Below are 144,179 nucleotides of genomic sequence, written 5' to 3'. Positions count from 1 at the left end.
AGAGCCCTCTCCATCCTGATAGCATAGCGTAGCAAAACTAACAAACTGTGTTTGGGGCTCAGGTGTCATACATATCTTTAGTGTAGGTGTATATTTGCATTTGTGTATACATGTGTGTCCTGTTTCCCTCCAGGGCAGGGTGGTATTCTCCCACTGGGCCTTGTACAGGGCTCTGCACAGAGTGGGTGGGTGCTTCATCCAGACTGCTCACTGAATAATGAGTACAGTTTTCCACACACAATAAGCACTCCATAAATACCACTGATTGATTGACAGCTATTAGTCGCCTACAACCCCTTTCTCCCAAGCATCCAAAGTATTTCCCAGAGGTGAACTCATCACCCTCTTCCCCGCCTGCAACAGGCTTCTGTCCACAGGTCAGTTGGGGAATCAGAGGCCCACAAATGTTCAGCAACTAGCTCAAAGTCACCCAGCTCAGTTGGCCCTCACAGTCTCATCTTTTGCTCCACCCTGCCAGGAGACCACCAGGACCACAAAGATGATGTTAGCAGATCCATGTTGCGTGGGTCTGTGGGAGTCTTGGGGTCATAGGGTTCTTCCACTGCTTCATTCCTGACACACCCACCCCTCCTGGGAGGTCCCGACGCAGACATGGCTTCATTTCAACTGTGCAGCACTTATTTCTAGGAGAGAAGCTTGTTGGGGAGTGGAGCCGCCTTTCAGTATTCCCTCCAGAGCCCCGCAGCTGCTCAGCTGCTGCTGCTCAACCTGCACTGACCTCATCTCCCAACACAGAGCGGGGGAGGATTTAGAAAGAATTAGCTGTATTAGTGACTCCTGAAGCAGTCCGTTTATTTGTGCTATGACAAATATTTCAACCATTAAGGTCTTTCTATCTCTTATCAGCTTAAATGCACTCACTTAGATTCCAAATCACTGTTTAATTTAAAAGCTTATTTGTCTAGATTGTCACAGTCTGGGAGAAAAAAGAGACAGAACACACACTCAGCCAGGGGAATAATAGAATCAGACTTCAAACTTTGATTGAATCTTCCTCTCTCAGTCGCACACTTAGCAGTCAGCAGAAACTTAAAGGGGAAGGTCAGAGTGGAGAGATTGGAAAGGGAGAGGATGATACCAGAATTCCCTTCCAGTCTCACAGTGGTCTCATCCTCATGACCCAGTGTTCTCTGCCCCCTTCTCCTCCTCCTCCTCTTCCCTCCTATCGACACTGTAATAGTAACAATTATTATTATATTAATGATTATTATTATTATGGTATTTAAGTGCTTATTATGTGTACGCCAAGCACTGTACTAAATGCTGAGGTAGATACAAGATAATGAGGTTGCACAAAGTCCCTGTTCCACAGGGGGATCACAGTGTAAGTAGGAGGGAGTTGGATTTAATCCTCATTTGACAGATGAGGAAACTGAGCCATAAAGAAGTGAAGTGACTTGCCCAAGGTCATCCAGCAGACAAATGGCAGAGCTGGGAGGAGACTCACAAGCCATTCTTCTTTCTACTAGGCCACTCTGCTTCCCAACATCATCACTGTCATCATCATTATCACTGTTTTAATCACCCTCACCATTCCTCCTCCTCGCACCCTGGGGCTCATGATCCTTTCTCTTCCTAAACCTCCCCCCTAAGGCCTCCAGCAGCCCCCTCTGGCCGTGAGGACACTCTGAAGGCGGAGAGGACCAGCTGATCCCAGCCAGGCTTCTACTCTCCCTCTGAGACCCCAGCTCCACATAGCTCTGACAAATGGACATCTCAGGTTCAGAAACCTGGTCCAGAGGAAGCCCCATTCTCCACCCAACCTGCTAAGATCCCAGCTGTTCTACCCAACCCCGGGGTTTTCAATTCCGATCAGAGAGAGCCAGCCAGCAAGACTCTCGGGAGAGGGGAATGAGTGAGAAGAAGCTGTTCTCTCTGCAGAAACATGGACAAATTTTCTTCCAAGGGGCTCAGGGGGAGGAGAATACAAAACAGGATTTAGCATACTGTTTGCATACATTTACATATCCAGGTCGAGAGGACCAAACTGCAAATATATCCAACAAACCTTTTCATACAGCCTTGCCAATAGCTCCCAATAGCTTGAGTGGCTTGCAACTGCCTGTCTCAGCTGCCCGCTTACTTCCCCGTTCTTAGCAACCCCCCGCTTCACTCTCTCCCCAGTTCTCAAAGTCAAGAGACCACAAGTATTCTCCTGTCCTCAACACACTGAGCATTCCCCTCCAGACCCATGGAAAACCCAACCCAAGGGATGGGAGAAGTGGGGCTTCGGACCCCAAGACCAGAACCACTGTTTATTTTCACAGTTCCTTTGGGCCACCCCCTCTCACAAAAGCAATTCAGTCCCAGTGCCCAGGGCATGAGTATCTGCTTCTTTATATGTCATCAATGTAATGATTCCTTTCATTATTTTTATCATCTTCTTTTGCCTATTGTTTATTTGACCATTGTCACCCACTTTTCTCCCCCTGATAGACTTGAAGTTCCTCAAGGGCTTGGGCTGGGAATTTTCTTATGTGGCATACTCCCAGGTGCCCAGTACAGTGCTCTGCACCCAGTAAGCCTTGCTGCAGTGCTGTCTTGACAGTTGGAGTTCCATAAATGCTGCTAAAGATGATAATGTCCGAGGTGACTGGCAGATCAGATTTGTGAACTGGTCATTGGCTTGGACAAACAGACCCGGCAGACAGATGGATAGATCCCCCACACACCCACACACCCCAGGAGAGCTGTCGAGCCACGGGGCTGGCTATCTCTGTGGGGAGAAAATGGAGACTGAAAAAGATTTAATTCTATTAGGGAGTCACTCTGGGACTCAAGGAAGCCGTTAGCAAAGGTCCTGGCCTCCGTTCGACTTATAAGTCTCCAGGAGATCAAATGCTGATGGAAATTTATTGATTTTTCTGCATTCACTGAACGCTTCAAAAACATGGTGTAACACCGCTGGTTCCAATTAAAATCACCTGTTAACATACAAAGGTTCTCCTCTCACCACCTCCGGGCAAAAAGGGTTTAAAAGATTTTCATTTAATTGATTTGCAGTAAAATGCCCTTTACAATTACCAGTCTAAACTAGGCAACACCTGCGGAGTAAGAGCCAATTTGTGCTGTTTATCAAGACTTTGCTCTAGCCACTTCTCACACTGCGATCTTGAGCTCTGTATTGATAGCAAGCATCTGCCAGCCTTGGATATTTTTAGAGGGCCGCGGAAAGCTTTTAGGGAGCGGGAAGCTGCGGGGGGATCCAAGGTCTGTGTCTACACTTATCAAAGATACGTAATGGCTAAAACACAACCTCTACTATTGGCCAAATCCACCTTGGAGACAAATGCTGACTCAGGCCACCTCCTCCAAGAAGTCTTCCTAGATCAACCTCTCCTGATTTTGCTCACTCCAATTTTTACAGCTCTTTCGTAGTGCTGGGGAATTGCTCTGTAAATTAGTTCAGTATGGCTCTTTTAAAAATAATAGTGATGATAATCATAATAGTGGCATTTTAAAAGCACTTACTATGTGCCAAATACTGTATTAAGCACTGGGGTAGATTATATCTGATTGTTCCTGTCCCACAGGGGGTTTACAGCAGTTTGTGTCTGTCTTTGGCACTTGTATTGATACATTATGGTACTTATTATTATTTTTAAGTGTCGTCGAGTTGTTTCTGATTCAGATTCATGGATATACTTTCTCCAGAATGTCCTGTTCTCTGCCATAATCTGCAAGCTCCCTAATGGTTCTTCCATTATTGTTGTTACGGTCTCCATCCATCTAGCTGCTGGTAGGTCTCTTCCACATTTTCCTTGAACTTTTCCTAGCATTAGTGTCTTCTCCAGAGAATTAGTCCTCCTGTTGATGTGTCCAAAATATGCTAATTTAGGTCTAGTTATTTGACCATTTTGGCTTAATTTGCTCTAAAATCCATTTGTTACTTTTTTGGGCAGTCCATGGTATTCTCCAAAACCACATTTCAAAAGAATCGATGTTGTACTTGTTAAGCTTTTACTGTATGCCAAGTAGTGTGCTAAGCTCTGGGGGTAGATACAAGATAACCAGGTAGGACACAGGTCCCAGTTTAAGTGGGAGGGAGAAGGATTAAATCTCCATTTTACAGATGAGGAAACTGACGCACTATAAGTTAAGTGAGTTGCACAGAGTTATGCAGCAGGCAAGGGGCAGAGCTGGGATTAGAACCTGTGTCCTCTGACTCCCAGGCCCAGCCTCTTTCCACTTGTCCACACTGCTTCCCTGCTCTGCCTTCCTTGAAGGCAGGGACCGTGCCTTATTCTTCCCTGGTAAATGCCCAGCTCTGGGTTCTGGCTATTGAGGATGCTCATTTCAGATGCTGAATGATAGCCTGGCAAAGTCCCCTCTCCTCTTTTCATAGCCTGTAGCAACCCCTAAGTTCAGTAGTAATAAGAATATGTATTAAGTTCTTGCTGTATGCAGAGGAACACTGTACTAAATCCTGGAAAAAAATACGCCAACAAGAGCTAGATGTGGTCATTGTTCCTCAGGGGGCTTCAGGAAGTAGCCCTCCCGCTCTGTACCTTTGCTGATCCTTGCTGACCACGGGGCAGAGGTATGCAGTCCCACCCTGTCCCACCTTGTAAGAACACACAGAAATCTAAAAATGGGGCTGTAACTCTGACAACAAGATGACAAGGGATTTTATTATTCTGTGCATTTATTATGCAGTGGCACTAATCCCATACAGGTGGCCAGTCCTGGACTGGACTCAGTTGGGCTACTGGCCCAGGTCTGACTGTGGCAGCTGTCCAGAGCTATCGGTCCCAGATCTAGGGACCCAGAGGCGGGACAGACCTCAAAATTTCAGAGTTTTACTTCCCTAAAATGGGAAGGCTGGTTCACCAATCAACTGTTTTATTGAATGTCCACTAGAGCACTGTAGTGGTAGTCTCGTATTTATTTTTCCATATAAATAAGCAAAAATTTCATTCATTTATTCATTCAATCGTATTCATTGAGCACTTACTGCGTGCGGAGCACTATACTAAGTGTTTGGAAAGTACAATTTGTCAATAAACAGAGACAATCCCTACCCAACAATAGGCTCACAGTCTAGAAGGGGCAGACAGAAAACAAAACAAAAGAAGTAGATAGGCATCAATAGTATCAATATAAATAAATAGAATTATAAATATATACAAATCTATTTAAAACAAATAGAATAACAAAATAAATATGTACATATTTACACAAGTGCTGTGGGATGGGGAGAGGGGTAGAGCAGAGGAAGGGAGTAGGGGCGATGGGGAGGGGAGAAGGAGCAGAGAAAAAGGGGGGCTCAGATTGGGAAAGCCTCCTGGAGGAGGTGAGTTTTCAGTAGGGTTTAGAAGAGGTAAAGTGTGCTAGTTTGGCAGATGTGAGGAGGGAAGGCATTCCAGGCCAAAGGTAGGACATGTGCCAGGGGTTGTTCGTGGGACAGGCAAGAATGAGGCACAGTGAAAAGGTTAGCAGCAGAGGAGCAGAGTGTGCAAGCTGGGCTGTAGAAAGAGAGAAGGGAGGTGAGGTAGGAGGGGAGAAAGTGATGGAGAGCTTTGAAGCCAATAGTGAGGAGTTTTTGCTTCATTCGAAGGTTGACAGGCAACCCCTGGAGATTTTTGAGGAGGGGGGTGACATCCACTTAGCATTTTGGTAGAAAGATAATCTGGGCAGCAGAGTGAAGTATAGACTGAAGGAAGGTGATGCTGGAGGTTGGGAGGTCAGAAAGAAGGCTGATGTAGTAATTAAGTCGGGATATGATGAATGATTGTACTAACAGGGTAGTGGTTTGGGTGGAGAGGAGAGGGCAGATCTTGGCAATGTTGTGAAGTGAGACCTTCACAGTCTTGTGAAGGTTTTGGTGAGGGATTGGATATGTGGGGAGAATAAGAGAGCGGAGTCAAGGATTACACCCAGGTTGTGGGCTTGTGAGACAGGAAGGATGGTAGTGCCGTCCACAGTGATGGGAAAGACAGGGAGATGTCAGGGTTTGGGAGGGAAGATAAGGAGCTCAGTCTTGGACATGTTGAGTTTTTAGGTGGCAGGAAAACATCCAAGTGAAAATGTCCTGAAGGAAGCAGGAGATTCAAGTCTGGAGGGAGGGAGAGAAAACAGGGGAGGAGACGTAGATTTGGGTAGTACAGAACTCAGAAGTGGGTCAGAGTTCTGCTAGATCTTAGTCAGTAGCCAAATCCCTGGGAGCAGAGGAGGTCCCTGAGGGAGTGAGTGGAAAGAGGAAAAGAAGGGGACAGAGGGAACTGTGCTGTTGGTGGAAATCCAGGCACCAGGCTAAACTCTTCAAGTTCAGCCTAACTTTTATAATAAATCAAACAATGATATTTTTTGAGTACTTGCTATGTGCAGAGCACTGTACTAAGTGCTTGAAGAATATAATACAACAGAAATAACAGGTACCTTCCCCGATAACTCTGCCCTCTCCTCTGTTCTAGTAGCAACTCTCCTTCTCCCTCATTGATTCCCAAAACATCTATTGCCCCCATCAACTATTTCAGACTTGTAACTCCTCCTGAAACCTTCAGAACCCCCCAACTATCCCTCTCCTGCCCCCCAGAGACCTAAATCTTTGTTGATAAAATGGAAAGCATCAAACAGGAGATCCCCCAAATCTTCCCCGTTCCTCCCCATCTCCCCTCCTACTCCTCATCCACTCTCATCCTTTCCAGCCATCTTTCAAGAGGAGATCTCTGGCTTATTTTCCAATTGTCTCCTCCACCTGTGCTTCCAATCCCACCTTTCTCACCATATATATGAAAACCCTGCCATCCAGTCCTCTTCCCTTCCCAAACGCCAACTCCAACTGCTTGGGAAATATTCTCTTCCAGTTGTGGCCCCAACCTTAATTGATTTAGTCCTGAGATCCACTCCCACTTTTGGATTCAGGAGCTTGTTTTAAGGGTAGACTTTCTCTCATCCCCTTGCTCTTCCCTCCTTCTCTCTTCTTTCCCTTCCTCTCACTGGAGGCCTCGTCCTTCTCTTGTTTGTTGCTGTAGGTGCAGGGACCACAGATATTTCTAGATCTTATTTGTTCTCGATTTTCCATTCCAGAGCCTGTTGGAGTGAAGGAGAGTTTGATGGCGCAGATGGTCAGGGGTAGCCAGGCTAGGGGAGCCAGATGGAAGAATACCAACATTATTATTATTAAGAATCACTCTCCACAGGGGCTCAGAAGAGAACAGGGTTGTTTTTCTTCTCTCCTACTACCTTATCACTGAGAAGCAGCATGACCTAGTGGAAGGAGTGTGGGCCTGGGAGTCAGAGGACCTGGGTTCTAATTTTGGCTCCACCACTTTTCTATGTGACATTGGGCAAGTCACTTCACTTCTCTGTGTCTCTGTTCCCTCATCTGCATGCTGCTTTTCTTGATTAATTGCAAATGAGCCAAAACTTGGCCTGAGTCCCAAACAACACCTCTTTCATCTTCACACAGGAATAGAAAGCACATCCAGTATCATCCAGTATTCATCAATCAATCAATGGTATTTACTGAGTACTTCCTGTGGGCAGGATACTATACTAAGCAATTTGTTTTTATATGGTATTTAAGTGCTTTTACTATGTTCCAGGCACTGTACTAAGCACTGGGGTAGATACAAGACAATCAGGTTAGACAATAATCAGGTTGGACACAATCTTAAACTCCATTTTACAGATGAAGTAATTGAACCACAGAGAAGTTAAGTGATTCGCCCAAAGTAACACAGCAGATAAATGGCAGAGTCAGGATTAAAACCCAGATCCTTCTGACTTCCAAGCTTGGGCTCCATGCACTATGCCACCTTGCTTCTCCGCTTGGAAAAAGTGCAATACAATAGAATTGGTAGACATGATCTCTGACCTCAAGGATCTTACAATCCAGTGGGGGAGATAGATGTAGTTTTTTTTCTTCTTCTTCTTCTCCTCCTCCTTCTGGTCTCTGTTGTGTTAGATGAAGATGCCCAAGTGTTAGCCTGAAGAGGAAGAGCATCTTAGTAATCTCATCTCACCAAGTCTGCTCTGGTGTCCTTCTGCCCCAAAGCTGACCCTTGCTTCCTCTGGGCTCAGTGACTGCCTAGTCATCACCAGTGGGGGCCTGCCTTAATTATGCCATCCAAATCCAGATGAGGAGTTCTTGCTGGGCGAAGACGGGGCCTTTTGAATCTAATTCTGCTAGTTCGGGGCCACCCAGTCCATGCGGTTGGCTCTCCAGAAATAGTTTTCGTGGCTGATCCTGGAGACAAAAGTCATGACCCTCAGGGATTATTCTAAGCAAATATCCCCAGAAACGGATTGCTACCCTGAGAAGCTCAACCTTTCCTCTCCCAAACCAGGAAGTGGGGTGGTTAGCTGTAAGTGGGGAGTCTGGGGTCCTCAAGAAGTAAAATTTAGATGACAAAACTGAAGACAGGAATGCCAACAGTTGGACTGTCCAGGAGAGAGCAAAAACAGCCTCTGTCTCTGGCAACTGTCCCTCTGATGACAGCCCTGCTAACTTGGTCACCCGAAGGGGAGACAGCAAATGTCCAGGCTCCCCTTGCTCACCCCTGTTAACCTGGCCAACTACTTTGTTCACAAAATCAAAACCATCAAGCGGGAATTTCCCCAAATCAATGTCTCACTCAACTCCCTCTTGACTGCACACCAATCTTGCATTCTTCTCATCTACCCCACAAAGTAAATTTTCAATCTGCTTTCCAAATTGACACCCCGCTTTGATGCTCTGACCTCTCCCCTTCTAACAGTAATAATGATAATAATGATGGTATTTGTTAAGCACTTACTATGTGCCAGGCACTGTACTGAGTCCTGGGGTGGATACAAGCAAATTGAGTTGGACACAGTCTCTGTCTCATGTGGGGCTCATAGTCTCAATCCCCATTTTACAGATCAGGTAACTGAGACACAGAGAAGTAATAATAACAATGTTGGTATTTGTCAAGCACTTACTATGTGCAGAGCACTGTTATAAGTGCTGTGGTAGATACAGGGTAATCAGATTGTCCCACATGAGGCTCACAGTCTTAATCCCCATTTTCCAGATGAGATAACTGAGGCACAGAGAAATTAAGTGACTTGCCCACAGTCACACAGCTGACAAGTGACAGAGCCAGGATGCGAACCCATGACCTCTGAGTCCTAAGCCTGTGCTCTTTCCACTGAGCCATGCTGCTTCTAAAAGTCCTCACTTCCCCCCTTCCCTCCCTGATTGCCATCTTCAACCATTCACTCCCTGTTGACTCCTTCTCTGCTTTCTTCAAACACATCCTTGTCTCCTCTAATCCCTTCAAAGGCAATGGACCCCTCTGCACCCTCCAGTTACCACCCCATATCTCTCTTCTCCCATTTCTGCTCTTCAAAGGGATTATTTACACCTTTACCTCACTTTCCTCCAACTCTCTTTTTGATTCTAAACAATTTGGTTTCCATCCCCTCCAATCTACTGAGATGACCGTCTCCAACACCATAGATCTGCCCCCTTTCTCCTGGAAGTGCTATCTAGCCTTGGTTTTTCTAACCTAGTTCTCTTCTGGTCTCCTACCTCCTTGTCTGCTCCTTCTTGGTTCTTTCTCCCAGATCTTCCTCTGCCTCCCACCTTCCAACTGGGGGTTTCTCAAGCTTCTGTTCTGGGTCCCCTTCTCCATCTAAATTACACTATCTTCTTTAGTGTGATCGGTGGCTCCCACAGTTTCAACTGTACCTCTATACAACTGACTCCCAAATCTACCTTCCTACCCTGATCCAGTCCCTCCCTTTCTAACTACAGTCTCACATCTCCTTCTGCTTCCAGGACATCTCTCCTTGGATGTCCCCCTGGCACCTCAAGTTCAATATGTCCAAATCTGAACTCACCTTCCCTCTTGAATACTCTCATCTATCTAACTTTCCCATCACAATAAACAAAACCATAATCCTCATCTTTCAAGTCCATAACCTCAGCATTATCCTTGATTCCTTCCTCTCTTTCAACCTTCCATTAATCACTCAATCAATTAGTGGTATTTACTGAGAGCTTAGTGTGTGCAGAGTAGTGTACTTGGAAGAAAACATCAGAGTTGGTAGACACAGTCCCTGCCACAAGGGGCTTACGTTCCATAGTCCGTCTATCTCTAAATCCTGTCAGTTCTCCCTTCACAAAATTTCCAGGATCCACCCCTTGCTCTCCTTCCAAATGGCCACCATGCCAATCTGAGCATTTGTCATAGCCCTGCTTGATTACTGCCTTAGCTCCTTGCTGACCTCCCTGACTTAAGCCTCTCCTCTCTCCATGCTATACTCTACTGCCCTGGTAATTTTCCTAAAATGAGATTCAGTTCAGCTCAGATTCATCTCTGTCCCCCTCACAACCCTCTACTTGTCACCCATTCTTCTGGGCATCAGTCAGAAACTTCTGACCATTGGCTTTAAAGCACTCACTCGGTTCTCTCCCTCCTTCTTATCCGTTCTCTCCTCTCAGTGCAATCCAGCTCACATTCCTCAGTCTTCTCAAGATAAGCTACTCACTGAGCCTCATTTTGGGCTCTCCCACAGCAAACTGCTTGCTTCTGCCCACCCAGTACCTGGAACTCCCTCCCACTTCTCATTTGGTGAACTTTCATTCATTCATTCATTCAATAGTATTTATTGAGCGCTTACTATGTGCAGAGCACTGTACTAAGCGCTTGGGATGAACAAGTCGGCAACAGATAGAGACAGTCCCTGCCGTTTGACGGGCTTACAGTCTAATCGGGGGAGACGGATAGACAAGAACAATGGCACTAAACAGCGTCAAGGGGAAGAACATCTCGTAAAAACAATGGCAACTAAATAGAATCAAGGCGATGTACAATTCATTAACAAAATAAATAGGGTAACGAAAATATATACAGTTGAGCGGACGGGTACAGTGCTGTGGGGATGGGAAGGGAGAGGTGGAGGAGCAGAGGGAAAAGGGGAAAATGAGGCTTTAGCTGCGGAGAGGTAAAGGGGGGATGGCAGAGGGAGTAGAGGGGGAAGAGGAGCTCAGTCTGGGAAGGCCTCTTGGAGGAGGTGATTTTTAAGTAAGGTTTTGAAGAGGGAAAGAGAATCAGTTTGGCGGAGGTGAGGAGGGAGGGCGTTCCAGGACCGCGGGAGGACGTGACCCGGGGGTCGACGGCGGGATAGGCGAGACCGAGGGACGGCGAGGAGGTGGGCGGCAGAGGAGCGGAGCGTGCGGGGTGGGCGGTAGAAAGAGAGAAGGGAGGAGAGGTAGGAAGGGGCAAGGTGATGGAGAGCCTTGAAGCCTAGAGTGAGGAGTTTTTGTTTGGAGCGGAGGTCGATAGGCAACCACTGGAGTTGTTTAAGAAGGGGAGTGACATGCCCAGATCGTTTCTGCAGGAAGATGAGCCGGGCAGCGGAGTGAAGAATAGACCGGAGCGGGGCGAGAGAGGAGGAAGGGAGGTCAGAGAGAAGGCTGACACAGTAGTCTAGCCGGGATATAACGAGAGCCCGTAATAGTAAGGTAGCCGTTTGGGTGGAGAGGAAAGGGCGGATCTTGGCGATATTGTAGAGGTGAAACCGGCAGGTCTTGGTAACGGATAGGATGTGTGGGGTGAACGAGAGGGACGAGTCAAGGCTCTCCTGTTTTCAAATCCCTCTGAAACCACACCTCCAGGAAGTCTTACCCAGTTAATCTCCAATTTCCCCATTTTATATTCCCTCACTACTGCCATTACATATCACCAACGCACTACAAGCTCACTCACCCAACCTCTGCCGAAATACTTATGTACATTTCTGAAATCTTCTATTACTTTCCCCTATCTGTAATTTATATTAACATCTCTCCCATTAGATTATAAGATCCTTGAGGACAAGGATCATGTACGCTCATTTTATTGTACTCTTCCAAGTGCTTAGTACAACACTTTGCAAACAGTAGCTGCTCAATAAATGCTACTGATTGACTGACTGAAGTTGGTGGTAATGTCAGATTAGGGGTGCTAAACAGAAGGAAATCATTCTGGTGACATTTCACCAATTGACCAACAAGGGACTCAGAATGGGATACGGCGTCCGCTATGTGCCTGGAACAGTGGAACGCAGTAATTCCAAAGATGGGGGAGACACTGAGTGTAAAGGTGAAGGCCTCCAGCGGTGGAGGATTGGGGGAAGGGAAGAGGGAACTCACAGGAAGGCTGGAAAGCTTTTTGAAGAATTTTTTCCCCCCAAAAGATGAAGTCTCCTGGTGAAAATGGCAGATGAGCCTTGGTTGCTCAGGCTTGGAGCCCTGCACCAAGTAATGTATGAATACGGTGATGGTTTGTGCAGTCCTATTCACCCCCATCTCTGCAGAGCCCTGACCGGAGAGAACCACGAGGCCTAGCAAATGCCTGGGTTTGACCTGCAAGATGCAACCGGGGGAGAAGGGCGCCCCCAAGTGGCGAATAGATGTGCCAATGTTGTGTTATCAACTTTTCCATAGCGCAGCCTGGGGATTGGTGGGCGAGGAACTGACTCCCAGCAGGAGAGGCCAGAGCCATGAGAGCTGACCGGCTGAGTGATGGCCTCTTTTCCCCCGCCTGGTAGATCCCTTGATTCCTTCCCCTCCCAGCCATGACTCCCTCTGCTTAATCCAGATCCCCCAATGTCCGCCAACTGGTTGGCCAGGAGAGTGGAGGGGTTGTCCCGCCCAGAGTGGACAAACAGACGCTTTGGCTCTGAGACCAACAAGAAATCTCAAAATATGACACATTACCAGGAGCCGACTGTTCCCCCTGCTGCTGGGATGAAGGGGTTGTGGTGGGGCCAGAAGTATTGTGGTTAGATGGAGGGGTCAAGTTGGGGTTGAGAGGTTGTACTGTGGTGGAATAGGAAATGACCCAAACACTACTCTTGCCTCCATGATAAAATTAGAGAAAACAGGCCCAGAAACCCACATGCTCCTCCCTCCCCCAACACACAGAGCTAATGAAAACAGGTTAAAAGTGATTTAACTGGAAGGTAATCAAGAGTGGGCTTGATCGCAGGTGACTATTAACGTCTGGTTGAGGGAAGGGCTAATTAGTGGATGAGCAAGCAAGACAGTGAGTGGGTGGGTAAGGCCCAGCAGGCAGGGATTCAGAAGTGAACTTCAGGCTCAGCAGAGGAGTCATTCTTATTCGGTCAGGACTAGTGAGGCCAAGCTGGGCTTCCAGAAGCCAAAAGATGGAAGGAAGGATAGGGCAGGGACAGGCCTGGAAGGGAACCACAACAGGCCAGACTCGCTTGTGGTAAAAAGAACAAGATGCAGAATGACAGTTACTGGATGAAAATGATTGCTTTGTGGGGACAGTGGCTGCACTGGAAGCCCTTTTTGGTGGTGGTGGGTGTGGTGAGGGGTGGGGCTGTCCTCAGGCAGAGCAGAAGGGGCAGGAGAGAAAACATTAGTTCCCAGGAGCTCCAGGCTCCCTCTCCCACTCTTCCTCCACTACTCTGGCTCTCAGCACTGCAGTTTATTCATTCATTAATTCAATTGTATTTATTGAGTGCTTACTGTGTGTAAAACACTGTACTAAGCACTTGGGAGAGTACCCTCTAACAATAAACAGATAGTTTCCCTGCCCACAATGAGTTCATGGTCTAGACATAAATATACATAAATATATACATGTACATAAATAAATTACAGATATATACATAAGTGCCATGGAGGGGAATGAATGAATGGAGGAAGTCAGGACAACACAGAAGGGAGATGGAGAAAAGGAAATGAAGGCCAGCTCCATTCGCCTCAATCTGTTGGCACAATTTTAGGAAATATCTGTGGCTGTTAAGCACTTATTATGTGCCGAGCCCTGGGATAGATACAAGATCATCACATCAGACATAGTCCCTGACCCACCTGAGTCTAAAAGAGGAGGGAAACAGGTGGTGAATCCCCATTTTACAGTCGAGGAAAATGAAACCCAAAGAAGGTAAGTGATTAGTCCAAGTTGACATAGCAGGCAAGTGACAGAGCAAGGATTCATTCATTCATTCATTCATTAGTATTTATTGAGCGCTTACTACGTGCAGAGCACTGTACTAAGCGCTTGGAATGTACACATCGGCAACAGGATTAGAACCCAGGTCTCCCAACACCCAGGTCCATACTCTTCATTAGGCTGCGCTGCTTCCCACAGTCCAAGACATTCAGCATCTTCATTTCAATCAATCATATTTATTATAATAACAATAACACTAATTATTATGGTATCTGTTAAGCACTTTCTATGTACCAAGCACTGTTCTAAACTCTGGGAAAGATACAAGGTAATAATAATAATAATAATGTTGGTGTTTGTTAAGCGCTTATTATGTGCAGAGCACTGTTCTAAGCGCTGGGGTAGATACAGGGTAATCAGATTGCCCCACATGAGGCTCACAGTCTTAATCCCCATTTTTACAGATGAGGGAACTGAGGCACAGAGAAGTTAGGTGGCTTGTCCAAGGTCACACAGCTGACAAGTGGCACAGCCAGGATTCAAACCCATGAATTTCTGACTCCCAAGCCCAGGATCTTTCCACTGAGCCACGCTGTTTCCCCATGTGGGGCTCACAATCTTAATCTCCATTTCACAGATGAGGTAACTGAGGCACAGGGAAGTTAAGTGGCTTTCCCAAGGTCACACAGCAGACAAGTGGGGGAGCCAGGATTAGAACCCACATCCCCACTTACTCTGTGCAGAGCACTGTACTAAGTGCTTGGGAAAGTACAGTACAACAAAATTAACAAGCACATTCCCTTACCAAAAAGATCTTACAGTCTAGAAGGGGAGACATATCAAAGTGGTTCCTCCTGATACCCCTGATGCCTTCCTCTGGTAAGGGCTTACCCAGATCAACCTGCCCCCTCTGGGAATCACTGGTGTCATAGGTGACAGCGAGATCCTTCCATGAGAAAATATATTTTCTTTGACTTCAGGCAACAGGAGCAGACTCACAGGCCCCTCTCCCTCTCTCCAGTCTAGGTTCCTGCCTGGAAGAAACCCACCTGGTCTGATTCCCTGAAATCAAATTGCCTCGGTCATGAGGACGTAACTGTAGATCTTTTGACCCCAGAAAGGTCCTCCATATATCATTTCATCCCAGTGTGGCTCAGTGGAAATAATAATAATAATGTTGGTATTTATTAAGTGCTTACTATGTGCAAAGCACTGTTCTAAGCACTAGAATAGATACAGGGTAATCAGGTTGTCCCACATGAGGCTCACAGTCTTAATCCCCATTTTCCAGATGAGGTAACTGAGGCACAGAGAAGTCAAGTGACTTACCTACAGTCACACAGCTGGCAAGTGGCAGAGGCGGTATTCGAACCCATGACCTCTGACTCCCAACCCTGTGCTCTTTCCACTGAGCCACGCTGCTTCTCTAATAATCATGTGCCAAGCACTGTTTTAAGCGCTGGGGTAGTTACAAGGTTATCAGGTTGTCCCATGTGGGGCTCACACTTTTAACCCCCATTTTACAGATGAGGTAACTGAGGCACAAAGAATTTAAGTGACTTGCCCATCACCTTAAGTCACACAGCAGACAAGTGGTTGATCTGGGATTAGAACCCACCTCCTCTGACTCCCAAACCCGTGCTCTTTCCACTGAGCCATGTTACTTAAGAGTCCGGGCTTGGGAGTCAGAGGTCATGGGTTCTAATCCCAACTCTGCCGCTTGTCAGCTGTGTGACTTTGGGCAAGTCACTTAACTTCTCTGGGCTTCAGTTCCCTCATCTGTAAAATGGGGATGAAGACTGTGAACCCCACGTGGGACAACCTAATCACCTTGTATCCCCCCCAGCACTTAGAACAGTGCTTTGCACTTAGTAAGTACTTAACAAATACCAACATTATTAGCAGGGTGGCACCTCAGTCATCCTAGAAAGATGTGCTCCTCTCCCCGACTTGGTGACGCATTCCAGAGTCTTCCAACCCTCTCTGTGGGAAAGTTTTCCCAATCTAGTCTAAATCCAAGTTCCTGTAACCAATCCAACCCTCTGGAAAAACACCATTCTGGCGAAGTGCAGTTCTCCTGCCTCATGTCTCCTAGCTAAGTTGGACAAGAGTGTGAAGTTGTCTGGGTTCACAATGGCTTTAACAGTGGGTTTTACCATCAGTTTACTAATTAGTGCTATTTATTGAGCACTTACTGAGGGTAGAGCCCCATATTATGTGCTTGGGAGAGTACGGTACAAGAGGTGATGGGCACGTTCCCTGCCCACAGTGAGCTTACTGTTTCAAGGGAGAAACATGCATTATTAAAAATAAATTATGGTTATGTATGTAAATGCTGTGCGACTGAGGTTGGGGTGAATACTAAGTGTCCAAAAGATACATATTCAAGTGCATAGATGACGCATAAGAAAGAAGGAGTCAGGGAAAGAGGTCTTAATCGGGGAAGGCCTCCTGGAGGAGATGTGACCTTAAATAATGCTTTCTGGGAAAGTGTGGCTCTCCTACCCTATGCCTCCTGTTGGATTTATATAAGAATGTGATGTCATGTTGGTTCACAATATCTTTATCAGTGGGTCTTACCATCAATCAATCAATCAATCAAACCATGGTATTTATTGAGAACTTTGTGCAGAACCTTGAATTAAATGCTTCAGAGAATGCAATGGAGACGGTAGACACTATCCCTGTGGTAGAGTCTAAATTAGAAGTAGAAAGAAGAGCGAGAAGCCAGAACTGTTTCAACTGGAAACGGGAGAACATGGAAGTGGATGAAATCCTGTTTCCTGAAGATCTGACTCATCTGAAGATTCGCCTCCCTGGGATGGAAAGACCCAGGCAGGGAGGAGACAAGAGGGATGGTTGCAAAATTGCAGAGACGGCAGACATAGAATTGTTTTAGCAGTGCACTGAAGCTTGAAGGTGGTAGTTTTCAAACCAAGGAACTGCTTCTTCACCCTCTGGGTAGGAAACAGTCCCCGCCTCATGGTCCTTCAAGTGTCCTGGCCCCTCTCAGAGATAGAATGCTAGACTGGGTGGACTTGTCCTCCCTACATTTGCTGTTGAATGCAGGGCGTCCGGGACAAAGATTGAGGATGGCTCGGTACAAACCACTACAAAAACAACTCAACCACATGGACAGTGCATTCCATCTGGAAGATGTTCAATAAATGCCATTACTCCTATGACTATCAATCAGTAGTATTTATTGAACACTTACTATATAGAGAGCACTGTACTAAGCACTTTGGAGAGTGCAATACAACAGAATTAGCAGACATTCCCTATCAGTAATGACTACTATTATTATTACTCTGGCTACTATTACCAGCACTTCTGTATGTCCTGCTGATAGGAGGGCCTATGTTTCCCTTCTTCGTCACTGCCGCACTGCGACTCTGATTGTAGTGATGTTAGGGTGTCCTATCAGGAAGGATGGATGAGCCTCCATCCCTGAGATTTTGAGACCGAGAGCCTGCACGGAGGAACTGATGAGAGTGACGGGGTTTCAAGCAGGGCTACTCACATTCCCACCAGGGCCAGCTCCAGTCATCCCACTGCCCCCAAAATAGAAATATTGAAAGATGCCTCTGAATTGCATTTAAGATTCAGGGAGCTGGGGGATGGCCATGACCCTCTCTTTAGTTGTCCTCATCTCCTACTTGCTGCTTGTGTCAGGAAGGATTGTTTGTTCTTTGGCCTAAGGGGCTGGGAGCCTCTGCTCAGTTGTCTGAGGTGGTGGGTGCCTCTGTTCCGTGGCCAGAGGCAGTGGGAATCTTTGCTCCATGGCTGGAAAAAGTGGGAGCCTTTGCTCTATTGCCTGAGGCAGTGGTAGCCTCTGCTCCGTGACTAGAGGCAGTGGGAGCCGCTCTTCTTGAGCTCGGGGCACTGGGAGATATCTCTTCGGGACTGCAAGAGGCTTTGTGGTTCAGAGTGGGGTTAGGGTTAGGGCTGGGGGGCTGACTCTGTCAACTACTGTTTCACCACCCTGCAAAAACAGGCCACTTCGATGACCTGATCCTGCTCTGCTCTGTGTGTGAACTGCGGTTGCAGCAGGTGTCACCAGGGGACAGAACTCTGACCTCCTGGGGAAGGCCCAGGACTAGCTGAGCCAGGTGCTGATCCTCTTCCTGCTAGCCCTGTTCCCAGTGTGTCCTGGAGCAGAGGGCCAGACAGGATCTGGGAAGAGAGGCTGGCAGCCCAAAGTTCTTCTCCCTCTCTGCCTAAATCCCCAAACCCTACCAATGCACGGTTTAGTGGGCAGGAGCATGGATTTGGGAATCAAAGGACGTGGTTCTAATCCCAGCTCCGCCACTTGCCTGTTGGGTGACCTTGGGCATGTCACATAACTTGCGTGGCTTAGTGGAAAGAACCTGGGCTTGGGAGTCAGAGGTCATGGGTTCTAATCCCAGCGCCGCCACTTGTCAGCTGTGTGACCTTGGACAAGTCACTTCACTTCTCTGGGCCTCAGTTACCTCATCTGTAAAATGGGGATGAAGACTGTGAGCCCCACATGGGACAACCTGATTACCTTGTATCTACCACAGTGCTTAGAACAGTGCTTGACACATAGTAAGTGCTTAACAAATACCAACAGTATTATTATTCTCTGTGCCTCAGTTGCCCCATGTGTAAAATGGGGATTAAGCCCCTTGTGGGGAAGGGACCATGTCCAACCTGATTACCTTGTCTCTAACCCCGCTACTTAAGAGTGATGTTTAGCACATAGTAAGTGCTTAAACAAACACGATAATAATAATAGCAATAACCTGGGCCCTCCCTGATTTCCCTCGTCAAAACTTCAGGCAACAGGATGGCAGCGGCCCCAGCTGCTCTGAAGAGCAAGAGTCAAAGTCAAAACTTCCCCTTTCCTTCCTCTGCTAAAAAGCTTTGTGTGCAGACTATTGAGCTAGAGAGCAAAGTGAGCAAAGGATTGTACTGTGGGCCAAGCTGTACTAAAAAGCCTTGTAATGGAGAGCACTGTTTGATAAGCAATGAAGTAGAGAACATTGTGGGCTGAGCACTGTCCTGGAGCCACTGTTTAGCAAGCCCTGGATTAGAGAACACCATGAGGAATAGCGAAGGAAGAAAGAGATCCAGTCTCTGACCCAAGGGGTTGAACCCAATGAATCCCAGCCTGACTTTCTCTGGATAAACTGGAGAGAAGCCCCTCTGGGCAAGACAGAAAAGGATGATATTGTCTACTGGCTGCTTACTTCTGGAGTTGTCAGACTTTGTCCAGGTCGCAGTTGCAGCAGCTGAGGCTTTGTGATGCCCTCATTTTTTTCCCCATTTAAGGGCATAATGCTACTCTGGAGAACTCAGTGAACGACAGCTCCTCGGGACCTGGTTGGCCCCAGAACGTGGAGCTCCGCGTCCCACAAGGGCCACTCCAGCTTCCTGATAAGCCGCCTGGCCTACTCCACCCCCACATAGTGAGGAGAGCAGTTCTGGAAGGTGGAGTAGAGGCCAGAGGAGGGTAAGCCAGGGCAGCATTCATTCATTCATCCATATTTATTTAGCACTTACAGTGTGTAGAGTACTATACTAAGTGCTTGGGAAAGTACAATACAACAATAAACAGTGATATTCTTTGCCCACAATGAGCTCACGGTCTAGAGAAGGGGAGGCAGACATTAATGCAAATAAATAAAATGAGAGGTATATACATAAGTGCTGTGGGGCTGGGGGGAGGGGAAGAGCAAAGGGAGCAAGTCAGGCGACCCAGAAGGGAGAGGGAGATGAGGAAAAGTGGGGCTTAGTCTAGGAAGGTCTCTTGGAAGAGATGTGTCTTCAGTAAGGTTTTGAAGGTGGGGAGAGTAATCGTCTGTCAGATTTGAAGCGGGAGGACATTCCAGGACAGAGACAGAATGTGGGCCAGGGATTGGTGATGAGACAGGAGAGATCTAGGCACAGTGAGAAGGTTAGCACCAGAGGAGTGAAGTATGTGGGCTGGGTTGTAGAAGGAAATAAGTGAGGTGAGATAGGAGGGAGCAAAGTGATGGAGTGCTTTAAAGTCAATGGAGAGGAGTTTTTGTTTGATAAGGAGGTAGATAGGCAACCACTGGAGATTTTTGAGGAGAGAGGGTGACATGTCCTTAATGCTTTTGTAGAAAGATGATCCAGGCAGCAGCATGAAATATGGACTGGAGTGGGGAGAAACAGGAGATTGGGAGGTCAGCAAGAAGGCTGATGCAGTAATCTAGGCAGGATAGGATGAGTGACTGTATTAACTGGTAGCAGTTTGGATGGAGAGGAAAGGGCGGATTTTAGCGATGTTGTGAAGGTGGGACAGACAGGATTTGGTGATGGATTGAATATGTGCATTGAATGAGAGGAATCAAGGATAACTCCAAGTTTAAAGGCCTAGGAGACATGAAGGATACTGCTGACTGTCTACAGTGATGGGAAAGTCAGGGAAAGGACAGGGTTTGGGTGGGAAGATAAAGAGTTCTGTTTTGGACATGTTAAATTTGATTTAACGGGAGGACATCCAACTAGAGATGTCTTGAAGGCAGAAGATGTGAGCCGGGAGAGAGGGAAAGGGATCTGGGTGGGGGAGAGATGTAGATTTGGGTGTCATCTGCATAGAGATGGTAGTGGTGGAACCTGGTGATGTTGGCCCCATGTGTTACAGGAACTGACTCCCACCTGATTTTCTTGCATCTACCCCATCACTTAGTACAATGCTTGTCACATAGTAAGTGCTCAACAAATACCATATTTAATTAATTAGAGCATTGTAATCAACCCCCACCCCCTCAGTACATATCCTTATACTCGGTTGCTTGTCTTGCCTGTAATTTCTTTCAACATTCATTCAATAGTATTTATTGAGCACTTACTATGTGCAGAGCACTGTACTAAACGCTGGGAATGTACAAATCGGTAACAGATAGAGACAGTCCCTGCCCTTCGATGGGCTTACAGTCTAATTGGGGGAGACAGACAAGAACAATAGCAATAAATAGAATCAAGATGCGCATAGACACTACGGATTTGGAGTGAGCGGATACCTAAGTTCTTTGAAGGGGCATACTCAAGGGGCTGTCTGAAGTGTCACGCAGCATGAGAACGTGAATCAAATGGTCAAGCAGTAGTTTTTAATAATGATGATGGTATTTAAGCGCTTACTATGTGCCAAGCATTGTTCTAAGCACTTGGAGACATACAAGGTTATCAGGTTGTCCCATGTGGGACTCAAGTCTCAATCCCTGTTTTGCAGATGTGGCAACTGAGGCACGGAAAAGCTGGGTGACTTGCCCAGGGTCATATAGCTGACAAGTGGCAGAGTAGGGATCTACCTGCCCTTCTAGTTTGCAAGCTCCATGTGAGCAGGGATCATGTCTAGCAACCATATTGTACTCTCCCAAGTGCTCAGTATATTGCTCTGCATAAATAAGCACTCATTAATTACCACTGATTGACTGATTGATCAGAGCACTCTGATCGGTAAAGCAGGCCTCCCCAAAGTATCATCAAACAATGGTGGGAGGGTCGAGAAGGATCTCTGAAGAAGGATTCTAACCAAAGAGTACCTAGGGCATCTCACATGGTGGGTAGATTCAACAGAGTTCCTGAAAATAACTGGCTAAGGTGGGTGGTGAAGATGGCAACAGTTACAGGGGTGTCTAACCTGGCAGCGCCCCCCCCCCCCTGGTATTTGGAGCTACGGCTTGGTGTTGCCACTATGCTGAGAGCACTTTGGCCATGCAAAAAATTCTGGCATGCATTTGCAATGTGCTGCATCCTTCCCCACCAACTCACTGGGTACACCCACCATCTAAGGAAGACCACCACTGGCTGGGACAAGAGAATGTGGGAGGCACCACAAATAATCAGTTTCTTTGCACAGACTTTTGCTTTCAAAGTCTTTATGCCAAGGCTGCCCATCACTGTTGAAGATAGACACCACCACTGATGCCCGTAACTCCCCACCGCCATCACTGAGGGAGGAGAGGAAAGTACAGCCACAGGAAGCTTTCAGGGCAGAAACAATAAAATTACTTTGAGACTCTAGCTGAAATACCAAAACAGTCTGTAACAGAGATATACACTAGAACTAGAGTGTTATTGACATGATTGGAGCCAGCAGGGATTAATCAGCAAATGCTTCCTGGAGGAAGTGGCTTTGGAGTAGTTTTTTTGAAAGAAGTAAAGAGCCTGATGCAAGGCAGAGGAGGAGGGAGGACATTTCAGGCAGGGAGAATGGCCTGGAAGACAGCTGGGTGACAGGAGAGGGACAGAAAACAACCCTGCCAACTCTATTCTTCAGGACCCCTTAGAATCACCCTACTACCCTCTCCATGGGGACACTGGACTGTGTCTGATCTTACTGTATCTAACAAAGCACTAGACAAGTTGCTTGGCACGTAGTATGGGCTTTTAAAATATCACAAATTTCGTCATGTTATTATAATTAATTAATAATCCCTCTTGGGAAATGCTTCCAAAAAAGGAGTTTTCCTGTCTAGGACTCTGTTCTGACCAAGGTTGAAGCCCAAAGTTAGAGTGACCTTCCTGGTCACTGGGCTGGGAGGGAAGCCACCTGAGTTCCATTCCACAATTCACCCCAACTCACTATATGGCTCCACCCCTCCCACCCCACTTTCAGTCTCCTCATCTGATGACTGAGACCCCGAAAGTTGTCTCTGACCTGTATCCCTGGGATTCAATGAACAAGGAGCCCTGGTTCTCATGGAAGAAATGTCCCTCTCCCACCCCCCTGCCCCACCAGCCTCCAGGGAGGAAGATTTATCCCAGCTAAGTGTACAGATGGGGACTTTGTTCCATATCCGTATTCCATACCCTCTCACTTTCCCTTTTAGAGGATGAAATATTGTGGGCTGGTAAATCTTTGCCTTATTTGAAAGTCTAGAGTAGCATCTTTATGATGATCTGCCCCTGCCCCTAAAAGGATTTATCACTTTTTGAAACCACCAGGATGTACCAGTCCCTGTGGACACTCAAATCTCCTCTTCAACCCCAATTGGGTTTTTCCTTCTAATTTTGATCTGGAGTTGGGAGAAATGGCATTGATTTTTTCGCCTCCTGCAGGGCTCATGCTGTTGATTTGTGGAAGGGCCGGTGGTCTGGATACGCTGTGGTGAAGGGAACGGTCCAGGCCACTGGGCCTGGCATCCCTCCCCCCACTGCCCAGAGTCTAACGCGTTCCATCAGAGCCTGGCAGCTCTGTCCCCTGCAATATTAATAATTATGACATTACAGGGGCGATCTGCCACAATTCAGCCTTTCCGCTGTGGGTCGGGAGATGCATATCAATGCCATGATTAGTCAAACGGGATCGGATGGGGGCAGTTAGGAAATATTTCCATGGTCAGAATGCCGATAACTCAATATCATTGTTCCTGTATTAAACCATTTTATAATCTCATAATATTGAGACTCACACTTTGCATTTCTAATTCACTTGAGGAGGAGCCTGGGCATTCTTGGGCTCAAGGTCCCAGTAGTGCATCACAGGTCTAGGAGGGGGAGATGCTATGGGTCACCCCACCTGGGTACCTATGTCCCTGTGTCTTGACTGTTCTGGGCAGGATCTTCTCCAGTCTGCCAGTTGGAGGAGCTCACTGGAGTTTGTTGAGGGCCTGGTCCACTGGTTTTCAGAACTTGAAGATGCTCAGTGATGATAATAAAAATGTTGGTATTTGTTAAGCGCTTACTATGTGCAGAGCACTGTTCTAAGTGCTGGGGTAGATACGGGGTAATCAGGTTGTCCCATGTGAGGCTCACAGTTAATCTCCATTTTACAGATGAGGTAACTGAGGCACAGAGAAGTGAAGTGACTTGCCCACAGTCACACAGCTGACAAGTGGCAGAGCGGAATTCGAACCATGACCTCTGACTCCCAAGCCCGGGCTCTTCACGTTCTAGTTCCCTCCTCTTGCCCCTCCATGAGGATTAGCTATAGTAACAATAGTAGTCACACTGATGTTTATTAAGGATTTACCATGTGCCAAACACTGTACTAAGCATTGGGGAAGATACAAGATAATCAAGTCCCACATAGGGCTCAAATTCTAAGAATGAGGGAAAACAGGTATTGAATTCCCATTTGGCAAATAAGCGGGCTGAGAGAAGTAAAGTAACTTGCCCAAGGTTACACAGCAGGTAAGTGGTGGAGACAGGATTTGAACTTGCTATATACAAAGCACTGTACTAAGCACTGGGAAAAAAAGTAGGTAGAGACGCAGTCCCTGGCCCTAATAGGGCTTCCAATCTAAAGGTTGAGGATGGCACCCCTTTCTCACATTTAATTCTCTCTCCTTCCAGCATGGGCTACGGTAGAGAGCACAGGCCTGGAAGGGAGAAGGCCCCACCTCTCACCCCAATCCTCCAGTGGCCTCCTCCTTCTTTCTAGTGGTGAGGGAAAGATCAGACACAGAGGCTTATGGCGTTCAGGTTCTGGTCAGAGAAGAAGTGCTAGTCACATTCAAATTGGCATTTATATTGAAAGCCCCAGAGGGAACACTAAGCAGTGTATGTGTGTGTGTGCATGCGTGCACATGTGCACGTGTATGCGTGTGACTGTGAGTATGTGTGTCTATTTAGCCATCCACTGGCCTCCTGCACTTTTTCCTCCACATACAGACCATCTACCACAGCACAGGCCCTTCAGAATTGAGAAGCAGCATGGCCTAGTGGATAAAGTACAAGCCTGGGCGTCAAAAGGACTTTGGTTCTAATCCTGGCTGTGCCACTTTTCTGATTTGTGAGCTTGGACAAGTCTCTTCACTTCTCTAGGTCTCAGTTACCTCATCTCTAATATGGGGATTAATACTGTGAGCCCCATGTGGGACATGGACTATGTCCAACTTAATAATAATAATAATAATAATGTTGGTATTTGTTAAGCGCTTACTATGTGCAGAGCACTGTTCTAAGCGCTGGGGTAGACACAGGGGAATCAGGTTGTCCCACATGGGGCTCACAGTCTTCATCCCCATTTTACTGATGAGGTAACTGAGGCACAGAGAAGTTAAGTGACTTGCCCACAGTCACACAGTTAACAAGCGGCAGAGCCGGGATTCAAACTCATGACCTCTGACTCCAAAGCCCATGCTCTTTCCACTGAGCCACGCTGCTTCTCTATCTTGTATTTCTCCTAGTGCTTAGTACAGTATCTGGCACATAATAAGTGCTTAACAAATACAATAATAATAATAATAACAAAAGATTGTTCCCACTGTCCAACTGACAGCCTCGGGAAGGGGCTGCCCCAGGCCTGGGTACCAGTTCTATGGCTGAGCCCAGATGGTGGGAGCTGAGAGGCACCAGACATTGTCTAGTTAGAGCCCGTGAGATGTTCAGGGTCTTAGTTTGATACTGTGGCACCCTTACAGGAACCCTCACAGGGATGCTAATGGGGCACTCATGGGAACGCTTATGGGGACACTCACAGGGTAGTTCACAGGGTTGCTTGTGAGGACACTCATGGGGACTCTCATGAAGCCCTCCTAAGGGGCACTTGTGGAGACGTTCAGTGGAAACACTCACAGTGACATGGGGATGCTCAGTGGGGACACTCTTGGGGATGATCTTGGGAATGCTCACAAGACACTCATAAGGACATTCATGAAACCCTCACGGGGACACTCACGGGGATACTCAGTGGGGACTCCAACAGGGAAGCTCACAGGGACACTCACAGGGACATTCACAGGGATATTCATAGGGACACTCACAGCAACGCTCAGGTATACTCACAGGGAAATTCACAGGGAAGCTCACAAGCATGTTCATTGGGACTCTTATGGAGATGCTCAGAGGACCCTTTCAGGAATGCTTATGGGATGCTCATGGGGACACTTATGGGAATGCTCATGAGGACCCAAGGGGACACTCACGGGGACTATCATGAGATCCTTGCAGGGACACTCATGGATATGCTCAGTGGGGACAATCACAGGAACACTCACAGGGTCATTCATGGGGACGCTTGCAGGGATACTCATAGAGACATTCATGGGATTTTAATGGGGATACTCACAGGGATACTCAGAGGGGATGCTCACAGGAATGCTCATGGAGATCCTCATGAGACCCTCACAGGGAACACTCATATAGATACTCAGTGCCCACGCTCTTGGGGACACTCATGGGAACACTAATGGGGATGCTCATAGTGACTCTCATGGGGACACTCACAGGGACCCTCATGAGACTCTCACAGGGACATTCATGGAAATGCTCAGCGGGGATGCTCACAGGGATCCTCATGGGGACACACAATAGATCCTCACAGGGACTCTCATGGAGATTTTCAAGGGATCAGTGGGAATGCTCGTAGTGAACCTCATGGGGCTGCTCACAGGGACAGTCATGGGACACTCATGGGGACACTCTCAAGGATGGTCAGAGGAACATTCAAGGGGACATTAAAGGGGACATTCATGAGGATGCTCCTGAGGACCCTCATGAGCGCTTCATGGGGACACTCATGGAGTCATTCAAAGGGGACACTCACAGGGACACTCATGGGACCCTCATGGGGACACTTGCTTCCTGTGCCCTGATCATGTCTATCTCACTGCTCACTCCTTTCCCACATCTTTGCCCTAGACTGGAACTCCCTTCTGGTCCACATACAACAGACCACCATGCTCCTCAACTTCAGAAAATTATTAAGATCACATCTTTTCTAAGAGGACCATCCAGATTAAGCTCTCTTTTCCCAGCTCCCTGTCCTTTCTGTGTTTCTTATGCACTTGGATCTGTGACCTTTTGGCATTTGATATTCATCCAATCCTTAACCAAGCAACCAATCCTCAACCCAACATCTTTAAATGACTTGTCTGCTGTGTGACCTTAGGCAAGTCACTTTGCTTTTCTGTGTCTCAGTTACTTCATCTGTAAAATGGGGATTAAGACTGTGAGCCCTGATTACCTTCTAATTACCACAGCATTTAGAGCAGTGCTTGGCACATAGTAAGCACTTAACATATGCCATTATTATTTTTATATTATACATTATTTATTTATAACATTTATAATAAAAATAATAATGGTGGTATTTGTTAAGCACTTACTATGTGCAAAGCACTGTTCTAAGTGTGTGGGGGGGGGGCGGTTACAAGGTGATCAGGTTCTCCCACGTGGGGCTAACAGTTTCAATCCCCATTTTACAGATGAGGTAACTGAGGCACAGAGAAGTTAAACGACTTGCCCAAAGTCACATAGCTGGCAAGTGACGGAGCAGGGATTAGAACTCATGACCTCTGACTCCCCTCTAGACTGTAAGCTTGTTGTAGGAAGGGAATGTGTCTGCCAACTCTGTTGAACTGTACTCTCCCAAGTACTTAGTATACTACTCTGTACATAGTAAGCACTCAGTAAATACTACTGATTGATTGAATGATACTCACAGGGACCCTCATGAGACCCTCATGGGGTTACTCATGGAGATGCTCAGTGGGGACCCTCACAGGGACTCTCATCGGGACACTCACAGGGATGTTTACGGGGATGCTCACAGGGACACTCACAGGACTTTCATGGTGATGCTCTGGGGATTCTCACAGGGACACTCTCGAGGAGGCCCATGGGAACCCTCATGGGACCATTCACAGGGATACTCACAAGATCTTCGTGGTGACGCACTGGGGATGCTCACGGGGACAGACATGAGGATGCTCATAATGACCTCATGGGGACGTTCACAGGGACACTCACGAGACCCGCATGGGTCTCTTGGGATGCTCATGGGGACACTCATGGGGATGTTCACAGGAACTCACAGGACCTTTGCAGATACACTCACGGGGTGCTCTTAAGAACAGACTTCCTGGGATGCTCCCGAGGACAGCCTCACAGAGGCAAGCTCTGACCCCTCTTAGAGAGCAGATGAGGTGGGTAGGGGTGGCCAGGGGATCCCGGTCTCATCTTTCCTGCCCTGTTGCTGCTGAGAGCCATCCAAGCCCTAGGTCCCAGAGAGGAAGCCACCCTTTAGGCCTCGACCCAAGATTCCACACTTTGGAGGCAGAATTGGGCACTGAAACAGCCTTAGGAGGGAGGAGGACTTAGAGGCATCACTCCCAGGAGGAAGGGTCCACCAGATAGCTGGCATCAGCAGTCCTTTGTTCTGGACCTGTCACTGCTGCCCCACTGGCCGGGACCTTAGAGGTGGGAACGTGCTGTGTGGATTGGAATGAGCACATTCCCTGCAGCAACCAACAGTAAGGTTTAGTTGGGTCCTGCTTACTGGGAAGGACTGGGAGGAGAAAAGAACTTTCTGCCATCTGGGACCCTGACTGCAGGCTGTGGGCACCTCTCTTTCCAGAGCTCTGTAACCCCTGTTTCCTTATTTAATCTCCCCTGTACTACAGGGAGCTAGACTTTGGAGAGGCTCATTAGCTCCCCATTGTTCAGATGAGGACTCTGCAACCAGAGAGGGAAATAATAATTAATAATAATAATTATGGTATTTGTTAAGCACTTAGTATGTGCCAAGCACTGTTCTACGTGCTGGGGTAAATTCAAGGTAATCAGGTTGTCTCACATGGGGCTCACAGTCTTAATCCCCATTTTACAGATGAGGTAACTGAGGAACAGAGCAATTAAGTGGCTTGCCCAAGTTCACACAGCAAACAAGTGGTGGAGCCGGGATTAGAACCCACATCCTCTGACTTCCAAGTCTGCTCTTTCCACTAAGCCAAACTGCTTCTCTTGGGAAAGTGACCCATCCAAAATCATACAGCAAAGCAGTGGACCTAGGTTTCCTGACTCCAAGACCAGGATTTGTACTTCTGAGCTCTGCTCAGAAAGAAATCTTTCCCATGGGATATGAAAGATTAAGTTGAGGCCTTCCTGGGCCAGCAAGAGCAGGGACAATCTGACCCAAGTGGCCATACCAGCTGGGCCGCTGGATCAGTCCAGCCTGGGCAGACAGTTTGATTCCAAGTTGGAGTTCCCGGTCCTTACTCGCTGGACCAAAAATCAATGAAGAGCAATGGAATTTCTCATTTCTGCCCAAATGGGGTTGGATCAGTTGGCTGTTACCAGGAAGAATCCTCAGGCTGAAGAACTGCAGGACTCATCGAGGTTATTTGCCAACTCTCTTAATATATGGGTCTCACCCTCTGACCTGAGGGTCTTAGTGTCTAGGTCCTGGCCCCCAATCTTAAGAGTTCAGCTCTTCCCACCACCCCAGGGGAAATTTCTAGAGTGTGCCAAGCACTAAGCTGGGCCCTTAGTACAAGATTATTGTCTGGGATTGGAAGAGAGAGGAAATCTCAGATTTTCCTCTGATTCCCTCTGGAAACCAACTCTTAACCAGCCTTACTCCATTTTGTTTTCAGTCTCCATTTTACATTAATCTATCTTAGTTTCGGAAAGCATGCTTCAGCCAAACCCTTTCCTGTCGTCAATTTCAACCATATGTTTCCTTCCTGCCAATTTTAGCCACACCCTGTCATCAGTTAAGAAAATTGTTCATTTGTATATATTTTTTATTACCCTATTTATTTTGTTAATGAGGTGTACCTCCCCTTGATTCTATTTATCGTAATAATGTTGTCTTGCTTTCGTTTTGTTCTGTTTTGCTCTGCCATCCGTCTCCCCCATTAGACTGTGAGCCCGTCACTGGGCAGGGATTGTCTCTATCTGTTGCCGAATTGTACATTCCAATCGCTTAGTACAGTGCTCTGCAAATAGTAGCGTGGCTCAGTGGCAAGAGCCCGGGCTTGGGAGTCAGAGGTCATGGGTTTGAATCCCGGTTCTGCCACTTGTCAGCTGTGTGACTGTGGGCAAGTCACTTCACTTCTCTGTGCCTCAGTTCCCTCATCTGTAAAATGGGAATTAAGACTGTGAGCCCCACGTGGGACAACCTGATTCCCCTGTGTCTATCCCAGCGCTTAGAACTGTGCTCTGCACATAGTAAGCGCTTGACAAATACCAACATTATTATTATTATTATTGTTAAGAGTTCAATAAATACTATTGAATGAATGAATGAATGAATGAATGGAGCCATACTTGATTTGATTCTATTGTTACTATGAAGGAACACCATACCCAACACAAACTGTAAGTAGCTACCTCTCCAAATTTTCGGTGATGAGGTTGGGCCTGCTTTTAAGGCAAGAGACTCTGTCTGTCCTCACCCATATACATCTATATTAAATATTGCAATAAAGGACACCTTGTGCTATTTTGCTGCGACTTGATTTTCTTGTTGGACTCAACACCTCCAAGCACAACTGTGCTTCCAGATAGAATTCTCCCTGTAATTGCTTTTCATCTTCTTCATCGCCACCACCAGCGCCATCTTCATCGTGGTTCATTTGTCATTTATTGTGGGCAAAGCACTATACTGGCCACCTGTTCATTCATTCAGTGGTATTTGTAGAACATCTACTGGGGCAGAGCACTGTACTAGGTATGCTTTCATTCATTCATTCATTCATTTAATGCTATTTACTATCTACTCATACATTCATTCAATCATTCATTCATTTATTAGTGCTTATTGAGCAGCTCCCTTGTGCCAAGTAACATAATGTTGTGCTTTAATGTTTCATCACTCCTGATGTCTTTCTCTAATCTCTTTGCAGCAAAATAGCACAGGCTTGAGAGTCAGAGGACTTGGGTTCTAATCCCACTCCGCCACTTGTCTGCTATGTGACCTTGGGTAAGTCACTTAACTTCTCTGGGCCTCAGTTATCTCATCTGTAAAATGGGGATTGAGGCTGTGAGCCCCGTGTGGGACAACCTGATTACCTTGTACCTACCCCCGCACTTAGAATAGTCGTTGGCACATAGTAAGCACTTAAGAAATACCATCATCCTCCTCCTCCTCATCACTTAGATTGTAAATCCCCTGAGGGACAGGGACCATGTCTAATTCCCACCTGTGAATTATCTCCCAGCACTTAGTACAGTACTCTGCACATAGTAAGCACTTATTAAATACAATTACTAGTATTACTACTGGGGAAAAAAATGTAAGGATGAGAATTAGACATGGCCCCTGGACCCCAAAGGGCTCAAGGCTGGTGGAGAGTGGAGGGGTGGGGAGAGTTGGTGACAGACACATCAAGGAAGAGAGAAATAATAAAATCAGAGGAGCAAGATAAAAAGGCAAGGACAACTGTGAATATGGTAAGAGCTGCCAATCTCTGTGGCTAAGGGAGTGGTTTCAGGCCCCCCTTCAGAGTCCAAGGCCAAAACAACCCCAGGCTCAGTTTCCTCGGCTTTCCCAGTGTTCATTCATTCAATTCAGTCATATTTATTAAGCACTTACCGTGTGCAGAGCACTGTACTAAGCGCTTGGAAGAGTACAATACAACAATAAACAGACACATTCCCTACCCACAACGAGCTCACACTCACCTATCGAGGACTAAATAAATCATCCATCTTCCCACAGTGCAGAAAGGTCACTGATTAAGTGGCTTAATCAGGGAGATGAGGGTTAGTCAGGGAGGGTCTACTGGAGGAGGTGGCCTTGTATGGGGATTTTGGAGGTAGGGAGGGACAGGATTGGCAGGTAGGAGTGGGGATGGAGTTCCAGGCCTAGTGACGGCATATTTACATAAGGGCTTTGAGGCTATGAGGGAGGAAGAACAAAGAGAGCAAGGCAGGTTGACCAGAAGGGAGTGCGAGAAGAAGAAAGGGGGGGTTTAGTCTGGGAAGGCCTCTTGGAGGAGATGTGCCTTCTATTAGGCTTTGAAGATGGGGAGAGTAATTGTCAGATTTGAGAGAGGAGAGGCAGGCCATGGGTTAGGAGTTGGTAGCGAGATAGGCGAGATCGAGGCACAGTGAGAAGGTTGGCATTAGAGGAGCGAAGTGTGGGCTGGGTTGAAGAAGGAAAGTAGAGAGGTGAGGTAGGAGGGGGCATGGTGGTGGAGTGCTTTAGAGCCAATGGTGAGGAGTTTTTGTTTGATATGGAGGTAGATAGGCAACCACTGGAGATTTTTGAGGGCGGGGGTGACATGTCCTGAATGTTTCCGGAGAAAAATGATCTAGGCAGCAGAGTAAAGTATGGATTGGAGTGGAGAGAGACAGTAGGCTGGGAGGTTGGCAAGGAGGCTGATGCAGTAATCCAGGCAGGATACGACGAGTGATTGAATTCATGTAATAGCTGTTTGGATGGAGAACAGAGGGTGGAGTTTAGTGATGATGTGAAGGTGGCACTGACAAGATTTAGTGATGGATTCAATATGTGGGTTGAACGAGAGAGAAGAGTCAAGGTTACCACCACTGCCTCCATTGAGTGTGGAACACCATATTGGCTGCCTCCTGGGTGCCTAGTGCCGGAGAGGTTTCAGAGTGTATCATCAAAGGACAAGACACAGCCCCTGCTCCTCAAGAATCTTATAATCTAATAGGAGATTAGATTACTATTCCCCTTCTCTGTAATCTGTTTTCATGTCTCTCTCCCCCTGTAGATTGAAAACCCTTCTGGTCAAGGATTGCATGTACCAACTCTGTTGTACTTTCCCAAGCGCTTAGCAAGTGCTCAAAAAATACCATTCATTGATTGGCTGATTAATTAGGACAGCATATTAGGACCGGGAACTAAAGGAAAAACATTGATCCCAAGTGGTAACTACACGATTAAACCTATCGAGGAATAAATCATCCATCTTCCCACAGTGGGCAATGGTCACTGATTAAGTGGCTTAATCAGGGAGATGAGGGTTAGTCAGGGAGGGTCTACTGGAGGAGGTAGCCTTGTATGGGGATTTTGGAGATAGGGAGGGACAGGATTGGCAGGTAGGAGTGGAGAGGGAGTTCCGGGCCGAGGGACTGCATGAGCAAGGGGTCTGTGATGGAAGAGTTAGGGCATAGAACAGCTAGGAGATCTGCTGTGATTTCTGGCTTTACTCTTCTATTGCCTGGGAGTCAGGCCAGGATTTCACTGCCATGGCTCAGAGTGGAATATTAATAAACAGTAAGTTCCATAATTGAAGCAAATTAAGATCTCCGAGCTGATTTTTTTTTTAATGGGTGAGTGGGGGCCCAGAGCGGCCCGGATCCTGGTGCTTTGATGGCCATAACCGCGAGGATGTGGATGATAAATTAGAGGAAATGCTTTCCATAATTTACCTCAAACAATCACTTAATGGGAGCAGTAAATTTCTGCGAAATGGGTGAATAGTGTCCATCCATTTTATCGGCCCCCTCAATAAAGCAAACCTCCCTGGCTTTTAAGATTAAGGCAGCAAACAAAAAGCGGCATTTATCCTCACACACCAAATCTGTGCGCCGGGAAAGTGCAGGCACTGACAGGAATTTCAATTATTTAATCAAAAAGAAAATGAAAGAGGCTTTAAGTGTTGTGAGTCTAAGGCAGCCTTTTCACAGACCAATCTAGTGAGGCCTCACATTGAATATGAGGCAGAGTGGGGAGGAAATTAAGGCAGATCGGGTTTAAATCATGTGATTGCAAATAGTAAATTAGTTTCTCGATGTTTTCATTTAAGTGTTTAAGTGAAGGTTTTATTCCTAATGTAGTGCGGTGACACAGAATCAAGCCCTTATCCAGCTCTCTGGCCCGCTGCCTGGCTCCCCAGTGCCCTGCTGCTGAGTGAGGAGGAGGAGGAGGGCAAGAAGGAGGAGGAAGAGGAGGGAGGAGAAGAAGGACAGAGGGAGGGGAGGCTGCGGGTCTGATGTGAGGGTGTTTCATCTCCCTCTGCACCCCACATTGGCTCTTCTGGCTCACTTGGTCCTGGTCACGTTGGTTTCACATTGGATTTGGATGGGAAGGCAGGCCCTCCAAATGAATGTGCTGACCCCAGTCCTGACCAGAGGCTGACAGGCGAGATGGTCAGTGATGGGCAACCAGAAGCATCAGCCCGGATCATCCTTGATAGTTCCTCGATGGCTCCCTGAGGCTCCTCTGCAGTGGAGGCTGGGGAGGGCTCGTGTACTACGTCTCCTGGAAAAAGAAGAGTCCTGTTGGCCTGGCTGGTTTCAGGTCAGGGAGCTTCAGGGAGGCCACACCCCAGCAAAAGCTTCGCTGCAGAGTTCGGAGAGGGCTGTGGGCCTGGCTGGCCAAAGACCAGGGGAGGTTTGATCCCAAACTGCCCATGGAGGGGACGACGGCTCTTGGGGCATAAGGAAAATGAGTGCCACCCTCCTTTTCTTGTCCTCTGTAAAGACTGGAACAAAATACCTGGACACAGGGCTTGGAGCTCTTCATCCAGTGTTTCCTCCCTAGGAGGCAGACCCCAGAGATTGAGGCCCAGTGGGGCAGGCAACTGGGAGCTTGGGTGAGTGAAACGCCATTGTCTCTGTCCCCTGCAATGAGCGTGGTGAGGTGAGTGGGCTCGGGAAGGGGCTGGGGTCTAGAGGCCGGGGGCCGGAGCTTAGCTGATGGCCGTTCCCAGGTCTCTGTGGCTTCAGCAGAGCAATCGGGTTAAAAGTTACCATGGCAACATTGCAGCTGGGTGTCCTACAGTTCGCAGTCTGGGATCCAGGGCCGACAAAGCCGCGGGGTCCCCCAAGGCTCCCATGGAGGCCGATCCCAGCCCTCAGACTGAGAGCTAGCTGCCTGTGCCCCCTAACTCGGCTGTCTGTCTCTCTTGGGGACAGGGACTGTGAGGTGATCACCCCAGGTAGGGGAAGGGTTCGGTCAGGGGCTTTAAAACAACAACAACAAACCACAATAACAAGGCCCAAGATGGGAGTCGAGGAGATTCTGGCGGCTTTTTGAGGCCACAAAGGTCACAACCCAGGGAACGAAAGAAAGGAGCCTTACTTTAGTTTTGCTTTTCAAATAGTTTCAAAAATCCACCAGCCCAATACACCCTCCCCATCTGAAAGTAACTTGGAACCTGAGCTAGGCACTAACATTCCCGACGTAAAACCAACCAGCATGATACTTCATGATATTCCTTTTTGTAAGCTAGAGAAAACACAACCTTTTGCTCTGCACACAAATAAGTGCTCAATAAATACGATTGATTGAAATAAATACAACTGAACCCTCACCCAGCGAGAGGCCTATTAAAGTGGACAGCATTTTATCAAGGCCCAGTACTTTTTCTAAGGAGCAGGAAATGAGAGCTGGCCTCCGAATCCATAGTGGCCACTTCCCCACTCCCTTCTGCTCCGCATACTCCTATTCTCCTTCAACCTCTACTTAGAACCCACTCCCTGCTTAAATTCTTCCCAGTTTAGGCCAAACCCGGCCCCTACCATTTGCTTCAACATCCCTAACACTTAAAGGGAAAGTTATCTTTGTCCTTCTTAGGTATCTAAGAAGAAGCAGCGTGGCTCAGTGGAAAGAGCCAGGGCTTGGGAGTCAGGGGTCATGGGTTCGAATCCTGGCTCTGCCACTTGTCAGCTGTGTGACTGTGGGCAAGCCACTTAACTTCTCTGTGCCTCAGTTACCTCATCTGTAAAATGGGGATTAACTGTGAGCCTCACGTGGGACAACCCGATTACCCTGTATCTACCCCAGCGCTTAGAACAGTGCTCTGCACATAGTAAGCGCTTAACAAATACCAACATTATTATTATTATTATTATCTGTTTCTGTTGTTTCAAGCTCTAGTTTTTTTTAGTTAGATATTTGAATGTTTCTTCTGACTTCCTGTTAATTATAATTACTGTTTTTGTGGAGTGTTTACTATGTGGAGGATAATCAGGTAATCAGACCAGACAAAGTCTCTGACGTATGTGGGACTCACCAGTTTATGAAGGAGGGAATAAGATTTAATCCCAAATATGCAGAAGGGGAAACTAAGTCCCAGAGAAGTTAAGTGACTTGCCCAAGGTCACACAGCTGGGAAGTGCCAAAACTAGGATTAGAACACAGATCCTCTGACGCACAGGTCCAGATTCTCTCCACTAGGAATTAGAAGTTCCTTGAAGGAAGGATTCTTGTCTCTTTCTTCTTTTGTAATTTTCCACAGTAATCTGCTCAAAATAGGAACTCAATAAATATGGTTGGGTCTGAAGGTGATGGTGGTAGTGGTGAGAATAGTGAGAATGGTGATGAAGAGGATGATAATGGTGATGGTGATGGGAGTGGTGATGTGGTGGTAGTGATGGTGATGTGGTGGTATGATGGTAATGATGGTGGTGGTGATGGTGAGCATGGTGGTGGGGATGGCTGTGATGGTGGTGATGGTGAGGATGATGACGATGGTGGTGGAGGTGGTGATGGTGATGGTGGTGGTGGGGAAGATGGTGATAGTGGTGGCGTTGGTGATGGTGGTGACGGTGGTGATGGTGGTGGTGGGACTCGTGGTGGCAATAGTGGCTATGGTAATGATGGTGGTGGTGATAGTGTTGGTGGTGGGGATGGTGGTGATGGACAGTGGCGGTGCTGGGGATGATGGTGATGCTGGTGGCATTGGTGATGGTGATGTTAGTGGTGGTCCTGGAGGTGGCAGCGGTGGTGATGGTGATAGTTGTGATGGTGCTGGTGGTAACAGTGATGATGATCATGGTGGTGGGGTTGGTGGGTGATGGTGCTGGTGGTAATAGTGATGATGATCATGGTGGTGGGGTTGGTGGGTGATGGTGCTGGTGGTGGGGATGATGGTGATGGTAGTGATGGGGATGGTGGTAATGCATGGCTTAGTGGAAAGATCCCGGGCTTGGAAGTCAGAGGTCATGGGTTCTAATCCCGGCTCCACCACTTGTCTGCTGTGTGACCTTGGGCAAGTCACTTCACTTCTCTGTGCTTCAGTTACCTCATCTGCAAAAATGGAGATTAAAAAATGTGAACCCACTTGGGACAATCTGATTATCCTGTATCTACCCCAGCACTTAGAACAGTGCTCTGCACAGAGTAAGCACTTAACAAATACTGTACTTATTATTATTATTATTATAATGGTGGTGGAGGTGGCAATGGTGTTGGTGGTGATGGTGATGGTGGTGGGGATGGTGGTGATGAGGATGGTGGTGATGGAGGTGGGGATGGTGGTGGTGGGGGTGACAATGGGGATGGTGGGGATGGTGATGAGCATTAAAATGACACTTAAAGCCTGGTCCCCTTTTACATCTCTAATGCTGTATGTTCGCCAAGCAAATTGTCTAAAGGTTTGGAAAAAAAAAATCTGACCACATCCCGCATCGCTGCCTGACTAGCTTGACGTCTGCTTTTGTTAAACCTTTTTGTCACAGTTCAGTCAAGTCCATCTTAGGACTTGAGGCAGGGCTTGTGTAGTTGAGGCAGTGAAACAGGAGTAGGGTTTTCCTAGGACAAGCTTCCCGATTGAGAGCTGATGATCAAGGTTATCCAGGCTACCCAAAAGCCTCTCAAGGCAGCTGTGTGGGAGCATAAATGGCAATGGGGGAAAGTCAGATGCTGCCTGTCAATCAGGGCAAGGTTTGGTTCCAGAGTTCCTGGAATGTAACTCAACAAATGTTTATTGTAACTACTCCTATTGTGAATGTTCGTTTAGTCTGGAGTGCCATACTTGATTTGAGTGGTTTTCTACTGAAAACTTCCATTTAGAAAAATCCAATTGCTTGGTGAAGACATGATCACAAGTCACCAGGTGACCCAGCAGGGCCATACCGGGTCAGACCCAAGTTGATCCTACCAGTGGCCGATCTCCGACAGTGGCATCAAGAGAGGGAGAAGAAAAATCTGGGGACCCAGTCTGGCCCCGAGAGTTACTACAGAAGTGCAGATAGTACTTAAGTATCGACTGGGTGGAAGGCACTGGAGAAAGTAGAACAGAAGCACAAGACATGTTCTTGCTTACTTTTTATATCATCTTGCGTCATCTCTCCTATGATATTCAAGTGAAGGGATGATTGGAGGGCTCTAGACTATGAGCACCAAGTGGGCTGGGAACGTGTCTGTTACACTGTTGTATTGTACTCTCCCAAGTGCTTAGTAGAGTGCTTGGCACACAGTGAGCACTCAGTAAATACTGTTGATTGATTGATCGATTAAATGATTGGAGAGGGCAGAAGCCTGATTGGAGGGGGTCAAGGAGAGGATTAGAGGGGGTCAAAGAGGGAATTGGAGGAGAGAAAGTGAAGGCAGCAGGTGTAGGCAATTCGCTCAGAGAGTTTGGAGAGGAATGGTAGGAGGGAAATGGGGCGATAAGAGGAAGGAGTCACGGGGTCAAGTGAGGGATTTTTAGGATAGGGGAGACATGAGCATGTTTGAAAGCAGTGAGGAAAAAGTCACTGGAGAATAAATAGTTGAAGATGGCATTCTGGGGGGGAAGAATGGAGAGGGCAAGTGTTTTGATTAGATGCGAAGGATGGGCTCAGAGGCATATCCATCCCTGGAACACCTTCAAATTAGAAAAGACCCCAGCCCTTCCTGCACCCACCTATTCTAGAAAGTCCAGATCTTCACCTGCCTGAAAGCCCCTGAGCAGACTCTGTGATCTGAACCTTTGATGGGTGAATGTTGAATACCCTTGTGGGAGGGTGGTCAGACAATAAATCACTAGTATTTATTCATTCAATCATATTTATTAAGTGCTTATTTTGTACAGAGCACAGTGTTAAGTGCTTGGGAAAGTATAATACAACAATAAAGAAAGACAATCCCTGCCCACAATTTATCCAGCACCTACGGTGGGAAGAAACCTCTCCTAAACACTTGGTCCACCACAATAGAGCTAGTAGTTATGAATCCTGCCCTCAAAGATCTTACAGTCTAGCAGGGAAGAGAAAGACAAACACGGATATAATATACAGGTAGGAGGAAAAGAACTCTGGGGCTGTCTTCCCCTTAACTTTCCCATCACTATAGATAGCACCTCCCTGTCTCATTATCCTTGATTCATCTATCTCATTCAACTCACATATTCAATTTATATTCAATATGTTAACCCAGGCCACATACTTAGCTCCTCTAGTGCTAAATATCGCACTGTGCCTCCATCTCATCTGTCTCACTGCTGACCCCTGGCCCATGTCCTGCCTCTGGCCTGGAATGCCCTCCCTCCTCAAATCTGACAGTTACTCTCCCCACCTTCAAAGTCTTATTGAAGGCACATCTCCTCCAAGAGGCCTTCCCAGACTAATCCCCACTTTTCCTCATCTCCCACTCCCTACTGTGTCACCCTGACTTGCTCCCTTTGTTCTTCCCCCTGCTCCCAGCTCCAAAGCACTTATGTATATATCTGCAATTTTATTTATTGGTACTGATGTCTGTCCAAACTATGAGCTTGTGGTGGGCTTGTGGAATGTCACTGTTTACTGTTGTATTTTACTTTCCCAAAAGCTTGGTACAGTGTTCTGCACATAGTAAGGGCTTAATAAATATGATTGAATGAATGAATGGATGGATGAATGAATGAATGTCACTAAATGCTGTTGGTTGAACTGTCACAACACTGCTAAAATCTGTTCTTTACTCTCCATCCAAATAGTTACCGTGTTAATCCAGGCACGTATCCTATCCCTCCTTGATTACTACATCAACCTCCTTCTGATCTCCCTGCTACTTGACCCTCCCCATTCCAGTTCATACACCACTCTGCTGCCTGGATCATTTTTCTACAGAACCATTCAGTTCATGTTTTCCCACTCCTCAAGAACCTCCAGCAGTTGTGCATCCATCTCCACATCAAACCATTGGCTTTAAAGCACACAATCACCTTGCCCTTCCTACCTTACCTCCCTGATTTCTTAGTACAACTCAGCCTGCACACTTCACTCCTCTAATGCCAACCTACTCACTGTACTACACTCCTCATCTCTCTTGACCCCCGACCCCTCACCCATGGCCCTCTCTCTTCATACCCGACAGACGTTTACTCTCCCCACCTTCAAAACCTTATTAAAATCACATCTCCTCCAAGAGTCCTTCCCTGCCTAAGTCCTTATTTTCTCTTCCACTTCCTTCTGCATCACCTGCACTTGGCTTCACAACCTTTATTCATGCCACCCTCAGCTCCACAGGAGCAGCATGCATGGTGTAGTGGATAGACTATGGGCCTGGCAGTCAGAAGGTCTTGGATTCTAATCCTAGCTCCACCACTTGTCTGCTGTGTGACCTTGAGCAAACCACTTCTCTTCTCTGAGCCTCAGTTAAAATGGGGATTGAGAATGTGAGTCCCACATGAGACAGGGACTGTGTCCCGCTCGATTTTCTCATATCCTCTCTAGTACAGTGCCTGGCACACATTATTATTAGGCACTAATCCATAATTTATTATTCATTTATATTAATGTCTGTCTCTCCCTCTAGGCTGTAAGCTTCTTGTGGGCAAGGAACATGTCTAACACTGTTTTATTGTACTCTCCCAAGTGCTTAGTGTCCAGCCTAACTTGTATCTATCCCAACACTTAGACTAGTGTTTGCTACATAGTAAGTGCTTAACAAATACCATAAAAACAAACAAGCAAACAAATAAATAAATAAGATTGACTGCTTGATTGATTGATGGAGCTTCCTTTAGAAGTACATTCTGGCATCAACAGTCAAAAAGTCCTTCCTTATATATAGCCCATGCCCTCTCGCTGCAATTTGAAGACCCTCTGAGACTGGAGAGGGCACAACTTCAGAAGTCACATCTGAGGTTTAAGGTTCAGAGGCTTTTGGTCTTTCAAATAATCATTGTCAACAGCTGAGAAGCAGGGAGCTTGGCAGTCAGAAGGCCTGGATTCTAATCTCAGCTTTGCCACTTATCTGCTATGTGACCTTGGGCAAGTCACTTAACATTTCGGTACCTCAGTTACCCCATCTGTAAAATGGGGATTCAGACTGGGAGCCCTCTGTGGGACAAGGACTGTGTTCAATCTGATGATCTTCTATCTACCCCATCACTTAGTATGGTGTCTGGTACATAATAAATGCTTAACAAATGCCATGAAAAGAAACAAAACAAAAAAAGCACCCAGTTCCTTGTGATTTGAGCCCAGATAATGCAATCCTGATCCAATCTAATGCACTGCTTTAAAAGAAGAAATGTATTTAGTTCAATCACTGTTATTTATCAAGCACTTATTTTGTGCAGAACACTGTACTTAGCACTTGGGAGAATACAACAGAGTTGGTAGACTTGGAGTTGGAGTTGGTAGAGTTGGTAGTTTCCTGCCCAGCAGGAGCTTCTAGTTTAGCATCTTACAGCCAGAGTACATGTTCCCTGCCACCCAGTGCTGTGCAATATAGTAAAAAAAAAAATTTAATCTGCTTGAGCTTAATGAAAAAGTGTTACAGTTGTTCTTGCCCGAGGTAAGTGGACTTTCTTCCACAACAGTCCCGATCCCTACTTTTGGGTTTTTCCCAGCTTAAGCGAATACTCACTGCTCCAAGAGGAAGAAGAGGAGGAATAAGAGAGAAGAGGGAGATCAGCAAGCATTGACTGTGCTGACTGAAATGGTTTAGGTACACATTTGTCTGGATTCTATACCTCGTCCAAGCTGAATAAGAAAAACTCCAAAAGTTAATTGTAATAATAATGATAACATTATCATAATCATTAATAATAATAATAATAGTTGTGGTAATTATTCAGCACCTCCTATGTGCTGAGCAGTGTACTAAGCACAGGGGTCTTGCCTTGTTTTATGCTGTTGTTGTCTCTGACCCATAACGACTCCATAGACACATCTCTCCCAGAACACCCCACCTCCACCTGCAATCATTCTGGTAGCGTGTCCACAGAATTTTCTTGGTAAAACTATGGAAGTGGTTTACCATTGCCATCTTCTGTGCAGTAAACCGGAGTCTCCACCCTCAACTTTCTCCCATGCCGCTGCTGCCCAGCACAGGTGAGAAGCAGCATGGCTCAGTGGAAAGAGCACGGGCTTTGGAATCAGGGCTCATGAGTTCGAATCCCAGCTCTGCCACTTGTCGGCTGTGTGACTGTGGGCGAGTCACTTAACTTCTCTGTGCCTCAGTTCCCTCATCTGTAAAATGGGAATTAAGACTGTGAGCCCCACATGGGACAACCTGATTCCCCTCTGTCTACCCCAGCGCTTAGAACAGTGCTCGGCACATAGTAAGCGCTTAACAAATACCAACATTATTATTATTATTATTAGGTGAGTTTTGACTTGTAGCAGATTGCCTTCCACTTGCTAGCCACTGCCTAAGCTAGGAATGGAGTGGGTATGCCTCTGCTTGAATCTTCCTCCCTTAGCTGAGACTGGTAGAGTACTGAAAACTCTCCAGGTGTGATCCTGAAAGGTGTCGCACTGGGGTAGATTCAAGGTCATCTGGTTGGACATGGTCCCTGTTCCACATGGGGATCACAGTCTAAGTAGGAGGGAGAACAAATGAGAAAACGGAGACTCAGAGAAACGAAGTAACTTGTCCAAGATCCCACAGCCCACAAATGGAAGATCTGGGATTAGAACCCAGGTCCTCTGACTCCCAGGCGTGGGCTACTAGGCCACACTGCTTCCCATGCAGAAGTCTGCAGGAGAGAATTTCACTGCAGATGCCTGACTGACTGATCCAGCTACAGGTCCCTACTTGGAGGAGGATGGGGTTGGATGGGCAGGGAATAGCAAATTTTTGAGTCCTTCTAGGGAAACAATAGGATTGAAATCAATCTGTTTGGATGCAGTACAGCCTGGAGGCGGGGGGAGGGACCAGTTGATCCCTAAATTATGATTGTTTGCTAGAAATGGTTCCAAAGCACTGCAGACAAGACAAACAGACCTTGAGTTTCATGTGTTTTCTTCCCAACCACTCCCATAGCATTAGTTCTCATGGAATTTTCCATTTGAAAGGGTGAAGCATTGTTCCTGGGATTGGTGAGACAATCCATTGCAGTGGAATTCTCTTTTAGGATTCAGAGTTTTGTTTGTTCTTTGCTTTGCTTATGTTTTTTTCCTTCTTTAAGAGCAGAAGAAGAGGAAGAGGAAGGCATTCTAATTTCTTACCTGTTTTCTCACCTACTTACTAATCTGGTCAAGAAAGGTGGGCAGGTAATGGTATTTTCTGAGTTCCACTGGATTCATTGCACCATAGGTTACCAGTTAATTCTGGCCACGTTTAGAATGGAAACTTTCCAATCTCGATATAGACAACTCTTTCAGTGGGCCTGTCCTCCCTTTACCCACTCACTTCCTTTGAATTTTAGGGTTATTGCTGTTTGGATAAATATGGCTCTCCCCCATGCTCCAGGGTAAAGTATTCCATCACAAGCTCTTGGTTGCTGGGTCAACTCAGAGGGAAGTTGGGAACTAGTGATACCGCACAGAACTCCACCTCCACTTCCAGGACACCTCTCAAGTTCCATTCCAGCCCACCAATCCTGGCTCACCACCAACACCATCATCAACAGCATCGACTGAGCACCTACTGTAGGCAGAGCCCCGTATTGGCACTTGGGTATGTACAACAGAAGGAAGAGGGCCCTAACCACAAGAGGTTTTCAAGAGAATGCGGCTGAGAAACGAACTAGTCCAGCATGAATTGAGCTTGCAGCTCTGCAAGGCTCAAGCCCCAAAGGTATCTCAAAGCCAAATCTAGGAGCAGCCAATCTTATTCCACTCCCCAGGTTTCTACACATTTCCCATCAAGGGCCCACCAGCTCCCCGTGGGGTGGGGCCTTTGACTGCTGTGGCCTGGAGATCTTGGTTCAGAGGAGGTAAGACACTGGAGAGATCCACTATCCATTCTCCAGACTTGCCTTTGGCTCAAGGGGTGACCTCAGGCAAGTCATATGGTCTTCTGGGCTTTGTTTTCCTCATCTACAGAAATCTTTGCCTCCTCCTCTTCTTAATGCTCTGAAGATGGATGACCGTTCCTAACAGGAGAGTAGGAGGGGGTTTCAAAGAAAGATGAACTAATTGCAAACAGGGCTAAAATCAGAAGAGGCTAAATTTTAGACCTTCAGCTCAGTTACTTTTGGAGATGTTAGGACTATGGAGGAAAAGCTAAGGAATACACTAGCCTGCAAGCTCACTGTGGGCAGGGACTGTGCCTGTTAAATTGTTATATTGTACTCTCCCAACTGCTCAGTACAGTGTTCTGCACACAGTAAGCACTCAATAAATAAGATTGATTGAGTGACTGAGTTCACTCTGGGCTATGGAGAAAAAAGAGTAATATTTCACCGGGACATTACACTGTAAGAGGACTACCTGCCCTTTGAGGAAAAAAATCATGTTATTTCATGTTCAGTATACAATAAAGCTGCATAGTTCTGAAAAAAAAATGAAGCCAAACCCTGTAGGTGAGAGTCACTAGGACTAGTTCTGCCTGATTTGAAGATTTAAGAGCCATTTAAAAAGCAAGATCCAAACAGACCCAATGACCATCATCTGTAACTAAGAAATGAGAGCTGATCCTTCATGGGCAATAGCAAGTTCTAAGCTATCAAGCCCTTTGCTGAGTACCTGTTTCTCACCATATACTGAGGTGGGGGAGAGTACAGGGAAAGGATTTTCATTCACTCCCCTGGTGTATATAAGGCTGGAGATTTCCAGAATTAAATGAGTTTTTAACCCGCTGAGATGGTTGACATTGGGGATTACTCCCCCATGAGTGTTCTGATGCTCTCAGATTACATTAGCCGGGCAATTTGAATCCCCTATCCTTGAACATGGACGAATGCGATTTCCCAACCTAATTTCCAGTTTAAAAGCATTATTGGAAGATGCATTTGCTGGCTGCGACTGGCGGCTGATTCCTTTCCCCTAGACATGTCAACCACTTTGGCAGTGCTTAAAATAAAGTACCCAGATAGATACAAGGTAAGTTGAAACAGACAACAAACAGTATAATACCGAATGTTATGGGTAAAGTGTGTTACTCAGATCCTGCTCAAATACATTTCTACCTTTATTTTGAAGGCCATCGTGGAGGCAACTTGGGTCTAATGCAAGTAATGGAGACATCTCTCCCTTTGATCATCAAAAAGGTGATCTTTTCAGGAGACGAAGCCCCATCCAGAAAGAAGGTTTTGTGCGGAGCGGACATGAAAGGAAAGGGCTTGCTTAATTATCAGCCCGGGAGCAAGACTCCCTATCTTTTAGAACCCGAACAGAGGCATCTGCAGGAGCAACTGGTTTTTGCCCTCCTACAGTGTGGATATGCCTCTGTGTGTTTGTGTGTGTTTGCGTTTGTGTGTGCGCGCGTGTGCACAATATATTTGCAGGTTACACCTGCTCAGGGGGCTATCGAGGTTCAGCCTTGCGGATTGCCACACACCCCCTCACCCAAGACGTGTAATGCTGTGAAAGAAAAAAAAAAGACGAATGTGATTTAAAAATGCTGGTTTCGTTGATTTCACTTCCTCGCGGGGAAAGGGCAGATCGGTTCCGAGCAACGAACGCTCCGGGTGCCTGGTTTGGGGTGATTTACCACGCTTTTTCTCAGGGTGACAGGCGTTTGCCTCGCAGTCTGTCTGTGTCTTCACAAGCCAGACGACGAGGAGCGCTCGGACAACCATCAACTTCGTCCGAGGAAAATCGCAACCCTTCTGAGAAAACCGTTTCCGTTTCGTTTGGTTCCGCCTAAGCCTCACCGACCCGTCTGTTTTCCCCACCCCGGATAGAAATCGGCGACGCTGACCCCGGGCCCGGCCCGATGTGCCGGCGTAGCCGCGGCCTCAGGATTCATTCATTCAATAATTGAGCGCTTACTATTTGCAGAGCACTGTACTAAGCGCTTGAAATGTACAAAGCGGCAACAGATAGATATCATCCTTGCACAATAACGGTCTTACAGTCGAAACGATGGTGGGCAGCGGTCGGGGTTGCGGGGTGGCAGCTAACCGAGGGGGGTGGAAGACTGAGGACTGACCGGATGGTGGGGTGGGGTAGAGGGGAGGCTGAGGCTGACCCGCAGCCCCCTCCTCGGAGCCCGGAGGTCGGGACTCACAGGGGCCAGAAGCCGCGGACACCCCCGCCCCCCCCTCCATCCCAATCCCGGCCACCCCTGACCGTGAGCCTCGGGCGGGACAGGGACTGGGTCCCACCTGATGATCCTGCATCTTCCCCAGCGCTTATTACCTGCTAGGCACAGAGTGAGCCCTTAAGGAACACCGCAGTGACTATTCCCGTTGTTATTCTTACGAACCAGCCCCCGGGTGGGGGGGGGGGGGTTGGGGGGCAGGGGGGCAAGGCCTTTGTCCCTCCTCCGGCTCCCGGCCCTGGGCGAGTTCAGCCGGAGTTTAGGAGGGGACCGTCCCTAGCTCCACGTGTCGCCAACGATGCTCGGACCCTCGGCGATTTGGCTCGAGCGGAGCCGTTCTGCCTTCGATAAAGGCGTGTCCGTGGACCAGGGTCCCGCTGTGGAGGGGGGGAGGGGCGGATGGGGGTCCCGGTGGCGCGGAATGGAGACGAAGGAGGGGCACGCCTGGGGCTGGTGCCCGGGGGAGGGGCGCAATGCAGAAGGTCGCTGGTGCTCGGGCCGCTCGCAGACTGAACAGTCCTCCCGATCGGGGGAGGTGGGGGGGTGTCCTGATTTCGAGGGGGGTGGTACCCTGTGCATCGCTTTCTCTCCTCGGGATCCCGAGGCTCGGAATCCCCGCCGTCCCGCTCTCGGGGGGCCCCCGTCCGAGGCCCCGACCTGGGCCAGAGCCCCAACCCCGGACCGAAGGCAAGGAGCCCAGCCCGCCAGCCTTCTCGCCACCTTCTTTCTTCTCGGGCCCGGGCCCGAACGAAGGCGGAGGAGCCCTACCTGGCCCCGAAGTCTGGGTCCGAGCCTCGACCTCGCCCCCCGGCCGGGCCGGAGGGAGGGGACAGAACCTCACGGCCCCCGATCACAGCCTTTCCCTCCCTTCCATCTCTCTTCTCCCTGCTTTCGGAGGGATCCCGCTAACATCGCCGGCGCGGCCCCCCTGAAACGGGGCAAGGGGTCGAAGAGTAGAAGAAGCGGTTAGCTACAAGGCTGACCCCCATTTTCCCGTCCGGGAATCCGAGTGGAATTCCTCGGCTGACTACACGTCCAAGTCCCCCCACCTCTTACCCGAAGACAAACTGTCCAGAGTGGTTCGTGTGCCCCCAAGGATCTTGCAAATAGCCGCTCGCTCAGGGTGAGAAATAACCTGGGACGGAAAAGTAGCAGAGACTGCTCAATTCAGTTCATTTTATTGACTTAATAGCTGCCTCTGAGGTTGATTTTTTTCTTTTTTTTTTGTACTATCTCGGAAGCCACGTAACACTCACCGGCATGTGGACTAATTTATAAGTCTAACAAAGTTGGGCCGACACCCGATAAATAACCACGCCTGAGGTTTTTATACATGTCTCCCACACAGAAGGGAACCCGTCAGAAACCAGTGCTGGGGACTGGGTGCGGGTGCGGGTGCGGGTGGGGGGCGGTGGAGGGGGAAGGGGAGAGAGAAGGGACGGAGGGAGGGGGAAGGGGTGGCTATCGCCTATCTACAGAAAATGTAGAAATGCCCAGGGTCTCCCACTTCATCCCCTTCCACCTTTCCTGAACGACCACGTTCGAGAATCAAAACACGTTGCCGGTCCAGAGCCGGCGAGTTCAGGCTTCATTAAGGCCTCCTGATTGCGGCGTCTACTCTTTCACAGGTTTTTCTTTTTCCTCTCTCCCTGCTCCCCTTTCCCCCTCTATTTACCATTTACCAGCTCATCCGTATGGAATACGAGGCTCCCACTTCCTGGAGGATGGTACTTTGAGGTCTAATTGATTCTGGTAATTAATTTGTTCTACCTGCTAGATCAGATGGAAATCCTAGCGGCTCGCCCAAGGATTAGCACTTGGCTTTCTAACACCTCCTCTAATTATCTAATAGCATGGGTTGTGAGGATTCGGGCTCTATTAAAACACTTTTACTATTAGCGGCAGTGATTGGAATTGTGATGACGACTAGATTTCAACAAATTAGAGCTTAAAAATCGGGAGATGGAGGAGAAGTGGCTTCTTTTAATTTCCCCGAGTTTAACATCAATAATTAGAGCAATTTTCGGAGATGCGAGCCGAAATTACCCCTGCTGTGCTGTAGACTATCACCTTAATTTTAGCAAATTGACTCCAGGGAAATAAATGGGACAGATTAGAACAAGACAAACAGAAAAGACAAAAGATAACAAGGGGATGAGTGAGGAGGATGGACAGGAAAGCCAAGTAGGGAAAACTGCCCCTGCCAGATAAGAATGTGGGGTTGGGTAGAGAATGAGGGTTTAAAGTGGGAAGTAGTATGGGGTACTTGGAGTGGTGAAGGTGCATGAGAACCCAGTTCCTAAAAGGCGAGGGGGGATAGAGGAAGGAGGATATGGGGATTGGCGACTGGAAGGACGTGTACAAATCTCAAACGGCCGGATAATTCAAACTGGATCCCGCTAACCCAGAGTTAAGCGGGTATATTTTTTTCGGAGGGGGGCGTAAATTTTTACCTGAATAATACGGATAATCTCCCACCCTCTCCCAGGGTGCAGACAGGCTCGGTCCCCTGTTTCCATTCACCTCCCCTTTTCTTTTTCTTTCCGCTAACCCTGGACTCTCGCCCCTCAGTTACCCACACCAAGCGCGCAAACCTCCGGGGAAGTCGTCCCTCCGGGCCTCGAGCCTTAACTGGGGGACGGGGCTGAGTTCCAACGACCGGCTAAGGCGCGGGGAGCAGCACCTTTGGCTTTTTCGTTCTTCTCATAAAGCGCTCAAGGACTGGGAGGTTAATCCAGGGGCCTGGACGGCACGGTGCTCTCCAAAGCGCTTTTACGCGCCGCTCCCGCCCACCCCCACCCCCTCCATCTCTCCCCCGGCCCCCGGCCCGGCCCCGAGGGACCGGCCGGGATCCAGCACCTCGGACAGCACCGGGGCCCCGCCCCGTCAACCCGTCCCTCGCCTGCTCCAGCCCCCCTCCCCCTAGAGTGAGTGCCCCATCCCCTTCCCCCCATCTCTGCCGCCTCGCCATTGGCTCTCCCCGCTCCCTCTCCACTCGCCTGCCAGGAGCCGACAGAGGCCCGTCCCACCGCTACGCTTCTCCCGAGCCGGGCTAGCCCGAGCAGAAGGGAGAGAGAGAGAAAGAGAGACACAGAGCGTGCTTGCACCCAGGGAGGAGACCCCAGAGGGGTGGCGTCCCCCCTCCCCCTGGCACACCTCTCTCTGAGGGTACCCCCTCCTCCTCCTCTTCTTCCTCCTCCTCCTCCTCTTTCTCTTTCTTCTCTTCCTCCCCTTTCCCTCCTCCCCGCTGCCCCCGCCCCGGCCGGACCACCCGTCGCCTCCACCATGAACCTCAACTTCACCTCCCCGGTCCACCCAGCGGTGTCTTCCCAGCGCCCCACGTCTTTCTTCATCGAGGACATTCTACTGCACAAGCCCAAGCCGCTGCGCGAGGTGGCCCCCGACCCGTTCGCCGGCTCTCTGGCCTCCCGGGTGCCCCTGCTAGACTATGGCTACCCGCTCATGCCCGCGCCGACGCTCCTGGCCCCACACCCGCATCACCCGCTGCACAAGAGCGACCACCACCACCACCCCTACTTCCTCACCGCCTCCGGTAAGTGGGAGGGCCCGGCCGGGGCCTGCACGGTTCTGCCAAGCCGGGGACAGAGTCGAGGTCAGGGCCGCCCGCCAAGAGGGCACCTCTCCCGAAGGGAAAGCAACGGGCGATGGAGGTTTTATGGCACTCAGACTGTTCCAACGTATCCCCTTCGCTGCCATCCTTCATCTCCTGTTCTTCCTCCTCCTCGTTACCATCCTCCTCCTTCTCCTCATCTTCAACACTTTCACCGTCACCATCATCATCACCACCATCACGATCACCCTCACCAGCATTATCATCGTTACTGTTAGTCTGGCTCTGGTCGTACCGGATTCCCGGGAGGATCCCTTGTCACTCGACGGCCTTCTGAAACCAACGCCGGTCAGTTCCTGCCTCTGACCCCGCCCGCAGCCCCAGACAGCCAGGAAGCCCCTCCGCGTCTTCCCTGACCCCCTGGGGCCACCAACGTAGCCCAACCGGTTTCCTCAGAGATCTGAGGGGGGCGAGGAGGATGGAGAATCGGCCTGGGCTGGACCCAGGTGGCCTCTAGGACTTGGGCTCAATCCCTTGTTCGGGTTCTTCAGGCCAAGGAGATTTGGGTTCAGGCCCCAGCGGTGTCCGGGCCGAGGGGCCTCCAAATGGGCAAGGGGCTGGAAAAGGGGATGCCTGAGGTTCGATTCCTCCTCCGAACAGGAAAAGGCCCTTCTCGATTCGGGATTTCATGTCATTCGGGATATTTCGTTGGGCGAAGGCCCCAGCTTCGATTCCCACACCGAGAACAGGCGGTACCGAGGACGGGAAAGCGGCGGCCCCCGACGAAGACCCGGCCTTGGGAGGAGGGGAAAACGGGAACGGACAGTGAAGGCGGAGAAGGGGAGAAACGGGAATCAGGGCCGGGGAGACCCGCGAGAGGGGTTCGGAGGAAGGGGATTGAGGGCAGCCCGTGGCTTCGAGGCCCCTGGAAAAAACCCGCCTCCTCCGAACTCACCAGCAGACGGATGGGGGCGGCCCGTGCGCGATTCCTCCCCCAGGAACTAACGGTCTCCGTGGATCAGGGCCCACGGCTCTGATTCCCCCCCCGGATCCGGAGCGGGCACATCCCCGAGGGGTCGGGGCCCTGGCGACAGCAGGGGCCGTTTTTCTCGGAGATGGAGATGGTTTGCCCACGCCCTGGTGCGGGACGGCTTCCCGGCCTAGAGGGTCTCCCGCCCCCGGCAGAGGGGCGACCGGGGAGAGGATGGAGGGGTGGGCAGAGGGGTCCGACTTCCCGTAGAAAAAGGGCAAGATAGGGTTGGGTCCAGAGAGGGTTCTGGCCGGAGCCGCCCTAGGGAGGGGAAACCAATTGAATGGGAGGAGAGCTCTTTCGGTTTCCCTCACCCCAATTTCCAGCGAAGGTGGGCTCGCTCCTCCCCACATAGCAGCTTCCCGGCTCCCCCAGAATCGGGGTGCTTGAGGGGTGGCATTCAATCGTCTCTCCCCGGCGATTGCCGGACTGCTTGGAGAAGGCTGTAAGTGGAAGACCTTCCAAACGATCCGGGGCCGACCTCACTGCGAGGAGGAGGTCGTAGGGGAAAGTTGGGAAGTGGAGGGGGTTCCAGGACTTCCCCCTCCCGGGCACCAACCCCTGGGTCCAAGAAAGGGAAGAACTTCTTCCTCCTTTCTCGCTCCCTCCGGAGGCCTCTCTGGCTTCCGTTCCGGGAAAGGGTCTGCCGGGCCCAGCTGTTGCCATCTCCCCTTCTCCTTCAGGACTTCCCCAGGGACGGGAGCCTGTGCGAGCTCCTGGAAATAGTGGCCTCGCTATTATCCTAATCCTCGTGCTCCTCCTCTTCAGAGGCGCGATCCCAAAGAACATCAAGCACTCTTCTCATCCTTCCTATTTCTCTCCGGGAGTAGCCGACCCAGTTCTCGGAGGAAGGGAACTGAGGCTCAGAGTCGAGCTCAGGATCCAGGAGTCCTGCCGCCCAGGATCCCACTTCCCGCGCTCTCACGGTCTCATTCATTCATTCATTCAGTCTTATTTATTGAGCGCTTATTGTGTGAAGAGCCCTATAAGCTTTGGGGAAAGTATAATACGACAATAAACAAGCACACTCCAGTCCCACAACGAGCTTACGGTCTGGGGTGGGAGGGAGACAGGCGTCAATACAAATAAATAAAATTACAGATATGGACATAAGTGCAGTGGGTCTGGGAGGGGGGAAGAACAAAGGAAGCCAGTCAGGGCGACGCAGAAGGGAGTGGGAGAAGAGGAAAGGGGACTTAATCGGGGAAGGCCTTTTGGAGGAGATACGCCTTCAATAAGACTTTGAAGGGGGGGAGAGTAATTGTCTTTCCTCGCAGGTGTGCCTGTCCCCGCCCTGTTCCCGCACCCTCCGCACGCCGAGCTCCCGGGGAAGCACTGCCGGCGCCGCAAAGCCCGCACCGTGTTCTCCGACTCTCAGCTCTCTGGGCTGGAGAAGAGGTTCGAGATCCAGCGCTATCTGTCCACCCCGGAACGCGTGGAGCTGGCCACGGCGCTCAGCCTGTCCGAGACGCAGGTACGGCCTAGGCGGCCCGGTGGTCCGCTCAGGCTCCCCCCCCGCCAAAAAAAATCGCCACACATATACATGTACAAACATTCAATAGTATTTATTGAGCGCTTACTATGTGCAGAGCACTGTACTAAGCGCTTGAAATGTACAATTCGGCAACAGATAGAGACAATCCCTGCCCATTGACGGATTTACAGTCTAATCATACGCATGTGCACTTACACATACGCATACACATTTACAAACACACATACCTCCAAACACATATACATAGGCACACACACACTCCTTTGGCTTGGAGCAGAGCTGGGGTAGCGGGTTCGCCTGGTCCCAGATTCCGGGGGCCTACAGGGGTCTCCTCGTCCACTACCCGCCCTCCCCCAATCCCGGGGCCTGATCTCCGGGGCAGCGATGACAGTGGACCGGCCTCCCCCTGACCCTGGGATAGTCGGGCCAGGCGGGGACCTTTCCCTTTCCCGGCCGGAACGATCGGGACTTCCCTGGGCCCCCCGGCCCCACCCGTCTCAGGCGTCGCCTCTTGGTTGTAAACAGAGAGACCGACCCCGATCCCCGAGCCCGGATCGTCCCGGCCAGCCCGCTCCCCCTCCCTCCCCCAACCCCAGACCCTCCAGGCCCAGCCCGGAGGCGGAGGTCCCGGCCCAGACCCGCCGGCGGGAAGAGGGATGTGGGATCGACTCTCGCCCGCTCCGGTTCTCCCAGATTCCTCCGTCTGTTCCCGGCACCGGCGCCGGGCCGTTCTTAAGAAACAAGGCTCGGGGAGGTAGCGCGGTCCTCATGGTCTCTGGCTAGTGCTGCTCTTAGGATCCGCCCAAACTCTTCCCAACCCCCGAGGCCACTGCTAGGAGTGAATCTTTATCGGATCTGTCCCAAGTCGAAGGATACTATTGAATGTGTGTGTGTAGACGGCTGTGCGCTCGCGCGCCTGTGCACATGTTTGGACGTATGTGTGCTTGTACATATGTGCTTGGACGGCTTGGCATGTATGTATGCATATATATCGGATGGGTGCTCCAATGGGAATGCTGATTTCTGATAATCACATCACGCCCAGCATAATGAGATGGGATACCGCTAGTTTTAACGCCAATAAGATAAATAATAAGAACGCAAGTGTTCCAGATAATCGTGCCAACCATACCGCTAATTGCAACGCCAATACCTCTAAGACCAATAACACTAATAAGAACAACGCCAGTTACCGTTAATGATAATGCCAATACCTCCAAATGACGGTGGAATACGGCTAAGGGAATAATGGACGAGGGCTACAAATGCGGCCGAGAGGGCGGGAAGTGGCCCTAATGCAAGGAGGCGAAGGCTAACCGCGCTGCCGGGCGGCCCACTCGTCCCGTCTCCCCTTTCTCTTCCCGGAAGGTGAAGACGTGGTTTCAGAACCGCAGGATGAAACACAAGAAGCAGCTGCGGAAAAGCCAAGACGAGCCCAAGGCCCCGGACGGATCGGAGAGCTCCGAGCGCAGCCCCCGCGGGCCCGAGCCGTCCCCCGCCCCGCGGCCCGGCCCTCCCGCCGGACCCTACGCGCTGGCCGAGCCCGAGCCCGAGCTGGACATCGGGGAGGAGGGGGAGCTGGGCCCCGGGCCGCACCTGCTCTGAGGGGCCGGGAGGGCGGGGAGGGCCGGGGGGCGCCCATTCCCCCCCATCGGACCCCGCTCCGGGGGCCGGGATGCCCGGGTCTCCGGGGTCCCGGAGAGAAGACTCCCGACGCTCCCTGTCCCGGAGGAATTCCTCCCACTCCCTGGGTCCCTCCATCCGCCCCCCATCTGCCCCCCATCTGGCTGCCCGCCTGCCTCCCTCGGGAGGATCCTGTCACTCCAAATCCTGGCCGAGGCAGGGGGCGGGAGGGGGTCCCCCGGAGCCCAGCCCTGCTTCGCCCCCTCCTCCCCCTCCCCCGCCCCCCGCCGTCCACTCCCCCTTCCCGGCCCCGCAGGGCCAACGGTCAAGCGGCGGAGACTCGGGGACGGGCGCCGGAGGGGGGAGAACCCGGACCTGGCCGGGATCGGGGGCCGGGGCTAGGGGGGGGGATCCTGGTTGCTCGAGACTCGACGGCCCCGGGACAGCCCCGGCCCCAACGGCCGCGGGGAAAGTCGGAGAAGGCCAAAGGCGGCCGGGAAACGGTCTCCCCCACCCAGCACACACTCCGCACTAAGGCTGGGCTCTGCCCCGCCGCTTGCCGCAGTACCGCCCCTCCGGACCCCTCGGAAAGCCCCCTCCCTTCTCCCGGTTTGCACTTCCTGGGGGCTATTGGGGGCTCTCCGCGGGAGGTGCGGAGCTGGGAACCCTGCAGCCTCCGGGGGCCCATCTGCAACATCCTCAGTCAGTCTTGCTGGACGGGCGGATGCCCAGGACGGCGGTCCTGTCAAGGGGGACTATTTTCTCTCGGGGAAACGGAATCTGCCCGATTTCCCCTTTTTGACCTCCGACCTCCTCCTTCCTCTCTGTTCCTTTGCTCCTCTTTCCTTCCTTCCTCCTTCCCTACCTCCTTCGACCCCTTTCCTCCTCCCTGTGTTCCTTTTTCTCTCCCTCCCTTCTCCCTCCTCCCACCCTTTTTTCCTCTCCCCTCTTTGCCTTTCCCTCCTCTCTTTCCCCCCTCCCCTTCCTCTCTCCGGGATCCCCAAGAATGGGTTGAACAGGCCCAAATCCGTTTTTCCAGAGCCGAGGCCCGTCAGCAGGATTGAGGACTGCAGCATGCCGCTTAACATCCCCTCAAGAATTGGGATGACCCTTGATGCTTTCCTCACCCCACCTGACAGACTGTAAGGGAGGGTCGTGGGGGTTTCTGTTCTGGGTGTTGAGGAGGCTGGCCTCAGCCCTGCTCTTCTCGCACTCTGCAGCCACTGCAGCCTCATGGGCAGTCTGGATTAAACTGGAGGAGACTACAGCTGGGGAGGGACCACGGACTCCGGCTGGGTCGCATTAAGGCAGGATTTAGGACACTCCCCTCCTTCACCAAGGGCATGAATTCCAAACCCAGCTGAGCCAGCTGTAGGGAACCCTCCGGTCAGCTGAAGAGTTTTCTCTGGGCCTCAGTTTCTTGTCTGTCAGGCTCCCCAAAGCTCACCCATTTTCCTGCCAATAAACAAGGGCCCCCTTTTCAGATAAATTAATCGTTCTTTTTCATTTGTCAAGTTTAAACCTTGATCAGGACCTTTGATCCCAGCAGGTAGTTTGGGGGCAAACATGGGGGTGGGGGTTTCCAAGCCACCCAGGGAGTTGCCTCAGCTGACTGCTCGGGTTGCAAAACATAGATCACATTCAAACTTGCTCTCAAGACAGGCTGGGGGAGCCAAAGGGAGAGACCTATCCAAGTGGACCAGATAAGCCACTCTGCCAGGACTGGCTTTTAGGGCACTGCCTCTCACTTGAGCCCCCCTCCAATCTTCCCTATAAGGACTCAGCATCCCTGTTGAGATTATCCTCCTCCCAGGACTCATGAAGATACTGGGGGGCTCAGCAAGGTGAAATGATCCATCGGAAGTCACACAGCAAGGCCTTCATTATTTTGAGAGCTCTAGGGAGAGGCAATTCTGCCCTCAGAATCAATCTCAATTCTGGTTCCCTGTTGCACAATCACACCAGTTTAGGAAATCTGTGTTACTGACTGGAAAGTGTAGTTCAGCGCTAGCTAGCAAATCAGAGTTGACCATTCTGAGAGCCCTAAAAATCCTCCAGCCTGAAAGATGAGGTCCTGGCCCTAATCTCCTCACACTAGCCTCCTATTCACACATCCCCATCGCCACACTTTTCCCTCTCCCCTTTTCATCGCCCCCTGATCGTGAGGCTCCTCCCAAATACTTTGCTTCTCCTCCCATTGGGCTATAGGAGGAAAGGACTTCAGGACTGCAGTTGCAAAGTCCAAATGGTATGATTTCCACACAGAAAAATACTCAAAGGATGGTTATGATACTGGAAAAGAAAACAAGATTCATTATAACTACAATTTATGTGGCCTGGGAACATCATGAGTTTCAGGAACTCCTAATGACTGCATTAGACAGCAGTCATAATGCCAGTTTGGATTTCTATACCACCTTCCTTCCCAAAGGCTTTCACGTCCAGCATCTCGTTGATTCTCACAATGGTCCCGGTATTGCAGCCCAGGTTCTACCACTTATGGGCTGTGTGACTTTGGGCAAGACTGTAACCTCTCCAAGCCTCAGGTTTTCCACTTTTCCAGTATAGTACCACGTCCTCTTCCCTAGAGAAGGTCTATAAGAGAGGAAATTGCCTCTGATCAGTGTGTTAAGAAACAAGATACAAAGGGGTAGATTAAAGTGTCCATAAAATAGAAAGTAAAATTAATACCCTCAAAGAATTGTCCAAGTTAAATAGATGCAAAATGGACAGAGAGAACAGAGAGAAGACGCCCCTTCCTAGGGAAAGTGGGATGGATGTAATGAGACTTAAGAAGGTGAAAGCTAAGCCACTTACATTCAGTCATGTTCCACTGAGTAACGATGTTTAAAGAAATCCGTGGTCACGTGGTGAAAATCAACAGTATTTAAAGATGGGAATGCAGAACTCCATGATAGAAACCTTGTACATAGTACATTTTCAGTGTTTTTTAGAACTATTTTTATCCATCTGTTAGCCTCAGCAAAACATTTTTAATAAAAAAAATCTGCAAAGACAATGAAACGTCCACATATTCATTCATTCATTCAATAGTATTGATTGAGCACTTACTCTGTGCAGAGCACTGTATTAAGCACTTGGAATGTACAATTCGGCAGCAGATAGAGACAATCCCTGCCCACTGACGGGCTTACAGTCTAATCGGGGGAGACAGACAAAAACATACGTGAAGGAGCTTGAAGCTTCTAAGTGAAATGGTTGTCCTATAAGGCAGCATTAAAGTTATAAGAACACATGACAAGTTGTGCTCACCTCCATGGTACACTTGTCCTGTACAGTGGAACCAGGACCACCTGCATCACCTGCCCTCTCACCCTTCCTGCCTCTTCACCTCCCTGGCCTCCATCTTCAGGATCAGAGCTGGCTGTTTATTCCTGATTCTTCCTCTTTTAGGAGCCTTAGTCCTTAGACAGTAGAAATCTTTTCATCGACAATTATGAGAGGAAGCCAGAGGAAAAATGAAGGACTGCATGAAGTTGATTGAACCCCAAAGGATGAATAAACCAATAGAATCTGTTGGGAGACGGACCACAGTAGAGCAGTGAATAATGATGAGTTGCAGATGGCGTAAGCAATCAATCAATCAATCAAACAAGTTTATTGAGCACTTACTATGTGGAGGGCATGGAACTAAACAGAGTACATTAGAGTGGTACTTGAGAGAGTACATTAGAGTTGGTTGTCACAGTCCCTTTCATGGATCTTACAATCTAGTGGGGGAGTCAGACTTTAAATTACAGATAGGTGAAGCAACAGAATATAACGTACATAAGTGCTGTGGGGTAGGGTGAGTAACAAAGGGTTTTGGGCTATGGACCTAAGTGCAGAGATGATGCCTAAGGGAGGGAGAATAGGGTGGAGTGATGAAAGGTTAGTCAGGGAATGCTTCCTGAAGGAGACATGATTTTAATAGGGTTCTGAAGATTTTTTTGTTTTTTGTGCCAGGCACTGTACTAAGTGCTGGGGTAGATATTATTATTACTGATATATTAATATGATAATAACAGCAACAATAATAATAATAATAACTTCCTCAAAACTGGATTTGCAGCTGAGTAGCAGTGTGATCTAGTGGATAGAGCAAAGGCCTGGGAGTCAGAAGGTCTTGGGTTCTAATGCCGACTCTGCCACATGTCTGTTGTGTGATCTTTGGGCAAGTCACTGAACCACTCTGTGCCTCAGTTACCTCATCTGTAAAATGGGGATTGATTGTAAGCCCCATGTGGGACAGGGATTGTGTCCATGACTTTAACTACCACCTCCATGTGGATTGCTATCACGATCACCACACCACAAATACCACAGCCCTCACCTCAAGCCCTTTGAGGAAGTTATTATTATTACTGCTGCAGTTTCACATTTCCTCCTGCCTTCAAGACATCTCTACTTGGATGTTCTCCATCACCAAAATGGAATTCCTTATCTTCCCATCACCATAGATGGCACCACCAGCCTTCCTGTCTCACAAGCCCATAACCTTGCTGTTATCCTTGACTCCTCTCTTTCATTCAACCCACATATTCATCATTAGCTCCCTCATTAGTCCCCGTGCTGTTGGTCAGGTTCTGCAGCTTCTCACTGGCAGTCGAGCACGAAGCTGGCATCCCTTTTCCTCCACTGGTTTCCTTTCATCACCCTTAGTCCTTCCTCCAACGGTCCGTTGATCTCCATCTCGTGGTCCATTCTGCCATCTTAGAGCCATGAGGCCTGGTGGGGAGGGGGAGGGCACCCCTAAAACCTCAAGACATTGAGGAGCCCCCTCTCTGCGCTGCGGGGCCACCATAGACCACAGGGTGGGGAGCAAGGCAGCTTGAATCTCCCTCCCCTCACCTCACCAGAACTGAACCTAGACAATGGTTGGACCCAGGCAGCAAAGGCTATTTGAACGGGGCTCATCTCCCTGACCCAGAACATAGGCTGAGGAGAATGATGAGGTAACACGGATTATACCCAAATCCATATCTCTAGCCCTGATCTCTCTCCCAGTCTGCAGTTTCATATTTCCTCCTGCCTTCAAGACATCTCTACTTGGATGTTCTCCATCACCTCAAGCTTATCATGTACAAAACAGAATTCCTTATTTTCCCACCCAAACCCTGCCCTTCCCCTGACTTTCCCATCACCGTAGACAGCACCAACATCCTTCCTGTTTCATAAGCCTATAACCTTGCTGTTATCCTTGACTCCTCTCTTTCATTCAACCCACATATTCAAATCAACACTAAATCCTGTCAGTCCCACCTTCACAACATCGCTAAAATCCACCCTTTCCTCTCCATCCAAACTGTTACCACGTTAATACACTCATTCATGCTATCCTGCCTGGATTACTGTATCAGCCTCCTTGCTGACCTCCCGGCCTCCTGTCTCTCCCCCACTTCAGTCCATATTATACTCTGCTGTCTGAGTCATTTTTCTACAAAAACTTTCAAGACATGTCACCATACTCCTCAAAAACTCCAGTGGTTGCCCATCCACTTCAACATCAAATAAAAACTCCTCACCATTGGCTTTAAAGCATTCAATCACCTTGCCCCCTCCTACCTCACCTCACTACTCTCCTACTACAACTCAGCCCGCACACTTCACTCCTCTAATACTAACCTTCTTACTGTTCCTCCATCTTGCCTATCTCGCCACCGACCCCTTGCCCACATCATAACTCTGGGCTGGATTGTCCTCCCTCTTCAAATCTGACAGACTATTACTCTTTCCCCGTTCAAAGCCTTATTGAAGGTACATCTCCTCCAAGAGGCCTTCCCTGACTAATCACCACCTCTCCTCTTCTTCCAATCCCTTCTGTGTCACCCTGACTTGCTCCCTTTGCTCTTCCCCATCCCGGTCCCAGTGCCCTTATGTACATATCTGTAATTTATTTATTTATATTAATGTCCGTCTCCTCCCTATCTAGACCGTATGCTTGTTGCGGGCAGGGAATGTGTCCATTTATTATTCATTCATTCATTCAATAGTATTTATTGAGCGCTTACTATGTGCACAGCACTGTACTAAGCGCTTGGAATGTACAGTTCAGCAACAGATAGAGACAATCCCTGCCCATTGACGGGCTTACAGCCTAATCGGGGGAGACAGACAGACAAAAACAATAGCAATAAATAGAATCAAGGGGATGTACACCTCATTAACAAAATAAATAGGATAATAAAAATATATACAAATGAGCAAATGAGCACAGTGCTGAAGGGAGGAGAAGGGAGAAGGGGAGGAGCAGAGGAAAAGAGGGGAAAAGGGGCTTAGCTGAGGGGGGGGGTGAAGCTGGGGGGGGGGGAAGAGAGGCAGCAGAGGGAGCAGAGGGAAAAGGGGAAGCTCAGTCTGGGAAGGTCTCTTGGAGGAAGTGAGCTCTATATTCTAATCCCAGCCCCTGCCACTCGCCTGCTTTATGACTTTTGGCAAAGCACTTAATTTCTTTGTGCCTCAATTTCCTCATCTGTAATATGGGGATGCAATACCCATTCTCCCTCCCCCTTAATTGTGGTACTTTTTAAGTGTCTAAGTGCTGGGGTAGATATAAGATAATCAGGTCCCACATGGGGCTCACAATCCAAGTAGGAAGAAGAACAGGTATTTTCAAATGAGGGAACTGAAGCACAGAAAAGTTAAGTGACTTACTCAAGGTTTCACAGCAGGCAAGTGATAGAATTTGAACTAGAACTCAGGTCCTTTGTATTGTACTCTCCCAAACACAATAAGTGCTCAGTAAATATGATTGAATGAATGTCCAACATGATTTGTGTGTACACACCCCAGCGCTTAGTACACTGCCTTGCACATAGTAAGCTCTTAACAAATACCATAATACTACTACTAACAATAATGCAAGCTAATCAGGGTGGACACAGTCCCTGTCCCACATGAGGCTCATAATCTTAATCCCCATTTTACCGATGAGGTAAATGAGGCACAGAGAAATAAAGTGACTTACACAAGGTCATACAGCATGAAAGTGGTTAAGCGGAATTAGAACCCAGATCCTTCTGACTCCCAGGCCCATACTCTATCCGCTAGGCCATGCTGTTTCTCCGTGATGGGCAGAGTAGCGGTCCACTGGATGTGAAGGGGGAGGGAGTTCCAAGAAGAGGAGAGAGTATGAGCAAGGGATTGACAGTGAGAGAGATGAGATGGAGGCTCAGAAAGTAATTTGATGTTATAGGAGCAAAGTGTTCAGGTTGGGTTGCAGTGAGAGAAGAGTGAGGATAGGTAGGAGAGAGATAGCTGAGTGCCTTAAAGCCGATGGTGAGGAGTTTCAACTCGATGTGGAGAAGGATAGGCAACCACTGGAGGTTTTTGAGACGTGGAGACACGTATGGAGAACGATGTTTTAGAAAAATATGATTTTGCAGTCTTGAAGCCTGACTTTTTAAAGTCCCGATGAGCCAGTCATCCCTTCTTAAGATTAATTTCCTTGGCTGAAGCACATGGGGAGGGGTGAGAAAGAGAAGCAAATAGAAATCTGAGCTGAGGGTGAATTTAGCAATAGTTTCAGAGACCTGACAAACCTGCTGTCCTGGAGAGGTAATTTTGGCTGAGGAGGTCGTGGGCTCCAAGCCCTCCTGTCAAGATCGGATTTTCAGTTTTGGCACTCTCTCAGTTATGGTACTCTTCAATTTCCCACTGATCCAGTTCTCTTCTTTCTATTTTCCCATCCCTTGGATCTACTCTGCCTTATTTTTAAATAATGGTATTTGTAAGCACTTATTATGTTCCCTTTTCCTCTCCATCCAAACCATTACCATGAGAGTACAATCACTCACCCTAACCCGACTGAATTACTGCATCAGCCTCCTTTCTGACCTCCCAACCTTCTGTCTCTCCCCACTTCACTCCATACTTCACTCTGTGGCCCAAATTATCTTTCTACAGAAATGTTCTGGGCATGTCACCCCCCTTCTCAAAACTTTCCAGTTGTTGCCCATCAACCTCCGTAACAAGCAAAAACTCCTCACTATTGGCTTCAAAGCTCTCCATCACCTTGTCCCCTCTTACCTCACCTCCCTTATCTCCTTCTACATCCCAGCCTGCATTCTCTGCTCCTCTGATGCTAACCTTCTCACTGTGCCTCGTTGTCCCCGTCCCACTGTCGACCCCTGGCCCACCTCTTATCTCTGGCCTGGAATGTCCTGCCTCCTCAAATCTGTCAGAAGCAGTCAGACTTCCCCTCTTCAAAGCCCTACTGAAGGTGCACCTCCTCCAAGAGGCCTTCCCAGACTAAGCCCCCTTTTCCTCAGCTCCCCCTCCATGTTGGCCTGATTCACTACCTTTGCTCTACTTGCCCCTGACAACAGTTGTGTACATATGTACATATCTTTAATTCTATTTATTTATATTAATGTCTGTTCACTTGTTTTGAAGTGCAAATATCTATAATTCTGTTTATATTGATGCCTGTTTACTTGTTTTGATGTCGGGCTCCCCCCTTCTAGACTGTAAGCCTGGTGTGGGCAGGGATTGTCTCTATTGCTGAATTGTACTTTCCAAATGGTTAGTACAGTGCTCTGCACACAGGAAGCACTCAATAAATATGATTGAATGAATGAATGTTCCAGGGACTGTATTAAGCACTGGGGTAGGTACTAGATTATCAAATTGGACATAGTCCATGTCCCACATGGGGCTCACAGTTTACAGATGAGGTAATTGAGACACAGAGAAGTGAAGTGACTTGCCCCAGGTCACACATCTGATGAGTGACTTCCTCAAGGTCACACAGCAGAGTTATGGCAGAGCCAGAATTAGAACCCAGGTCCTTCTGACTCCCAGGCCCATGCTATATCCACTAAGCCACCCACACTCATAGTTGGTCAATCAATCAGTCGATGGTATTTATTTAGAGTTTCTTGAATGTAAAGTCTATTAAGCACTAAAGAGATTACAACAAGAAAGCAGGACTCAGGTTCCTTGCCCTCAAGGGGGTGTCTTCTCATTCAATAGTATTTATTCAATAGTATTTATTGAGCGCTTACTATGTGCAGAGCACTGTACTAAGCGCTTGGGATGAACAAGTCGGCAACAGATAGAGACAGTCCCTGCCGTTTGACGGGCTTACAGTCTAATCGGGGGATGGGAACAAGTCACACAAATGGAACACTGGGCTGGTGTTGTAAGATTTGGGTCCCATTCTTGGCCATGTGACCTTAAACAAGACCCTATTCTTCTAAGGGCCTCAGCTTCTCCATCTGGAAAATGGGAAAAACAAAACCTGTCTCTCCCCAATTCCAGGCGTGGGATGAGGACTCACAGACCAATAGACATAAGAGTGTTTTTGAGATCTTTAGATGGAAGATAATCAAAAAATATAAGGCAGAATTATTTCATTTTCCCAAGAGTCTCTAAAGGACTTCCTGATTCTTGATTTCGGTTCTCTTCAGTCGGAACTCCAGGTTCCAAGAGGTTAAAACCCAGGTCACAGGAAGGCTAATGGCATCTGGGGTTTTGAGAAGCCAACTGGATTTACCTTGGCCCCTGTGTCTCCAACTTGTGATGTCACATGTAATCCTGGAGGGTCTCCGATCACTGAGGTTGGATCTTCTAGGCTTGTCTGGGATTAAGATCCCCAGAGGGGAAGGTCTCAGCCCTCCTGACTCACAGGACAGGCCTGGTTAGGATCGGCAGGAAGCTGTGATCACCTTGCCCCCTCCTACCTCTCCTCCCTTCTCTTTCCACTGCCCACCCCGCAGGCTCCGCTCCTCTGCCGCCCACCTCCTCACCGTCCCCCGTTCTCACCTATCCCACCGTCGACTCCTGGGCCACGTCCTCCTGCGGACCTGAAATGCCCTCCCTCCTCACCTCCATCAAACTAATTCTCTTCTCCTCTTCAAAACCCTACTTAAAGCTCACCTCCTCCAAGAGGCCTATCCCAGACTGAGCTCCCCTTTTCCCTCTGCTCCCTCTGCTCCCCCTCTAGCCCCCCTTACCTCTCCTCAGCTAAGCCCTCTTTTCCCCCCTTTCCCTCTGCTCCTCCCCCTCCGTTCCCTTCCCCTCAGCACTGTACTTGTCCACTCAACTGCATATATTTTCATTACCTTATTTATTTTGTTAATGAGATGTACATCACCTTCATTCTATTTATTTGCTATTGTTTTAATGAGATGTTCATCCCCTTGATTCTATTTATTACTATTGTTCTTGTCTGTCTGCCTCCCCGATTAGACTGTAAGCCCGTCAAAGGGCAGGGACTGTCTCTATCTGTTACCGATTTGTACATTCCAAGCACTTAGTACAGTGCTCTGCACATAGTAAGCGCTCAATAAATACTACTGAATGAAAATCCTAACCACATGCTTGCCTTATTCCTGTGCCACTTCAGCCCCTATTGAATCCCTTGAACTTCGACAAACACCTTGACTCTGTTGAGATTTTCTCTGCTCATTCCAGTCTCTGCTCCCCAGGGGCCAGATAACCTGGTTGGAGAGTCTTTGGTTCTCCCCTTCCCCTCCCTGTCTCCTTCTCCCCCGGCATCAGCTTGATCCTAGCAGAGATCAAAGAAGCTGAAACTCAAATTTGTCCCTTGTAGACTGCTCTCCTGGGACAGAGGGGAGAAGATCTTGGATGATCTCTGCAAACTACTGAACCTCACCCTACTGGATCCCAGGCACTACAGAGCTCTAAGGTTTGATTTTGGGTCCCCTTAATGTTTGCTCCTTTGAACTCACCATGCCATTTGGGCAGAGGAGTGGAGTGACTGTGGAGACTAAGAATTCCCTCAGTGCTTCCAGGGCTTCAAGTCAAGACAGTCTCACAAGGTAGATCCATTCAGAAGTAACATATCATGACCCAGGCATCTCATGGATAAGGATCTATAGTATGGCCTTCCAGTCCCTCCTTCAACTTTCCATCCTACCCAGCAGTATCTCTAGAGGACATCTCCTGCCTCATCTCAAAAGCCACCCCCTCCTCCTGCGCATTTGACCCATTCCTTCACACCTTATCAAAATCTCAATTTACAGCAGTGCTGCATAATAAGCACTGACAAATATGACAATTATTATTATTATTAGTAGTAGTAATAGTAGTATTCCAGTTGCAGTAACAGGTTCCAGTGGTGGGAATTGAGGGCACACATTCCACCTGTTCCTCTTACAGGCCCGACTCTGTCTCATTTGCGCAATGTGATTCTAACGGGGGGCGGGGGCTGAGGCTGATGGGTGTGGGGTGTGTGTCTCATTTACTGTTAGGTCCCAGTTCATTTTGGACCATCTCAAAGCAGATCCACAGTCCATTTTGCAAGTGGAGAGCAAGCACAGTACTTCCCACTCTGGGCTGGAAAGGGGTGCAGAGCCAGGGACTCAGATTTTTAAAATATTTTTAATGTGGAGGTGGTGAAGGTTCTTAGGAAGCCTCTTTGATCTTCTTGGGCATTTGGAGCAACTCCAAGTTGGGGGAAAATATCCGTGGGGGTTGGGGAGGTGAGGGCCCACGTTTTCATTTTTCTTAAGAGGTCATGGCTTTATTTAAAATCGGGGGTCTGACTTGATCAGGGAGAGTGGGTGAGGACAGATGGGGGGGCATTAGATGGGATGGATGGATGCGGAGGAGATAAACAGAGCGAGAGAATAGACCGTATGGAAGGTGATCAATTAAGACATTAAGCATTTTGTGACAGAGGGATGGATGCATCTGCATTCTGGTCCTAATAACCAGGCCATCAGCTCATTTTCAGGGGGCTGCTGCCTCCTTCAGTGCAATCCTCAGATCAAAGCAGAAATGTCTGCTTGCATTTTCTAATCAGAAAAGGGATGCTAATTTGGACTCCTTAATGTGTGATGGGAAGAGACTCCTTCAATTAACTGAATTCTATAGCTGGCAAAATAAAAGGCTCACAAAGAGGCGCTGGCTGGAAAGGCCAAAATTCTCATTAAATCAAAAGGTCCCGTATTCATTACCTCGCACATCTGGGGCTAAACACTAAACACGGAGATCATCAAAGGGGGTTTAATGGGTTAAATTGAGAAGATAATCTAATTAAAATATTAGACACACATAAATAGCTCTTTGATATTCATCTGAAGGTTTCATCAAAAATAGGTGCTTGAGGTCGATATTACGGGGAATTAGCACTTACAAGTAGAGACAACAAGTTTATAGGCCTAATATGCTTCAAAATATCCTCATTCTGTGGATGGGGCAAAACATGAGAATCGAAGTCACCATCTGGGGGCAAGAGGGACAGAGCTCAGAGTCATCGGAGTCAACCACACCTTAGATAGTGTGGTATCTGACAATAATATGGGAAAGGAAAACAGAGAGTTGAAGCAGTTACCTTCCACTGAAAATTCCACTGAAGATTCATGATCAAATTCCCTAGCTCCTGTCTCCTCTCAAGATCTCTCCCTCCAACTTGTGCCTCCAACTCCAACTCTTTGCATCTTATCAAAATAATGCCCACCTCTCTTCTTCCCTCCCTGACCACCATCTTCAACTGTTCACTTTCCAGTGGCTTCTCCTTCTCTGTAGTCTCATATTTCTTCCTGCCTTCAGGACATCTCTACTTGACTGTCCCACAAGACACCTCAAACTTAACGTGTTGGAAACAGGGCTCATATTCCTACCCAAACCCCATTCTCCCTTTTCTTTCCCATTGCTTTAGACAGCACCACCACCCTCTCTGATCCCAAGCCCTAACATTGGCATTTTTCTTGATTCATCTCTTTTACTCAACCACATATTCCATCTGTCACTAAATCCTGTCTTTCCTCTCCATCTATACTGTTACCACCCTGAACCACTGAGCACTGAGGAGCAACACAGTCTAGTGGGTAGACCATGGGCCTGGGAGTCAGAGGATCTGGGTTCTAATCTTGACTCTGCCACGTGCCTGTTCCGTGACCTTGGGCAAGTCACTTAGCTTCTCTGTCCCTCAGTTACCTTATCTGTCAAATGGGGATTTAATTCCTTGTATCTCTCCTTTTAGATTACGAGTCCTGTGTGGGATAGGGACTGTGTCTGACCTGATTATCTTGTATCTCTCCCAACACTTAGAACAGTTCTCAACACATAGTAAGCATTTAACAAATACTATTATTATTAATAATAATAATAAAATCATATCCCACCTTAATTACTGCAACAACCTCCTTTGTGACTTCCCCGCCTCCTGTCTCTCCCCACTTAGGTCCATATTTCACTTTGCTGCTCAGATCATTATCCTAAAAATAAAAAACAATTCCAGCAGTCTCCCCACTCCTCAAAAATCTCCAGTGGTTGCCCATCCACCTCCACCTCAAAGAGGAACTCCATTCCAGTGGATTTAAAGCAATCAATCTGACCTTGGGAAAGTCAGTTAACTTCTCTGTGCCTCAGTTACTTCATCTGTAAAATGGGGATTGAAACTTTGAGCCCCATGTGGGACATGGACCTACTCACTTTACCTTGATCTCATTTGTCTCTCTAACGGCCTCTCACCCATGTCCTGCCTGTGGCTTGGAATTCCCTCCCCCTTCTTATTCAACAGGCCACCACTCTCCCCACCTTCAAAGTTTTATTAAAATCACATCTCCTCTATGAGGTTTTCTCTGACTAAGCCCTCATTTTATCTACACCCTCTTCCTTCTGTGCCACCTATGCACTTGGATCGGTACCCTTTAAGCACTTGATATTCATCCCACCCTCAGCCCCTACTTCTGCAGTGCTTATTGGTTGACTTAGCCAGAGAACCAAAACTTTTGAGACCTGGAATTTAACCAAAGTTGGCATTCGGAGGTGGGAGAGGTCATTATATTATGCTGGCCATGTTGGGAGAATAGTTATCACCCCAGTCTCCCAGTTAAGAGGGTCCAGTTGTCTAGTTTTCAACCATCCAGCTTGGTTTTCAGCAGGTCTGTCGCTTGTCCAGAGTGGATCAGGCCCCAAGCAGCCTCCATGTCTAGAAGTCTTCTTTTCATCGTCCCACCTCCACCTGCTTCAGTTCCCTAGTGCCACCGCTCAGAAGCAACACCTGAGTTCACACATACCTGGCAAGGAAACACCACAGCTCTGAAACAAGTGGGAAGTTTCGAGTGCCTTGGGAGAAACACTTTAGATTCAGGTAAACTTGGTATCCTTCCACAAAATGGTGTGGATGACATCATGGCATTACAGCAAGTGCCTGATGGAACATCTGTAATATCCTATAATAACAGTAATAACAACAATAATAAATAATAATTGTGGTATTGGTTAAGGGCTTACTATGTGTCAGGCACTGTACTAAGCATTGGGGTGGATACAAGCAAATCAGGTTGGACACAGTCCCTGTCCCTCCTGGGTCTCACAGTCTCAATCCCCATTTTACAGGTAAGGTAACTGATGCACAGGGAAGTTAAATGATTTGCCCATGGTCATACTGCAGACTGAGCCCTCCCTTTCCCTCTGCCCCTCCTCCCCTCCCCATTCCCCCTACTTCCTCCCTCTGCTCTACCCTCGTCCCCTCCCCATAGCACTTGTATATATTTGTATACATTTATTACTCTATTTTATTAATGATGTGTATTTATCTACGATTCTATTTATCTTGATGTTTTTGATGCCTGACTACTTGTTTTGTTTTGTTGTCTGTCTCCCCCTTTTATACTGTGAGCCCCTTGTTGGGGAGGGATTGTCTGTCTATTGCTGAATTGTACATTCCAAGTGCTAAATACAGTGCCCTGCACACAGTAAGTATTCAATAAATACGATTGAATGAATGAATGAAGTGGCAGAACCGGGATTAGAGCCCATGACCTTCTGACTCCCAGGCCAGTGCTCTATCCACTACCCCATTCAGCTTCTCGAAAAAGTGGTATTTGTCCCAATCCCACACAGGGCTCACAGTAATAATTCTCATTTTACATTGAGGGAACTGACACACAGAAAAGTGAAGTGACTTGTCCAAGGTCACACAGAAAACAAGTGGCGGAGCTGGGATTGATAACAATAATAATAATAATGTTGGCATTTGTTAAGCGCTTACTATGTGCAGAGCACTGTTCTAAGTGCTGGGGTAGATACAGGGTAATCAGGTTGTCCCACGTGAGGCTCACAGTCTTAATCCCCATTTTACAGATGAGGTAACTGAGGCACAGAGAAGTGAAGTGACTTGCCCACAGTGACACAGCTGACAAGTGGCAGAGCCGGAATTCGAACCCATGATCTATAACTCCCAATCCAGGGCTCTTTCCACTGAGCCACACTGCTTCTCAATGATGAGAGTAACCGGCTAATATATTACATAACCCTGACCATTCCGAATAAGCAGTCCAACCCTGGCTTCCAAGCAAGTTTTGGCAAAATGTAAATGCACAGAAACGATTTTTGTGAATTCTTGGTATTAGGGGGTGGTTCCTTGAGTTTGCACCAACTTGAACAGCTCCCCTCTGAGCAGCTGTTTGGGTGACCTTTCTCCATGTTCAGCCCCTTGGTGAGCACTGCTTCTCTGCACTGGGTGGATGCTGAGGGAGGGGTATGATCAGCAGCAACAGTCTGCAGTGATCAGGGGGTGCCAGGAGCAGAGTCCTGAGGACTGCAAAGATAGAACACAATTGCTGCTCTGTGTAAACCTTTAATTTGACCTGATGCCTGAAGTCACATTGTCTGCCTAGTCTGCTACCCTCCCAAAAGGTTCGTTGACCTTCTAAGAGGAGCAACGAGGCCTAGTGGGGAAGCAGTGGGGCCTAGTGGAAAGCACATAAGCCTCAGAGCCAGAGGACTTAGGTTCTAATTCCAGCTCTGCCATTTGCCTGCTGTGGGACTTTGGATAAGTCACCTCACTTTTACTTGTAAAATGGGGCTTCAAAATTTGCTCTCCCTCCTATTGAGACTGTAAACCCAATGTGGGACAGGAATTGTATCTGAATTGATTACCTTATATCTACCCCAGGGCTTAGGACAGTGCTTGACCCATAGTAAGCACATAGTATATACAATTATTTATTTCCTTTGTCTCAATCATTTTTTGGAGTCTTAAACCTGCATAAACAACCAAGAACAAAATAATGAGTTGTCTGAAAACCATAAATGGAAAATCTGCCATTTGGTCTTTTGTCTATAGTCTTATTGTTTTATTAATGGAATGAAGAAATTTTAGGTTTTCCTAACTGGAAGGAGGTTGTTCAACTTTATGACTTTATGCCCTAGAAGGCGCACAATCAAATGCTAGAGCCATAGGGAGCCCATTCTGAATGTGAGGTACAGTCCTGTGCTCCTCAAGTTTTACCTCTGTGAGTCTTTCCCTAGAAGTGGATTGGGTCCCTAAATGTTACTTTTTATCCTCTGTGTTGCTCATAGTATTGGTCTAGGTTATGGGGAGTGATGGAACTCATTCAAACAAGTTGGGAGATAATTCCAAGCCTCAGAAAACCCCAGAGTTCCAGTCATTTCTCCCATCCAGATTGGGTTTAAGTTTCAGCTTCCTTATCTGTTTCTACTCACCTAATCAGAGAGAGTTCTCCAAAGCAGTGAACGTGCCAAAGGAAGAACAGAAGCAGAGGATTAGGGTCATCCTTAATCACTGAAATAAATGCTATTGAGGGACTGATTACTTTACCCCTACTAAGGAATGGTAATCTGTTTTGCATTCAAACACTGTATTTTCTCTGTAATAACCTCTATATAGAACATTTTAATTTATCGGTGTGACTACTCTGGAAACCGGTCTTTAATAATGACTGGGAGTGGAGACCTTACACCTTGATGGAGAATATATTCCTGAAATCATCTTTACATTCTGCTCCCAATTCCCTTTGTTCTTTCATCTTCCTTTCTTGCTGCTGAATTCTTCAAGAAATATCTTCTGTAAAGAATTCCACCAAGTTGTCGTAGTTGGAAATCAACTTGAACTTCTCAGCGCCTACTTCATTTCAATTATTAGATGTGTTCCTAACGTCTCTTGGCAAATAGTAGATAGTTTAGGTAAATAGCCATTTTCTCTCAGTCGTTGTTGTCTTATGCTGTCAAGTCTGACTCATAGCGGCGCCATGGACACATCTCTCCCAGAATGCAATCGTTCTGGTAGCATATCCATAGAGTTTTCTTGGCCAAACTATGGAAGTGGATTACTATTGCCTCCTTCCGTACAGTAAGCGAGTCTTTGCCCTCGACTGTCTCCCGTGCTGCTGCTGCCCAGCACAGGTGAGTTTTGACTTGTAGCAGATTGCCTTCGACTCACTAACCACCGTCCAAGCTAGGAATGGAATGGGTATGCCTCTGCTTGATTCTCCCTCTTATAGTCGAGATTGGTAGAATCTCAAAATTGGAAATTGTACTGGAAATTCTCCAGGTGCAATCCAGAAGAATTTTCTCTCCATAGCCATAGACTAATCTATAACTCACTCTCACTTGCTATGATTCATTAACCAGAAAATGGCATCATTAAAATGCCATTCTTCCCTACTCTATTTTATGGTATTTGCTAAGTCCTTATTAAGTGGCAAGCACTGTTCTAAAACCTGGGGTAGATACAAATTAATCAGGTTGGATGCACTCCCTGTCCCAAGGGAGACTCACAATCTAAGTAGGATGAAGAACAGGTTTTAAATCCCCATTTTACAGTTCAGGAAACTAAGACACAGAAAAATGACTTGCCCAAGGTCACACAGTCATCTACTGGTGAAGGCAGGATTAGAACCTAGGTCCTCTGACTCCCAGATCTGTGTTCAATTCACTAAACCACCCTCCCTCCCTTCCTTCCTCAATACTGTGCTCCTTTGCCTTAGTTTGGGAGAATTCCCAAGAGACTCATGACTGCTGGAGTCAGTAGTCCAAAGATGACTGCCATTAGGATGAATGACTGCACTTGTAAAAGACTTTTTTAAGGTCCTCAGATTGAAAGCCAGTCACAAATAAATTAGAAGAGAATCATGGTTGATTGGCTTTGTTAGAATGTCAGTTCCCAGAGGGAAGAGAATGAATGAATGAATGAATGAATGAATGAATGAATGAATGAATGAATGAGCCTAGGTTTTAGTTAAATATAGTTACATAGCTATAAAGAGCTATCTAGCTCTAGAATATAATTTCTTCAATTTTAACATCAACCACTACAAGCAGTGTTTTCCCCTCCCTTTTAAAAAGAACTTAAAAAAACTTCTTGATCAGCCAGTCGCTGGTCGTTGATGGATCCCCCAGGTTGGGTGGTGAGGGAAACCTCTGGAACTTCTCTGATGGGCTCTGTCTTTGCCTGATGGTTTGGGCTGAAGTCATGTTTGGGTTTTCTGTAATTTCATGCTAACAACTTTCCCGGGTCTGTTTTCATTATTATATTGTTATTACCCTATTTATTTTGTTAAGGAGGTGTACATCCCCTTGATTCTATTTATCGTGATTAAGTTGCCTTGTTGTTTGTCTATCTCCCCCAGTTAGACTGTAAGCCCATCAGTGGGCAGGGATTGTCTCTATCTGTTGCCAAATTGTACATTCCAAGCACTTAGTACAGTGCTCTGCACATAGTAAGCGCTCAATAAATACTATTGAATGAATGATTAGACCAAAGTAATACTCTGTGCTGTTCCCTATTAATCCCCCACTTAAGCAGCATGGCCTGGCGGGTAGCGTACAGGCTTGGGAGACCTTCTTGTCTGCTGGGTGACCTTGGGCAAATCACTTCACTTCTCTGTGACTCAGTTACCTCACCTGTAAAATGGGGGTTAAGACTGTGAGCCTATGTAGGACAGGGACTCTGTCCAACCTAATTGTGTTCAACCAGCGATTAGTATAGTGCTAGGCACATAATAAAGACTTAGCAAGTGCCATAATAATTATCATTATTATCAACTACTTCAGCACAAGTATTCAGAAGTAGTAAGCCTAGTGGGAAGAGCCAGGACCTGGGAGTCAGAAGACCTGGATCACACATGCTGGCTGTGTGACCTTGGGCAAATCATCTAACTTCTCTGGGCCTCTGTTTTCTCATCTGTAAAATGGGGATTCAATACCTGTTCACCCTCCCCATTAGCCTGGGAGCCCCTTGGGACAGGGCCTGTGCTTGGCACATAGTAAGCACTCAACAAATACCATTATTATTATTATTATTATTATTATTATTATTTCTATGTGTTTATTCACTTACATCCATTTTCTCACTTTTACTATATTGGTTACTTTATTTCTATTCTCCCCCTGCTTGATTGTACCTCTCTCAGGGCAGGGGTCATGTCCTTTTTTTTTTCTTTATGCTTCTCAAGGCCTCGCATGATGCTCAATATGTGATCAGTCAATCCTGCTCCCAAAGTTTGTTGGTAAATGTTTCTGAACGAAGGTGAACCCAGCTTCTGCAGGAGGCAGTACAGCTTAGAGTGGATGGAGCCCTGAACTGAGAGTAAGAACACCTGTATGACTCCGGATAAAACACTTGATCTCTCTGTGTCTCCGTTCCAAGACAAAGATCCAATGCTCTGAAATGAGAGAATCAGAAGACTCCCAGCAGGTGGTTAAGATTCAATACTTGTGCTCTGTAACCAAGTACAGTCCTTTCCTCTCCGTCCTCTTCCCCATCTACAATATTAATGTAATGTGCATTCCACACTTTTGCTTTAAGTATGTTACTAGAACAGCTCTTTCAGTTTTGGTGGTGTGGGTTCCCCCTTTCACTGTTGGTGTTGAAGTAGTAGTAATCATATTTATTTAGTGCTTACTGAGGGCTGATCACCATGCTAAGTACAGGAAAGGAGACACAGGTAGGGATTAGTCACGGCCCCTGCATTATACCATGAAAAAATTTCAGTACAGGCAATCCTCGACTTACATTTGGCATTACCATGTTTCGAAGTTTACACTCTGTTTCAGCTTTATGCCCCGGCTCTGTTTACTGCTTACAGAATAATACTTATAATTATAATAATAGTATAGTATAATAATGACATTATAAGCAATAATAATATAATTATAATGTAACTTATAATCATAGGGAAGCAGCGTGGCTCAGTGGAAAGAGCCCGGGCTTGGGAGTCAGCAGTCATGGGTTCGAATCCCAGCTCTGCCAATTGTCAGCTGTGTGACTGTGGACAAGTCACTTAATTTTTCTGTGCCTCAGTTACCTCATCTGTAAAATGGGGATGAAGACTCACATGAGTCTCACGTGGGACAACCTGATTACCCTCTATCTACCCCAGTGCTTAGAACAGTGCTCTGCACATAGTAAGTGCTTAACAAATACCAACATTATCATTATTACTTAATAATTACTTCACTGGAGGTAGGAGGGGAGCATGGTAGCCAAAGGGAAATGGGAAAACAATCTTAAAAGCTACGGTGGAGGAGAGGAAGAGGGACGAAAAACTTAAAAATGGAGGGTGAGGTAGGAAAGACCGGGGAGGAGGATTTCCTGACTTCCAAGGGGAGTCACCAGGGACAGGTGACACATTCATTTTACTTCCAATGAGGCAAAAGAGAGCCACCCTATCATGGAACCTCACTGTCAATATAATGAATGTGGCTTTATTACTCAACTGTAATTGACCAAGAACCCAATTCTAAGTAACTGTGGAAAAATAGGATATCCGGGCCTCAGATCAGCAGCCAGTCCCCCATGAAAAACATCGTTCATCTTGGTTCCAAACCACAACATTCAACTTAAGCCATAATTTTCAGGAACCAATTGTATCGCAAGTCTGATGACAGCCTGAAGTCTTAAACTAATTATCTCACCCCTTATTAAGCTTCAGGGTTCGCCAAGGGACATCAAGAGATGGATTTTCTATTACCTATGCAATCCTCTTCTCAATTCTCTCACTGTTCCTGCCCCTGAAACAGATGACTTGAAAATGTATTAGAAATAAGATACAACAGTTTCCATCAGTGAACCTGTCTACATTTTCTTCTTGGAGAAAGTGAAATGCTTTAAAAATATCTTCCATTTCCCAAAAGAGAGAAGGCAACACATTGATTGCCCAGTGTGCAAGAGTTGTCAAGTGTATTTTGTGAAAAGATCAAAGATTCACATAAAAACACAGGACTTTATTCTGCGGTTTCTAACTCAGATGAAACTCTTACAAACTTAAAATGTTATTCATTTCCATAGGAGTTTCTCACTGAAGGAGGATAGGATATGATCCCAAATATTACGTTCTACAAAAACACAAACAGAACAGCAGCAGTCTGATTACAACTAAAAAGCAATCATTTTAGAATGCTAAGGCTGGGCCAGAGTTTCTTTTGTTCCTCTATCTTCTTTCTTAAACAGGTTCTTCTGGGCATTTCATATTTTCTACACAATATGAAGGACTTTGAAAGCTGCTACAGCCTGTTTTTCTCTTTCATGTCGCCTCTGCAGTACTTCTAGCAATGTGATTTCAGGTAAACTTTCTTCTTTTCCAGCATGGGTCAAAATTTGTCCCTCTTTTGATTCTGGATCAGTCAGATTTGATGGTAAAACTGGTTTGGGTTTCGGGATATTCTTAGCATATTCCAAAGCCTAAAAGCAGGAAGATTGAAACATATTTGAAATGAAAAATAAACTCTTATTTGAACAGTAAAAGGAAGTCACTTTCAACTCCCCTCTCACCCCAAACCAGGCAAAAAAAGAGTACAGATCAAACAGAAAATGCAACATGATGAACAGTAAAAACAAAGGGCCCGTAACTACAATTCAGAGGTGGAAATTGACTCTTGAGATACAGTCTTCTAAAGAGATGAGGCTGGGTAGCATCCATTTTGAACTAATTTTAGTACTTACCACCTTGGCCTCTGATGTTCTTTTTCAAACCTATAGATTTGGCCAGAGGCTTTTCCAACTAAAGAGGATTGGCTTTAGCTGAAATGTGAGGGGCTCACCACAGGTCATTTACAATCCAGTCCTGGCTAGCTACATTATTTTCTAAAGATTCTTTGAAAGGTGAAACAGTAATATTGATAATAATAATGATAACAGCAACAGTGACATTAATTAAGCCAAGCACTCTGTGCCAATCCCTGTGCTGAGTGCTGGGGTAGATACAAGATAATCACAAATCTAGCGACCTCTACTTCACCCTAATCCTCCTCAAACTCTCGGCTGCCTTCGACATTGTCTTAGAGGAAAGAGCACGGGCTTGGGAGTCAGAGGACATGGGTTCTATTCCCCTCTCCACCACTCATCTGCTGTGTGACCTTGGGCAAGCCACTTTATTTCTCTGTGCCTCAGTTACCTCATCTGTAAAATGGGGATTAAGATTGTGAGCCCCACGTGGAACAACCTGATTACCTTGTATCTAACTCCAGTGTTTAGAACAGTGCTTGGCATATAGTAAGCACTTTCTTCCTTCTCCTGGAAACATTATCCAATCTTAGCTTCACTGACACTGTCCCTTTCTGGTTCTCCTCCTATTTCTCTGGCCATTCAATTCTCAATCTCTTTAGCAAACTCTTCTTTTGGCTCCCAACCACTAAATGTGGGAGTTCCTTAAAACTCAGTTCTGGGTCCCCTTCTATTCTTCATCTACATCTACTCCCTTGGAGAATTCATTCACCCCCATGGCTTCACCTATCATCTCTATGCAGATAATTCCCAAATCTACAATCCAGCCTGGAAAGATCCTGCCCTGATCTCTCTCCTTTTCTGCAGTCTTGCATTTCCTCTTCCCTTTAGAACATCTGGATGTCCCGCTGACACCTCAAACTTATCATGTTCAAAACAGAGCTCCTCATCCTCTCATTCAAACCCTTTCCTCCTGTGACTTTCCCCTTACTGTAGGCAGCACCACCATCCTCCCTGTTTCACAAGTCCAATCAATCACTCAATCACCTTGCCCCCTCCTAACTCCTACTATAACCCAGTCCCCACACTTTGCTCCTCTAATGCTAACTTCTCACTCTACCTCAATCTCGTCTATTTTGCCATCGACCTCTCACCCATGTCTTGCCTCTGGCCTGGAACACCCTCTCTCCTCATGGCTTAGTGGAAAGAGCACGGGCTTGGGAGTCAGTGGACAAGGGTTCTAATCCCCTCTCCACCACTCGTCTGCTGTGTGACCTAGGGCAAGCCACTTAATTTCTCTGTGCTCTGTGTTCATCTGTAAAATGGGGATTAAGATTGTGAGCCCCACGTGGGACAACCTGATTACTTTGTATCTAACTCCAGTGTTTAGAACAGTGATTGGCATATAGTAAGCACTTAAATACCATAATTATTATATCTGGCACATACTGAGCAGTTCCCCCACTTCAAAGCCTTATTGAAGGCACATCTCTTCCAAGAGGCCTTTCCTGACTAAGCCCTCTTTTCCTCTTCTCCCACTCCCTTCTGCGTAGCTCTGACTTGCTCCCTTTATTCATTCCCCCCTCCCAACCCCATAGTACTTACGTATGTATCTGTAATTTATTTATTTATATTTATGTCTGACTGTAAACTCACTGTTGGCAGGGAATGCGTCTGTTCATTGTTATACTGTACTCTCTAAGTGTTTAGTACAGTGCTCCACAAACAGTAAGTGCTCAATAAATACGCTGAATGAATCAATGAATGAACAAGCCCGTAACCTTAGCACTATCCTCGACTCATCTCTCTTGTCCAACCCACATATTCAATCTATTACCAAATCCTGTGGGTACACCTTTACAGCATAGTTAAAATCCGCCCTTTCCTCTCCATTCAAACAGCTACCATGTTAATCCAAGGATTTATCCTACCTCACCGTGATTACTGCATCAGTTTCCTTGATGAATTCCCCGCCTCCTGTCTCTCCCCACTCCAGTCCATACTTCACTCTGCTGCCTGGATCAGTTTTCCACAAAACCGTTCAGTCCATGTTTCCCTCTCCTCAAGAACCTCCAGTGGTTGCCCGCCCCCTCCACATCAAACAAGAACTCCTTACCAAGGGCTTTAAAGCACTCAATCACCTTGCCTCTCCTACCTTACCTTGCTGGTTTCCATCAAGCAATGAATCAATGGTATTTACTGAGCACTGTTTTAAGCACTTGGGAAAGTACAATAAAACAGAATTAGCAGAAATGGTCCCTTGCCCATAATGAGCTTGCAGTCTCCTACTACAACCCCGCACACACACTTCTAAATTGGACTTCTAAGTTGGCTTCTCTAAATGCCAACTGTACCTCGATTTCATCTATCTTGCCGCCAACCTCTCACCCATGTCCTGCCTCGGGCCTGGAACTCCCTCCCTGTTCATATCCGACAGATGCTCGCTCTCCCCATGTTCAAAGCCTTATTGAAAACACATCTCCTCCAAGAAACCTTTCCTGCTTAAGCCCTCATTTCCTCTTCTCCCACTCCCTCTGTGTCACCCTTGTATTTGTAAAGTTCTTGTATTTTATTCACCCCTCAGTCCCACAGCACTGATGCACATATCTGTAATTTATTTATATTAATGTCTGTAACCCCCTCTAAGACTGTGAGCTAGCTGTGGGCAGGGGACATGTCTTCCAATTCTGGTATACTGTAATCTCCCAAGGACTTAGTACAGTGCTCTGCACACAGTAAGCACTCAATAAATACCACTGACCATAAAAACAGCATTTATTGAGCTCCCACTTGGTGCTGGGTGGTGCACAGAGTCCCCGTCCCAAGGCGGGACTCACGGTCTATGAGGGAGAATTACAAAAGATTCCAAGAATGGAAATAATCTAGTGCCTCCATACTCTTCAGCTAATAAAGCACCCTCCATGTCATTTCTTTACAATACCCAGGGCTTGAATCTGATTATGAAGAAGCAATAAACTGATGCAAAAAAAAAAAGATGCACCAGAGAAACTCAACCAGAAAGACTGAATCCTCCAAGGAATAATAATAATAATAATAATAATGCTGATATTTGTTAAGCGCTTATTATGTAAGCACTGCTGTAAGCACTGGAGTAGATACAAGGAAAACAGGTTGTCCCATGTGGGGCTCATAGTCTTCATCCCCATTTTACAGATGAGGTAACTGAGGCACAGAGAAGTTAAGTGATTTGCCCAAGGTCACACAGCGACAAGTGGCAGAGGTGGGATTAGAACCCATGACCTCTTTCTCCCAAGCCCGGGCTCTTTCCAGTAAGCCTTGCTGCTTCTGCTTCACTGAGAATTGTGCTCTTTAAAAGAGAGCAAGAAACCTATTTCTCAATGCAGAATCATGTGAGGGATCTTTTTTCTGCAAAGCATGTGATTCTTGGGACAAGGATCTCACATTCTCAATGAACTAAGCTATTTGCTCAGACTTAGACCTAGACTCCAAAACAAGTAATTCCATAATGCTTAAGAATTTATGTAGTGCTATCCTGGATTCGCCAAACGGTCCATCCAGGCCAGTATTTTGTCTCAGCAGTGGCAATCAAGGCTGTCTGCTTAGATTTCCATCCTCTGACTTCATAATTCAGATTTGGATGCTCCTGAGAAGCTGAATGACCCATACTTCGTGAAAACCTTCTCCCAGGACAAAGACACTACTGAGCACCACCCTAGGAGAAGGAATAGAGAGATGACCTTGAGAAATGAAAAAGATTTCTCTCTTGACACACAAGCAAATGGCAGTGTGATGGATCTAATTTCTTTAGATTACACTTATTGGGTTCAGCAAATTCTATTCAATTCAATCATATTCACTGAGCACTAACTGTGTACACAGCATGTATTAACCACTTGACAGAGTACAATATAATAATTCCCAGACAAATTTCTGCCCACCATGAGCTTAAAATCTAGATGGGGAGACAGATATTAATATAAATATATAAATTACACATATGTACACAAGTGCTGTGTATACAAGGGCTGGGAAGGGGGATGAGTAAAGGGAGCAAGTGTGAAGATGTGAGGTATATGGAATTGCTGGTTTCTTCTATAAAGACATTTTCTTATTCAATTCTTTGCTGGCAAGGAGAGAACAGCTGAACTGAAGGAATAGGCCAGTGATCTCAGAGTGAAGACCTGCATACTAGAAACTTAATAAACAGCATTTGGTGATGGGGCACACACCTGGGCTCCCAGAAGGTAGGCCTTGTTAGAAAAAATAAATATAGCAATTTGGGGGCAATTAATGGAGGCAACGGGTCAGAGCTGGATAATAATAATAACAATAATAATGGTATTTGTTAAGTGCTTACTATGTGCCAGACACTGAGGTGAATACAAGCAAATCAGGTTGGATACAGTCCCTGTCCCAGATGGGGCTCACAGTCTTAAATCCCCATTTTATAGACGAGGTAACTGAGGCCCAGAGAAGTGAAGTGACTTGTCCAAGGTCACACAGCATACAAGTGGCAGAGCTGGAAGTAGAACCCTGACCTGCTGACTCCCAGGCCCATGCTCTATCCACTATGCCATGCTGCTTCTCAGGGCATATTTCAGAAGCCCCAAGAGATCCCTTACCTTCTGACGGGAGACTGCAGATTTATTTTCTTGTTTGGCATTTTGTGGTTTTGACATAGTGGACAGAAGCCTCATGTTGTGTTCCTTAACTTGTTTTGCATATTCTTTTTGTTGTTTTAACTTTTCTGTCTGTTCAGAGAAAGAGATTTTTGGTGAGCAGAAAGTTTCCAGCACTGATCCCTGCCGGGCCTAATGGCCCTCCCCTTTAAGTGATTGGGGCATCAAGGGGGAAGACCCGTTGGGTTTGCAAGGACAAGATGATGCAAGGGGAAAATGCAGATCTCACAGCAGGGTGATGGTTAAATTAATTTTTCTTTTAGCAGGAAAATATTTCTCTAATAAGCAGCTTCTATTCCGCAATAGCATACTGGATGTCTACTTAATGGTGTGTAATTCACATCTAGCATTTACTCCCCTTCTTTTCATTTTTGCTTCCAAGCCTGAAGTGGACTCTCATCTATATTGTGAGTGCAACTATGGGTAAAACATATTAAATGGAGATCTGCTTGCCCTCCAGCAGAGTGAATAGAGTGGATGTACTTTTCTGAGGCTGAAAATCTGCACCAGAGCCACTCTTCAGAACTAGCAAGATGCATCTTTCAGGAAGGAATTTCTGGAATAACATTTTTTTTCTTATAATTTCAAGACTCACAATCACCAAAGTATGAAAGATTCACAGACAGAAACAAAGCCTGGGGCAATAGAACTGATGAACTAGGTAGAATGTGGAATTGTACTATAGTACTCAGTGGCTCTACTTTGGGGCAGCATTATGCTTTCCAGGAAATATTATTTGTAGGCTGTTGTTCTCCCTTGTATGTGTTACTTCCAGGTTGGAAACTGTACCTCCCTAAGGCAAAGAACCCCAGTGAGGGTTAGTTTTCCTGAACTTGTGTTCTGTGCAGCTACACAATACCCAAACAGTATCATCATCATCATCTCCCATTCTACTTACGAGAGACCTTAATTGCACACTGCACTCACTTTGTCTTTGATGGATTCAAAGTCAGGTCCAAGGCCTCCAAGCATCACATCTTTTTTCTGATAGCCTTTTAGTTTGGAGGGCTAAAAACACAAGCACAGTATCCTTTAAATATTTGCAGGGGCCCCAGAGTCTCCCACAGAAAAGCCCCCAGAAGGGAAATACTTTAGTTTTATTAAGTAGAGACTAGTGATGGTAGCCCAAGGGAGGATGCTAGGAATTCCTGGCTTATATTGGTTGTTAATTTGGATCTTTTTTATGATTTGTGAAGTCACTTAACCCCTGTTCTAGCGTTAAGACAGGGAGGATTTTATCTAATAATTGATCACGTTGTGGAAACTGATTAGTTCTCAACCAATTTGAAACCCACAGTGCTATATATCGTTATTAGTAGACCCAAGAATCTCCCTTAGAAGAGGTAGGTTAGTAGAAATGGATAAGTACATGCTTCTATCATCATCAGTTTTGTGTGCCTACTGAGGGCAAGGCCCTGGACTAGGTACTTGGAAGAATTCAATAAAAGAAATCATGGTCCCTGCTATTGAGGAGTTTACAATTCAATGTAGTCCAAAAGAGAAGGTATTTAATTTGTCTTACTACTTACTGGAGGAGATGTCCTGAGAGAAGGAGGAAATGCTAGGCTAAAGAAAAGTAGAGAGGTCTGGTCTGGAGAGGTAGATTTGGGAATCATCCACGTAGAGATGGTAGTTGAAGCCACATGAGCACATGATTTCCCCACAGGAATGGGTGCAGACATGTCTAAAACTGAGCTCCTTATCTTCCCTCGCAAACCCTGTCCTCTCCCTGACTTCCCTGTCACTGTGGATGGCACGACCAACCTTCCTGTCTCAAATGCCCACAATCTTGGTGTCATCCTTGACTCAGCTCTCTCATTCACCCCACACATCCAATCTGTCACCAACACCTGCCAGTCTCACCTTTTCAATATCGCCAAGATCCGCCCATTCCTCTCCATCCGAACAGTTATCGTGCTGGTATAAGCACGATAATATCCCAACTGGATTATTGTGTCAGCCTTCTCTCTGATCTCCCTTTCATTCAATAGTATTTCATTCAATAGTATTTATTGAGCGCTTACTATGTGCAGAGCACTGTACTAAGTGCTTGGAATGAACAAGTCGGCAACAGATAGAGACAGTCCCTCCCGTTTGACGGGCTTACAGTCTAATCGGGGGAGACGGACAGACAAGAACAATGGCAATAAATAGAGTCAAGGGGAAGAACATCTCGTAAAAACAATGGCAACTAAATAGAATCAAGGCTACTCTTCATTCTGCTGCCCGGATCATCTTTCTACAGAAACGCTCTGGGCATGTCACTCCCCTCCTTAAAAACCTCCAGTGGTTGCCTATCAACCTCCGCACGAAACAAAAATTCCTCACTCTTGGCTTCAAAGCTCTTCATCACCTTGCCCCCTCCTACCTCACCTCCCTTCTCTCTTTCTACTGCCCACCCTATACACTCCGCTCCTCTGCTGCTCACCTCCTCACTGTCCCCCATTCACGCCTATCCCGCTGTCGACCCCTGGCCCACGTCCTACCGCTGACCTGGAATGCCCTCCCTCCTCATGTCTGCCAAACTAACTCTCTTCATTTCTTCAAAGGCCTACTGAGAGCTCACCTCCTCCAAGAGGCCTTCCCAGACGGAACCCCCCTTTTCCCTCTGCTCCCCCTCCTCCCTCTGCTCCTCCCCATTCCCCTCCCCTCAGCTGAGCCCCCTTTCCCTCTGTTCCCCCTCCCCTCCCCCCCCACCTCCCCCACTCCACCCTCTGCTCCTCCCCCTTACCCCTTCCCTTCCCCTTAGCACTGTGCTCATTTGTATATATTATTTATTACCCTATTTATTTTGTTAATGAGGTGTACATCCCCTTGAGTCTATTTATTGTGATAATGTTGTCTTGTTTTGGTTTTGTTCTGTTCTGCTCTGCTGTCTCCCCCAATTAGACTGTGACCCCGTCACTGGGCAAGGATTCTCTATCTGTTGCCGAACTGCACACTCCAAGCGCTTAGTACAGTGCTCTGCACATAGTAAGTGCTCAATAAATACTATTGAATGAATGAATGGAGAATAGAAGGGGACACAGACCCAAGCCTTGAGACACCCCCACAGTTAGAGGGTGGGAGGCAGAGAAGGAGTCTGTGAAAGAAGATGAGAAGGAGCAGTTAGAGAAATAGGAGAAGAACCAGGAGAGGACAGAGTCAGTCAAGCCAAGGTTAAGATATTATTTCCAAGATAAGTGTCAAAGCCACCAGAAAGGTCAAGGAGGATTACAGTGGAGTACAGGCTGATGGATTTGGGAAGAAGGAGGTCACTGGGGACCTTAGAGAGGAGCAAGTATTTGGAATGAATGGGCTAGAAGCCAGATTGCAGGGAGTCAAGGAGAGAATTGGAGGAGAGGAAGTGGAGTTAGTGAGTGTAGACAACTTACTCAAGAAATCTGAAGAGGAATGGTAGGAAGGAGATGGAGGGACATAATTAAAGGGGTTGATGGGGTCAAGGGAGGGATTTTTTAGGATGGGGGTACATGGGCACGTTTGAAAGCACTGGGGAAGAAGCCATTGGAAAGTTAACGGTTGAAGATGGTGATTAGGAGGAAAGAAGGGACAAGAAATTTTCTTAATAAGGTGAGAATGGATAGGGTCAGAGGTACAGGTGGATGAGTAAATTTTTGAAAGGAGGCAGATGATCTCCTCTTGAGATACTGCAAGGAAGGATGGAAGAGTAGAAGAGAAGGTGGGACGAGATGTGATTTTAGGAGGGTTTTGAACGTAGGGAGAGCGGTGGACTGTTGAATATGAAGGGGGAGGTAGTTCCAGGTCTGAGAGAGGACATGGGCAAGGTGTTGGCAGCAGGACAGATGAGAAAATGCTTAATAAATACCATAATCATTGTTGTAGGGAAGCATGAGACCACAGAGTTAGACATACACCCCAGATTTTATATTAAATGCTTGGTGCACACTGCTGCAAAATAATAAATAAAATACCATATTTGCACATTCAACCATTCACATCAATAACACTATCACTGGCCAGTCAATAATAAACGCTATGCCTACATTGTCTTTCCACTATATCCTTCTGGGGTGGCATTAAGCTATTCAGCTTCGGTGGTGGTGGCCAAAATGAAGGATGACTTTTGAAGGTGGCACTCCCATCTTGTCTGAGATTTTCAGATCTTACATAAGAGAGAGCCAGTTTAAAAACAGCTGAAGACCTGGATTCCTCATAAATTTAGGCAAACCCTCCTTTAATCCTGCTTCCAACTGAGAATTACTGGGTGTATCTGAAAAGAAAAAAATATTCTGGATTTACTCATGCTTGGCTTCAAGGAGTCAAGGCTTCAAGGCCTTCACATCTCGTCCCACCTCCTCTTCTACTCTTCCAACCTTCCCTGCAGTATCTCAAGAGGAGATCATCTGTATCCTCTCAAAAATCTACTCATCCACCTGTACCTCTGACCTTATCCATTCTCACTTTATCAAAAAAATTTCCTGTCCCTTCTTACCTCCCTAACCACCATCTTCACCCATTAACTTTCCAATGGCTTCTTTCCCAGTGCTTTCAAACATGCCCATGTACCCCCCATCCTAAAAGGCTTCAAGGCTTCAAGGTTGATTTTTATAGAGCTCCTGAGATTGACCAGTAAGACTGTTTAATATCATCATTAATAATAATGGAATTTATTAAGAACTTACTATGTGTCAAGCACTGTACTAAGCATTGGGATAGAAACAGTAAACGTCCTGCTCCACATGGAGCTCAGAGCCTAAGTAGGACGGAGAACAGGGATTTAATCCCCATTTGACAGATGAGGTAACTAAGCACAAAGACATTAAGTGAGTTGCCCAAGGTCTCACAGAAACAAGTGGCAGAGCTGGGATCAGAACCCAGCATCTCTGACTCCCAGGCCCGTGCTCTTTCCTCTCGGCCACATTGTTTCTAGACAAGGATTTACTTTGATTCCTATCCTTTGGGAAGCTCCAAGCCTAGTAAAAGGTCTTACTGTGGCCCGAAATCACCAAAAATATTAGCAGTAGTGGAGGTCACACTTGAGAACCACACGTACAGGGAGCTGGAAACCTGTAGGGTACTCTATGTCAAGCTCTCTGGCTGATGGCTGATATCAGGGCTTGGTCTCTACAATCTCTGAGCAAGCAGCAGCCCCAATATCACATGCCACGATCTAACCCTGCCTGAGGCCTGCGAGAAGCAACTTCTATTCTCCATCCACTCCCTTGGAGAACACTTTCGATCCCACAGCCTCAACTACCGCTCTATGTAGATGAGTCCCAAATCTACACTTCCAGTCCTGATCTCTCTCCTTCTGTGCAGTCTCACATTTCTTCTTGCCTTCAGGACATCTCTACCTGGCTATCTGGCTGGCACTTCAAATTAAACATGTCCAAAATGGAACTCCACATCTGCCCACCCAAATCCTGGCCTCCCTCAGATTTTCCCATCACGGTAGATGCACCACCATCTTCCCTGTTTCACAAGCCCATAACTTTGGCATTATCCTCCACTCATCGCTCTCATTTAACATACATATTCAATCTGTCACCAAATCCTGTTGGTTCTAAGCAGCGTGGCTCATTGGAAAGAGCCTGGGCTTCAGAGTCAGAGGTCATGGTTTCGACTCCCGGCTCTGCCACTTGTCAGCTGTGTGACTGTGGGCAAGTCACTTAACTTCTCTGTGCTTCAGTTACCTCATCTGTAAAATGGGGAGTAACTGTGAGTCTCATGTGGGACAACCTGATTACCCTGTATCTACCCCAGCGCTTAGAACAGTGCTCTGCACATAGTAAGCGCTTAACAAATACCAACATTATCTTCACAGAATTGCTAAAATCCAATCTTCCCTCTCCAACAAAACTGCTAATCCAAATGCTGATCCTATCTTGCCTTGATTACTGCATCAGCCTCCTTGCTGATCTCTCTGTCTCCTGTCTCTGTTCACTTCAGTCCAAACTTCTGCCACCTGGATAATTTTTCTACAAAACCTTTTAGTCTTTTAGTCTATTTAGTCTATTTATATTAATGTCTGTCTCCCCCTCTAGACTTTAAACTCATCGTGGTCAAGGTACATGTCTACCAGCTCTGTTATACTGTACTCTCCTAAGCATTCAGTCCAGGGCTCTGCACACAATAAGTGCTCAATAAATAGGATTGATCGATCGACTGATGCAACCCTTCTGCTCTGAACTGCATTTTTGCTTTTTAGGAGGCCAATGGGAAGGTCACAGAAATCCAGGGCCATGGGGCTTTCTGCAGTTCCTGGCAACTCCCCTCAAGCTTGGGAGGCCAGTGGTGGGGGTGGGGAGAGTGCCATTATTAAGACTGAAAATGACATTGCGAGTTTTGTGAGAACTTTGTTAACTTTGAAAAGTTGTGCCCTGCTGTGGAGACCCAGCGGTCTTATATTCTCGAGCAAATTCTTCAGAGGTGTAACTGTGAGAAAGTTACCGAAAAACAAGACAAAAACAAAGCCTCAAACACTAGGGGACAGCAAGTGAAGGAAATCTGCCCTGCAGTTGCTAAACTTAAGCCAAATAACCCCTTCTTAAAAGCGGTCATGCAGCAATACACAGATTGCTTGCTACAGCAAAGCAGTGCGTAATTACTTCAGCTTAAGACTCTCTGCTTTGGGGCTGATGGAGAACTTCATAAACATTTAATTGGTCATGGGTGTAGGTGGATATATTCAGGCTGTCCCTTCAACTCTTAGGCTATGTTAAACAATTACAGTATGAAATCTGGACTTTAGAGTACTGACAATGGCTGGCATTCAGAAATCTGCCCCTGCCCAACTGCCAGGAGGAGAGGAAAGGAGTTTAAGACCATTATCTTTGCAAATCCTGTAACTTTTAATGTGGTTCCATTTGATTCCCTTGGAAACCAAAAGATTTGATCTGACTAACAAATGGGCATAACACGGATAATGATCCACTCCGTCTGGACCCCTGGCTACCCGCTGACCTATTCAAATGTCTTCCTTCTAATTCATTTTAGGGGATAACTAGGTGAAGAGGGTGCTTGTCGGATACCAACCGAAGGTTTTTAAATGGGAAAAACCAAATTGTCAAAGGCGTGTTTGGGTAGTAAGTAATGCAACATTTTCCACAGGAAGTCATTTTTGTGGAGAAGAGGTTGTGAGGGAAGACCACAGATTGAGAACACAAGTTGAAGCCCTTTTATTTTGTGAATGAGGTAAACCAGTGATAATCCCTTCTGTATGCCAAATGTGACTCCTTCCAGGGAATCGTGAAGCTTAGTTAATGCTTGAGATTCCTACATGAAAAGCATTACCCAAGTACAAAATATTGTGCTTTCCCTGGCAATTCACGGTTGGCCCGGACCCTAGGGTGAAGAAATCAATGGGGAGACTTCTTAATTTCACACTGTTGTGTTTCATACATGGGATCTTTCAAGTTTCGAGGTCTGAAGCCACTGAATCTCTTAGCCTTGCAGTAAGTGGCCCCCTGTGCTCCCTGAACCGTGGCACAAATCACAGAGGAAATGGAAGACAGCACACTCATTTCTGATAGGCAAACATTCTTACCTTCTTGTTCCCACTGACTTGGAGCTTCTTCTGCCTCTTTGGGTTGAACAGGCAACTCTTGGAACTGCTGGGGCTAATGGTTGCCTGGCTGCTTTTACTCCTCCCCAAACTAAGCTGGGATTCACTTTCTACCCTTGAAAGGACTGAAGGAAACATATTGCTGGAACTTTCCCGGGGCTGAAGGTCCGTCAGTTGGGTTAAGGCGTGTTGATGTTGTTCCATCAGGTGGTTTAGCTGGGTTTCTGGAGAAGCCCTTGCAAGCTGACTGTGGGATGGAGACTCAGGGAACCTCAATGGAAAAAGGAAATCTTATTCATTGTAACATAGATAGAAAATCAAAGACTGAACATCACTGCTGAAAACAAAGACTAATCCATTAAATATTAGTTTGCTGCCTATAATATTCACTAAAAGTCCATGGATCAAGGAGAAACTAATAGAACATGGAGAATTATCCCACTCCCTCTCCCAGAGCACTTACGTATCTTATCATTTATTATACTCTGTTGCTTTCCCTTTCTGTAGTTTCTTTTATTGCCTGTCTCCTCCATTAACTGGCAAGCTCCTGGTGGGCAGGAATTTTGGCTTGTGTATTCTGCTTTACCAAACTCAGTACAGTGCTCTGTACACAGTAATCTCCCAGCACATACACTTAAAGCTCTTCTGATCTGTTTGGCTTACGCACTGATCTGCATTTAGAGCCTTCAAACCAGAAGGCGCTTCATTTTGAAAATGCAATCCTATTTATAGAGAGTTACTTAAAACAGACCAACTTCCTTCAGGGATTGAAAAGACTAATTCTTTTTACTGACTCACAGATCAGTAAGAGCTCTCAAGAGGTTATCAAATTCTGCCCTGGCCTCTACCAGGGCTAACCCATTTTCGAGAGATGGATGTCTCCTTTTCAGAGGTTCCATCAAGTCCAGCTGGCCTAAGTACAGCAGATCGATGGTGTACTTTTTGTGAATACATCTCAATTAATTCACCTGAATATCTTGTAGTGCCTTTGTTTCCCAGATCCAGAAAAAGCCTTGTTGCTATTCTCTTTTGAATTATCAATGCTATGTATTGAATACTTACTGTGTGCAGAATACTATTCTAAGCACTTGGGAGAGTACAACATAACAGAGTTGTTAGACTCTGCCCACAAGGAGCTTTAACCCTGAATTCCTTGCCCACCCTGATAGAAAAGGGTGTACGTGGGTGGGTGACGTGAAAAGAACAAAAAAAATGTTTGTTTCTATTAGCCATATTTTAGACTAAATGGTGTATTGTAAACCATAGCACAATACGATTCTTTAAAAGGACTAACTCAGCAGCACTGTACCGCAACTTTGGTGAACACCCATGAATTTTTAGATTTCTATGAATGTCTTATCACCCAAGCTGTTGGGCAGGGCATAACAAAAAGACAAATTGGAAGAGCTGAAAGACACTTTAGGCAAACCAAATCATGTCAAGAATATACTCTGAAAAATTATGTGCAGAATATCTCTAGAAATGTCCTGGCACTGTTTTCAGATTACCTCCTTGCTTCCTCATGAATAGGTCTTTCCTGGACCTAAAATGCATCATGGAGCTGAAGAGGACCTGAAAGAGTCACCTAGTTCAGTCCCCTGCCTCCAGATGGGTGAATACATTTAAACCACTCAAGATGGATAGTTGTTTATCGAACTTTTCTAGATCTCTGAGGTTGGAGAGTTGTCAACCTCCCCAGATAGCTGTTGCAAAGTTTCATCACCCTTAAGGTCAACAACTTTTGTCTAATGTCTAACTCAGCTCCCTCTTTCTATTTCCTCCACCGTGCTGCCTCACCCCTCCTCTTTTGTGCCGTGGCAAACGCTGGAAAGACAAAGAGGAGAACTGGACAGTGCTCAATGATGGTCTGCTCTGGAGGGAAATTCACCATTCCTTAGACCTTCTCTGACAACCCAGGAGATCCTCCCCCAGCCACTGGCAGGCAGGTGCCTGTGCTGGCTCACTGGGAAAAATTACATAAAAAAATTAATTGTAGCACTTGTTAAAGGTTTACTTACTATGTGCCAAGTACTTCCGAAGCACTGAGAGACAATATATGCACATTGGATTCAGTCCCTGTCCCACATGGGGCTCCCAGTTAAAGTAGGAGTGAGAACAATCCCCATTTGACAGATGAGAAAACTAAGGCCCAGAGAAGTTAAGTGGCTCACCCAAGATCACACAGCAGGTGAGCAGTGGAGCTGGGATTCAAACCCAGCTCCCAGGCCCATGCTCTGGCTACTTTACCTTGAGATATCTGGGTCTTGATAGGTTGCTTCTGAATAGATCTGTCTCATGGGTCCTTGAGGTGAAGGCTTGAGATGAACATTTGCATTAGAAGCAGGCAAAGACATTTGCTGGCTCGGTGCCCATTGCTCCCTGTTGGATCCACTAACATAGGGAGAGTCCAACTCTGGGGGAGGGGTGAAATGGGGCTGCTGATGCCTGGAACAGAGTTTTCGAAAGTGAGAATATCCTTCTCTCCCATCATGACCTTGCAACGGTGATAAGCTAAATCCAGGAGAGTTTTTATATGAGATCAGAGGTTGCTTCGGCAAAGCAAAGTTGTTGGAGATTCCCCAGTGATTCTGGCTAACATCTGGATTTGAGGATGCTAAATCACCAACAGGCATATTCCAAATCACCCCTGACCTGAGCTTTATGGAAGGATCATCTGGTTTGACTGGTGGATGGCTCTGTGGCCATCCCGGTATGGAACTCTGGTCAACTTGATCAAGACTGAAGTTCTCAGGTGAGCTGGGTTTTTTAGAAGCTTTCTGAGATTTTGGCCCACTGGGATATTTGTGTCTGTGAAATTTGCGTGTGACAATCTGGCCATCTGTGGGCTGAAGAAGTAGATCTCTGGGTACTTGCCTTGATTTTACTCTCCCCGATTGGGGCCACTGATCCCTGTAGTCCTGAAAAAGATAATTTGAGTTATTTCAAAGTTCGAACCCTGCAGAGATACTTTCTGTATCTTTCTCTGTATGTGGGACTTCCCCAATCTCTCTCAGAAGCCTGGGGGAAGGGTATGCTCCCAGACTACTATCTAGAAGTGGTGAGAATGGATGGAAAGGCTTTATGTGCTCCTGAATAAAGTGGAAGTCACACCCTCACCTGCACACTCTCAATCAATACTATTTATTGAGTACATACCTTATGCTGAACACTGTATTAAGCACTTGGGAGTGTGCAACGGTTATTAGACACAATTGCTACCCTTGAGAGACTTACAGGCTAGCTGGGACTACAAATGCTAAAATAAATAATATCTCAGGGGGCCCAAAAGAGTTTAAAGAGTCCTACCTAAATGCTGTCGGGGGGAGTACCCAAGTGTTTAGAGAACCACAAGCCAAGATAACAATGCTTTATACTTCTCAGGTCGCACAGCAAAAGTTTCCCCATCAATGAATGAATCAATCAAATGCATCCATTGAGCACTTGCTGCGTACAGAGCACTGTGCTAAGTGCTTTGGAGAGTACAATATAACAGCTGGTAGATACTTTTCCTGCTCCCAAGTAGCAGTGGAAACAGACATTAATATACATAAATTGTGGATATGTGCCTAAGTGTTGTGGGGCTGAGGGAGAGGTTAATAACCAGTGCAAATCCAAGAGCAAGGATGACACAGAAGGGAGTGGGAGAAGAGGAAATGAGGGCTTACTTAGGGAAAGCCTCCTGAAGGAGATGTGCTTTAAAAAAGCTTTGAAGGGAGAAGAGTGATCGTCTGTCAGATACGACAACGAGAGAGGGAGTTCCAAGAGAGGCAAGATATGGATGAGAGGTCAGTCAAGATACAGGAGATTGAGGTACCATGAGTACCGGTGGCATTAGAGGAGCCAGGTGTTTGGGCTGGGTTGTAGCAGGAAATCAATGAGGTAAAGTAGGAGGAGCAAGGTGACTGAGTGTTTTAAAGTTTATGGTGAGGAGTTTCTGTTGTACATAGTGGTGGATGGGCAACCACTAGAGGTCCTTCAGGAGTGGAGAAACATGGTCTAAACTGAATAATGTTGGTATTTGTTAAGCACTTACTATGTGCCGAGCACTGTTCTAAGCGCTGGGGTAGACACAGGGGAATCAGGTTGTCCCACGTGGGGCTCACAGTCTTAATCCCCATTTTACAGATGAGGTAACTGAGGCACAGAGAAGTTAAGTCACACAGCTGACAAGTGGCCGAGCCGGGATTCGAACCCATGAACTCTGACTCTAAAGCCCGTGCTCTTTCCACTGAGCCACGCTGCTTCTCTGTAGAAAACTGCTCTGTAGAAAAATGATCCGGGCAGCAGAGTGAAGTATGGACTGAAGCGGGGAGAGTGAGGAGGCAGGGAGGTCAGCTAGGAGGCTGATGCAGTAATCAAGGACCTGGGCTCTAATCCTGGCTCTGCCACTTTTCTGTTATGTTACTTTGGGCAACTTCTCTTTGCCTCAGTTACCTCATCTAATGGGGATTAATAATGAGAGCCCTTTGTGGAATATGGACAGTACCCCACCTGATTATCATGTACCTACCCCAGTGCTTGGCACATAGTCAGTGCTTAACAAATATCTCTGCCACTTGTCAGCTGTGTGACTGTGGGCAACTCACTTAACTTCTCTGCGCCTGTTACCTCATCTGTAAAATGGGGATTGAGACTGTGAGCCCCACGTGGGACAACCTGATTCCCCTGTGTCTACCCCAGCGCTTAGAACAGTGCTCTGCACATAGTAAGCGCTTAACAAATACCAACATACCAAAAAAATAGGTGGGGTGGGATAAGTGCTTGCATTAATGGGGTAGCATTTTGGATGGGGAGGAAAGAACTGATTTTAACGAGGTTGTGAAAGTAGAACCTACAGGACTCAGTGATAGATTGGATATGTGGGTTAAATAAGAGAGATGTGTCGAGGATAATGCCAAGGTTATGGGTTTGTGCGACAGAGAGGACGGTGGCATTGCCTATGGAGATGGGAAAGTTGGGGGAGGACAGGGTTTGGGTGGGAACATGAGGAGCTCTGTTTGGGACATGTTAAATTTGAGGCATTGGAGGGACATCCAAGTAGAGATGTCCTGAAGGCAATCAATAAATCAGTCAATGGCATTTATTGAGCGCTTACTATGTGCAGAGCACTGGACTAAGCGCTTGGACACTACTACAGCTGGAGGAAATACAAGACAGCAAAGAAGGAAAGATCAGGGCTGGAGATTTAGATTTGGGAACCATCTGCATGGAGAAGCAGAGTGGCTTAGTGGATACAGCCTGGGCCTGAGAATCAGAAGCACCTGGATTCTAATCCTGGCTCCACCATGTGTCTTCTGTGTGACCTTGGGCAAATCACTTTACTTCTCTGTGCCTCGGTTACCTCATCTGTAAAGTGGGGATGATTAGCCCAATGTGGGCCTGAGACCGTGTCCAACCCGATTATTTTGTACCTACCCCAGTGCTTAGTACAGTGCCTGGCACATAGTACATGCTTAACAAATACCACAGTCATTATTATTATTATTATTGCCATGGGAGTGAGTTTTCCAAAAGAGTGGGTGTAGATGGAGAATAGAAGGGGACACAGAACCGAGCACTGAGTGACTCCCACAGTTAAGGAATGGAAGGCAGAGAAGGATGCAGTGTTGATCAGTGGATAGAGCACAGGCCTGGGAGTCAGAAGGACCTGGGTTCTAATCTGCCTCCACTACTTGTCTGCTATGTGACCTTAGGCAAATCACTTCACTTCACTGTGCCTCAGTTACCTCAGCTGTAAAACGGGGATTGAGACTGTGAGCCCTATGTGGAAGATGGACTGGGTCCAACCCGATTTGCTTGTATCCATCCCAGAGCCTGGCACATAGTGCTTAACAAATACAGCAATTCTTCTTCTTATTATTATTATTAGAGGAGGAGCCCATAAAAGAGACTGAGAATAAGAGGCCAGAGAGATAGGAGGAGAATCAGGAGAGGGCAGTGTCAGTGAAGCCAAGGTTGGACACTATTTCTAGGAGAAGGGAGTGACTGACAGAGTGGAACACAGCTAAGAGGTCAAAGAGGATTAGGATGGAGTAGAGCACACTGAGTTTGGCAAGAATGAAGTCACTGGTAACTTCAGAGTTGGCTCTTTTGATGGCAAGAAGGGGCTGAAACCAGATTAGAGAGGGTCAAGGAGAGAATTGGAGGAGAGGAAATAGAGGCAATGGGTGAAGACAACTTGCTCAGGGAGTTTGGAGAGGAATGGTAGGAGGGAGAAGGGATGATAACTAGAGGGAGTGGGGACAAGGGTTTTTTTGGGTTTTTTTAGGGTAGGGGATACCTGCACATGTTTGAAAGCAATGGGGAAAAAGTCACTGAAGAGTGAACAGTTGAATGGGGTCCAGTGACATCGATAGCCCATCCCTCAACAAAGATAGTGATAACTTCTGGCAGACATGTCCACAAGGAACTTGCAGTCTATAAAGGAGCTTAAAGACTACAATCTTTAACATCAATGGTAAAGATTTTCAGTTTGATGCAGAGTTGGATGGGCCACGGTTGGGAATTTTTCAGGCCTGGGGTAATATGACTTGAATGATTTTATAGAAGAATCATCCAGGCAGCAGAGTGAAGTTATGAACTGGAATGGGAAGAAACAGGAGTCAGAAAGGTCAGTAAGGAGGCTGATGCAATAATCAAGGTGGGAAAGAAGCAGTGCTACCTAGTGGAAAGAGTATGGGCAACATTATTTCTCCAACCTCCCATGCCCACTGCCCTTGCTAGTTGCTTTAGACATCTAATTCCCTCCTCAAATCCCCTTTCCTCCTGCATTCCCCATTTCTTGACCCTAGTGATGTGGTCATGTATTTTTATTGAGAAATTAGAAACCATCAGAAGTAATTTTCCTAAAATCTACCCAGCTCCTCTCCAGCCTGCCTCTCCTTCAGTCCCTTCTTCAACTCATCCATCTTTTCCAGTAGTATCTCAAGTGGACATCTCCTGCCTCTTCTCAAAATATACCTTCATTTGTATTTCTGACCCTTTCACTTCATACCATATCAAAACACTCTCCTTTATTCCCTCCGCAACCTTTGCCTTCTACAGTCCACTCTCCAACGGCTTCTTCCCCACTGCTTTCAAACATGTGCTTGTCTCCCCTATCCTAAAAAAAAAATCCTCCCTTGACCCCAAGGCTCCCTCCAGTTGTCACCCTATTTCCCTCCTTACATTCCCTTCCAAACTCCTTGAGCGCATTGTCTATACCCACTGCTTCCACTTCCCCCCTCCAATTTTCTCCCTGACCTCCTCCAATCTGGCTTCTGCACCATTTCCTACATAGAAACTGCCCTTTTAAAGGTTACCAATAATCTCCTTCTTGCCAAATCTAATGGCCTCTACTCCATCCTAATCGTCCTTGACCTCTTGGCTGCCTTCAACATTGTGAACCATTCCCTTCTCCTGGAAACATTATCACACCTTGGTTCCCTGATATTGCCCTCTTATCTCTCCGACCACTCCTTCTCAGCCTCTTTTATGGGCTCTACCTCTGCCTCCCGCCCTCTAACTGTGGGAGTCTCTCAAGGCTCAGTTCTAGGTCCCCATCTACTTTCCATTTACATCCACTCCCTTTGAGAACTCACTTGTTCCCACAGCTTCAATTACCATGTCTATGCAGGGGATCGCCAAAATTACACCTCCAGTCCTGAATTCTCTCCTTCTCTGCAGTCTCAGAGTTCATCCTGCCTTCAAGACATTTCTACTTTGATGTCCTGGTGAACTCCTCCAATTTAACATAATCAAAACAGAACTCATTTTTCCTCCCAAACCCTTTTGCACCACTGTAGACAGTACCACCATTCTCCCTGTCTACAAGCCCATAATCTTGGCATTCTCCTTGACTCATCTCTCTCATTCAATGCACTTACTCAAACTGTCATAAGATCTTGTTGGTTCGACCTTCACAACATGGTTAAAATCCACTCTTTTCTCTCCTCCCGAACTATCATACTGATCCAAGTACTTATCATATTCCACCTTGACTACTGCATCAGCTTCTTCACTGATGTCCTTGCCTCTTGTCTATCCCCACTCCAGGTCATTTTTCACTCTGCTGCCCAGATCATTTTTCTATAAAACCATTCAGTCCATGTTTCCCCACTTCTCAAAAATTCCCAGTGGTTGCCCATCCAACTCAGCATGAAACAGAAATTCCTTACCATTGACTTTGAAGACTGTAGACTGTAAGCTCCTCTCTAGACTAAGTTCCTTGTGGGCATGTCTACAAACTCTTTTGTATTGTACCCTCCCAAGCACTTAGTACAGTGTTCTGCCCATAGTAAGTGCTCCAAAAATACCATTGATGATTGATTCCTCGCTACCTTCCATCTTACCTCACTGATGTCCCACTACAACTCAGCCTGCTTACTTCACTCTTCTAATGCCAACTTACTCATTATAACTCGGTCTACATATATCATGTCTTCTCTGTGTCCTGGAACTCCCTTCCCCTTCATATATGACAGACCACAACTCTCCCCACTTTCAAAGGCTTATGAAAATCACATCTCCTCCAAGAGGGTTTTCCAAACTAAACTATTTCCCCTACTTCCTCTCCCTTCTTTGTTGCCCAGGCTCTTGGGTTTGTACCCATTAAGCACTTGTTATTCACTACACCTTCAGCCCCACAGCTCTTATGTACATATCTGTAATTACATGTCTACCAACCCTGACGTATTGTAGTATCCCAAGCACTTATTTGACTGCTCTGCACACAGTAAACATTCAATACCATTGATTGATTGACCGATTTAGATTCCATTTAGCGGGTTGCACGATCTGCAAATGTCAGAAAGAGGTGATATTGTCAAAGAAACACTTACCATGTAGATTCCATTTTATGTGACCATAAACATAAAAGCTAAAATTAACTGCAAATTTAAAAAAGCAAACCCATTTTTACCATAATGAAAAACAACTCAACAGTTACCCCACAGTAACATAAAAAAGTGACTTCATCTTTCCAGAGGTTAACATTCTTTCCTGCATAAGAGCAGGATCATTATCAATCAAACAGTCAATAATGGAATTTTTAAGCACTTACCATATGCAGAGCAGTCTACTAAGCACTTGGGAAAGTACAATATAATAGAGTTGATAGACATGTTTCCTATCCACAAGGGATCTTATAGCCAAGAGGGGTAGACAGGCATTAAAATAATTTACAGATAGATACGTAAGCACTGTGAGGGTGAGGATGGGGTGAATAAAGGGTACAAATTCAAGTGAAAGGGTGCCACACAGAAGGGATGAAGGAATAGGGGAAATGAGGGCTTGGTCAGGGAAGGCTTCTTGGAGGATATGTAATTTTAATATGGCTTTGAAGGTGATTTGTCTGAAGGCTCTGAGGCTTTTGGTGGTCTGTTAGAGAAGCAGCGTGGCTTAGTGGAAAGAGCTTGGGCTTGGGAGCCAGAGGTCATGGTTTTGAATCCCGGCTCTGCCACTTGTCAGCTGTGTGACTGTGGGCAAGTAACTTCACTTCTCTGGGCCTCAGTTCCCTCATCTGTAAAATGGAGATGAAGACTGTGAGCCTCACGTGGGACAACCTGATGACCCTGTATCTACCCCAGCACTTAGAACAGTGCTCTGCACATAGTAAGCACTTAACAAATACTAACATTATTATATGAAGGGGAAGGGAGGATATGGTTGAGGGGTTGGCGGCGAGATAGATGAGATCAAGTAGGTTGGTGTTAGAGGGGTGAAATGTGTGGGCTGGGTTGTAGTAGGAAGTCATTGAGGTAAAATAGGAGGGGGAAAAGTGATTAAAACCAACGATGAGGAATTTCTGAATTCACTGGCAACTCTAAACAACACATATTGTGCTTTGAGATAAAAGTAAAGTGAAACTTCGTATTAGGATTGAAGTCCAGAAGGAAGTGAGGGCACATGGATCACCGATTTCATTTCACTTTTATGTTCAAGTCAGTAAATAGACTATCCCCTTGGGGAATCTTCTAGCTGTTCATACAATTTTTGTATTTAAAACCTGGGACGGATTCAAGAATGCCTGTCCTATTAATGCAGCTTCAGCAACAAGTGGCTAGCAAGCCCATATTCAAGGTAGGGTCCAATAAACAATCTTAACCTTGGATCATGGATTACGGATAGGAAGACAGCTGGCTGTCATACACCCTTTACATGCCCTGGTGACAAGGACAGGAGTCTCGAAAGAGGACCTATCCTGAGGACAAGGTAAACCCCCCAGAGTAAGGAAAAAAATCTCTCTACCACAGCAGCTACGCAGTCTGGCTGCTTCTTTTAAAGGGTTGCTCCTTCTTGCTTAGAGGTGTGGAAAGATCTTGAGTTTGGGAGTCAGAGGACCAGGATACTAATAACATTTCATCCTAAATTTATATGTAACCGTTGCCTCAAACTATGTCATGTACTTTTCTAGTTATTTTATTCTTTAGAGTAAATCTAAGCATGAATTGTTTCAAGGTCATTTGCTGGTCCTTTAAATCACCTGGCTCAAGAAATATGGTGACTTCTCTGTGTCACTGGGACAACTCGTTCAATTTGTCTGCTGTGTGACCTTGGGCAAGTCAATTAATGTCTCTTGTGCCTTAGTTATCTCATCTGAAAAATGGGGATTAAAACTGTGATCCTCGGGTGGGATATGGACTATGTAACCTGATTATCATGTATCTACCCCAGCATTTAATTTGGAGCATGGCGCATAGTAAGTGCTTAACAAATACCATAAAAAAAATCGATCAATACCTCAGTGGGATTTATTTAGCACCTACTGTGTGCAGAGCACTGCACTAAATGTTGGGAGAATATGTTAGATACACTAGAGTTGGTAGACATGTTCTCTGCTCACGAAGAGTTTACAGTTTATAGGGGGTTTCCTCATCAATACCCATGGGGTGGGCAGTACTGAATCAGGCATTTAAGGACATATTTAAAGAACAGGGAATGCTTCTTCTAATATTCAATCGTAATTATTGAGCACTTACTATTTGCAGAGCACTGTAGTAAACACTTGGAATGTACAATTTGGTAACAGATAGAGACAATCCCTGCCCAATAATGGGCTCACAGTCTAAACGGAGGACACAGACAGCAAAGCAAAACCGAACAAAACAAGTAGTCTGGCATAGATATCATCAAGATAAAAAAAATATGGAATGCTTCACGAATTTGCGTGTCATCAGCTTTAACATCCCAATGGACAGTCCAAGAAATCTGAAAGCTGGAGAACTGGGATTTCAGGCAGAATAATAATAGCAATGATGGTATTTGTTAAGTGCCTACTATGTGCCAAGCACTGTTCTAAGTGCTGGGGTAGATACAAGGTAATGAGATTGTCCTGTAATCATAATAATAACGTTGGTATTTGTTAAGCACTTACTATGTGTAGAGCACTGTTATAGCGCTGGGGTAGATATAGGGTAATCAGGTTGTCCCACATGAGGCTCACAGTCTTAATCCCCATTTTACAGATTAGGTAACTGAGGCACAGAGAAGTTAAGTGACTTGCCCACAGTCACACAGCTCACAAGTGGCAGATCCGGGATTCAAACCCATGACCTCTGACTCCCAAGCCCATGCTCTTTCCACTGAGCTACGATGCTTCTCTATGGAGCTCACCATATGGGGCTCACCGTCTTAATCCCCATTTTACAGATGAGGTAGCTAAGGCACAGAGAAGTTAAGTGACTTGCCCAAAGTCAAACAGCTAAGTGGTGGAGCCGAGATTAGAACCCATGACCTCTGACTCCCAAACCCGTGCTCTTTCCATTAAGCCACACTGCTTCTCTAACATTTTATATCAAGCTAAACAGAACATTTTATATCAAGCCAAAGGAATTGACCAAGGTGACTCAGTGACACAAAGAAGTCACCACACTTCTTGAGCCAGGTGATTTAAAGGAATAGCAAATGATCTTGAAATAATACATGTTCAGATTTACTCAACTGAATAAATTAACTAGAAAAGTGCATGACATAGTTTGATGCGATGGTTACTATACATTTATGATGAAATGCTATTCAGATGAACAGATCTTTTTACCCATATGGGTCACAAACAAGAAATGACCTCTTCACCAGATGAAACAAATTAGATTTTACCTGGAGGAGATATTAAAGAGTCTGGGTGGCGATAGGTCATCTGTGAAACCATAAGGGCTTTTTTGCTTCGATCTCTTAACATAGTCTGTGCTTAGGCAATCAAACATCTGGGGGAAATATTTCAATTTCAGAAGTCTTTATGCTTTTCAAAAATCTTATGAAAACAAAATGTACTCAGGTTCCTAGCATAATAGACAATCTCTGTAGTCATATAGTGCATCCTCCATTTAGAAATGTTTTCCTAGGAAAAAAGCACATATTACTTTTATATAAAACAGCATGTTGAGCTGAGAGGTCTTTGGAATGCATGGTTAACTGATTATGGAAAACAATAGCATAATGGCATGGATCAGTATGTTCTATAACTGTAATAGGCTGGCTGTCCCCTCCTGGATCACATATCTACAAAAACACTGCAGCTTGAACATTTATTCAAACCAGAAAGTAAGTCTGCCGGGTTGAGGCAATTATCAGTATGATTCAGATAAAAACTTACTGAGGAAAAATACTTTTCCTTGTGGTCTGATCAAATTAACTAGATAAATGTTCAATTCTTCTCTATGTGGACAAAACCTGAGCCTCGCCTCTGCTGGGATATCAAATGGCAGACCGATATATAGAAAATGGGAACTTGTTATAAGGATACATGGAATCATTCAGAGTCACAGAACTTCCCAAATCAAATCAAAATTGAAGTAATAGAGTGAACTTTGGTTCGGTAAGAAATGATTCCGTAATTCTCAACTTGCAGTGGTTTGAGACTCTAAAAGGAGAAATGTGCTTTTTCTCGGGACTGATCAGGAAAGCCCTTTCCTCAACTATCCTGGGCTGATCTACCTGGGGCAGTACTAATCGTACAGTTCATCATGCAAACAGTTTTTCTGCATTGGAGCCTGACCTGTATTGCAAGCACAGGTTACAAGGTAAAATGATCAATAGCTGATTTTTGTTTGTTTGTTTTCCAACTTTTAGGTGTACCGGAGATGAACCGGCTACCCAGAGCTGTCATGAATACCAACAATCTCAAAAATTATTTTCTATATTTAATAAATCTGAACTGTTAATAAAGAAGAATATCAGTGGCCCTTTTCAGTTTTGCTCAGAGATTGAAAGCTATCTTGAGAGTTCATTCATTCATTCATTCGTATTTATTGAGCACTTACTGAGTGCACAGCACTGTACTACGTGCTTGGAAAACAATTCGGCAACAGAGAGAGACAATCCCTACCCAACAAAGGGTTCACAGTTTAGAAGAGGGAGACAGACAACAAAACAGAACAAGTAGGCAGGCATCACTACCATCAAAATAAATAGAACCGTAGATAAATACACATCATTAATAAAATAAATAGAGCAATAAACATATACACATATATACAAGTGCTGTGGGGAGGGGAAAGGGGTAGAGTAGAGGGAGGGAGTAGGGGCGATGAGGAGGGGAGGAGGAGCAGAGGGAAAGGGAGGGCTCAGTCTGGGAAGGCCTCCTGGAGGAGATGAGCTCTCAGTAGGGCTTTGAAGAGGGGAAGAGAGTTTGGCAGATGTTAGGAGGGAGGGCATTCCAGGTCAGAGGTAGGATGTATATTTCTCAGACCCATCTTTCCATGTTGCCCTCCTGGCTACAAAAAGAGAGGCCAGATCAGAGATCTTGTGACACCATCCGATTCTGTTATTCCTACCATTCTAAACTACAATCCAGATTACAATAGAACTCTTCAAGGGGTGCTTTGTCAACGGAGGACTCAAGTCATTTGATAAATCTTCAATGGTCTCTTGAGTGTTAAACCTTCTGCTCACACAAACATAAGTGCCATAAGAAGGTTCGCCAGGCTAAAGAAATGAAGCAGTTTAGGGACTTGATTGGATCTCTCCCACCTTGCAAGCAACCTACTTGAGCTCTGGGGCTTATTGAAGATGTATCACCCTACAATTACAGCTTCAGGTGTCACCCTTCAGGTGGCAAGGCCTGGGTTCCCAAAAGGTACTATACAATGCCATTCTCAGGCCATTTAATCTCCATCAGCAGTGAAATCCTCCACTTCATCCCACTCTCCCTAGGGTTCCTTTGTTATTTCCACTTGCAGTCACTCCATATAGTTTGCACTCAGAGTAACTGCTTAAATGTAGTGGGTATTAACTTCACCTACAGAGCAGGGCACTAGGGCAAGACCTTCATTTAAGTTTGGGGAATCCCAACTCCTGGAGTCAAGACGATAATTTGTTAGTAAGACCTGTTCTTAGAAGTAACTGTTTGCACAAAATGTCATCAAGGCAGGGATCCCCAGCTCCAGGAGAGGTGGGGCCTGGCTGTTCCTTCTCTTTTCCTCTTTAAGTGGCCCAAAACAGGGGGGTTCTGCATTGTGTGCACGTCTCCCCACTCCTCCCAAACTTCTAATGATTGCTCACCCATCTCCACATCAAACAAAAACTCCTAACCATTGGTTTTAAGGTAATTATTCTATCAATCAATGGTATTTATTGAGCACTTACAGTGTGCAGAGCATTGTACTAAGATCTTGGAAAAATAAAGTACAGTGGAGCTGGGAGAAATGAGCCCTATCCTCAAGGAGTTTAAATGCATACTTAATTCTTCCCCTCCTACCTCCAGTCTCCACACTGGCATAAACAGCTTCTCACTGTGGCTCCACCTTGTCTCTCTTGCTGCCAACCCATTGCTCGCATCCTCCCTGTGGCCTGGAACACCCTCCCCCTTAATATCTGACACACCACCACTTGCCCCTTCTTCAAGGCAGCGTGGCCTAGTAGAGCTCGGGCCTGGGAGTCAAAAGGACCTGGGTTCTAATCCTGACTTAGCCACTTGTCTGCAGTGTCACCTTGGGTAAGTCACTTCACTTCTCTGTGCCTCAGTTACCTCATCTGTAAAATGGAGATTAAGACTGTGAGCCCCATGTAGGACTGGGACTGTGTCCATCCCGATTAGCTTGTATCCACCTCAATACTTAGTATGGTGCCTGGCCCATACTAAGCGCCTAACAAATACCAAAACTATTATTATAAAATCTTCTCTAACAGGCCTTCCATGACTAACCTCTCTTTTCCCAGCCCTATTTGCCCTCCTTTCTGGGTCACCTATGCACTCGAGTCTGTACCCCTAAAGCACTTTGATTCTCATTTTGCCACCAGCTGTGATATCTTTATATTCTGCTGCTTCTCCTATCTGTAATATTTTCATATTTGTCTCCTTAACTAGATTGTAAGCTCGTTGAGGGCAGCCAACATGTCAACCATATGTACTGTACTGTCCCAAGCCATACAGCACTCAGCATACTGTAAGTGTTCAATAATATTTAAAAATACTTTTTTAAGTGCTTCCTACGTGCCATTCACTGTACAAAGTGTTGATGTAGAGACAAGCTAATTGGGTTGGACACAGTACATATCCCACCTGAGGCTTACAAACCCCCCTTTTACAGATGAGGTAACTGAGGCACAGAGAAGTTAAGTGGCTTGCCCAAGGTAACACAGCAGATAAGTGGCAGAGCGGGAATTAGAACCCAAGTCCTTCTGACTCCCAGGCTTGGGTTCAATCCACTAGGCCATGCTGCTTCTCCAAATTCCACTGACTGATTGCTTGACTGATTGCCAAGTCCACTGGATGATAGGTTCTTTCTTTGCTTATTGTTACCCCAAAGTCCTAGGAGTTCTGCATGTGTCAGATCACAGCGTGGCTCAGTGGAAAAAGCATGGGCTTTGGAGTCATAGGTCATGGGTTCGAATCCCAGATCGGCCACTTGTCAGCTGTGTGACTTTGGGCAAGTCACTTAACTTCTTGGTGCCTCAGTTACCTCATCTGTAAAATGGGGATTAAGACTGTAAGCCCCACGTGGGACAACCTGATTCCCCTGTGTCTACCCCAGCGCTTAGAACAGTGCTCTGCACATAGTAAGCGCTTAACAAATACCAACATTATTAGATCAGCTTTGTCAAATAGACAGTGGGAGCTTTTGAGTGAGCCTGAAATGGACAAGGACCTTGAAAAATGTTATACTCTAAGCTTCACTTGCAGCACTTAGTGGAGGATCCAACACACCTGACAATACCGAACATAATTCCTCCATGCTCAGAGGGGTGTGTAAATGCTGGGTGCGGGGGATCGTTTGCCCTGGAAAACAGGAGAGCCCTCAGCTCATTAAAAAATTGCTATTTGAACTTCCCAGTTCAAGCAAGAGGTGCAGGTCCACGATAAAGACTGCTTTATTTATTCCACGGAAATGCATTTGCCATGGAGTTGGAGGGGAACAGTAGGGAAATGGGGAAACCATTTTAAAAGCCTATGAGAAAGAAAGTTTAAAAAGGGCAGGGAGGGTAGAGTGGGAGAGGTGGGACGGCACGGGGCGTGTCGGGGAGGCTCTAAGGATGGAGGTTGACCTACCCATCAAGCAGAGTCAGCCCAGGGTGGGTCAACCCTTCCATTTTACTATCAACAAAGTAGAATTCGGCTACGCTATTGTTACCTAGTGGAAAGAGGCCAAGACTGGAAGTCAGGAGATCTGGGTTTAAGCCTGATTCTGCCACTGCTCACATAACCTCGCTGTGCCTCAGTTTCCTCATCTGTGAAATGGAGATTCAATACCTGGCCTCTCCGCCATTTAAGCACTCATTTCCTCATTCCCCACTCCTCCTGCATTGCCCTCGCACTTAGATTTGCACCCTATATCCACGACTCCCTTAGCATTAAGAAGCACTGGGTTCTCCTAACACATGGGGCTGTGTTCCCGTAGGAGCCTTGTAGACAAGGAATGTGTCTACCAACTCTGTTGTACTGTAGTCCCCCAAATGCTCAGTACAGTGCCTTGCACACAGTAAGTACTCAGCAAATACGACTGATGGATTAAATCATGAGATCCCTGTGGGACAAAGACAAAATACGATCTGATTGATTCTACCCAGTGCTTAGTACACGATTTGGCACAATGTAAATGCAAAACAAATATCCCGATTATTATGATCACCTACAATAATAGTAATAATTGTGGAATCTGTTAACTACTTAGATGCACCAAGCACTGTACCAAACACTGGGATAGACAGAGAAATATCAGGTCCCATATGGGGCTCACAGCCTAAGTAGGAAGGGAAACAGATGAAGGAACTGAGGCACTGAGAAGTTCAGTGACTTGCCCAAGGCCACACAGCAGATGAGTGGCAGAGCTGGGATTCGAACTAAGGTCCTCTGACTCCCAGACCCAAGCTCTTTCCACTAGGCCACCGTGCTTCTCAAGTGACTCAATTAACAATTCTGGGTAATTTGGGTACAGATGAGGAATCTGACATTGGTTCAGGAAACAAACCTTCATTACTACATTGTCGTATGAGAACATCAGTTCCAATTTACAGGGTTTTAATGTGGGACAATTTTCACAAACTACTTGTGTCAGATGTCTGAGGGTTTCCAATGCATGACCTTGGACACATTTCTGTTGCTTCCTCCTAGGAACCATGCCCAGAAGAGAAGGGCAGTATGGTTCTTAACATAATCCGTTTTTCCTTTGACTGAGGATCCCATTATCCTAATTAACACAACAGACTCACTCACCAATACTGTTATGGGTTGACTTGGGTTTATATCACGCTCTGTAATTGAAAAAACTTAAACTCCCTGGAACAAATGAATTTCCTTTTCTTGTTTTTGTTACTTCTCTCACTTTAAACTTCTCTTCAAGCCTCATTGTTCTGACTACAAAGAGTTGTAATTGCTAGTCCCAACAGATTCTAGTCTGTGGGCTATTTCACAAGTGTGTATCCTGTTCCAATAATGGTGAACTCTGGATACTGAGTGATTATTCCAGGGGGAACACCAATCCTTCAGTCCAAGAAAAAATAATCTCCTTGTTCAATTTAAGGCCCGGCAAGACTCCCACTTACAACTTCATTAAGATGCCCCATGGTCATTTCCTGAAGCTACATAATGCTCAGTCCAACTTTTCTCCCATATGGAAGGGGGAGTGGACTCATCAGAACATGTGCTAGAAATCTCCAGCCTGACAGTGGCGGGGAAGATCTCTCTCAGTATTTAACATGGACAACATACCATAGACCAGAATATTCGGTTAGGGGAGAATCTAATAATTTCTCGCCATCTGGATGGGACTTAAGAGTTTTTGAAAGTCCTAATTTTTTTTCCAAGTTTCAAGCTCCCCTTCTTCTTTTATACTACCGGCTTCTTTTGGTGTTACATTGCATCTTACTCCAGACATGTACCTGTACTGTATTTAACTTTGCAGCCCTTGCCAGTAGCCCAAGACAGTAATGTGGACAGATGGGCTTCCAAAACACTGTCTTTCTTTCCTTCCTTCCTCTTTCCTTCTCTTCTTCTTTCCCTCTTCTCATCACCACTCCCCTCCCACCCAGAAAGTCCTTTTGTTTACAACTTGAGATTTTTAGAGATGTTCCCTTAAAGCTCCTGGCTCCTGCTTCAGTACACTGCTTCAGACCATTGAGTGGCCGGGCAAAGGCACCTGTACTCTCTTCATAAAAGTCAGAACTGATTGAAAAGGATTGGTGTGGGGGCAAGTGAGACAGTATGCTGGATTCAACTGTTTCTCATAGCACAGCTAAGGACTAAGTCTAGATGGGATAAAACCAAGGCTCTTTTAGAAAAACAAAATCAATTTCAATCAAAGAGAGGATTACTTGCATGAAATAGTTTAGCCTTAACTTTTTATTTGAATAGAAAGTCATTCATTGGATGCTGAACAGCTGGGGACTGATTTCTGTGTCACTGGGACCCAGGAAGTGGCTCGATTTCAAGTTTACCTGTCTCAGTCTCCTGTCCATTCCATAGATAACAATGTGTTGCAAAACCTGACACTCTTTTGTTTTGATGCATCTATACGTGCAAGGTAACTATACTGGGTTCTGCCAGAATCCACATTTTTACAATGTGTCTCGGATAGAAGGTGATGGCAGAATGGGGAAGGCTTTTTTCTTGACAGTGAGCATCTGTCTGGCTACAGAAACAGTTGCGCATCTATGCGGAACATCGGACCCAAGGAGAATCCGGCAGCTCTAGGTTTCCTTAATTTGGCTCCTACAGGAACACAGCCCCCATGTGTTAGGAGAACCCAATGCCTCTTAATGCCCAGAAACTCTGAATCCACAGATCTATTAAAAGAGGACAATTAAAATAGGGTAGTAAATCCCTGCAGGAACACTGGGCAACAGAGTCCTTTTAAATTAGCACAGGATTATAAGTGAAGTTTTTTAAAAACCTCTAACTGTATTTTTGAGAACTTCTCTTCCCCATGGTGCTTCCTCCTTCCCTGTTTAATGCCTCATGCTTTGTCCCCCCACTCCTTCTACAGTTAATCTTAATCTCTCTCTCGATCTAGTCCCCTTTCTCCTCTGTAATACGGGAGGGGATGGCCTTAAACCAAAGAAGCACTTGGACTTTCTTAAGTGCTTAGAACAATACTCCGCACACAGTCCATGCTTAATAAATACCAATGATTGATTTGGAAGTGGTGGATAACCCATGTCTTCAAGGAAAACTGGACTCTCAATATGGCAAGAGGTCAGTCACTTAATCAAGAAGGGCCTCAAACAAGAGTAACACAAAAGCCTTGAAACCAGTCCCTGAATTTCAAGGACCCAAAAAATGGGATGATGACAGAGTAGGTAAACCTTTCATATCAGGTTGGTTGGTTAAATATCAAGGGCGGTGGCTCTAAATTTCCTTCTATCCAGAGGGAGCCCTTTTAATGTATTTCAATCTGTCTGGAGAGTCACCTTTAGCAGTTGGGCTCTCTGATGCCACTTGTCTTCAGGATCCATGTCAGCATTCTGAATCTCTCTGGCCCTCTGAATGAGCCTCTTGTCAGCAACTTTAACAATGTCAGAGATCTAGAGAGTCAAATACATAAAGGGGGTTAACTATATTCAAGGAGGCTGGAAGGGCTTGATCTGGGGATACCTGAAACCATGACAAAGTCTTGAATTGCAAGATTTATATTTCCAAGTTCTGGGTAGTCTGGGAAAATCTCTTTATTCCTCACTGACAACTTATTTTTCAGAAAAATGGGAACGAATAATGCACGGGCTTCCTAACTCGTGAAGATACTATGAAGAGCAATCATGCTTTTAAAGTGTTTTGAAATTTTCAAGCCAAGAAGTTCCTGAAGATTTCAAAGCTCTTTTCTTTAAATAGTAACTTTACCCAATAGTTTCACTTCCAATAAGCAGAATCAGGTGCCACAAACTCGACTTGGGAATGTAAACTGGAATTGTTAGGGGCACCATAACTTTCAGGAGACAGAGTAAATCATTTCTTTCCACAAGTGTCCTACTATTTTAGACTCAGTCTCCTAGAGGTCAGGTTGTATTTTAGATGCAAGATCCAGGGAAGAAGACCATATGTGTTTAACTTGCTTTATAGAGACCCCAGCAGAACACCCCTGGAAAGAGCACTTAGATGGGGCAGCAATAAATAATATTTTATCATGATCATAATGCTCTCATCTTTTACCCCTCAGTGAAGCATGATTCCAGGAAAGAGACTGGATTTTTCATTTTTTCAATTTTAGCAACTCCATCTGAATGCTCAGGAATGTGTGTCAGACAAAAGGAGAAGGAAAGGGATAGAATGGAGGTTTGGATGTTTAAAGGGCCCTCTGAAAATTGGCTTGTGAGAGAAAAAAAAATCTGTGTGAAAGTAGATATGCAAATACTTCTAACCCTTTCCCTGATACCCTGTGTGGGACCAAGAAGATCTATTTTATAGGGCAGTTGACAGTTCATGAAGGAGAGCTGGTAAAGAAGCCTCTGAATTAATAATAAAATGGGAAAACTCAACACTAGTTGAATGAAGTTGCACAACTCGGTAATGAAATGGAAGGTCCTAGCTTTATACTGAATCAATGATTGAATGATTGAATGAATGAATGAATGATGAATCTGGGCAAAGTTATTTCCCTGGTTTCCTGGAAAACAAGAGCCCTCAGAAAATTGGGAAAGATGACCCTATTCTTGCTTTTGAGGTGGGGTTTAGGGATTATAAACATTGTCTAAAACAGGGCTTTACAACCAGTGAGCTGTGAGAAGTCTGGCATTCCTCCCTCTTGGATTTGGCTCTTAGGGCAGAAATTAGTAAACCTGGGCATTTAATCTGTAATATGACAACGGACCCAGAAGAAAATCAACCTTCCCCAGCTGCTCTTGAGATAGTGGTCAGAAATAAGAGGCTCCAGAATAGGCTGTTAAAGAAAGCCAGGAATCTCCCTCCCTTGAGATCTTTTAAGCAGAGATTAGGTGATGATCCATCTGGGATGGGTGAGGAAGATGTGGCCCTGTCTTTTGGAAGGGGCCTATAACTTGTGGCCTTCCAGATCTAATATTGGGATTCTTTCATTCTTTGATTTCTGCAAAAATCTGAAGAACTGGAGGGCAACTCATACTGCAGGAATTTGGAGCAGGGGGAGAAGGGATGATGGGGAGAGTGAGCAGAAAGACATGGGGACTCCATTGGAAAAATGAAAATTTTGGATAGTTTTGATGGAGTGGAAATGAGAGCTTAAATCAGGGAAGGTCTCTTCGAGGAGATGCAATTTTGGAGGGTTTTGAAGGAGGAGAGAGTGGTGACCTGTCAGATATGATGGGGAGACAAGGGAAGGAATTCCAAGTCAGATGGAGGATGTGGGCAAGGAGTCGGGGATTGGACCCCTTGAGCTTAGTACAATGTTCTGCATGCAGTAAGTGCTCAATAAATACCAGTGATTGACTGTAAAAGATGACCAATACAGGTTTTCCCTAAGCTCTCATTTTCCCTCCTCTCTGCATCATCTATGCCCATGGCTGTGTACCTCTCAAGTACTCTGATACTCACCCCAGTCCCACAACACTTATGTAAATATTACTACACTTTATGTTTTCCCCTATCCATAATGCTTTTTAATGACTGTCTTCCCCTGTAAAATGTAAGCTCTTTGTGGGCAGGGATCACATATTTAAACTCTACTATAGTGTACTTTCCCAAGTGCTTAGTACAGTGCTCTGCACATAGTAAGCACTCAATAAATATGACTGATTGGCAAGCTTGAGGTTCAGAGAGTAGGCACTGGTATTGGAGGAGCAGAGTGTGTGGTTTAGGTTGTAAAGATCAGCGAGGTAAGGAGAAAAGGGGAGAGCTGACTGAGTGCCTTAAAACTAATGGTACGGAGTTTTTGTTTGATGTGGAGGTGGGATGGTCAACCACTGGAGTTTTTGGAGGAGTAGGAAAATATAGATTGAATGTTTTTTTCAGAAAAATGATCCAGGCAGCAGAGGGAAGTATGGACTGGAGTGGGGAGAGATGGGAGACAGGGAGGTAGTGAGGAAGCTGATGCAAGAGTAAAGGCGGGATATGAGAAAGGTTTGGATTAATGTGGAAGCAGTATGGATAGAGAGGAAAGGGCAAAGTCTAGAGATATTGTAAGAATAGAAACGACAGGATTTAATGACAGGCTGAATATGTGGGCTGAATGAGAGCGATGAGTCAAGAAAAATGCCAAGGTTATGGACTCAGGGAACAGAGAGAATAGTGGTGCTGTTTACAGTGATGGGAAAGTGAAGGAAAAGATGAGGTTTGGGTGGGAAGATGAGGAGTTCTGTTTTGGATGTGTTGTGTCACCTATCCACATGGTTGCGTACCTCTTAAGCTCACTGATACTCACTCCAGTCCCACAGTACTTATGTACATATCCTTTTCCTCTTCTATTTCCCCTCTCTGGAGTTTATTTTAATGTCTAAACCCTGAAGATTGTAAACTCCTTGTGGGCAGGGATCGTATCTACCAACTCTACTGAATTGTACTTTCCCAAGCACTTAGAACAGTATTCTGCACACAGTAAAACCTCAATAAATACAATTGATGGACTGATTTTTTGAGTGTTAGTTACCTCTGGGATGAAAACGGATCCAAAACCCCATATCACAGTGTTCTGTTCCTATAAGAAATGGACAGATAGAACCTTTCCATTCACTGCCTGTTTTGGTGGAACTCACCGCCTGAATCACAGCAGTGATAGTTTCTGGGCAGGTAAAGCATACTTCTACATTATCTCTTTGAAAGTGGAACGGGACACAACCTCTGCCAGCTACTTTTTTTTTTCCGGTGAACTATTCTATTAATACCAATCAAATTGAGAAAATGATCAAATGAAATTGCATTTTGAGCATCATAAGCTGTGTAATGTCTATTCTGTTAAATTGGGGCCTATAATTGCTTCTCTACTGAAAAGATACAACAAAGACAGCAATCATGGCATGTCATTATCCCGGACTAGAAAACCGGCCTTTCCAGTGAGGACTTCAAAGGCTTGTGGTTCTCGAATTGCATTTGGCTGCTATTGTTGAAGCCCAGGCAATCTTGATTAGGTGTTTACACTGAGGTAAGGCGCAGAGCACAGAGAGTCTGAGTGCCTAGGTCTAGAGCCATTAAAAAATTGTACATTATGTTCCTCGCTTTGAAGTGAGGGTTTGTAGCTAGGAAAGCAACTCAGATTGAGTACAGCTGAGCTAGATTGGGCTGTCGCTCTCAAAGAAACTCATCAGGTTCTTAGAGAATCAGTCAGCCCCACAAAAAAAGTTGATGCTTTATAAAAATGCAATAAGAATGAATGGATTTACCTACACAGACCTTCAACTGCATACATTTGGCAAATATTTTCATGGACTGGGCAAACAGCATTTTGCTGCCGTTTTTTTTTTCTACCCTTTCTTCAGTTTTTAAGTTTTCCAGGTACCTTTTAAACACAGGGAGCTTCGACCACACTAATCGGCTAACTTGGCTCTAAATCCCATTGTTGGGACAATGATGGTTCAATAAATCTATTTAGGACAAAGAGTTACATGATGCAGTCTATATGAGGTTTAGCTGGGAAGCAGTGTGGCTCAGTGGAAAGAGCACGGGCTTTGGAGTCAGAGGTCATGGGTTCAAATCCCTGCTCGGCCACATGTCAGCTGTGTGACTTTGGGCAAGTCACTTAACTTCTTGGTGCCTCAGTTACCTCATCTGTAAAATGGGGATTAAGACTGTGGGCCCCACGTGGGACAACCTGATTCCCCTGTGTCTACACCAGCGCTTAGAACAGTGCTCGGCACATAGTAAGCGCTTAACAAATACCAACATTATTATTAGTCATTTTCCTTTTCTCTTTGTGGATTAATAGCATGATTCCAAACACGAATTCAATTGCTTTGTCTTTGTTGATTTGACTGGCGAACAGAGTGAGGGGGCCTACTATGATGTATGTGTCAATACATGTATGTCTTTCTGCAGCTCTCTCCTCGTCAGAGTTGCCTATACTAACTGGTAGAGATCTTACCTTTTCAGCCAGTTCTGCATAGCACTGACACAATTCGATAAGCTTACAGAAGTGCTCGATGAAGGCTCTGCTGAGAACAAAATTTTCAACTTTGTCGTTCTGTACTTTCCTCCTTAATATTATATGGCTGAAATTCTTCTAAATGGGCTTGTGCATATAGACTCAAGCATCCCCTTTTCTCTTACAACTAGATCAACTCCACTTGTCTGGTGGTGAGAACTGCTTGTAATAAACAAGGTGGCCACCTCTCAACGAAATAAAGCTGGGCCTGGTTGGTTCCAGTATGAGGCTACCCAAAATCTTATCACTAGGAAACTTGATATTTATTAATGGATCCGATCCAAGGGAGCTACCTGAGTCTCCCTTAGAATGCTAACTGGGGGTCCACGAAGGGTCCCGACGTACTTTCCCTTCACCCCAGGAGCCACTCAGTAGTTTAGCAGCTGGATTCTGGATATTACAAACATCGAAAAGACTTCAAGGGATGGCCAGGCCAGAGAAAGTTACTGAGGTGGTTTTAAAGCAAAAAAGAAGTTTTAGTGTAGAGATAACCAGGGAGATCTCTTACCTGGTAGAAGAATTTTTTGGACCCATCTACTGAAGTGTAATGAAGAGAGGAGGAGGAAGTCAAAAGCATCACCAAATTTGGAAGCAGGTGCGAGAAGAACCAAGTATTACCAACTCAACCCCAGGGGATGTATCTACCAGTATCCTCAGAGGAGATCTCCCTCCTCGCAAGTGCCACCCCCTCAACCTGCGCCTCGGACCCCATTCCCGCTCACCTTATAAAAAACATTGCCCCTGCCCTCCTCCCTTCCTTAACTTCTATTTTTAACCAATCTCCAATGGCTCCTTCCCCTCTGCCTTCAAACATGCCCACGTCTTCCCCCATCCTAAAAAAACCCGCCCACCTCTTCACCGTCCCTCGGTCTTGCCTATCCCGCCGTCAACCCCTGGCCACGTCCTCCCGCGGTCCTGGAACGCCCTCCCTCCTCACCTCCGCCAAACTGATTATCTTCCCCTCTTCAAAACCCTACTTAAAACTCACCTCCTGCAAGAGGCCTTCCCAGACTGAGCTCCCCTTCTCCCTCTACTCCCTCTACCGCCCCCCCTTCACCTCTCCGCAGCTTAACCCTCTTTTCCTCCCATTTCCCTCTGCTCCTCCCCCTCTCCCTTCCCAACCCCTCAGCACTGTACTCGTCTGCTCAACTGTATATATTTTCATTACCCTATTTATTTTGTTAATGAAATGTACATCGCCTCGATTCTGTTTAGTTGCCATTGTTTTTACAAGATGTTCTTCCCCTTGACTCTATTTATTGCCATTGTTCTCGTCTGTCTGTCTCCCCCGATTAGACTGTAAGCCCATCAAACGGCAGGGACTGTCTCTATCTGTTGCTGACTTGTTCATTCCAAGCGCTTAGTACAGTGCTCTGCACATAGTAAGCGCTCAATAAATACTTTTGAATGAATGAATACCAACTCTGTAGCAATGTAGTCTCCCAAGCATTTAGGGCAGTGCTCTACACACAGTAAGTGCTCAATAAACACCACTGATTGATGGAAAAACTCAACAGAAATAAAAGTCCCGCTAGGTAGGCTTTAGAGACTTTAGAGGCTCCTTAGAGGCTGAGATTGGGGGAGGGTCCACAGCTTCCCCAGGTTTGTTTGGTTTTAGAAGGGAAGGGGTGCTTTTAACCCATCTGACAACCTTCCAGCCAGTCTTCCCAAGCTTCCCCTTGCCCCGTTCAAACTTGGGGAAGCCAGGGATCCTTCTCTGAATGCTGCCTCGGTTAGGGGATGCCCCTGCAGCTGGAGCCAATCTCAGAGGACCAAACTGACAGAGATCCACTTAAAAATCAGGCTGACCATTTAAAATTGATATTACGCGGAGTGAGGGAGAATGAGAGAAGCATACCATTGCGCTTACCAGGAATTACAGTCTACAAGAACCCGGTGGTAGATTGAAAATACAAATTCCCACTCTAATAGCTTCAGTGGATACTTGGGTGACCCCTGAACTCCAGGCATCAATCTGTTCGTAAGGATTCATTCTATCATATTTATTGAGCGCTTACATGTGCAAAGCACTGTACTAAGGATGAACATTTCAAGCAGGGCCAGGAATCCTTGAATGGACAATCCAACCCTTTAAAATCTATATCGAATATCACCTAAAGTCCAAAATAGAAACCTAGACCCAAACTTCCAACCACAGCTATACTCATTTAAATAATAATGTTGGTATTTGTTAAGCGCTTACTATGTGCAGAGCACTGTTCTGGGGTAGATACAGGGTAATCAGGTTGTCCCACGTGAGGCTCACAGTTAATCCACATTTTACAGATGAGGTAACTGAGGCACAGAGAAGTTAAGTGACTTGCCCACAGCCACACAGCTGACAAGTGGCAGAGGCGGGATTCTAACTCATGACCTCTAACTCCCAAGCCCGTGCTCTTTCCACTGAGCCACGCTGCTTCTCTCATGAAATTTTAAGGGGATATCAGCTACTAGTATATGGATATTTGTGGGGGAAAACCATTTTTCCCTCTTCTTGTAGAGCTGGCAAGAGCAGAGAAGCAGTGTGGCTTGTGGAAAGAGGCCTGGGCTCTAATCCTGGATTTACCATGTACCTGTTGTGTGACCTTAGGCAAGTTACTTAACTGCTCTGTGCCTTGGTTTCCGCATTTCCTAACTGGGGATACAATATTTGTTCTCCATCCTCCTTAAACTGTGAGACCCTTGTGAGAACTATCTTGTATCTAGTGCACAAGCTTGGGAGGCTGAGGTAGTTATAATCCCTGCTCTGCCACTTGTCTGCTATGTAACCTTGGGCAAGTCACTTTACTTCTCTGTGCCTCAGTTATCTCTTCTGTAAAATGGGGATTAAGACTGTGACCCCCATGTGGGATGGCGTCTGTGTTCAAACTGATTTCCTTGTATCTACCCCAGTGCTTAGAACAGTGCTGGGCACATAGTAAGTGCTTAAATACCATAATTATCATTATTATTATTGTTAGTACAGTATTTGGCACATAGAAAGTGCTCAACAAATGTGACAGTTATTACTCTATCCCTGTGGTATAAAGTGATTAAACCCTTTATACAACATTACAAAACATATCCAGAAAGTCACATGTGAAAATGCTCATTTTAAACAGGTTCTGTTTTGTTCTGTTTTAAGTTGATAGCAGCAAATGCTTTCAAATTCTAACACTACCCAAACTCTAGTAAGACATTTAATACTATGCCACCTACACAATTCACAAATAAAAATAAAATAAAATAAATATTTTATTAATATTAAATATATTAAATATAAATTGTATTAAATATAAATAAAAGTGTGCTACAAATTCAAGCATTATCACTGATAAACATCCTTTACAGGATTTTTACGGAATTATACGTAAAAATGAAAATGAGAAGGAGAGCCTCTTTGTTGATCCCATAAAGTTCGTCACTTTAAATCATGTACGGTCGTGGGTTCCAATCCCAGCTCTTCCACTTCTCAGCTGTGTGACTTTGGGCAAGTCACTTCACTTCTCTGGGCCTCAGTTACCTAGTCTGTAAAATGGGGATGAAGACTTTGAGCCTCACATGGGACAACCTGATTATCCTGTATCTACCCCAGCGCTTAGAACAGTGCTCCGCATATAGTAAGTGCTTAACAAATACCAACACTATTGTTATTATTATTATCATGCTTAGGAAAGTCTAGGATGACCAGAAATGTGAAATCACACAGAAGAAGAAAGCTTTGGAGTTAGAGAAACGGCAAGAATAACATGGAAATGCAGATTAGAGGGACATGCTCTTCTCCTAAAATTACCTTGCCAAACAGAAGGCTGAGGGGCACTCCAGGGTCCACTGAGGCCCAGGGCAAGGGGGTCTTGCCTGTCTGGGCAGGCAAAGGCTCAGCAGTCACCTTAAAACATTCAAAGGTTATGGCTGCTGTGACTATTAGCCTCTGGACCGGCCTGCTGGAGGCTGAGAAAACCTGGAAACCACTCTGACAGATCTAGTATTTTACCGCTCCAATTGTATTTATTGCTCTCCTTGTCTCATGTTACTTTGCTGTTTATATCATTTCAGCCTTGTCTGTCACCCAATCTCCTCCCCACTCCACTTACTCAAACTGTGAGCCCTCAAAACTTCCCTCTCCCCCAGGGGTCAAGGGCCCAGTCTGAATGATCATCCTGTACTTGTCCCCAGTGCTTAGCACACACTAGAGAAGCAGCGTGGCTCAGTGGAAAGAGCATGGGCTTGGGAGCCAGAGGTCATGGGTTTGAATACCGGCTCTGCCACCTGTCAGCTGTGTGACTGTGGTCAAGTCACTTAACTTCTCTGTGCCTCAGTTACCTCATCTGGAAAATGGGGATTAAGACTGTGAGCCTCATGTGGGACAACCTGATTACCCTGTATCTACCCCAGGGCTTAGAACAGTGCTCTGCACATAGTAAGCACTTAAATACCAACATTATTATTATTATTATTATTATTATTACTAGGTGCTCAACAAATACTACAGGGAGATTGATATGCATATACTATTATATGGTCATACATTAAAAGAATACTAAATATCCACCTTACATCCACCTTGTATCCACCTTACATTTTCAAAGCAAAGACCCAAGATTCCAAAAATATCGTGACATCTGACAATTATACCTTTCTATTACTTCAGAAGACTTTAATATCTCTGCTTTTATGAAGTTTATAGCCTAACAGAAGGGAGACACGTTCACTTTATTTTGGAATTTGCTGTCAGTGACAAATTCCTTTTTGCATCCATGGTGAAAGAAAAGAAACCCAGTGTTCAGCTAAATCAATCAATGGCATTTATTGAGCTGCTTAATGTGTGCAGCACATTGTACTAAGCACTTGGGAAAGTACAATACTTGGAAGACATGATCCCTGTTCACAATTTAGTTCAAGCTAATACTGATGGCAGCTGTGCAAAAACCCCATTTTCTGATGTAAAATTTTCACCAGTTTCATCGTTCCCCTTTATAAAGGGGGGAAGGTCTCAAATGAGGCTACGAAAGAGTCCATATTCCAGGAGACTTTCCCTTCAGTGGTGGATCATAGGTGTACTCCAATTTGAATTGGTCTAAGACATAAATCCAACTCTACATGCTGATGCTACATGCTAAAGGCAAATTTTCTCAAATATTGCTGGCAGAGGACTTTCAAGCTATTTTGCTATGATACTTAGGTGCCCTCTAGTGTGGGTTTGTTTTACAACTGTGGTTTGCTTCATCTTTTAAGATGTGCTTGTACCATCTTAGGATCCAAGAGTCATACCTAGTTATAATTTTAATTCATTAAGGGTGAAATACGGTAGGAAGAATTGGACCCCTGTAAATACTAAATTGCCAATAGTGGCTTTGAATTGCAAAGAGTAGTATTTTTTGAGCGACTGCTGCAGGCAATGACCTGGGAAATGCAAAACAAGCTGCCTACAACACCTTACACTCTATTGCATCGTGTAGGAGATAGAGCATGGGCCTGGGAGTCTGAAGGGCGTGGGTTCTAATCCCGGATCTGCCCCTTCTCTGTTGCGTGACCTTGGGGAAGTCACTTTGCTTTTCTGGGCCTCAGTTATCTCATCTGTAAAATGGGGATTGAGCCCCATGTGGGACAGGGATACAACCCGATTTGCTTGTATCCATCCCAGCATTTAGTACAGTGCCTGGCACACAGTAAGCCCTTATCAAATACCACAATTATTATTATTATTATTCTTGGGGGAGACAGACATTTTTTTGCTGAGTGGAAAAAGAATGCAGATTTCATTTGCATTATTTCCTATCTACCTCTGGGGGGTTGGACGGGCTGGTTCAAAACCTCTGAGGACTGAAAGTTTCGACGTATTTGCAAGGCACTCTGTAACACCGTCTCCATTCCTCCCAAGCTAAATTTTGGCTGTACTTGCTCTCGACTCTCCCACCTTCACCCACTCACTTTTGCTATTCCCAATCTGGAAAATCCCACCCCAGAGCAGAGAGCCCACAGGCCCCTCCACATTCAAATCCCCCCTAAAATTTCACCTCCTTCAAAAAGCTGTTCCTGATTAATTTTCCAGCACCCTGAGCCAATAACATCCCGCCTGCTATCCCTCCTCGACTCTGCCGACCTCCTCCTCCACCATACCGCGCCCACTCACCGACTCGGTCACACCCTCGATCTCGTCATCTCCTACCGCTGCATTATCTCCTCCCTCACCAACTCTGAAATCCCTCTCTCTGACCATAACCTTCTCACCTGCCTCATCTCTCACACTCCCTCCCCCTGCAAATCTTCGCTACTGCCCCACAGAGACCTCCGCTCTCTCGATCCCATCCATCTTTCCCATAGCATCTCTCCTCACCTTGCCGCCCTGTCCTCTCTTCCCACTCTCGATGATCAGGTCTCCGCTCTCAACTCCACCCTCTCTACTCATCTCGACTCTCTCGCCCCCCTTTCCCTCCGCTGCTCTCGCTCCACTAACCCACAGCCCTGGACCACCTCCTCCGTCCGCCTCCTACGCTCCTATGCTCGAGCTGCTGAGCGCTGCTGGCGAAAGTCCAAACACCAAGCCGACCTCACACACTTCAAATTTATCCTTTCCTGCCTTAACTCTGCCCTCTCCTCCGCCAGGCAAAGCTTCTTCTCCTCCCTCATCGACACCCATGCCCGTCACCCCCGCCGATTGTTCCGGACCTTTAACTCTCTCCTTAGGCCCCCTGTTCCTCCCCCTCCCCCATCTCTCACCCCCAATGATCTGGCCACCTATTTCCTCACGAAAATCAATACAATCAGGTCTGAGCTCCCCAAAGTCACCCCTCCGCCTCTCCACTCCCCCCCACCAACCCCCTCCCCTACTTTCCCATCCTTCCCTGCAGTATCCTCAGAGGAGATCTCCTCCCTCCTTGCAAGTGCCACCCCTTCCACCTGCACTTCGGACCCCATTCCCTCTCACCTTATTAAAACCATCACCCCTGCCCTCCTACCTTCCTTAACTTCCATTTTTAACCACTCAATCTCCAAGGGCTCCTTCCCCTCTGCCTTCAAACATGCCCACGTCTCCCCCATCCTAAAAAACCCGCTCTTGACCCCACTTCCCCCTCCAGTTATCGCCCTATCTCCCTACTACCCTTCCTTTCCAAAATCCTAGAACGAGTCGTCTACAATCGATGCTTAGAATTCCTTAACTCCCATTCTCTCCTAGACCCCCTCCAATCTGGCTTCCGTCCCCTCCACTCTACCAAGACTGCTCTCTCTAAGGTCACCCATGACCTCCTTCTTGCCAAATCCAATGGCTCCTACTCCATTCTAATCCTCCTTGACCTCTTTGCTGCCTTTGACACTGTCGACCATCCCCTCCTCCTCCATACCTTATCTCACCTTGGCTTCACGGACTCTGTCCTCTCCTGGTTCTCCTCTTACCTCTCTGGCCGGTCATTCTCGGTCTCCTTCGCTGGAGCCTCCTCCCCCTCCCATCCTTTAACTGTTGGAGTTCCTCAAGGGTCAGTTCTTGGCCCTCTTCTGTTCTCCATTTACACTCACTCCCTCGGTGAACTCATTCGCTCTCACGGCTTTGACTACCATCTCTACGCAGATGACACGCAGATCTACATCTCCGCCCCTGTCCTCTCCCCCTGGATGGATCCACGTCTCCACCTGGATGTCGGCCTGCCACCTAAAACTCAACATGAGCAAGACTGAGCTCCTCATCTTCCCTTCCAAACCCGGTCCTCTCCCAGACTTCTCTATCACCGTTGATGGCACGACCATCCTTCCCGTCTCTCAGGCCCGCAATCTAGGTGTCATCCTTGACTCGTCTCTCTCGTTCACCCCACACATCCTATCCGTTACCAAGACCCGCCGGTTTCACCTCTACAATATTGCCAAGATCCGCCCTTTCCTCTCCACCCAAACGGCTACCTTACTGTTACAGGCTCTCATTATATCCCGGCTAGACTACTGTGTCAGCCTTCTCTCTGACCTTCCTTCCTCCTCTCTCGCCCCGCTCCAGTCTATTCTTCACTCCACTGCCCGGTTCATCTTCCTGCAGAAACGATCTGGGCATGTCACGCCCCTTCTTAACTCCAGTGGTTGCCTATCAACCTCCGCTCCAAACAAAAACTCCTCACTCTAGGCTTCAAGGCTCTCCATCACCTTGCCCCTTCCTACCTCTCCTCCCTTCTCTCTTTCTACCACCCACCCCGCACGCTCCGCTCCTCCGCCGCCCACCTCCTCACCGTCCCTCGGTCTCGTCTATCCCGCCGTCGACCCCTGGGTCACGTCCTCCCGCGGTCCTGGAACGCCATCCCTCCTCACCTCTGCCAAACTGATTCTCTTTCCCTCTTCAAAACCCTACTTAAAAATCACCTCCTCCAAGAGGCCTTCCCAGACTGAGCTCCTCTTCTCCCTCTACTCCCTCTGCCATCCCCCCTTTACCTCTCCGCAGCTAAACCCTCTTTTTCCCCTTTTCCCTCTGCTCCTCCACCTCTCCCTTCCCATCCCCACAGCACTGTACTCGTCCGCTCAACTGTATATATTTTCGTTACCCTATTTATTTTGTTAATGAATTGTACATCGCCTTGATTCTATTTAGTTGCCATTGTTTTTACGAGATGTTCTTCCCCTCGACTCTATTTATCGCTATTGTTCTTGTCTGTCCGTCTCCCCTGATTAGACTGTAAGCCTGTCAAACGGCAGGGACTGTCTCTATCTGTTGCCAACTTGTTCATCCCAAGCGCTTAGTACAGTGCTCTGCACATAGTAAGTGCTCAATAAATACTATTGAATGAATGAATGAACATCCCTTCAGCCAACCTGAGCCCTTAAAAACCTATTTACACTCTCCTGAGCACTCCTGTTATCTCATACCACTCTATCTGCATCTTCTCCTGCAGCTATGCTGATGCCCAGTTGAACCCTCAGAGCAAGCTGCAAGAGAACCAAGAATCCAGACTTCAAACTCCTGATGGGAATAAGCAGCATGGCCTAATGGAAAGAGCATGGGTCCGGAGGACCAGGGTTCTAATCCTGACTCTGAAAAATTCTTGCTGTGTAACCTTGGGCAAGTCACTTCACTTCTCTGTGCCTCAGTTCTCCTGTTTTCCCTCCTACTTAGACTGTGAGCCAAATGCGGTACAGGGACTGTGTCCAACTAATTAGTTTGTTTCTACTCCAGTGCTTAGTACAGTGTTAGATACATAGTAAGCCCATCAAAGGGCAGGGATTGTCTCTGTTGCTGATTTGTACATCAGCAATACAATAAATAAAGTACAATAAATACAATTGAATTGAATGAATGAATGAAATAAGCACTCAAAAATGCCATATGTTGAATCCTCCTTGTCTTTCAACCACCATTTGTCCAGAGAAGCAGTGTGGCTCAGTGGAAAGAGCATGGGCTTTGGAGTCAGGGCTCATGAGTTCGAATCCCAGCTCTGCCACTTGTCGGCTGTGTGACTGTGGGCAAGTCACTTAACTTCTCTGTGCCTCAGTTCCCTCATCTGTAAAATGGGGATTAAGACTGTGAGCCCCACGTGGGACAACCTGATTCCCCTATGTCTACCCCAGTGCTTAGAACAGTGCTCGGCACATAGTAAGCGCTTAACAAATACCAACATTATTATTATTATTATTACATTCCAAGCGCTTAGTACAATGCTCTGCACATAGTAAGCGCTCAATAAATACTATTGAATGAATGAATAGTAGCATTTACAAATACCATAAAAAGAGGAAGAGTTGGACTTTGTCATTCTCCACCACCTGCCTGCCAGTTTAACAAAAGGAATTTTTACTTTCACCGATGAAAATGAGTTAATAACTTTGTATAGTAACAATTATTTATACATCTGTCTCCCCTCTAGAATGTAAGCTAAGGGCAGGGAATGTGCCCACCAACTCTGTTGGATTGTAGTCTCCCATGTGCTTAGTGCGGTGCTAGACTGTGAGCTCGTTGTGAGCAGGGATTGTCTCTCTTTATTGCTGTATTGTACTTTCCCAAGTGCTTAGTACAGAGCTCTGCACACAGTTAGCACTCAATAAATACAATTGAATTGAATGAATGAATGAAATAAGCACTCAAAAATGCCATATGTTGAATCCTCCCTGTCTTTCAACCACCATGTCCATTCTGCTGCCAAATCCTGTTGGTTCTTCCTGCACAACATTCCCAGAATCTTCCTTTTGCAATCCTTTCAAAAGGCCACCACGCTTGTCCAGGCACTGTCATATCCTGGCTTGGTTACTACATCAGCCTCATCGCTAACCACTTCGCCTCTTGTCTCTCCCCTCTCCAGTCTATACTTCACTCTGCCCCCGAATGATTTTGCTAAAACAATCCTCTGCATACTTCCTCTCACTCCTCAAAACCTTCTATCGTTGCCCATTCCACTTGGCATCATTCAGAAACTCCAGACCATCTGCCTGAAGGCAAGTAGCCCTCTCCCTCCTGCTTAACCACTCTCTTTTTCCACTACGCTACAGCTAAACACTTCACTCCTCACAAGCAACCTACTCACTGTACCTTCCTCTTGCTTTTCCTCCTGCTGATTGCTGGCTCACACCTTTCCTGTTGCCTGGAACTCCCTCCTGTAGACCAACAGACCACTTCTCAAAGCATCTTCCATGAACTCCTCCAAGTGGCCTTTTTAATCTCCAATTTGCTTGTTTCTACCCCACTGCTCAGTACAGTGCCTGGCAAATAGGAAGCACTTAAATACCACAATTGCTATTATTATTATGTATATAATATTAATACAGTTATATTATATAGTTATAATTATATTACAATGTATTATATAATAATACATATTATTAATATGTGTAATAATTATAACTATGGTATTTGTTAAGCACTTACTATGTTCCAGGCACTCTACTAAGTGCTGGGTTAGATAAAAGGTGGGACACAGTCCCTGTTCCACATGGGGCGCACAGTCTTAATCCCCATTTTCCATGAGGTAACTGAGGCCCAGAGAAGTGAAGTGACTTGCCCAAAGTCCCACAACAGACATGAGGCAGAGCTGTGATTAGAAATCACAACCTTCTGACTCCCAGGTCCAGGTTTTATCCACTATGCCATGCTGCCTCTCACCTCCTCCCTTCCCCCCTTCACCTCCCCTCAGCTAAGCCCCCTTTCCCCCCTTTCTCTCTGCTCCTCCCCGCTCCCTCCCCCTCCCCTCAGCACTGTGCTCATTTGTATATATTTTTATTACTCTATTTATTTTGTTAATGAGGTGTACATCCCCTTGATTCTATTTATCGTGATTGTCTTGTTTTTGTCCGTCTGTCTCCCCCGATTAGACTGTAAGCCCGTCAATGGGCAGGGATTGTCTCTGTTGCCGAATTGTACATATACACACACATATAAACACATACATACTCTATTACTTCCCCTGTTCTGTAATTTATTGTATTGCCTGTCTCCCTCACCGCACTGTAGGACCATGTTTACTAATGGCCTAATGGAAAGAGTGGAGATGAGGGTCAGGAGACCAGGGTTCTAGTCCTGGCTCTGTCACTGGCCTGCTGTGTGAACTTGGGCAAGTCACTTAATTCCTCTACCCCTCAGTTTCCTCATCTGTAAACCTAGAATAAGATACTTGTTCTCTCAAAAGGAACGGAGGCTGTGTCGAATGTGATTAGGTTGCTTCTATCCCAGTGTTTAGTACAGTGGTCTGCAAACAGTAGGCACTCAACAAGTACTCTGGATTGCTGGGCCAAACATGCCTGCCACATACTACACTCCAGATTGTCTAAATCCCTTCTATATGGAGAGCTTCCTTCTGGTTCCTGGTCTGGGGGTGGCCAACCCAAAAGATCCAAAAAACTGCCACACTCCATAAAGGTGAAAATTACGGTGGCCTCCTGGGAGGAGGCAGCCAAGGATCCCAGAAGAGGATGCACAATGATATGCGAGGATGTTGAAAGTTTAGAAATCGATGTTAGAAAGGGCAGAGAGTGAAAGGCAGTAAAGAATGCTTCAGGTACACCAAGAAACAGGGTGAAAAGCAGTGTGGGCTAATGGAGAGAGCATGGCCTGAGAGACAGAAGAACCTGGGTTCTAATCCCAGCTCTGTCCCTTGCCTGCTGGGTGATGTTGGCCAAGCCACTTCATTTCTCTGGGCCTCAGTTACCTCTTCTGTAAAATGGGGATTAAGACTGTGAGCCCCATGAGGGACATGGATGTGCCCACCCTGAATAGGTTGCATCTACCATAAAAAAAAGTTCAAGTCCCATCTACCCAATAAAGTGCAGAAAGCATTGCAGTGGCAGGGGATCAGCCTTCACTGGCTAAACAGGCTGGCTGATTCATGTACCATTGGAAGCCAGGTGTGAAATCGCCCAGCAGTGAAATTACCAGCATTGGGCTTGGTGATACCTAAGAGCAGTGCCGGGAGAAATAAACCCAAGAGTCACAGGAAACTATTTGAAGGAACCCTCCAATAAATACCAGGGGTTATTCTATAACTGATGAGTCTCAGGGTTTTTTTAAGGAGAAAATACCTACCTGCTCCTGATGAACTTCTCTCAGCTTCCTATTGTGTAGTTGAAGATAAGAAGCTGACTTGTGTGTAGACAATCCTAAAGTCAGTTTGTTTTTTTCCACGAAATCTTGTTTGGATCTCCACTTCCGTGGGGCCCTAGATTTGGGCTGAAAACCATCAGCTTTCAAACCTGAACTCTTGAGATACTGAGCCACCTGATCCATCTTTTCTCCTCTATCGCTACTGCTCTGCACTGAAAAGGCCTCACTGGTCACCTCATTGTGCTCAGAGCTGGGGCTCAAAAACTCACTACCAAGGAGCGTTATGGGACTCTGGGGGCTTTGTTCCTCTTTCTTCAATTGTTCAAAGGAAGCCTCCGAAGAAGACTGCAGGGAATCCTCAGAGATGTTCTGGGGGACGATCTCAGCAGCCTGATGTACTCTTTTCGTCGCTGAAGACTTCTGGTCCTCTTGATTGTTTTTCCAGTTTGGATTGTACCGGAGATCTGAATACTTGTCCTCAGGTAGCTGGTGGCTGCCAAAAGCAGAAGAGAAAGGTGCATTTTTACATGGAATTCAGGTAACGTTTGAATTTCTAGAGAATCTTCTGGATTAAAACCACTCCACTGTAATATCGCTCTCTTCCGCTTTTCATTGTTATCTTTTACAACTGGGAGAGAGAGGAAATACCTAGGCTGAAATGAAAACCACATTTGCAGAATGTCAGAAACAGCTGCCGCAGGTCTACATCTGTTTATTTGCTATTTAATTGCTTCTATGGATTAAAAAAAATCATTTGTACCTATTCTCTTACGCTTTTACCCATTGGACAAATTGGCAATTTGTGCCCGCTTGCTTTTCTCATTAAATCATAAACTGCTCAAGGGTGGGGGTGGTGTCTTTTATTTCTATTGTATGATCCCGATCACCTTGTACGGTGCGCCACCCACACAAGGTGTCTGATAAATACTATTGATGTTGATATAGAGGAAAAAGATGATTTTTACAAGTTAGTTGTCCCAAGAGGAAACACAGAACACTGAACATCTGATTGCTGAGGGGCTTGTTGTAACCAAGCTGAATCTAACAAGGAATAAAATGAGTGATGATTTATTCATGAGTCCTGTAAAACAAAACCAAGATGAGAATTTCTAGAACTGACTCTCTGGTCAGTGTATTTCTGTGGCTACAGCAGATTCTACAGTGCTTTGCACACAGTAAGTGCTCAATAAATACGATTACATGAATGAATTGTAGAGTACAGTGTGGCCTTGAATTGGTTTATATTCTCAATGGGTACTTTTATGGCCACCTCGCAGGGTCGCACCTGTAGAGTTTCCAGTATTCTACCAGTCTCGGCTAAGGGAGGGAGAGTCAAGCAGAGATTTACCTGCTCCATTCCTAGCCTGCCCAGTGGCTAGCGAGTGGAAGGCAATCTGCTACAAGTCAAAACTCACCCATGCTGGACAGTAGCGGCATGGGAGATAGTTGAGGGCGGAGACTCAAGTTTACTGCGCGGAAGGAGTCAAAGGTAAACAACTTATATAGTTTTACCACGAAAACTCTATGGATACACTACCAGAACAATTGCAGATGGAGAGCGGGCGATCTGGGAGAGATGTGTCCGTGGTGTTGCTATGGGTCGGAAACGACTCGACGGCATAACACAAGACTTTTATGGCACTCTACAGATCCACGCTGGTGGTTTGAAAAGGAAATTGGGGGAAAAAGCAGGGCTTTTTCCCCAGAATAACCCAGGCTGGTTGTCTTCACTGATCAACGTCTCACAGTTCTTCACTTCCCGTTTTCTTGTGTCACCCTGCCTAAATGTAATTCCCCCATTCTACAGAGAGGGTCCTAGGCATACAAGTTCACTTTGCCTAGTCTGAGTAAGTAGCTTAACTCAAAGTGTCAAGAACCCAAAACCTAGCTCCTAACGTTGAGTCTTTTGGTCCCCAGGCCTAAGCATCCCTTACCCAATGGGAGAGGCTCCCTCAGATACCTAGCATCTGGCAAATGTGGGGGGTAGACACAAGTGAATAAAATTTAAGCCTGGAGCTTTGCCGAAGGAAAGTTAACAAGTCCCACAGTCCTTTTTGGCCCCAAACCCAACTCTCTTCTTTTCCTTTGGCTGTCTCAATTAGCCAAACACAAAACCCAAGAAATATGGCATATTCAATGGGTTCTTTGATCTTCCAAGACAAAATGGGAGAGATTTTGCTTCCTTAAGTACAGTGAATGGAATCCTCTAACCAAAAAGAAAATGGAAATCCCTTAGGCCTTTTATGTCATTTGATATTCTAGTTAAATGGAAGATATCTTTTTATGCTGGGTAAACAAATTAATGGGCTATTGTATATTAACTTGCTCATTTTAATAGGTATTTGATTTATTTGATTCAGTGTGCACTAAAAAGTGGAGCAAAAAGCCAAAACTTGCTTGTCATGCTCAATTGTTTTTCAGTTCCCAGAAGCTTGTAAAATAGGGAAACTTTCCTTAAGTAACAAGTATACTGACTTAGTACTGTGCCTGGCACATAGTAAGTGCTTAACAAGTACCACAATTATTATTAGTATTATCACTCACTCACTCAGTCGCTCAACTGGAAAAAGAAAACAGTAAATCGCGGGCACTTGAGAACCCAAGCAAAGGTGATGTTTACTGATTCAGTACAACACGTATGCTCTAACCTCATCCCCCTCCCATTACGTGGCCCCCAACAATTCGCTCCCATCCAGCCCCTCCCCACATCAGGTACTGTCCCAGCCCTTCCCCCCACCCCATCCCTGTCTCCTATCCCAGCACCACCCCAATCCCCTTCCCACTGTACCGGTTCCTGTCATCTCACTCCCATCCAACCATCTCCACCCCTCACCCCTGTGGGCTTTGCACACAATAAGCACTAAATGAACATGACTGACTGAATGAATGAATGAATGAACAATCCTGCGGGTGTCCTTGTCAGGCCTGCTGATGTTCCTGTAGTTTCTGACCAAGGGATGCCTGGCAGTATGAACCTGGGTTGGACTGAGAGGAATGGGGTTCTGAACTACTGTTTGGTTTTTCCCCTTCTCAGCCCCACGATCTGTGGTAATCCCAGTGAGTGACTAGGCCTTATCTGCAGACAATTGGCAGTCATCTTGATTCTGCTCTCTGAAGGAAGGAACTCAGTAACCCCATTCAGTGATGATCCTGTCTGTGTTTCCTTCTAGTGGATCTCACTCACTGGGCTCTATTCTCCTCCGGGCCAAAATCACTCTGCTAGTAAATGAGGCTGCAAAGCATTAAATGGACTAAGTGGTCCCCTTAGGGTCTGAAAATTATTACCCTATTTATTTTGTTAATGAAGTGTACATCCCTTTGATTCTATTTATTGCTATTAAGTTGTCTTGTTTTTGTCCGTCTGTCTCCCCCAATTAGACTGTGAGCCCGTCAATGAGCCGGGATTGTCTCTATCTGTTGCCGAATTGTACATTCCAGGTGCTTAGTACAGTGCTCTGCACATAGTAAGAGCTCAATAAATACTACTGAATGAATGAATGAATGAATGAATGAATGAATGAATGAATGAAAGAGAGAAGGTACTCTGCAGAGCACCAAATTTTCTGGCTGGGAGTGGTTTAGGTTCTGGAGAGAGGCAGTCTGAAAGAAATTTGGGATTGGGATTCGGATCCCATTTTGGACAACATTCACACTAGGGAGCCGAATGCTCTTCAAAAAAAGACAGTCCCTGTTTCTTGAGGAGCTGCCACTCACAAGAGGCAAGAGAGGACTTTACAAATGGAATAGATGATTTTAAGTGGAAGCTTACGTAAAGCCGGAGAGGTTTGAAACCAAATTAGATTAAAATGTGTTGTTCCAGTTGAACCAAACACTCAAAATTAATCTCTGCACATACAAGCCCAGCCCAGTGAACACTAAACACACACACATATACACCCAACAACCCTTCCCGAACTCTATTCACAACTCATCACCGCGTGCACGGCCATAAAACTTTGGTAAGGCGTCCATTTTGCTTTAAGGGTGAAATCGTATTAGAACACATAGGATGATGGTGTTTTCGCAGCAGCATCAGCAGGATAAGCCACAATACTCCACAGGAAACAAATCTAATGATTGAAATAATAGAATCTGATCCTGAAGAACTCCATTGTGCTGAGATTGCGTGCAAAGAGCCTCAATTGTACTACCCAGGCCAGGTCACCACACTGGAACAAAATGAGTGTGAAGTGCCCCTTCATCAGTAATCATCTGCGCACAAAAGACACCCCTCTTTTTACCCCCCATTTGATGGAAAGGTTATTCGCACAATGCATACACAACACTTTTGTTGCTGATGAGACAACAGATGCCGGGGCTCCTCTTCAGATTCCTAGGTTAGTAATGGATGCAGAGGGGGCGGGTCTCATATACATACACCATGATATTTGCTCGAGTTAATGGACTCTATTTGAGTACTTACTGTGATAACTTCAAACAAAATAAAATCAAATCTCCATTTAATGAAGAGCCTCATATTCAGCATAACATTCAGTCAAAATATTACTAAAATTAGAGCATGTTTCTAGTACAATTAACATCCTTTGCACTCACAATAAAATATTCAATAACTGCCCATTTTGCCCATTGAGGAGGTGAATAAAAGCATTGCTATCAATCATTTAGCTGTTATTTGTTTGCCACTTAATTTTAAGTAGGCGGTTATATTGAAACTGCACATGTTATTATTGATTCAGGTTTAATTTAATCCTTTTAAACAGAACAATTATTCCCAATTTATATGGCATTAAATATTTTAAGCCTACGACAGCATATTCAATATTTAAAGTGTAAACTTTCTAACACTTTTTTAAGGGACTGGGAAATTGACAATGGTTCCCTGCGGATTTCTGAATACTCTGCTCATCCAGCTACCACTCCAAACCCTTTGATGGGTGTCTCTCTGGTTGAAAACAAAATGGAAACATAGATTACAAACTTCTTTAGGAATATGACGAATCTGTATGTAATCTGGAGAAACACCTCTTAAAGACTGTCACCCAGAAAACAGCAATGACGACCCTCATTTTCCCTGGCTGTTTGTAGGAGCTCCCAGTGCCAAAACTTATTGTCCCACCTGGCCTAATGTCCTGAAGACTAGACAGCAGCTGGGCAAGAACACAATGTTTCCTCAATAGGAAATACCTGTATTCCTGTCTCCCTTTTGCCTATATAGTTACAACCTGAGAACAAAGGCAAAGTAACATGTGTATAGTAACTCTGACACCAGCTGCAAATGGAAATTTGAAGCTCTACTAAAAGAAGAGCTTTTTAAATTTTTGGTGTAACATTCACTATTTCTACCTCGTATCTGGAGAAACCTGCTTATTTACAGCTCCATGTTTATTGTTTACATGATGAAAATTAGAGAGGCACTTTGGGCCACCTGGAATCTGAAGCAATGAAAACTATCACTCTGCCTGCCACCCAAGGATTACCTGGTTGAAAAGCCAAATCATCCTCAGGTGGGTGAACTGTGGTCAATAACAGCTACAGTGTCCATCTTGCAATCCAAAATAATTAGTGAGTGCAACATGAGGTCATCAGTACTTGGGATTATAAAGTGGAAAGAGCAGATGTGATCTCAGCTCTTAAGAAGGTTATTATTATTATTAATATGGTATTTAAGTGCTAGCTATGTGCCAAGCACCATTCTAAGCGCTGGGGGAGATACAAGGTAATCAGGTGGTCCCACTGGGGGTTCACAGTTTTAGTCCCCATTTTACAGATGAGGTAACTGAGGCACAGAGAAGTTAAGTGGTGACGGAGCCCGGATTAGAACCCATGTCCTCCGACTCCCAAGCCCGTGCTCTTTCCACGGAGCCATGCTGTCTCTGCAAGCTTGGAATCTAGTTGGAGAGAGGGGCACTAAAATCAATTACAGAGAGGAGAAAGTAATACAGTATGAACAAGACGTACCTAAATGCTACTTGGGCGGAGGTGGTGAGTACCTTAAGTGCTTTCATGTGTGGAAGTGCTAAAGCAGCAGTTACAAGGGCATAAAATGGGGAGATTAATAAGCACTCAATAAATGCTACCGACTGATTGAGACTAGAAATCAACTGGGAAATGCTTCCTGAAGGAGATGGGATTTCAGAAAGGCTTGAAGATGAGGCATGGTAGTAACATGGCGTAGGGGAAAGAGCCCAGGCTTGGGAGTCAGAGGTCATGGGTTCTAATCCCAGCTCCGCCACTTATCTGCTCTGTGACCTTGGGCAAGTCACTTGCCTTCTCTGTGCCTCAATTACCTCATTTGTAAAAATGGGGATGAAGACTGTGAGCCCCACGTGGGACAACCTTGTATCTACCCCCCAGCGCTTAGAACAGTGCTTGGCACATAGTAAGCGCTTAGCAAATACCATCATTAGTAGCACCATTGATTTTGGTGCACTGCACTATATTGGGCGCTTAGAAGAACAGAAAAACAAAATGGCATCTTCCCATAAGAAGTTTACACTTTGATGGGGAGAAGAAGGGAAGAGGTTGCCAGGGAGGCAGTGTGACCTAGTGGAAAGAGCACAGGCCTGGGAGTCAGAGGACCTTAGTTCTAGACCCAGCTCTGCCACCTGCTCACTGTGTGACCTTGGGCAAGTCACTTAACTTCTCTGTTCCTTCATCTCTTCTATCTCCTTATTTAAACTGTGAGCCCCACATGGAACCTAATAATAATAATAATGTTGGTATTTGTTAAGTGCTTACTATGTGCCAAGCACTGTTCTAAGCACTAGGGTAGACACAGGGGAATCAGGTTGTCCCACGTGGGGCTCACAGTCTTAATCCCCATTTTACAGATGAGGTAACTGAGGCACCGAGAAGTTAAGTGACTTGCCCAAAGTCACACAGCTGACAAGTGGCTGAGCCGGGATTTGAACCCATGACCTCTGACTCCAAAGCCCGTGCTCTTTCCACTGAGCCACGCTGCTTCTCTGATTATTTTGAATCTACCCTAGTGCTTAGTACAATGCTTGGCACATAGCAAACACCTAAGAAATATGACAATTATTATTATAAAATAATTGCACCTAGAATGATCAAAATGAATGAACTGAGCAGACATACATGAATGCTGAATGCGGAGGTAAAGTTCAGAAACACTCAAAAAATACTACTGATGGACTGATGGAGAACAGTGTCAGATTAGAAGGGGGAGGGAGTAAAGGGTAGGGATGTCAGTGAGAGGTTGGTGGCAGGAGAAGGGAGAACAAAGCATGCTGAGAAGGTTCCATGGAGAGGAACCAAGTGGCTGAGCAGGGGTGTAGTGGGAGAAGAGAGTGGAGAGGTTGGGGGAGAGAGCTGAATGAGTGCCTTGAAGCCAATGTGAAGAGGATCCAACAGGTAATTATTGGAGGTTTTGGGGGAGTGAGAAGATAAGAAGACTCCCGGGGTTCTACCCCCAGCTCCACCACTTGCTTGCTGTGTGACCTTGGGTGTGGCGCAGTGGAAAGAGCACGGGCTTTGGAGTCAGGGCTCGTGAGTTCGAATCCCAGCTCTGCCGCTTGTCGGCTGTGTGACTGTGGGCAAGTCACTTAACTTCTCTGTGCCTCAGTTCCTTCATCTGTAAAATGGGGATGAAGACTGTGAGCCCCACGTGGGACAACCTGATTCCCCTGTGTCTACCCCAGCGCTTAGAACAGTGCTCTGCACATAGTAAGCGCTTAACAAATACCAACATTTTTTTTTTTTTAAATCACTTAACTTTTCTAGATCTCAGTTCCCTCATCTATAAAATGAGGATTCAATAACTGTTCTCTCTCCTATTTAAACTGTGAGCCCTGCATGGAAACTAATTATCTTCAATCTACCCCGGGGCTTAGTACAGTGCTTGGCACATAGTAAACACTTAAACACCACAATTATTATTATAAAAATAATTATACCTAGAATGATCAAAACAAATGAACCGTAAAATGGGGATCCAATCCTACTCCTCCTACTTTGACTGTGAGGCCAGGACTGTGTCCAAACTGATTAACTACCCCAAAACTTAGTACAGTGTCCGGCACATTGTAAGCACTTAAGTACCATTATCATTCCTTCCTATTTAGACTGTGAACCCCATGCAGGACAGGGACTGTATCCATCCTGATTATCTTGTTTCGACTCCAGCACTTAGTAAATACTTAACAAGTACCCCGGGGAAAAAAAAGGCAGAAGGGTATTTTAGAAGAATGATCTTGGCAGCAGATGTGGAGAGGGGGGAGAGAGAGCACAGAGGTCAGGGAGGTGATTGATAAAGAAGTAGAGATGGGATACGTTAAGCATATGGAACAACATGATAGCCATACGGATAGAAAGGAAAGGGCAGATTCTAGGAATGTTGAGGCAGAAGAACCATCAGGATTTGGTGACAGACTTAATATACAGGAATTGAAAGAGCAGGAAGAGTCAGGGATAATGCCAAGGTTTTGGGTTTGAGAGGCAGGGAGGATTGGTATTGAGAAGCAGTGTGGCTCAGTGGAAAGAGCACGGGCTTGGGAATCAGAGGTCATGGGTTCGAATAGCAGCTCTGCCACTTGTCAGCTGTGTGACTGTGGGCAAGTCACTTAATTTCTCTGTGCCTCAGTTATCTCATCTGTAAAATGGGGATTAAGACCATGAGTCCCACGTGAAACAACCTGATGACTTTGTATCTACCCCAGCGCTTAGAACAGTGCTTTGCACATAGTAAGCACTTAACAAATACCATCATTATTATTATTATTGTTATTATTATATTAACAGGGATGGGAAAGGTATGTGGAGAAAGGATTTGGAGTGAAGATGAGGAATTCCATTCTGGACATATTTATCTTGAGGTGCTGGTGGGAAATCCAAGTATCAATGTCTTGGGGGCAATGAGAGAGTGCAGAATAGGAGAGAGGTGAGGGGGTGGAAGTTAAAGCTGTGGGAGCAGAGTGTAGATGAAGAAGAGGTGAGAACCCAACACAGAGCCCTGAAGGATACCCACAGTTAAAGAGTGGGAGGCAGATGGAAGAGCTGGAGAAAGAATCTGAGACAGTTTTATCAAGGGAAGCTGAGTGGTAGAACCATCTCCCCCGATTAGACTGTAAGCCCATCAAAGGGCAGGGACTGTCTCTATCCGTTACCGATTTGTACATTCCAAGCGCTTAGTACAGTGCTCTGCACATAGTAAGCACTCAATAAAGACTATTGAATGAATGAATAAGGAGGGTGTAAAGTCTTTTAGATTTAATAAGAGGGGCTCTTTGGAGAGAATGGGCTCAGGAGAAAGAAGGTGTAGGTGTGGAAATTGGTTCGTGCCAGAAGAACCATTTTCCTACCACAGTGTCTTCAGTGACTGCTGGGAAGACTAGTTTCTAGGGATCCCTTAGGTCAGGTCAACATGTGAAGCAGCGTGGCTCCATGGAAAGAGCACAGGCTTGGGAGTCAGAGGTCACGGGTTCTAATCCCGGCTCTGCCACTTGTCCGCTGTGTGACTGTGGGCAAGTCACTTAACTTCTCTGTGCCTCAGTGACCTCATCTGTAAAATGGGAATTAAAACTGTGAGCCTCATGTGGGACAAGCTGATTACCCTATATCTACTCCAGCGCTTAGAACAGTGCTCTGCACATAGTAAGCACTTAACAAATACCAACATTATTATTATTATTATGTGACAATTTGCAAAATAAGTCATTGTTTATGGAGGACTGATTTATCCAGATAAATGTGAGTGCAGCCCTACCTTAATGAAAATACATGATATGGTAAATAACTTCAATGTTAAGATGCTATTGATCTCAACTGTCCACAACATTCAGATGAAGAAACTGACCGCTAGCCATCAGGCAGACATCCAGATATAGTATGATATCTGAAGGCTGAAATGTCTTCCAGGGTGCATCCTGCCTTTGATGGACTAGATGGCTTTGCGGAGATGGACTCCCTCTCGGATTCACTGAAACTTTTCATGGTCTTTGTTTTGAAGTTGCAAATTTGCTAGGCCCTCCCTTGATAAAAGAGATGAAGGAACCTGGGCATAGGAGTTCTTTTTACTTCTCCATTATGGCTTCGGCCTTTTCACCTGGAGAGAGATCTTTATTACCATTCCACTGGTTGGTTCTTTCCCCGGAGCTTCTGGGGTTTGCTAATTTAGTGGTGGGGAGAGAGGGGATGATCACTTACACCACAAGAAGTTGGAGTGGTATAGACCACAAATAGCACAACCTAAAATTTAAAAAAATCAATTAAGTCCATCTTGAGATGACACGGCAGAGTCATGGACTGCTGTAACACTACATATCAACCTGGCAGGCAGCAAGCAGGAATGGTGAGATTTTTTGGAGGACCCGTTTCAAGAAGACTGTGATACCAAGAGACAGAACTGACCATAGTGCCGGGCACTGCAAGTAGAGAAAAGGGTGATTTCAGCTGATGCATGATATGGAAGAGATTGTCACTCGCACATATTCAAACACCCACAATTAGTTGTGCAGTGATGGAACACAGTGGGCAATTAAAAACATTTCAATTAAAATCCAATCAGTCAACATCCCTGCTAATCTAAGTGTCCCATCTAATCTACATTTCATTCTACAATTCATGAGTCATTAAATAATAAAAGTAAAAGCCAGTCTGAAATTACCTCTCGAGCCAAACTATCATCTATCGCCTTAAATTTACCTCTCAATTGCCAAAGATGGACTATATTTCTGTCCAACTGATGACGGAATTTACTGATGTGGAATCTACCAGAATCAGAGTGAGCTAGAATAGGGCTAAAGTTAATCGGCAGGCAGAAATGCTTGGGAACCTGTGCAGATTTTCACACTTCTGGCTTGGAATTCAGCCCTTAATAGAGCCATGTCATGCACACACACAGAGTTCTGCTTGCCTCCAAGAGCAGTCATCTGTTAGGATGGCATTACGCCTGCTCAGGGGATGTATGTCAATGCTTAAATCAAACACAAGTTGTGACCGCCTGGATGCTCATCACAAATGTAGCTTCAAAATGCAGGCTCTTCTCTGAGTTAGCAGCTTCTAGATGATCACAGATTTGACATTCAGGAGCCAATAGTCATCTGAAAAGGGTGGCCTGAAACCTTAGCAATGGAGGCATGTGGACTGTGCTTGGGAAATAGGGTACAAACTAGATCTCTAGAAGTTTGCTGACCCCTGTATGTGGAGGAAAGGGCATGGGCTAACAAGGCCACTGGAAACCACGATAGCCTAAAGAAACCAAAATTATGGCATCTTTTGGCCATGAAATGTGGTCACAGCGCTCCACCTCATGCTGACTTGGGACACTCTCCATTTCTCAATCCAGAGTGGAGGTTATGGATAATCCCCTATTTTTGCTGCCCTATATCTGGTAGTACCCTCCGAAATTTCGTATCCTGTAAGGTTGTTCCTGAAGACAACAGTGAATATGTCACAGGACTCAGCTGAATTCTAACTTCTCTGTTCCTTCCCTCCCAGCTTTTGGTTTCGACACAACGTGTTGGCTGACCGAGACAAACATGCTCAACATCTTACTCTTATAAACTCCTTGTGGGCAGGGAACATGTCCTACCCACTCAGTTATACTGTATTCTCCCAAGTTGCCTGGTACAGTGCCTGCATACAGTAAGCACTAAAATATTACTGATTTTCAGTAGGCTATTTTTAATTTCCCAAATGCATTAACTCTGACATCTGCATCTCAGTTCAACTTATTTTGGACTTGAGTACTGAACTCAAACTATGAAATAAAGTGGTTCCTCAGAGACCACAAGGAGCACGATAACAACCACAAACACAGCACTGTTCTTGTTCTCTAATTTTTTTCCTCTAGGGTTTTCAGAGCCTCCAGGATGGCAAACGTTAGATCAAATCACACTGATCTCTCCCTTTGTTAACCACAATGTTACAAGACTAGTCCTGAAGTTGGTTTAAGTATCATCACATGGGAATATCTTAGTCTACTCTTGCCTCATGCAGTCCAGCTGCTTCTATTTCCATCTATAAAAGGTTTTGCCCTAATCCCCCCTGCTCACTGACTTGTGGACTGACTATGGGTGCTACAGGATAGTAATTGCCTTAAGGAGATTCTAGTAACATCAAAATGTCAGAGTAAGACTCAAAAGGCTTATCAAGCTGCTTTTAAAGCTGCTTCTTGTGGGAACAAGGCAAAATTAGAGCTTGGGTTCAGTCATTTGAACTACAGTTCCTAGCACTGGACAAAATAAAATCTCTTCCAACTTTAGGATGTGTGATGAATTTGCACTCCAGTAGTTGGAAAGTAGAATAAAGTTGATGGACACGATCCCTGCCCTCAAGGCTTTTACAATCTAGGGTTTGTGTAGGGAGGGGGGAGGGACATGAGTTTAGCAGTTTAACTCAATTTAATGCCTCCACAGCATGGACCTCTTTAATGGAATGCCCTGCATACCAGCTTCAATTCTCTGGTTTGTTTTGCTGAAAGGGACTGGAGGCGGGGGCAGTGGCTCTGTTATAATACTAAATGTATCAGCTACATATCAGCTATTAAGGATTGAACATGAGCCTGCAATGGAGGACGACAGCTTCATTTTCCAAACAAATTAATCTAAAGAACACTGTGATTAGTGAAAGGCTCATGAGACCGAGAGTCCAACCCAGCTCATCACTGACTGGCAGTTAATTAAAGGTTCCTTCCCAATGACAAAGATTTAATTATTCACCTCCCTAAATGCGTGGTTTTGACCAAAGAGGAATTTATGTCATGGGGAGAAGCTGGCTTCTTGGAAGTGGATTAAATCACTCAGGATCTCAGCTCTCCCTATCTTTAATGAGAGATCAGCAGACCCTCAAATGAACTTCCTGGGAATACTGGGAGGATTAAAAGAATGAGTTTGATCTCTTCCCATCCCCACGTGCACATCTTTGGCCACTCTGTGGGCAGGGGAAAAGAAGGGAAAAGAGGTAGGGAAGGAGGGTTGGAGAGATGAGAGCATTCACTCACAACTTCCCTGATTTCTACAGCAGTTACGTGTCCTGAAGCCAAGAAGGAGAAGAGCACCCACTAAGGGTTGGGCTCCAGTTGTTTTTTTTTGCCAGAGTTATGAAGCCCTGCCCCGCCCCACCTTTACCCAGGTGACTGCAAAGTGCTTTTTGGACTCCAAAGACTCTGCAAGGGAGGCCTGGGAATCTCTGTTAGTACCTGTCTGTCCCCCCTGGGTCTGATATCCCTTGGACTACTGGGTTAAAAGGGACTTCACAAAAAGTCATCATACAGTAACCTGCAGAATGCATTACAAAGTCATCATACAGTAACCTGCAGAATGCATTATTGGTTTCTATTCCTACCTTCTTTTTTCATCGCTGCCTTCGGGACTGAGATCTCTTCTGCTGGACATCTCATGAGCTTTGAAACTTTCTGTTTCTGATTCTGACTCTTCTGAATCACTCCAACTTTCTCCTTCTGGACTGCTTTTCTCTAAGCTGTCCCGCTCTAGCTCTTCAAAAGTTTCCCTCAGCAGGTCTTCATCATCCAAGTTCCTTTTCTGGAAATCTATCTGGTGTCTTCTTCCTTGTTCAAGGCTTTCTGAATCAGATTCTACAAAGCCTTGCAGATTTTGGTGAAAGTCGCCCATTTTGAAAGATGGGCTTTCCAGTGGAGTTTTTAAATTGCTGTCAGGGACAGGGGGTCGAATGGGGAGTCTTGGAATCAATTTAGTATTACTCATGCTGCAAATGTCTTGAAGTGGTGACGCTGCTGACGAAGGGAACCAATTTAATATTTAAGGCTGCTGTTACAGCCAGCACCTGGAAAAAAAACAATATTTCTGCTCATCCTTGTCAAACAAAAGCCATTTACAAGTCTTAATCAAAAACTGAAACAATGAATACACTCCTGTTATATTATATGGAGGTTTTAATTTTTTGTCTGTTTGAAAAACTATTGTTTTCCCTCCACAAAAGTGTAACACCCTGATGTAGTGCTTGTAATCAATCTGAGTATCAAACAAGTGCATGCAATTTATAAAGGGAGCCTGAATGCTGCTTGGAAGCAGATTCAAGCTTCCAAGGGGTTATTATAAATAAATCAGGACAAAACCAAATTGTTAATTATGGCAGTCCTTTAATGATTTCACTTCAAACACCCTGAACAACAAATACAAATAAGCTACTGTCCGTTGTTTTGTCTGCATGGAGTACCAGGTCGCTGTTTGCTATGGCAAAGAGACACAGGATCAATGTTTCAGAACACTGAGGAGGGAGAAAGGAAGAGAGGTAGTTTGGTTTTACACATAAAACACTGGACAGGGAAACACCGGCTTTCCTGTGTTTTTGAGCCAGACACTTTACTTGCCTATGTTCAATTTTAAGACACCTGCTCTGCACACTTTAAGCACCAAATAAATACCAAAGCAAATGCAATTTATTTTGCAAACCACCTAACCTGGGAAAAGACCTAAACAGAGGGCCTACAGAACTGATGAAGAATGCTGTTGTCTTTTCGTGGTGTTTTTCCTCTTCCCTCCCTCCCAGTGTCTCCTCCCTTCTTGCCCAGTAATCTCTTCCTTCCTGGGCTGATCACTGCAACCACCTTTCTGTCAATAAACTGCTGGATGACATTTCCTGAGTTTTTTTCCTTGTCATTCTTTTTAACTCAATTATAAACCGTAATTAAACTGCAGCTTTTCTTAAATCACAGAGCTGTTCTGTAGATGAGTGCTGACTTTATTGCCAATGTTTATAAAGCATAGGGAGCTCCTTGAAAGTACAGTACTGAGAACAGAAGGCACTGCTTACATGTGTTTATACACACAAGAACGGGAACGGCTGTCTTTGGTATTCTGAGAGAACACTGTTGGAAGGTACTGTAATTCCTTAGTTTTCAAGAGTTCTAAAATACATTTCTTGGATCCAGTTTTTAATTTCAAAATACCATTTTACTCTCACCCAAATTTTATTTTTACACAGAGGCAGGATTACCCTTACGGAAAAAGTTAAAATCTTTAACTGCATTTGTCTTTTCAGAGTACTAAACAGATTAGATATTCCACAAAGTGTAAATAGCAACTCAGAATGCTCGGGCTATTATAACTGGTTTCTACAAAATATGACTTTAAAGTAATTCATATTCATTAGGTTTATTTCTGCCCCCTTTAGTTTCTTATGTCCTTAAGTAAGAATGATTGCATCGAGCTTGTTGGAGTGAGTAGCTACTAAGGTGAGAAAAGATTGTAAACATTGTTTCCTCACTGAGATTCCCTTTAAAATTTAGTTGATCAGTGACAGGTAAATGGAGCTTAGTGCAGGAAAAAGGGAGAGGAGGAGTCAAGGTCTTTAATCCTCTTCTTCTGAAAAAGCTTAGGGGCACAGAGGTAAATTGAGAAACTTTGATAAACAACAGGATGATATTTTGCAGTTGGTAGGGTGAGGATGGTCCTCCAGTTTAATACCTTCAACCCCTGTCTTTATGGTGTGTAGGTCGAGGGGTCTCTGTAAGAGTGGAAAAAATACCAAGGGAAACCGTGGGACCTCCAGGTTTATTTCTGAGCCCCAGGTGGCAACGAAGTGTCTTCCAGAGGAAGCAGGATGGCCCGAATGGCAGGCATCCTGTGCTCCACTCTGCCTTCAGACCAATGGAAACCTCTTTGCTCGAAGGGAGGGGTAGGTTTAGCAAGATTTCAAGAGGAAGATGATCTCCTACATGTCTCAAGAGGAGGGGAGGCTTAGTGAAGTGGCCAGACTTTGAGAAGCAGCGGAGCCTGGTGGGAAGACCACAGGCCTGGGAGACGGAAGCCCTGGGTTCAAATCCCGCCTCCACCATTTGCTTGCCATGTGATCTTAGGTGAGTCACTTAACTTCTCTGGGTCTCAGTTTCCACATCTGAAAAACAGAAACTCAATACCTGTTCTCCTTCACCCTTAGCCCCAGTCTGGGGTGGGGTCTGCAATCAACCTGATTCTCTTGTACCTACCCCAGCGCTTAGCACAGGATTTGGCACACAGTAAGCGTTTACGAAACACCTTGATAGTAATTATTATCTGGAGCCTGGGGCTGGAGGTGGGGGGAAGGGAGATGATGCCGGGTTGGGGATGGAAACCCTCAGCTTGAAGAGTGGTCACCAGTTGAGCCCCGTGGGGCGGGGAGAAACCTCCAGGAGGCCGCTCCCCTCGCGAAAGGCACAGAGGGAAACTGAGAAACTCTGATGAACAACAGGATGATATTTTGCAGTTGGTTGGGTGAGGATGGTCTTCCAGTTTAATACCTTCCACCCTTCTCTTTATGGTGTGTACGTCGAGGGGTCTCTATAAGAAAAAATACCAAGAGAAACGGTGGGCCCCCAGGTTGATTTCAGAGCCCCAGATGGCAACAGGATGCTCGAATGGCGGGCATCCTGTGCTCCACGCTGCCTTCAGACCAGTGGCAACCTCCTTGCTCGAAGGGAGGGGTAGATTTAGCAAGATTTCAAGAGGAAGAGGGTCTCCAAGCAACTGACCTGCTCTCCCTTCCCTGCCCTTTCCTCCTCCCGGGATCCGCCGAGGGGCCACGAATCCCCGTCTCTCTCCGGTAACCGTTTCCCTCCACCCCCATAGAAGTCACCTGCCGCGGCTCCGGTGGCCCCGGGCACCGCAGGCCACTGCACCGCACTGCACAGCCCCTCCCCGCTGTCCTCCTCCGACAACGCCCGTAACGCCGCGGGCGCTATTCTCGAAACGCCGCTGCGCCCGGCTCCGCCTCTCCTCCCGCCTGACGGCGCTCTGCTACGCAAACGCCCTAACTCGGAGCTCCTTGGCGACGGCTGCACAACAGAACAGCCCCGAGCGGGAGCGACCATTTAGAACGCGGGAAGAGGAGGGGATGGGGCTGGTCGAGGCCACCCCTGGGGAAGGAGCGTACTTTCCCCAGACCTGTGAAGCCGTTCCATTTCTTTAAAATCGCTTTCAATGCGGGATCCGCTTGGGGCCATGCAGAAGATGTTTTAGGGACCTTAATGGTACCTTCCTCTCGTGGGAGGAGGGAGAAGATTCATTCAGTAGTATTTATTGAACGCCTGCAATGTGCAGAGCACTGCTTGAAATGTACAATATTCCCCTCTATTCGTCCCGAGGACATTTCCAAGAGGAGGGCGAGGAGAATTCCCAGAAGGGGCAGTCCATAGGGTGGCTCCTGGACTCCAAACTCCAGTGTCCCGCGGGAGGCATTGAAAGAGGTGAGGACTACTCTGCTGGCACCTTAGAAGATGATGAGGACACTGGGAAACAAAACAAAAGCCTCCGGAGGGGCCGTATCCCTCCTGAAAACTGGCAAGTAGGTGCCACATAGAGACCAACGTGGCACACTGCCCTTAAGGAAGCAGTGACTCTTTTAGAGCAGAAGCGGGTTGAGAGACAAGGAGTCCGATCAAAAACAGCTGACGGCACAACAAGGGACACTTTTTTGTTTGTAGAGTGTGGCTGGGGTTGTGACCTTTTCCAGGGGTAGGAATAAAAATGTTTTATAACAGAGCAATGTCCTCTCAGGAACTGATGGTGAGAGGGTGTCACACTGGGAGTCGGATGTGTGAGGCAGGCTGAGGCCTAGAGAAAGACCCCGATCGTCCCCACAGGTGCATGGGTGGGGAGCCTTGCCCCGCCAGTAGAGAACATGGAATGGCAAGGGGCCAACCTGAAGAGAATCTAAGTGATGCCTCCCATGCTCAACTCCAGGCCCGTGGCCCTGGGATGGAAGGATGGAATAAAATGGGAGAGGCAGGACGGCAGAGGCTGGTAGGGACAAACAGCTGTTGGGGCAGGACTGGGCTCCTGAAAGAAGATCACGGCAGGGAGGCACTGTGAGGAAATTAGGAATGGGAGAAAGAAGAGAATGGAAAGATGAGAAGATTAAGTGTTTAAGTAGTAGAACATGGAAGTTGATTCTGCATCAAAGAGCTACAGGTGGTTATGAGGGCATACACGAGAAGGGGTGCAAAAGTGCTGAGGTAGTGATTGCTTCTGGTCACAGAGGAGAAGAAAAATTAATCAGGAAAGGCCTCCTGGAGGAGATGAGCTTTAGGAAAGGAAAGGTGCCAAATTGTACTTTCCAAGCGCTTAGTACAGTGCTCTGCATACAGTAAGGACTCAATAAATACAATTGAATGAATGAATGGTGGATTTAAAGGGGAGGGAGGGAACTCTAGGTGGGGGAAGGGTCAAAGCACAAGGGAGAGATGGAGAACTGTAGGGGGAGAGAGCTGATTGAGTTCCTCAAAGTCATTTGTCAGGTGTTTCTGCTTCATGTGAAGAGGAATGGGCCACCATCAAAAGTTTCTGAGGAGTGTGGAGAAATATGCAAAATAACATTTTAGAAAAATGATCCAGAATATAGAGTGAAGTATGCACTGGAGAGGGGAGAGACTGGTTGGAGGCAGGGAAGTCAGTGAGGAGGCTGTTAAATAATCTACTATTATCAAATACTGTTGACTTGTTTCCGATTCATAGCGACTCTTTGGACGTTTTTCCTCCAGAACCTGCTATCATCTGCCATAATCTGTGACCTTGCTTATGGTCCTTCCTTATGGTTTTGGTTCCTATCCATCTAGCTGCTGGTCTGCCTCTTTCCACGCTTTCCCTGGACTTTTCCAAGCATTAGTGTCTTCTCCAGGGAATTAGTCCTCCTGATGATATGTCCAAAATATGCTAATTGAAGTCGAGTCATTTGGCCTTCCAAAGACCACACTAGTTTAATTTGTTCCAAAACGCATTTGTTTGTTTTTCGGGCAGTTCAGGGTAGTCACAAAAACTTCTCCAATACAACATTTTGAAAGAATCAATGCTGTTTCTATCCTGTTTTTTCACTGTCCAGCTTTCGAATCCATACACTGCCACTGGAAACACCAAAGAATTGATAATTTGTATTTTTGAGGCAATTGTTACATTAGTTCATTTCACAATTTTTCCCAGGGTCTTCATAACACATCTCCCTAATATTAATCTTCGGCGTATTTCTCGACTACTAGTTCCTTTATTATCGATCCCGGGAGAAAAAAAATTGTCAACTCTCAATCTTCTCTCCATCCCCTACAAATGTGTTAAAAAGTCCAGTTGTCATGATTTTTGTTGTCTTGACATTCAAATGCAGGGCCATGTTTTTGCCCTGTTCCTTAGCTTTTAATAATAAGCCCTTCAAATCTTCTTCACTTTCCACCAGTAGAGTAGTATCATCAGCCTAATGAAGGTTTTTTACATTCAGTTGTATTTATTGAGCACTTAATAATAATGTTGGTACTTGTTAAGCGCTTACTATGTGCAGAGCACTGTTCTAAGTGCTGGAGTAGATTTACAGGGTAGTCAGATTGTCCCATGTGAGGCCCACAGTCTTAATCCCCATTTTACAGATGAGGTAACTGAAGCACAGAAAAGTTAAGTGACTTGCCACAGTCACACTGTTGACAAGTGGCAGATCCGGATTTCGAACCCATGACCTCTGACTCCCAAGCCCGTGCTCCTTCCACTGAGCCATGCTGCTTCTCTACTGTATGCAAAGCACTGTACTAAGCACTTGCGAGAGTACAGTATAACAACAGACACATTTCTGCCCACAGTGAGCTCAGAGTCTTAGAGGAGGAGATGAAATTAATATAAATTAATAAATTACAGATGTATTCAGAAAGCTTTCCATCACCTTGCCTCCTCCTCCTTCACCTCCCTTCTCTCCTTCTTCAGCCCACTCTGCACACTCCATTCCTCTGCTGCAGACCTCCTCACTGTGCCTCATTCTGGCCTGTCCTGCTTTCGACCCCTGGCCCACGTCCTACCTCAGGCCTGGAATGCCCTCCCTCCTCACATCCGCCAAACTAGCTCTCTTCCCCCCTTTAAAGCCCTACTGAGCGCTCACCTCCTCCAGGAGGCCTTCCCAGACTGAGCCCTCCCTTTTCCTCTGCTCCTTCTCCCCTCCCCATCGCCCCTACTCACTCCCTCTGCTCTGCCCCCTTCCCTGCCCCATAATGCTGGTGTATATTTTTACATATTTATTATTCTATTCATTTTATTAATGTTGTATATGTATCTATAATTCTATTTATTTTGGTGCTTTTAATGTCTATCTACTTTTGTTTTGTTGTCTG

At 46.1% G+C, this 144,179-nt stretch overlaps 2 protein-coding genes and 2 non-coding genes across 8 annotated transcripts; 2 read left to right on the top strand and 2 right to left on the bottom strand.

The window, feature by feature from the left end:
- Nucleotides 1–41,850: 41,850 nt before the first annotated feature.
- Nucleotides 41,851–41,988, bottom strand: LOC114815300. The gene has a single exon (XR_003763064.1). It is a non-coding gene; the product is annotated as a small nucleolar RNA SNORA7 (small nucleolar RNA).
- A 6,963-nt stretch (nt 41,989–48,951) lies between these two features.
- BSX (brain specific homeobox) lies at nt 48,952–53,367 on the top strand. The gene is made up of 3 exons (XM_029074578.1): nt 48,952–49,219; nt 51,545–51,741; nt 53,131–53,367. The coding sequence occupies exons 1-3, from the start codon at nt 48,952–48,954 to the stop codon at nt 53,365–53,367; spliced, it is 702 nt and encodes a 233-aa protein (XP_028930411.1).
- A 20,940-nt stretch (nt 53,368–74,307) lies between these two features.
- Nucleotides 74,308–140,758, bottom strand: JHY (junctional cadherin complex regulator). 5 transcript variants are annotated; one of them, XM_029076235.2, is made up of 10 exons: nt 140,678–140,758; nt 137,429–137,887; nt 124,145–124,655; nt 110,197–110,244; nt 107,054–107,167; nt 89,480–90,150; nt 87,215–87,503; nt 80,635–80,715; nt 79,651–79,779; nt 74,308–74,785 (listed from the first exon to the last, which is right to left on the bottom strand). In XM_029076235.2, exons 2-10 carry the CDS (start codon nt 137,806–137,808, stop codon nt 74,579–74,581), a joined length of 2,430 nt encoding a protein of 809 aa, XP_028932068.1. In that variant the 5' UTR covers nt 137,809–137,887; nt 140,678–140,758; the 3' UTR covers nt 74,308–74,578. The 5 variants fall into 5 exon arrangements, with proteins under 5 accessions (XP_028932068.1, XP_028932067.1, XP_028932069.1 ...); XM_029076234.2 differs by lacking the exon at nt 140,678–140,758 and adding an exon at nt 140,574–140,670; XM_029076236.2 differs by lacking the exons at nt 110,197–110,244; nt 140,678–140,758 and adding an exon at nt 140,574–140,670.
- On the top strand, nt 125,430–125,567 carry LOC114815237. Its single transcript, XR_003763003.1, has one exon. It is a non-coding gene; the product is annotated as a small nucleolar RNA SNORA7 (small nucleolar RNA).
- Nucleotides 140,759–144,179: the final 3,421 nt, after the last annotated feature.

The sequence above is a fragment of the Ornithorhynchus anatinus genome, chromosome 11 (assembly GCF_004115215.2).
Source record: "Ornithorhynchus anatinus isolate Pmale09 chromosome 11, mOrnAna1.pri.v4, whole genome shotgun sequence".
Classification (NCBI taxonomy): Eukaryota; Metazoa; Chordata; class Mammalia; order Monotremata; family Ornithorhynchidae; genus Ornithorhynchus; species Ornithorhynchus anatinus.
Note: the sequence above shows the minus strand (reverse complement) of the source record. Positions and strands in the feature narration are given on the sequence as shown.

Coding starts and splice junctions, on each gene's coding strand:
- BSX (XM_029074578.1), top strand. CDS start 48,952: ATGAACCTCAACTTCACCTCCCCGGTCCACCCAGCGGTGTCTTCCCAG. Junction 49,220..51,544: donor CTACTTCCTCACCGCCTCCG/GTAAGTGGGAGG, acceptor CTTTCCTCGCAG/GTGTGCCTGTCCCCGCCCTG. Junction 51,742..53,130: donor TCAGCCTGTCCGAGACGCAG/GTACGGCCTAGG, acceptor TCTTCCCGGAAG/GTGAAGACGTGGTTTCAGAA.
- JHY (XM_029076235.2), bottom strand. CDS start 137,808: ATGAGTAATACTAAATTGATTCCAAGACTCCCCATTCGACCCCCTGTC. Junction 90,151..107,053: donor AGAGAGCCCAACTGCTAAAG/GTGACTCTCCAG, acceptor TATCTTTTTCAG/GACTACAGGGATCAGTGGCC. Junction 79,780..80,634: donor TTGAATCCATCAAAGACAAA/GTGAGTGCAGTG, acceptor TTCTCTGAACAG/ACAGAAAAGTTAAAACAACA.